The 121,896-nt window shown below is 38.2% G+C and overlaps 2 protein-coding genes and 1 long non-coding RNA gene across 4 annotated transcripts in view; 1 reads left to right on the top strand and 2 right to left on the bottom strand.

The window, feature by feature from the left end:
• Positions 1-2,826: 2,826 nt before the first annotated feature.
• On the bottom strand, positions 2,827-18,193 carry LOC311440091. Its single transcript, XR_014695202.1, has 4 exons — positions 18,131-18,193; positions 16,646-16,755; positions 11,794-11,971; positions 2,827-2,898 (listed from the first exon to the last, which is right to left on the bottom strand). It is a non-coding gene; the product is annotated as an uncharacterized lncRNA (long non-coding RNA).
• CPXM2 (carboxypeptidase X, M14 family member 2) lies at positions 15,509-86,445 on the top strand. Its single transcript, XM_084526541.1, has 13 exons — positions 15,509-16,203; positions 39,130-39,239; positions 43,990-44,129; positions 57,613-57,697; positions 58,239-58,389; positions 65,679-65,767; positions 70,939-71,062; positions 72,460-72,656; positions 73,508-73,687; positions 74,590-74,887; positions 78,319-78,458; positions 79,422-79,521; positions 84,858-86,445. The coding sequence occupies exons 1-13, from the start codon at positions 15,876-15,878 to the stop codon at positions 85,109-85,111; spliced, it is 2,196 nt and encodes a 731-aa protein (XP_084382667.1). The 5' UTR covers positions 15,509-15,875; the 3' UTR covers positions 85,112-86,445.
• A 17,917-nt stretch (positions 86,446-104,362) lies between these two features.
• GPR26 (G protein-coupled receptor 26) overlaps positions 104,363-121,896 on the bottom strand; it is a 20,701-nt gene continuing 3,167 nt past the window's right edge. Inside the window, exons 2-4 of one of the 2 annotated variants that reach the window (XR_014694675.1) lie at positions 118,424-118,537; positions 111,034-111,671; positions 104,363-105,288 (exon numbers count right to left, since the gene is read on the bottom strand). Coding sequence is in view for 1 of the 2 variants with exons in the window: in XM_084524937.1 (XP_084381063.1) it covers positions 111,440-111,671; positions 118,424-118,537 (346 nt within the window). In the remaining variant the exon portion in view is untranslated. Of the gene's footprint in view, positions 105,289-109,037; positions 111,672-118,423; positions 118,538-121,896 lie in introns of those variants that run through there. The other variant, XM_084524937.1, reaches the window with a different exon arrangement.

Below are 121,896 nucleotides of genomic sequence, written 5' to 3'. Positions count from 1 at the left end.
AGAGGAATGAGAAGATGTAAATTTGGGAGGGATTTTTATGGTTACTCAGTTTGACCTACCACATGGTACAGACTAGAAAGAGAGATTTTTTAGATTATTTCTGCACCCAAATTCATATCTTTTGAAGACATTCTAAAGTCTCTATTACATCTGTCACCAGTTAAGTTCCAATAAAGTTTAGCCTTGCCATTAAAAATCTGCAGCTCGTTCGTGTTCTGATTTTTATTTATTAGTTGGTTTCAGCTACCAGAGTTGATAATTCCGGAATTTGCTGAGCCAAAAGAGCCCTCTGCTGTTGGAAACCTACTTACACCCAGGGGACTTTTAGCCCACAGTCAAGTGTTCTATTGCATAGTGTAGAAAAACAGAGTTTTTTAGTTTTTGGAAGGCAGTATTTCTTATGCTGGCATCCTACTTGCAGTTCTGTTCTGAAATGTTTCTAAAATTGCCAACATTTTTTGTGGGTTGGCATCGCAAACACTGGCATCTCGATTGTGGTGAAATTAAAAAATACTTTCTTCCCCTCTCAAGTTTTTAAGTCTCAGATTTCACCTTCAGGTAGTTATTTTTCAAAACAACATAAAGAAATACGGCTCAAATTAGACATTGTCTTTGGTGTGAGCTAGGCAACCACAAGTAAAGAGGGACGTGTGACACTGGTCAGTCTTATAGGGAAGGCGCCTGTCTGCAGTCTGTTTTGGACTATGTCTTGTGGCACAACCACTTCATCCAGCACGGAAGAAACATTTTTATAAGGCAAGATAATAGTGCCTGCAAACACAGTCAAGGCTAGCAATGGTCCAAAGACTGAAGTTTTCTACAAATGCAATTTACTTTCATGGCTCTCCTAAAAATATGGCTCTCATTAGAGGTATGGAAGTAGACCTTTAAAAATACCTCTCTCTCTGCAAAGTGAAAGCAGTTGGCTTGTTGAAATGCCAGGTTTTTGTCCTCTGAATGTTAGTCGTGAGAGTTATTTTTATTTGGCTGCTTCTCCCCTCACCCTGACCCAGAGCTGGGTCCCCTCCGGGCTCTCCCTTGCATCTGCAGGATGAACAGACCTGCTGCAGCTTGCTTGTGAGGACCCTTTCTGACCAGCAGAAGATAGGTCACAGCTATGCCCTTCTACCGTCCACAAGCATAAGGGGATATCAAAGAAAAGAGGAAGAGAGGACAGGGCATGCAGGCTGCCACCGTGGTGGCTGCAGACACATCGTTATGGACAGGTTTTCTTCCTTGTGACAGCATAGAGTAAAATCACTCCATGGAAGCCAGGACTGGGTTATCTACTCCAGAAAACCCTAGACTGACAGGAAGAAAAACTAATTTTCTCTGCACCAGATTTTCAGATTTTCAGTTAATCGCTTGTATGAGCAGTTTAAGCCAGCGTGCCCGGTGTGCGGAGCTGTGGCAGTGCTGATGGGACCCAGCATGAGCTGTGCTGGAGGCTGGGTAAATGAACCTGTACAGTTCTCACAGCTGCTTTCATTATTAATTATAGCGGGCATTTATGTACGATCTCATTTAAATACATCCATCATATATGAGATAATTTCAAGGAAATGCTCAAGAGGCTGAAAATAAATAGGGTCTCTCGAGCCAGATGAGCTGACCCTGGCTCAGTCACTGGCACTACAGATGTCTCTGTGGATTTTACCTTACAGGGCCTCCTGCATTAATTAATGCCCAAGAACCGATCTGATCAATGGCATGGTCACAAGATCTTCCTCACCTTTGCTTGACAGTCAAAGGATACCCCAAAGTTAGAAATTATTGGCCCAAATCTTCACAGCATATTAATTGTATACACATGATTAATTTTATTAGTGCTCTGGATATTGTTACCAAATCCCAGTTTGATTCTCTAATTAGCCTGCTTTGTTAATTAATTAGGCTTTTATAGCCACACTGTGAGAATGTTGCCTCCAATACTTTTTGTTCTTTTTGGACACACTCCTTTGATTTTGACAGGGAACTTGGAGTTTGCAGATATTTAAAGTTACTACTGACTTCCTTTCCCACATTCTTATTTTTATGAAATACAGATTGCTGATGCTCTGGGTGAGGAACAAGCCATAACCTGAACTGACTCGTTAACAAACAACAGAAGTTATCTGGGGAGGCACGTGATAAGTAGCTCGCTCCCTTCCCTCCTAGTAAATATTTATTTAATATTAAATAGTAAAATATTTATTTATTTTTTATTAAGTAAATATAAGTAAATATTTATTTATTTTTTATTGCAATGGCTTATTATGTAATGTGAACTGCCATAGCTTCTGTTCTAGTTTCGAAACAGATTTTTGGCCTTGCACTGCAGCTACTTCCTTTTTTTTATGCAGCTCTATCCATTGTGGCCCATGGAACCTGAGGGAAATCAGAAAAGCTCAGACACCTGGAGAGCTCCACGCCACTGAGAGTCACATGGTGAATCCCCAGAGACCAGAGAGTTTTACACAATAACATACTGATAGAAGAGAAGGGGGAAAAAAAAAAAAAAAAAAAAAAAAAAAGGAAAAAAAAAAGTATCAAAAGTCACCATTCCAGCAATATGAGGGAAATGATGGAAACCAAGTGTGTTTACCAATACAGACCTTAAACTGTTATGTTAATTGCTCTGGAAATAGTCAGGAATAGTGATGTGGTCTGAGACCCCTGGCAGTGACTGTTCATAGCACAATCTACCCCCAGAATCCCATTTGCTGTTTAAATGAATCTGCCAGTCCTGGACTTGTCACAGCATCCAGGCTGGGGGCAGCCGGGGACTCAGGCAGGTCTGGGCAGGAGGGGTTATTTTTAGGACAGGAAACAACATGATCCAGAAACAAGAATTATAACAATTTTTACTTTCCAGATCATGAGCTTGTTCTTCAGAATTAGATGAAATTCATGATAAGTCTGGAAAAAGGAGAAGTTTTGTATCATTATCAGCTCCACATTTTTTCTGGTCAAAAATAAGTAAATAAATAAATAAAAATCACTGACACCATTTTGAAGCCCTCATTAGAAGTACCTGTAAAGCAGGTCAACCTGCTCGATGCCCAGCCACAGAGCTGGCCCAGCACACCAAGGGCACACCGTGACATCCATCAGGCTCTTGGTGCAGCACCTCTTGCTGATGCTGGGCAGAGCACCATGCATCCATCTCAAGTCTAAAGTGACAGTGATTTATGACAGGTGCCTCTAAGAAATCAATGCTTAGAGAGCCAACTGCTTTTGAAAGTGCAATTTATACAAATGTGGCCCTCTTCAGATATTAATCTTAAATTCTGAAACTATGAAGCACTCTGAAAACTCCTAAGCTTTCCTTTCCCGTCCCTTTCTTGTACCCATCCCATCCCAATTTTGAGGTCAAACAACCTGTCTTATGGCAGCTCTAACATGCTGTGCTGGCAAGTACAGTCTCTGTGTGCTCCAAGCTTCACCCATACTATTTAGCACAGAAGTCTTTCCTAATAGCCTGTATTACCTAATTGTATATAGTTGCATACAGCATAAATTACAATACTAAATTTACACGTATATGAAATAAAACCACAATTACACAATTAAATAATTAAGAACACTACATTTTAACAACTTCATAACATCCTTATAAAGGTACCAACTAATTCTATACATTTCTATAAATTATATATGTATACATAGCATAATTGCTATACACAGACCATATTATGTTGAGTGTTACTCCAAAATTTGAATGCTTATAGTTACCTATTAGGGAAATATTTTAATTTCAGTGAAAACTATCAAAAAAAAATCAGCTTTGCCTGATTTGCTTAGAAAAGTGTCATTTGTAGGAATCAGCTGTTAATATAGTTTATATCTTACCTCTTGCTTTTTCCTTCTGTGGCAAAGAAAACACATGATTAAGCTTTATCACCTTTTTAGCCAGGACATCTTATTTGAGATGAGACCTTAAAAGTCTTACAGGAGGGAGACTCTTACAATCCCTTTTATAAATGGCTTGTTTGTAAAACTGGTAGCTTACAAGCTATAGGTTCTTTAAGAAATAGTTTGGAGAACTGACTGCAACCAAGTAACCCTTTTTAAACGGATGCCAAGGTTTTTCCATCATCCTGCCTCCTCCGTGCTAGGATGGTGGAGCACCCTTCATAGTCAGGCTATTAATGAATCCTATCTGCATGAATTTCCAAACAAAGTTATGTGGTCATACTAAACGTGTGTGTTCAATACACACAAGCACATGTAAGTACAAGCAAATTAAACTTGCAGCTCTTATCAGCTGCACAAGGCTTTTTCCAGAGAAGACTAAATGGAGAAAGTGAGTCACAGAAAGCTGGAGCAGCATGGTCAGATTGACAGAATATTGAAGAACTGAAGGTAAATCTTGGCTCTGCTACTCCTCAGCTTTCTGTGCTCATGGCTGGAACATGTGTGGCTGCCTGTACAAAGAAACTGGACAGAGAGAAAATATGCGAGAAGGGCCTCTGTGCTTGGGGGAAAGGGAGAAATGTAAAGAAAAAGCTTTTCTCTCTCTGAGATCCTAAATCTAATCTTGAAAGAGCGTGGTACTGTTGTTTATATGTTTAAACATGAATATGCACTGCTGATTCTCTGGGATGAATAGCTTTTGATTTTTTATTTGTAGAAACACAATTACAGTCCACTCTGAAGGGTCCAGAATCACAACTATCCCATTGTGAACCTTTCTTTATAGCACAGACATCTACTTTCTGACACAGAAATGAAAGAGACTGACAGGCCAAGCAGAAAGATCCGCCTGTAAAGACAGTGTTACCTCAACAGATTGCTGTTGGGCTGGTAATAAAACCTGCTTGCACCCTCTGGTTGTTTTCTCAGCAAAACCGGCTATTTGAAAAATCAAGGTGGTGAAAACACCAACTCTGTAAAGAGTAAGGAGTTATATGAAATGATGTCATTAAGGACCAAGCAACAAAATAACCCGGTTGCCTGATGGGGAGCTGAGGCAGAATGCAGGGGACCATTAATTGCCTGGCCTGGATAAAGGCTTTTTGGCCTGAGCTGGCTGCACGGCACGGCCAGCCGTGGGGCTCCCACCGCTGCTGACACGCACAAGCAGGGCTCTGTAAACACCATCTCATTAGGGCTTTCAGAAAGGGAATTGTTATGAGCTGGGTCTGGGAGCGAAGCCTGCACGAGGCAGGTCACGGGCGGGATGGGGCTGAGGGCTGCATCCCAGCCTTTGCATGGGGCTCACGCCTGGGTGACTGCAGTAGAGGAGCAAGGGTGAAGTATTTAATGCTAGAAAGACTGATATCAAAATCCACCACCTCCACCACGCTTCCAATAATCTTAGAAATTGCAAGGGATTTTTTCCCAGATTAATGAATGTCCATGGAATTGGGCTGTCTGTCTGGAATGCGGTGTGTCTTGCTTTGCCTTTCTCCATCCTACTGTTTTTGTTTTAAACTTCTGGTGTTTTCCAGGGCATTTTCAACATTGCCTTATAAGTATTTTTTTTCTTTCATGACAGCCCTAGACAAGTAGGCAGGAGGAATTTACACATGATTGGGTGAAATAACACGAAACAAATATTTTCCATTGCAATTACAAGGTTGGCCTCCTCACATAAATTATTTATGGAAAAGTGTGCTTAATACTGTTACCCAGATTTTCCAAGATAAAAGAGGATGAAGCTAAAGTTGCTGCACTGTAATCCATTAGTCTGGTATGTATGATGGATCACAGCTAGATGGGAACCATTTACAGAGTAGCTATAAGTGATCCTCCAGCTGACCCTGACTTTTGAAGATGATTTTCCACTACCAAGGTGAAGATATATCTGCTGCAGCACAACAAAACTTTCTAGGCACATTGCATCCATCTTTCTGGCCATGCTGGCCCTCGGCTTGTTCAGCAGCACTTCACTGTGCAGCCCTGGACGCAACAGATACGTGTGGATATAGGAAGGTTAATGACATGAGGCATTTCACACTGGAAAATATGATACTGGGGAACGTTTAGTTTGTCTGAGTGGATTCCTGAGCGTCTTGACTAACTAATGCTGCCCTGCAGTAAATTGCTGAACGTGCGAGGAGGTGTACAGACATGCAGGGGAGATGACCATGGCTGAGCAGACCGCTCATGTCTACCAGAGCCTTCTCCTAATTCCCATGGCTCAGGACCCTGCCACGTGGCTCAGGATGAGGCAAAACATTCTCATGCAAACTGGACTCACCAAGGGCTCAAAGCACCTGCTGAATCACGAGGCAGAATTGCTGTAATTCTGGGATTAAAGAAAGAAGTGGCTGACAGCTCAGCTCATCATAAAAATTCAGAGAATACAATCTGCTGCCAAAGACTGTATTCATATTAGTTGATGAAACTAATCACTGTGCATACTCATAGCTGTGAGAAAGCCCAGAAATTCTTAGCTGCAACCTGAGTTCCACATATGGCAACTTCATTGGCAGGACAAACATTGTGAGTGAAGTTTCTTTCTTCCTCTGTGTTTAAGATGAATATGTGTGATTTAAAACAAATGTGCTATAAAACTCCCCGCCATTTGGTGATGTGTTGCCCCCTGCCATTTGGTAATTTGGCCAGGGGGCAGCAGGACTGGAAGGTCATTGCAGCCTTTGGGACAAGGAGGGCTGGTGGAGAAGCAAGAAGAAATGCTGAGCTTGCAGCAAGTGTCCTGGAGGGACTGGAGGTACCAGCATTGCGTGCAGGCAAGAAGGAAACCGAGCGTGATTTCCTCTGGACCTCTATCCTGTGTCTCTCTGTAATGACTTGATGCGTCTGATTGTTCATCACAGCCAGTCCAGCTTTTCTTCATGTCTCCTGCTCCCTCATCCAGAGTGAATACCCTTGGCTCTCTTCCATACCCCCTAATTGCCATCTTGGCAAGAGGATTCATGTGCTTGGGTTGGTCTGAAGCTGTCTGTATGTTGGTATAACAGCTAGCTAAACATAACAGAAAATCATTAAATTCGCAGAGCAATTTTCTTCTCGAGTTACTAGTTTAGCTGTCTTTTCACTATTCAGCCAATTTTCATGCTATGTGAGTGGATTTTTTTTTGTCATCTTGACTTTAATGTTGAGTTGAAATGAAATCCATCGGGGACTCAAACATCACAAGAGATGAAGACACTGCAGATGGATGGATTTTGGGAAGACCAGTGGACAGACAGCTTGGTGACAGTGCAACACAATGGGACAGGCATTTCCAGATACCCTACTACAAAAATTACCTTCTGTGGGGCTTCGGGGTGTAAAGAAGGACTAGTGATGCTTCTGTAACACCTTAGGCAGCTTGAATTTATCAGAGATAAAATAATGCATGGGAAGGGTGTGACATTATTGGTAAAATCACAGTTTTCAGATGAGTGTTTGCAAGTGACTTCTACCATTTGTGAAAAATCATGACCTTACATGACTGTAACCTCAGTTAAAATACAAAGTACCCTTGAAACATAAAGCTGTCACTCAGCATTAAATAATCAAAATATCTGAGTGCATGACAGAGTTCTCTGGAGAGAGAGAAGCTAAGTTTTCATTTTTCCTCATTTGCTGGCAAAGAAGCCTTCAGTAATGTTCTCTGTAAATGATCGGAAGTCTCTGGTGAATTTCTGCTGGGATTTTGTCCGAAGTGAATGAAACCTGGATGATGAATGGGTTTGAAAATGCTTGTTTATATTCAGAAAAAGCATCACATTTAATATCACTTCAAACCACCTGTGAAACTAAGCAGGAAAGATAATCATGGTGTAGTGTTACACCTATTTAAATAAGACGACAGCCTGAAGGCTCAGAAAATGTACGGGTCCCATTCCCAGGGCTTCCAGCCTTGCTGCTGGTTTGGTCCAGAGGTCTAATATCTCATTTTAAAATTTCTGCAAATCCTCTCAGCTTTCTTCTGAAATGGATCCCCAAGAAGCAGACAAGACCAATGAAGCAGAACACAAACTCAAGTCTTGGTAGCAAAGTTTGTGTTCAAATTTGGAATATTTGAAAATTTTACGTCTGAGGAAAAGGAGGCTCATCTCAAGGCAGATGTGCAGAAAATATGGATGGGAGAGGAAGAGAAGGTCATAGGCAATAGCTGCATCTCTAAAAACCCCAGGAGAATGCAGAAATTGCTTTGTGCCAGTTTGGTTATCAATCTAGATATAGCAGTAACCAAGAAATATGAAACTCACTTCTCTGGATACTGTTGCAAAGGACGCGGTAGTTCTTGACTTTATTCACCAATAATTTCCTTTAAAAATATTATTATTGTTTTTATTATCATTTTTTAATGACATAAGATGTTAAGTCCTGATGGATGCTTCTGGAAATGATTATCTGTTCAGCTGACAAGCTTATCTGGCCTCAAGTGAAGCTGAGGTATTTTACTTGAGTGTGTTTGCCATACCCAGTATGAAGGAAGCAAAACTAATCTGAACTGCACTGTGGGGTGTATTTGGCTACGTTTCAGTATTTCTGAAATTCAAATTCAGTAACCCAAATGTTAAAGACTGTCTGAATGATATAACTTAACTGAAGTCAAGAACATCTCTAATAGTGATGATTCGATTAATAAGTGTGACTGTATAAGCATACTGTGAGAAATAACCCACTTCTTAGAAATCTTAGTCTAAATATTCAGAGGGCACAAAAAAGGGGGAAGCTGATCTCTCAAAGATCCCTTTCAACCTAAATTGTTCTGTGACTTTAGGAACCAAAATACTCAAGGTAGATTAAAAAAAATGAAGGCATCAATGATTGCTATATCAGACCCCTGACCTTTTAACCACCCTGCTTCCTTGGCAGTGCCCAGAACTGCTGTGGAGAAATGCATTAATGAATTTCTCATAGTCAGGCATTTGTGATTTGAGGTAATTTACATTATGCCATATATTAGTAAACATCTGCACAGCCTTAAAGCTTCACTGTATTTTTAGAGCCCCTCTGGCCACCTTTTGACTAGCTTTATCCAACAGGCTGGCACAAGTACTTTTTTAACAGCTATAAGTCAGGTTCAAACGAGTTTATTACACAGCTGTGAAACTCTACTGTCATATCCAGTAATGTAAGTCTGACATGAATCTTTGATGCCTACTGCATGACAAGTGAAGACTCATTTTGGAACTTATCTTTACCATAAATTCTTGCATTTTCACTGTTTTAATAAGTGAATGCATTATGGAAGGTATCTCCAGCATTTTGTCAAAAACATGTGATTATTACAATTAACAAAATCAGTTCTTCCAAACTTTAAACAAATACATTAGCTGTAATTAATGAAATGTCTCTAAATTAATGTTGAGTCTGTTCAGATTTGGATATAAACTATGTAGGGACGTAGTTATTATGGAAGTATCACATTATTTATGAACCACAACCATGAATACTACTTTAGTCTGAAAGGAATCACTCCTTGCTATTGTCTTTAAAAAGCTCTTAAATATAATAATTTTGATGACTGCTTTATGGTGTCACATTTACCCGCTCTACTGCATTTGGCATGGCAAAGACTGCTACATTTATGTGTCGTCTTCAGTCCCACCAGATTTCTGTCTGTGACTTCTCACGCTACACTTAGGCTGTGGATATTGAAGAAATCGTATAAAGAAAAAAAAAGGCTTTTGAGTTTCATCAATCTCCGCATTGCATTTCCCTGCTGCTGCCTGGGATGTGTTAAACATACTGCTCACACTCCACATGGCACATGTATAGCAATTTTGGTCCAGGAAATACCAGACAGAAATGTGAGAGTCATTACTTTTTGAAATTCAAATGTTGGCAGGTAGGTGATGTCCATGGGAATTTACTGGAAGTGGCTGTTTTTGTACAAGTAAAGCGAAAAGGCCGCTCCTGCCGCACATCACCCATAGCCTGTCTGCCTGCAAAGCTGGGGCATTTCTTCCCATTTTCTCCAACTATTCCATAAAACCACCATCACCCAGTCATCTCTGTAGCCCTAATGCTAGCTTGGCCTTACAGTTAAAATGAAAGGCACATAAAATTTGCTCTACCTTGATCAATGCAAAAAACTCTACTTTCAACTATTGACTAATGCAGACCCCCAGCCTTTCAAATGCTGATTAATCAGCCAAAGGAAAATAATATTAGGAAAAAAAATATTGGATCTTCTTTCTGTAGTGCTAGCATTACAGACTTTTGAATCACATGGCAGCTTCTTCCGTCCCCTTTCTGGTGATAATCCTGCTGGCGCTGATCCAGCAATGACTGCCAAATGCCAGGGCAATGTGTTGTCAACATCAAATCTACAAGCATTCTCGGGCATGAAGAAATGTAGTTCCCATCATAAAAAAGTAGAACTATTACATTCTTTGCAAAAATGCCTGAAATTCTTTTTGGCTTTGTTTATGGCATGGGTTAATGTTGTCTTTCTCAAAATTCTGCTTCTTCTCATCTGTTCAGCATGGTAGGGAAAAGAAAACTCTGGAAAAGAGGATGCAGAGATTTTTCACTTCTCCAGCACAAATGGAGTGAAACAAATTTCTCTGAGCTAAGTACCCCTAAATAATAAGGATGATGTGTGAAGCCTCTGATCCACATTCAAAGCATTTCTGCCATGAACTGAGCCATCACCTAAGATGACTTTGGGATGCTCAAAACATGAAAATCCCACAGTTCCATTTCTTGCTAAGAAAAGGGTTCATACAGCAAAAATGATATCATAGCGCAGGGAAGTATAAGAGAACAAGGAACTTTTGTTTCCATGGCAATCTGAGCTCCTTCTTCAGAGAGAAACACAAAGGCAATATGCTGAATGGTTATCTGAAGGTCATGTTGTTCTTACCAGAAAAGTTAAAGACAATACACTGGGCTAATTTCCCCAGGCAGAATGCATGCTGTATTTCTAACCAGTTAAAATAAACAATTTCTAAAGGAAATAACTGCTATCATTGATGTCATGTGTTTATTTTAAAATCTATTTTCAAAAAAGAATACCAGCCTGCTCATGAGGGAGGGGAGCATAAGTGACCGTTCTTCAGACTCACGCATATTTTTTGTCATTATTTGATGTTCTCAGAAGACAAAAGTTGAGATCCTGCACATTTTTGACATCCCATACCTGGTAATATAATCTTATTCCCCTTTAGGTCAAACATCTCTTAACAATGAATTAAATGTCTCCCTATCAGAGCTTGGGTTTGCATCCAGTCAGATCTTGGAGGAAGAGTGACACTTGTAAGCAAGTGCAAATAGGTTTTTAAGAGCCTGGGTACCACAGGGGTGCACGCAGTAAACACAGGTATGCTGTGGAAAAGCAGCTAGCTGTTATTCTCCTCAGTTACATACATAAGAACCAGCACTTAAGTGACATATAAATGTTAAATGCAGTTTACTTTGTGTTTGCCAGTGTTAGTTTTAGGTTTCCATTTCCTCTGATATGTTTTGACCTTGTTGACAGCAGGAGTAAAATGATTTATGAAGAAAAAAAGAAGACTGCTTAAAAACTAATTCTATTTTCTTGCTCCGCTCTCTGCTCTGTGATTTACTACAGATCTAAAGTACAAAGGGAGAAAAAACTTTTCTGGTGTTCAGAAGAAAAGTTATTTTTAGTGTTGTTTTGTTGCCAAGACATATAGAAACCTTATGTGCTACCTCAGAAAGTTACCGAGGAATGGGAACAAGAGGGATGCCTATTTCTTGATCTTTTCCTTCCCACCACTAAGCTTTTCTCCAATTAAAAATTTCACATGTTCAAAAAGAGAAGTTGCAGGAGTCACTGACCATTTTGAAGTAGAATTAGGTAAGAACTGTGTGATCATGCATTGTGTAAATATAAAGGAAGATTTTGAAGAAGGACAGTGCTTACACATATAACCCTACCTGTCTTCAGTAAAAATGCCTTCCTGAATCAGAACTCCTGGAAGGTATGGTTGTTGACATCCAGGTCAACAAGGGACAAACAAGGTTGCAGGTGCTGGAGAATGTGATGGAGCCCAGTTCTTCGAGACTTTAACCAGTAGTTCCAACAAAGCTATATAATTCCAAACTGAAATAAGAGCTGGAAAAACAAACAAACAAACAAAAAACATCTCAAGGGACAGGAAAGGTGGGAAAGGGCAATGCTATTTGACTGCAGCTGGGGTGAGGAGGAGCTGGAAGTGTTTCTTTTTCCACAGGTGTTGATGAAGCTGGCTCAAAGAACATGGCTTGAAAAATGTTAACTCAACTTGGAGGGTAAGCCATAATCTTGCAAATAAATAATTCTCAGGAACAGAGGAGGAAACCCCTGCTCATTTGCTGATAACAGCATGCAGTGTTTCACTTCAGCAGAACAAAAATTTATGTAGAATGACTTCTACATTGTCATGGGCTTTGTTCCAGGAGGGAGGATATGGCTAGCTACAGTCGTTCTACAGAAATATTAGTTTGCTTAATCTCCTTTCACATCAACTGCAAGTTTTTAAAAGCTTTTGTGATTTTACAGGCAAAAATAAGGAACAGCCCTTCTTATGCCAAAAACATCTCTCAGTTCAACTAATGAGACTTCAGTGAGGTTAATACTCCCATGGTACTCTAAGAAGAAAAAAACATCTCCCTTCCTGTAAGTTGTATATTGCTAGGATGCTGACTTAGAGAAAAAAGGGTAAAGACTTCTTATACTTAGGGAGACCTAAATTCTACCCACAGACAGGCTTTGCCATGGCTGGAGCTGGCTGGACGCATGCATACCCTGAAAGCAGAGGTGGGTCCACTAGGAACAGCAATGCTTGCAGATGGAAACCCACAGGAGGAACAGCCATTTCTTAGGAGTGCTCCCTCTGTGCATTCTGACCAAGCTGTAGGAAATACAAACTAGCAGAAAGTATTAAAGTTCAATAGAAAGAAATGTAGGCAAGCTAGGTGCAGACATGGGCAGGGACGTAGGAATAGATGTTGGTGGGTATAAACATGTTTGCGAGTGAGCCTCTCTGGGCGGCTAGGAGTCAGTGATTGCTGTCGAGAGAAGGAAGGTATGGATACATGGAGAAAAGGGATAGAGTTATCTGTGCTGGCTCTGAGAGGTGAGGAATGATTGGGGCCCATCCTGAAGTTCTGCAAGACTGTTACTTGCAGAAATGGAGGTGTGCAAGCAAACCTGCAGCTCCTTGAATCTCTTAATGTATCCTGCTGGATGTATCCTCATGGCTGACCATGAATTCCTAACCAAGACTCTCTTTGGGCTTGAATGTCCCCAGAGGCATGCTTGGGCATGGCTTCTCCTGTTTCCTGCAATGTGCAAGCTCGTGTTGTGGCCTCTCACCACAGATCATTTGTGACGAGGCCCTTGCAGGGACTCTCAGATAGCCGCAATGCATAGAAACTTTGTTCAGACCTTCACTGCTTTGATGAACTTACTTGTAATTTGCCAGAGAATTCAGAAATTATTAGGGGCAAGAAGAAAACACACAGACACTTCTTGGAGAAGATTTTTCCTGCTCTACTAGAAGTAGCTATAGTCATGCATCAACTTATATATAGACAATGCGTGATTATCTATTAAAGAGGTCCAAATCATATGTGACACATTGCTGTAATATATAATAAATATATGCTATATAACATATAACACATAATATATAATATACATAATATATAGTATAATATAACATATACAAATATAATATAATTAATATAATATAAAGTAGGATGAATTAAAATAAAAAAGTTGACTCTTTACAAGAAGGTACTATTTTATAGAGCAGCTGTTGTGTACAAAAGGATATGCATGGTGTTTACATGCATACATTATTGAAATGTGCATTTATAAAGTTGACAAAAGCAAATAATTCAAAATTCCCCCAAATCACATTCCTCAGACTTTAATTAATGTACACATGACTCTACATTGCATTAAAATACTTTGTTTTGCTTGGAAATGTAAATCCTCTTCTGTTTCTATGGAACATTTTTGACCACTGCAATGACTTTAAGAATTTGCAGCTAGGGCTCCCTTAGTTACTAAAAATGTAGGTCATTAATGATGACATGGAAAAGTCAACTCTACAATGACTTCTGTAGACATGAAAATGTCCACAATATTCACAAAAATTGTCTGTGCTGCAAATAGTAACAAAAGTATGCAAATCTTCTGTACCTCGTGCTCTGTCCTTGGAAGTTAGGATGAAGGGAGAAGAGGACTGAATAGTTTGGAAAGGGAAAACAAAGTATGAACATCTGTGAAATCACTAAATTGGGATATCCAGGATATTCAGCCTGCCACTGAATACAGAGGACAAGCAGCCTGTTTTGCACGCTGTGCTTGGTGTGTCTGAGCTCCCACATTTCCCCCATCACTGCACGAACTGTGCCAAACGTCACAAAACCTCATATTGCAGATAAAACTATATGAAAATCTTAATTTTTAACATTAAACACTTTTTTTTTTTTTTAATTATAATTTAGTAAAGCAGTGGAAAAGCAGAACATCTTTAATTCTAGTTTCAGAAAATGAAACTATCTTCAAAAGAAAAACATTTGCAGTTTTGAGTTTTAAAAACATGTAAAATATAAAAATCGGACTGAAAATAAAATCAATGGTGAAAACTTGTTTTCATTTGTTTGTGTGTCAGTAAAAGGGAGGACCATAAACACAATGTATTCACTAAATTGCTATTGGAATAGTGATTAAGAAAGCAATGACAATAATTAAATACAGGGGACTGGATCACCCAGCGTCTGGAAACCAAATATTCCAAAAGATATAGGTACTGAGATGTGAAATTGTGTTTATTATGTTATTAAAGTTATGAGAAACACACGCAAAATGTGATTGCAAAGGCAGAATGAAGAGCGGAGTAACAGATGTAGTACTTTTTCCTAGGTGACTGGACAATGGCAAGAAATTCAATATACATGATGAAAATATAAGCTGGTACTTTCAACACAGGAGTGAGGATTCATATTTCATGTGGACCAATGGCTGCACATTTCCTTCAGCACTGAAGATTATTTTGGAGGTAAGAAGAAGATGAAAGACAAGATTTTATCCCCAGACAAATTGATTCCATTAACGACACTGGGTTGCACGTGTGCTGCTGCTAGCACAGTGCAACCTAATCTGCTTGGAAGATGTTTCAGAGAGAACAAAAGTCAGGATCTTTCCAAAAAGAGTGAGAAAAAGAGCTTCCTGATGTTTAGTTGGGCCATGTCCAGTGAGCACCCCTATGTCCTAGGAGAAGCCTGTAAAAAATTGGTGCAAGTTATGTATTTAGTTATATTGTTTGGGGCAACCAGGGAAGCTGAGATCGATGCAGGAGAGGGATGCTACTGTTGTAAAAGCTAGAAAAGAAAAAATAAAAAGCTTTATAATACATCATACATGGCATGAGGACTCTTCGACACTGACTGATCACACATACGTGTGCACGCTGAGTGTCAGAGCAGGCAGGTTTGCCCAGGGCTGTGTGTGCCCACCCCCATCCCGCACAGCATCTCCCAGGGGAGGGAAACACTTTTACACACAAGCTGGGAGGCGAAGGCTTGCTGCCAATTTTACTTTTCTCCGACTAAACGCTCACTTGGATCGGCTGTATGTGGGAAGACTAAAGAAACTCTTAGGGGATTTAGCCAGAGCTGCCTCCTAGCTGTGTTTTTGGAAGAAAGTGACAACAACGGAAGGAAAAGCTGCAAGAGAGTTGTGCTGGAGATCACACCTGCCAGGCGCCGGCAGAGCGAGCACACTGCCTTCCTCGCGTGCGCTTGTCCGTCTGTCTGGCTGGTAAGCCCAGCGATCACATGCATCCCGCTCCTGCCCCCTCCCTCCGCAGCCCTCTGTCCCGCTGCACGCCTCGCAACTTCTGCAAACTAGCCCAGAGCAGAGGCACTTTCCGCAGACGGGCTCCCTTATCCCCCTGCCAGGGCTTTCTGCTTCCCCTTCTTCCCAAATAAAGTTCAGGGGCTTGCAGAGGAGGAAGCAAACACTAATGATTGCCCTTGGCAAGGAAAGCTCATGTTCGTCTCAGCTCTGCCTCGCTCTCTGTGCCTTTGGGCTCCTATTGCTGGGGGATCTGTCCCAGGCTGTACCCATGGACGATCAGGATTATTATCTGCAGGAGATTAGCAACAGGGATCATTATTACTCCTTTCCGTACCCCGGTGAAGAGTATTTTCCTTTCACGGAGCAACCTGGAGAGGAGGGAACTATCCGTGCTGCGCAGCCAGAGGAGCACCCAGGGTTCAAACCGAGCAGGAAAGAGTTAAAACCGAAGAAAAGCAGCAAAAAAGGAAAATCCATTCTTGAAACTCCACCAGGTAACTTTCCACCTCCTCCTCCAGAGCTTGGAGTCTGCTGAATCTCATGCTGACTGTGACTTTTAACATTAATGAATATCCAGTTAATGGGAGTCTTGGTAATAATAACAATAACCGTGCTCGCGGTGATGATGATGACAACACATTAATTTTTAATATCCTGCAGAACAAGTCGTCAGAACTTTTACAGACTTTTTAACCCCTTCCTCATCAAGTAAAGAGCTTTAGGAGTGCTAATGTACTAATTATGCTGCACTGTAGTTAGTGCATGGACTTTTCCTTCTTAATTACACTTGACAGCTGGATTGTTGTTAAAGTTGCAGTTCTAATAACAAATGAAGGGAGACAGATTCTGAAGTACAAGCGGGTTGTAAATGCTAACACCTTACTTTGTCCCTGGTAATTTTAGCGGAAGAGAGACTCCTAAATTGATTGTACTTACAAATATGAATATCATTTGAGATTTCACTTTAAAGCCCTCCAGAGGAAGATATGTAGACAAAGATCTTCACTGTAAGAGGCAGCCATAGCAAACTCAGTGTAATCATTGGCCTGTAAAATAAAGAAATTAAGTGACAACAAAAAATCCTTATAAAAAAAAGGTAACTTGTTATTTTATTTTCTGTTTTCTGCATGCGATTTAATGAAAATATGCAAATATTAAAATTTGCAGAATCTCAGTTAGCAATTGTCATCCAGTTGTTCCCATTGAAAGCTAGTTGCACCAGCCTGAAGGAAAAGTTTATTCTTGTGTTTTCTGCATGTATAGTAGTTATTTTTGGTAGGTTTGGGGCACACTCAGAACTGAATTTAGCCCATGAGATGAACTTCAGATTTATACAGTTAGGGACCAAATCCTACTCACTTAAAAATGAACTCCTCTTTACTTCAGAAGGAAACTTTTAATGATAAAAAACAGAGTACAGGGCACAAAGTGTGCAATCCAAAGACATTACTATGTGCAATGTAGCTAAACAGCTTCAAAGGTTGTATAGAGACATTATTTTTCTCCGTTTACATCTAGCCAGTAGCAAACATAGAATTTTCAATTTAAGGTTAAGACTGATAGAAATCAATTAGTTGTTGATTAGAAAAGTTCTTAGCTGTTATAATAATAAACAGTGGTAAGGAAATACCATTTCTGAAATCTTGAAAATCCTTTGTGGGGCAGCCAGTTTGGACTGCCAGTGTAAATCAAGGCAGAAACCACAGATGAGAACAAGATCCATCAGGGGCCAGAAGTAGGCAACAGTTTCCAGGTCTCAAGTACTGCCCCATTTGTTATCTAACCATGGGCTTTTAAGTTGCCTCATTAGGTCCCAGGTTTTCCTTATTCAAAGTGGTAGATGCAGCACAGGATTCCCACTTGTAGTGGGGTGTTGTGCAGTTCAGCTCTGCTTTCACCTTTTTGGTTGGCTTTTTTCCCAATTTCCCTGGCACCATGATTTCACACATGCTCCAGAAAGCACAGAAGCACAGGAAGAGGAATGACTTCTAGTCTTGAAGGGCAATGTTCATTTACTTTGGCAGACAAGCATCATTCTTGTTCCCCACCTGGTGTGCTGAGCACCTTGCAGGTGCAGAGGAAGCAGCAGCTGTATTGATGTCAACCTCCTTCGTTGCACAGCACTCTTCCCTTCCCAGCCTGGTTTGTTTTATGCACTTTGCATATGCAGCACAAAATTCCAGATATGCTGGGAGAGCAAACTGAGGTCTTACAGGCATTTCCTAAAAATGTTTGATTTTGCAAGTAGAATTGCATTCCTTTTCTACATAGGAAATTATGGAATTAGATAAGAAAAACAAACAAACAAGCAAAACTCTTCCTTAAACTCTCCCCCAAACATACTCCATTTTGTGCCAAACAGTATACTAGTACAAGATTTATCTTCATTTCTAATTTACTGCTTCTTGATTTCCACCCTACCTGACTCTTTTATTTCTGTGTTCAGCCTGGCGAGCTCCTCCTCAGTCTCCTCCTCTTCCTCAGTATGGCCAAGCACAAGGCCAAGGGAAGCATGGGTAAAACTTATGACACACAACCAAAAGCAGCTGGAAATAGCTCTGTTGCAGCTTTCACAGCAGGCATGTACTCTTTTGACACAGCTACCAGCTTCCAAGCTTCCACCAGCCACCTGCAGTAAGAGTCTATGACTCTTACAGACTTTTAAAGTCTATGAGCTTTGTGAGGTTAGCCAGAGGTAACCCAAACTGATTTCCTCCACCAAACCTTTGCGCCTTGCTCCAGCATGTGGAGGCTTGACACCTACTCAGTAAGGTGGTTGTTAGATCTACTTTAATATGGTGAAATGCAATGCGTTTCCTCGGGAGAAGTTGAACTATATTAATGGAAATAGCCATAACAAACCCTAGGGCAGACACACAGAAAATGGAATGGTTACCATTTGTTGAAGATGCAAATAACTGAAAACAGGAGTCATTTAAAAGGAAGTGTCAGGCAATTTTAACTAGAGACAGTGATAAAAATTCTGGCTCTAACATCTGAAATCTCTCCTTTTCCCTCTCCCAAAGGCAGCCAGTGACAACAGGCAGCAGCAGTCTAACAAGGGCATGGAGTAGATGTCTAGGTCCCAGCAATGCAGTGCAGTGCAGTGACACCAAAGCCTAGTGCCATGTCATTGGGTTTGAAATGAATAGCTGAACATCTGGCCCCACACAGAGGTGCCTAAATAATAATCCCTAATTATAATTTCTCACATTTGGCCAATTAGGAGGACAACTAGAAATAATAATGGTGGTTACCAAATAGCCAAGAACAATAACTACGTCTGATTGTAAATACATGTGTGTGTTGTACATATGTGTATACATCTATGTGCTTATACATGTATCCAGAACTGGAAATAATTTACTGGACATGCAGTAAATACAAAAATCTGCTTTTTGTGAGGCTCATTGGAAGCCGGGGCATGTGGGATTAATTAGTTGTAACAAACAATAGGCTGGCTCGGAGCTGGGATGAAGAAGGCGGAGGACCGGGAAAATGTGATCTGCCCTTTGGCTGAGCAGCTGGTACTGATCACTTCTAGCTTTGAATCAAAGCTGAAATCAAACTTAGCAGTCTGAAGGATGCAGCACATAACAGATGACACGGGCTCAATTTATTTAAGCTAATTACTAAAGGTGGTGAGAATATAAATGTTTTCAATCTGTGAAATATAATTGTAGGAAGAAATCCTATTGATGTCAGTGGGGTTGCAATATATGTATATATTTGAAAAAGTGTTGTTGGAATCAGTATTTGTAAATATTCAGGTAGCAGCAAAAAATACCAGCCTGCCTTCTTGCCTTTAAATGAAGGGCAAGAAGGCAGAATGACTTCTAAATGAAATGGTACTAAGTCATCGTTGAAAGGTAAACGGTCAGATTGACGGGTTTCTGTATATAGAAATTTCCCTTTTCTAATTCCATCCTTGCTTATTTAGGCCTTGATCCAAAGCCCATTCAAATCAGTGGAAAGAGTCTCATTAACATCAGCGTTTTTCTTTTATGAGTTCTTTAATGGAGTTTAATAAATGCTGCCTCAGCTACCACCTGTGTGGCAGACCCCCACAGATGGTTTGGGCCTTTGTCTGCCTAGAGACCAAAACTCACCTCAGAGAGGTTTATGGGCTGAGGTGCCCATGAACACTGCTTAATATTGCCTATTGCTCAGGGTCACGGTTAAACCTTCATTCCTATTGTGCCTGAATATGCCATAATTATATTTGTAATTATATATTCTTTTTTACTTTTGCTGTTTTTCAGCATAGCTATGAAATATCTTCAGAAAGGCAGTGCAAAAGATACTCTATTCCATATTGCCTTTCATGTCTAACATGATATCATTCTTTCCAAAGTGCCATCTACACAGCTTTTTTTAATCTGAGGCTATCAGGTTCGTGGAAAGTAGAGAAAGGTGGAACTTACCAAACATTAGGTGGAACTTACTAAACATTAGCAAAAATTCTTACTAGGAAACAAATCTGACTTACAAAATTGCATGTGTTATAGTGGTTCTTGTTCTGTCACCACAATTCTGACTGCCACTGGAAAATAAAGGAGCTGTGTTTGGGTTTTAGTCTAATTTTTACACTAGGTTTCCAGCTAGAACAGAAGGAAAGGCAGAAGAAAGTGGTAGCCTGTGAATTAGCATTACTTGCCAAAATTGGGTGGGATTATCTAGAGAAAAGATGGAAAGGGAGCAGACAGGGAAGAGATTGACAATAGGCAGACATGCTGGATGCATACCTAGAGAGCTGGGAGGAAGGCTGGGAGCAAAGGGAGTCATCAAAGTCAGTTTTCTGAAGGCATTTGAAATCCAGCATGTTGAACTTTGCTGGCACGTTGAAGATGGGGTAATGTCTCAGAGCTCCAGCTAGGAAGAAGTCATTAGAAAGATTGGCAAGAAGTGTTTTTGTGGAATGCAAGGGCTGAAAGCCAGATGGGGCGGGAGGCTGGTGAGGGTCTGGCAGAGAACTGTGCCAGCAGCAGCTTTAGGCAATGTATCAGGGAGCTTAGAGGGGATGGTGTGAAGGGAGATGGGGCAGTGGCTAGTAATACAGCAATTCAGAGGAGCCAAGAAACAGGTTTTGGTGTTAAAGAACTGAATCAGAAGGTAACTGAATCAGAAAGGGTTGTGAGGCATTGGAACAGGCTGCCCAGGGAAGTGGTGGAGTCACCATCCCTGGAAGTCTTCAAAAGACGCTTAGATGTAGAGCTTAGGGATATGGTTTAGTGGAGGGCTGTTAGCGTTAGGTTGGAGGTTGGACTCGATGACCTTGAGGTCTCTTCCAACCTAGAAAATTCTGTGATTCTGTGATTCTGTAAAGTGAAATTTGGGCATAACTGCATAGAGAAACTGATATCTAAGTGAAGACTATTCAGTTGTAAATGACCAATATAGCAACCAAGAATATTATCGGTGTTGCTGTTATCTAATCCACTGATATCTTGTCTTCAGCCTGGCTCCCATTCCTGACAAGTCCAGAGAAAATGGAGCACTCCTGTGACCTAGGATGTAGATTGTAATTTTAAAACTTTTGCTTAAACTTCTTATACTGGCACCTTCTGTGAATGAACTCATTGGCCCTACATGCTCTTTGGAATATCTCCCATGAATTTTAATACGACCTGTATCATGTCCTAATTGCCAGATGTGACAAGCAAAGATGAAAACATCTGGCTTTTAATGAGCTTTCTTTCATCTACCAGCTTCTATTTTCTCCTCAGCATTTCTACAAATATGTAGAATAATAAGCCATAACACAACCATTCTGTTTAAGAGCCCATCCTTTAAAGAATGTCACAACAAAAGAGGAAAGAGATGACTAAGAATAAATAATGGGCAATGCTTTCAAAATCATCCAACCCTTTTTGATTAGCTATGTCTTCAATGAATAATATAACATGAGAAAAAATTTAGAATAAACACATTTGATTATGCTAGAGAACACCATTTTCTACGACAATTCTCCTAGCAAGCTTCTCTGAATTCAAACTAATTTTTAAGGTGAGAAAAATACCTTTTTAAAAAAGGGAATGATTTCACTGAATAGATTTTAATAATATGAATCTGAGCCTAGACCCGTCCCTGAAATGCCAGCATATTCTGAGTCACTCATTATTTGAACTCATTCTTGTTTTTTAATGTTATTCTCTGTTCAGTGAGCTGGTTAGAGAGGTCATTCCGATGGTTCACAATCAAATTTCAATTATTTCTTTTGGGTTTGGCAGGAAGACTTCTATCAGCTATGTGAACTTAGAGTCTATCAAAAAGATGAAGTATTGGAAGTTGAAGATATGGTGCAGAAGAAGCAATTTCTTGAATTTTTTAAATATGAGCCTTTTCCTCCAGGGATTTTTTGAGCCTTGTCCAATTCATTGTCTATGTAAAAAGCAGACTTCTGAAAAAATTATTGTCTGGATACAGAGATGAAATTTGATTGTCATATTCACACAAAATAGCTGCTTGTGATTGTATTATCAAAAGGCGGGGGAAGAGAGGGCTGCACTGCCACATTATTATGCAAAGTATGCAATAAATCTGAATAAATCTGGCCTTCTTGTCAGGCCTCTGGTGAGGTTATGTCTTGTGGTACCGCCTGTCTTAGAAAGTAGGGCTTTTTGAAACAAACATACAGCTATGTGCCCTCAACACTCATTGCTGGTTACCTGTGGAAAAAGGAAACAAGCAAAACTGTGATGCAGCTGAAATGTAAAAACAAGTGATTACACATGCAAAACACTCCCACAGCATTTTCTCAGCTCAAACAAACATTCCCCAAGAGAAAACAGAGGTGATAGTAACAATCAGTCATGCTAGGAGCAGGCAATCACCTTTAAGCTTTCTGTCCCTGGGAACTACCTTAATGGATGGCTTGGTCCTTCTTAATTCAATAAGCCGTGGATCAAAGAGGGCATTAGAGTCTCTTTGCAAGGGATTTCATTTGAGGCTGATCACCGCCATCATATCTGTGCAGTTATGTCTCTGATGCAGAAGCTACTTCTCTGTAACCTGCTTGAACACACTGTCCATGTCCTGACAAGAATAAAGCACATTGACAGTGGGTTAAGGGTCTTTAGATGCCACCATGACCATGGCCATCTAACACTGCTGCTCTCTGATTACTTTGTTGATGGGAGCATCATTTCCTGAGCCATGGAGGATGCTGATCACTGAACACCTCAGCTCTCTCTTTCAGGGGTTTACCCAGCCTCCCTGGAAGTCTTTCTCTGGCTTTCTCTTTACTTCAAGAGGTGTTAGATGCTTTTTATTTATTTATTTATTTATTTTACATATTACTCTCAGTGAAATACACTGGAATGCTGACTCATTACTTTGGAATTAAATACATTACTAATTTCCTTGTAGTACAGCAAAAGGAACATTTATGATTCTGTCACCTTGTGGTTTTATAGACACATTTTGGGGAATAATAGGATGCTCTGGGTGTCTGCTGTGTGCAGGAAGGGCTGGAGCCCAACCAGAGATGAGCAAGGCATTTTGTTCTCCATGCAGTCAACAGGCAGTGCTAAATCAACTTGACAGGTGTAAAAGAGAAACTGTTTCTCTTTTTTACCCATAGCTAAAAATGGCAACAACAAAAAAAAAAAGGTGAGAAAAACAAGAGGGGGAATGAAAAGATGCCAGATGGTGACTCTGAGAGTCAGAGTGCCTATGAAGACATCAGAGAAGCATGTGAGGATCATTTAAAGCATCTTTGGAATACTTGGGCTTAGTTAACAATCTCTCTAGCCCTGTTTGAATTAAATTAAAAAGGAGATTCTGGAGAGTCTGTTGATAGATATCTGAGTCCTCTTATGGATATCAAACAGTTCCTTTCTGCTGGGTAACATACTGATATTGGCAAGCAAGGATTTGTACCATGTTATTAGAGGTTAAATGGAGACAAGTAAAGATGAGGGGTTTATTCTTTATTTCCATAGTGAACTACGTCACTGTTTCTTAATCAAATGAGGCTTTAGTGTAACTTTCTGATTCTTGAGTGCTGTTTCAAGGAGCTGTCTTATAAATGGGAATCTGGCTCAATGCACTGTAAAATATATTCTACAAGAATGTCTTGTAAAAATTATATGAAATACTACTAATATATCAGAAAAACGAAATGATTCCCTGTTCTGACACATAAATGAGCTTCAAACCTGCACTGTATGGTCTGTGTGGGGCTGAGTCTCAGAGTGTCAACTGGGATTCCATATTGAAGAAGATCAGACAAAAGCTGAAAAGCTTCAGCATACCATAGTGAGTTCCTGTAACTGTTAATCACTCATGAAGTTGAATATCTGATTTAGTAGTGAAAGCAACCAAAGGCTTAATCTTCTGTTTAATTGCAGTTATTTACAGTATGAAAATACTTGAAGTATACAGTTCTGTTATCCAGTAAATAATATAGCTCTGCTGCTCTGCTTTCACACAAACATTAGCAGGATGTTGAATTTGCAAATGTGCTACTGAATCAAACAGTCCAAACAAGGAATGTAATAACTGTTATTCTATACATAAGTTAAACATAGTTCGGGTACTGGCAGCATACACTTTTTATTTCTTTCTACTACAGAACTTACCTACTGTGAAGTTTCTAGTTACCGGCATGGAAAATTTAATATTCAAAGTGGATAAGGTATCTGAATATTTTTATTTATTTATTTAATAGTGGATACAGTGGACAGATCTTGACTATTCAGAAGGAGACACTGTATATGTCTCAAAGGTGAACTGCAGGTACCTAAAAAGAAACTATGCAGTGTGTACAATTTTTCTAGTTGTCTTAAAGGCAAAATAGTACTTAATTGGAGATTTATGCATCTAAAAGGGAACTGAACTGCAACTTAAACACCAGAGTCCTCTATTCAGCTTGTCTTTTTTTCTTTTGGTCCTCAATACCTCATCCAGACAATGACTAATAGTTTCCTAAATCTGAATTGTTTTCTTGGGTTACGGGGTTTTGAGTCTTCTTCACACTCCCAAGTGTCACAAATGCAGTACCTTTCTTGGCATTTGCTTTCTTGTTGCCTCTACAAGACTGATCCTTCTGTCTGGGACCTAGAGGGAATCTGAAGGGGAAGCCCAAAAGTCCCAATTTGACTTACAGAGTTTTCTTTGGCCTATAGAGGGGCCCAAGAGGTCTGATCTCTCTTGTCCCCAGATTTGCCTTTTCCCTATTTCCTTATAAGATCTTTGGAGAGTAAATCAGTCTTCATGATCCCATTTCGATGGGAGTTTTGTTTGACAAGAGAGTATAGAGTGATGCCAAGTGTCTCCTGCTTCTAACACATGTGAGGTTTACTGTAAACTGCCTGAGTGCATTAGTCATCACGATGTGCTGGGAAACATGGTGTTTGCAGTGGAAGCAACTAAAAACTCTATCATTCTTTCCCAGAAATTAGAGTATTTTTATGTTCTCTTCAGAGAGACTGTATCTGATGGTGACAGGTTTATGGCTCTGCTCTACTGTCAGTGTGCTCATATAACATGTGTCAAAGGAAGGGAAAAGTTCAAAGTTTCTTAGAAGAGTTGATTTCAAATCTGGATGTAAGCAGTCCCTGCCACCACCATTACTACTGACCATAATGCCCTAATTGGTTTTAATATACAGTCCTTTTTCCCCAAAATAGTTTTCCATAGTGTAGTGAGTTTGCCCGATGCACTTGACAGGACATCTGATCATAGGACCAGATTTCAGACCTCCCAAAGATTTTTACTGATCATACAGGTTATATACAGGTGATACATATGGAATTTCTCAGAGTAAATCTGGACTTAGATATACTCCTGGATGCAGGTGACCCAACAGCATGGGACAAGCCCCAGTTCTCAGTGCATTTTGCACAGCCCAGAAAAGAAGGTTTCTCCCATGGTGAGACAGGGCAGTCCAATTCTTTTCCAGACTCCTCTGAAGACTGCCTCACATCTGGTCCAGTTCCTTTGCATTGGATATTTCATTAGATATGTGTAAGTGACAATAATGGGCCCCAAAAATATTTTTTCCATCTTATAGAGGAACAGATGACTGAGGGATCATACACAGAAAGCAGAAAGCTGTGAGTGACGACTCACAAAGACCTTTGTGAATGCTTCCATAGTGAGCCTAGGCACTGAGGAGATCCAGAGATGGGTGGGATGCTCAAGTCTCAGAGTAGAAAATTAGGCTGAGATAAATTCCTCAGCTGCCAAACATGCTGCACAGGAGGAATGAGGTATCTGGTCACTGTAATCACAAGGTTTAGCATCTGTTCTCTGCTTGAATGACTGAATTGTTTATTGAAAATAAAAAAAAAAAAAAAAGGGCTAACATATTCTATTTATTTATTTATTTATTTATTTATTTATTTTCCTGCAAGATTAAATGTTTGTTGCTTAGGGTCTGAAAACACTTCTATAAAGAAAAAACGATGATGTCTGTTTGCAAGCAGACAAGTTCAAGTACACAGTGAACAAAGAACAAAGCTCTCATCCAGCAACTGACGGCATTCAATGTTATTTTAAACTATTAAATGAAAAGAGGGAAAAAAATTCTTGTGGATCTACTTTCTAAATAATCCAAATCATGATGAATGCTAGTAATATATGGAATACAAAATATTGCAGACACATCTGAATTGTTTGATGTTGCTAATAATATGCAAAGAGCAAATATGTACTTTGGATTTTTAATACTTGAAATGCTAGTCAAATGGCAATGACCGAGAGAGAGACCATACACTCTTACAAGAGAACTAGAATGGGAAACTTTTCAAAATACAATTAAAAAATGCTAGTATGGGAGTTATGCAGCTAAAATGCCACTGAGGTCTTTGAAAGCATGGAGAGAAAATAGCACAGAACTATTCCTCTGCAAAACTGTTCCATGTTTCTAGTCATTAATCCTGAACCAGATTTTTCCTCCCAATTAACAAGTTGAAAAACATTTTGTTATGCTCAGGGAAGCTTGCCTTGAAACTTTCTCTATTCTACTTCTTTCCAAGTGCAGAATACCTATACCCTCTGAATACTTCCAGCTCTTCTGGGTGGCTGGGAAGACAGGCTCTGTACGGCAGTGGCTGAGTAAGTGATAAATCCTGGATCATGGACTGAACTGTTCGCGTTAGCACATTCAAGCTTTACAGCAGAGGCAAGGACTCTGTTGGCAATACCACCAGCTATTTATTGCTAGTACAAGACTGTTCAGGTAAAGGATGTCAAACCCCACTGGGCAGGTAGCATATATTTGGGTTTATTTGAATGCATTCCTGAGGAGTCCTCATTGGATCCACAGGCTGGTAATCCTTTGGTGTGGATCTCTGGGCCTTGAAGAATCATACATTCATACATGCATTCAATTTTAAACTCACTAAAAGCTCACATTTGATGGCATTTGAAACTTCTGACACATTTAGCTTCACATCGGTTGAGTCCTACGTGCCAAATGTTTAGCTTGTGATTATGAGCCTTTGCTGGACCAAGGCTGAGTCATTAAACAAAGCACAGAAGTTGTTTAGAAAGAATGAATTTTGGGAATCTTTTTGGGGGCTGTGCAACGTTTCAAGGAGGCTTCATAGGAAGCTGGAATGAGGAGGAAGGACCTCTGGACACGCAGTCATTTGAGTTGGAGAGGTGCCCACCCTTCAAGATGTTTGTCTGAACCTTGCTTGAACTGTTTGATCCTTTGCTCTCTAGCATGGAGCTCGAGTTTTGCAAGAGCTTCCCTGCTGAACCTCCAGTCCTTCCCTCTGATCAGTTGAGAAATATTGAGTGCCATGTCTTTCTCATGGTATTTTTAGCATTTCTCTTTCTGCAGGCAGGAAGCTAGTGAAAATGCTGAGCACTCAAAATGTAACAGATATTAATGGAACTTCTAAAACCACAGAATTCTGGTGCTGGATTGGGCTTGAGGCATTTATTTATTTAAGTTTTGTAAGTTCCCTAAACTGGCTCTCCCATGACTAGTTCAAGGGCAGGTAGAGATGGGGAGGTAAAATGTATGGGCTATCGGATGTGCATGGTGCCATCTTCACAGTGGACAGCTAAAAAGCCATCTGAAAACTAAAATCCTTTGGGAACAGAAGCAAAAGCACATGAGAAACAGAGCTGGTGAAACGTGGGAAAGGGAGAGCCTGACTGCAGGGTGCTTGTGTGTTTTCTGAGTTCCATAAAAGTCTTGCTTTTTTTTCTGAAATTGCTTTAAGGAATAATTAATTGCCTATGGGAGCTGGGCTCTGTGCTTAGATCTCTGCACTGGTGGCACATTTTCAAGAGGTATTCTTGTGCTGCCCTGGAGTTTGTGTCCCACATTGAGCCCAAACACCATCCTTGGACCTGTTCTCTTCTGCACCCCTCCTGCATCCCTCCTGCACCCAAGCAACACTCTCCTTCCTTCCTTCCTTCCTTCCTTCCTTCCTTCCTTCCTTCCTTCCTTCCTTCCTTCCTTCCTTCCTTCCTTCCTTCCTTCCTTCCTTCCTTCCTTCCTTCCTTCCTTCCTTCCTTCCTTCCTTCCTTCCTTCCTTCCTTCCTTCCTTCCTTCCTTCCTTCACTTTTTAATGTGAGTAGTCACGTTTCAATCGAGGCCTGGGGTTGATTTCTTCAAATCTTTGAGATCTAATTGTTTTTTGAAGTTTTACTTCCTGCAGTTTTGAACCTTTAAGCAGTCTGCTTTCAGGGTGCTTCTCAAGGGTGCAACAGCTAGGACTTGAAGTGCTCTAAAGGAAGGAAGAAAGCTTTGTTATATGAGTTCCTAAATCTTTTTTGCATTTTAGGACTTCTGGGTATATCCAAAGAGCCTCTAGTCATTTTCTGTGTGCCCTTGGCCAATTTTTCATCCTCTTACTAAAACAGTTTCCACTGCTCAGGATTTTAAATGTATCAGCTACTTCTGACTTTTTAGTACAATATTAGAGGTGAGCTTGGATCAACTGTGAAAAAAAAAAAAAAAAAAAAAAAGAGCCCATCAAAAATTATAATTAAATAAAGAGCAAACAAACCAACTAAACTTATTTTTTTCTTTTACTGTGCTCAAGGAAATACAAACATTTTGTTTTAAGGGTTGGGAAGGAGCACACAGTTTGAAATCAGGTTAATTGTAACCACACAACTTCCTTCTGAAATCATTGTCTGAGCAACAGCTCCAGGCGCTACGGAGACTTCTGTGCTTTATGAGGAGTGTTTGTTTTTATTCATTCATCTTATTATTTCATATAAAATAGTAACAACAGATGTGATTTTAGAAAAAAAAACACTTAAATATCTAAACTCACTGCTAGAGCAGACACACCAGGTCTCCATAAAACCGAGACTTACACCGTATAAAAGGTTTTAAAACCAAGTTGGATAGATTTTAGGTATTTCCTGTCACAGGCTCTCTATATAGGTCAAGTATTTAGCCCAGATGTGCAACCTGGAGGAGGCATAGGCTGCAGCTGAGACCAGCCTGCACGGGGTGACAACTCACAAACAAGCCCTGTGCCCCAAGCAGCATTCCCACCACTCGCTGATGCTTCCTTGTGGTGGGCAGCTCTGCTACTGCTGCTATAGGAAGAGAGACGAGTGCCAGGGGATGCTATAAGCACAGTTTGGTGCTGGGGTGTGATGGTTTGCTCTGCTGAAGTGGCCAGCCCACCTTCTAGGGTCTTCTTGCTTTGTTCATGGAGGTGTGTTTGCAACTGTGTGCTTGTCTACACACTGGGAGGCAGATTTTAATGGCACTTCTGATTAGCCACATACCCTTTGGGAAGATTTAAAAATGTCAAGGACTAATTTTTCACAGATCAGCAGAGGGAGGGAATGACTCTAAGAAAGATGATCCTACACTGTTCACCTAGGTATCACTGCAGACACAGATTATTTCTATTCTACATTCTGTTGGTAAATGCATATTTTTAGTTTTAATTGTAAAAAAAATGAAAGATGACATTTAAACTTACAGCTAAGATGACTAATGACTATCTGCTGCCTAAAGGCATAGCTCAGACTTGTGCTGGCTCTGAAGTTTGTTGGCTACCACCAAGAGCTAAGTCTGAAAGCTAAACTGGTAGAAAACAGCCTACTGTGGAACCCAACAGGGGACAGCAAAGTGATTCTATCTTCATCTCTCATTTGCTTGTCTTAAGCTTTGGACTGCTTCATCAAAGGAAGCTTATGTATCTGTTTCAATATCACATTCAGAACATTTCCCACCTTTTAGGAAAGTAAAACGAATACAATCTGGTCTATACTAGGACTTGAAATTGATTAAAAGTATAATGGCATTATGTAGTGCTGCCTGGTAAGTAGCTGATTTCAGTTTCTCAGCTGTAAATTTGGTACTTGGGAATGGAGGCAACAATAGCAGTGGCAATAAAATTTAACAGTTCAGCAGTACAAATGAGAACTCTTTTACAATCTTTTTTATTGTTGTTGTTGTTGATTTGTTTTCCTCTGTGTATGTGTGCATCATGTGTGTGCTAGGAAGACAGAAAGTGAAAACTGGTTGATAATATAGTGGTGCCACTTATTTCAGTGAAATTATGAGTTTGTAGAGAATGACTGAAGCTGTTTGTATCTTCTTCACCAGTAGGTCTACAGTAGCCTAAGGTGTGTAATTCTGATCCTTGTGATGGGGAGCCTTGGATCCTCGCTTTGATGCAGAACTAGTGGCTCTGCCCCCAGATCATTAAAGCTGACAGAATCCTTGGTATATCCATATTTCTGGGACCCGGAGTTTAGGCAATTTTCTAGTTTATGTATGTTTAAAGAGTTTCCTGACTAAGCTGTTACACTGTACATCTGCATAGTGAATGTGCTATACTGAGCTATGGGTGTATTAGATTCTGTATAGAGTTACTACTGCAGCTTTCATAGGAGGGAGAGGAAATTGATTGTATCATAAGATATTTTTATACTTATACAACTGTTTGTATGCAGTTATACTATTTTTGGTAAAATGTATTGAAATTGAGTTGTTAAGGTGGTTAAATTTTAGCACTTTAAAGGTGTCTCATTTTTTGGGCCATCTTAAGATAGTAGCTACTTTCTGTCTTAATTTTATTGTAGTTAATGGTATTCCAAGTTTCAATGTTTATTTTTAATAGCTGCAATTAAGTTCTTATTGTAAAATCTTTAGTCTTGAACTATACCTCAGTGATTTGATATTTTAAGCTATTTCTGGCATGAGCATATTGGATAGATATGCATTTTAATGGTAATTTTAGTCCTATACACAGCCAGTCTGCAAGCAGTCTGACTTTTTTTTTTTTTTTTTTTTTTTTTTTTTTTTTTTTTTTTTTCTTTCTCCATTGTTTGGCTAAGTCTATTTGTTTGGATCTGGAAAGAAAAGAGTGGTTCTCATTTTTGATGTCTGTACTCAGTTTTGTGGCTTTAGCTGGAATTACAGAAAGTCTTCATCCCATGCTTCAGAAAAACATCAGAGGAGACATTTTAAAATAAATAGCACATAAGTCAGTATTACTCAAAACTTATAATAAAATGTGAAGAACTGATATGTTATTTTTCAAACTGTATTTTTTTTTCAGCTATTAAAGGGAAAAATATTTCTTTTTCAGGGTGACTAAGCACACATATTCGTTTGTAGGGAAAATGGAGGACTCGTCAGCTTTGGATACAAACAAGAGGGTACCTTGTATTATGAACAACTGAAAATCTTTCCTGGAGCTATGTCTACAGTGAGACTTAACACCTAAATACAGCGATGGTCCACACTGAATACAGCTTGTTATCACATCATTTCTTTCATTAGGGCATTGTTGCTATGACAGGGTTTGGAACATGAAGCTGTTTGATTCCCACCCAAGTCAGGTCAGTGTAGGTGGTGTTCCCATGGGCCAGCACAGTGGAAACTCCAGGGTGCCTACCTAAAAACCCCTCTTTCCTCCACCTTTTTCTTCTACTAGAGGGGAGAAAAGAGAGGGGAAAGGGAGACAAGCCCAGTTTCAGATATGCAAGAGCTATGGGCAGTATTTCCATACCACCTGGAGGAGGAGGATGCTTCCAGGCACTTACAGGCATGGTTGCTTCTTCGCCGCCAGTAGAAGAATCACAGGCAGCAAGATCCAGTTCCAGGAGGAAAACTGGGACAAGCTTCTTTTGCTCAGTCACACTGGCTTTGTGCATGGAGGATACAGCTCCTGTACTGACCTTGTCATAAATCATGTCACCTCCTAGGTAGACTGTATGATGACAGCAACAGGCAGCTCCAAGAAGGTTATATAGTGTCTGGAGTTTAGCTGAGCCTCCTGAGTCTGAAAGCTTGGCCAGAAAACTCCCAGAGAACAGGCTTTCTGGAAATTCCTGCCTCCAGCTGTGCCAAGAACAACAGAAACTCTTCCGTCTTAAATGTCCTCTTTTGTTGCATCTAGAATCAGCGACAATCTGAATGTATGAGGGAGCAAAACTGTGAAGAGTGATAAAAAAGTGTACTTTCTGAATACCAAAAATGTTTGATTTTATGTCAGATCTGACATAAATAATCAGGATAATCCCCAATTTATTCTCTATTTGACTTTAACTGCTGAATTTTCCCTGAACCTCAAAAACATAAGAAACACTTTTACTTTTGCATAGAGCTGGCACCCTGCAGCCTTTCAGATGTCTGCTCTGTCCAATCCTGCCATCAGTTCAGCACTTAGGTGGCACAAAAGAAACATGGAAGAAGTAGTGTCTTGGTGTCATGGAAAGGCTCTGTGTGTATCAGGTATCAGGTATCAGGTACAGTGTGGACATAACTTTGATGGCCTTGAAGCCCCTGGAGAAGATGGTTACAAAGGAGCAGAATATTTGATCATCAAAAGTAGCTTAAAGATATCAGATGGGTCATATTTGTGGGAACCTCACGGAGGCTTTGCCTTCACCTAGAGCCCTTCAAAATGCTCCTTTTTAATGAGCATTTATTAATGAGGCTTTGGCTCTGACCTGGGTTTTGTGGCTTTTATCCAAAACTGTTTTGTTTTGTTTTGTTCTGTTTTGTTTTTTTTTGTTTTGTTTTAATCTTCAACAGCAACCACAAAGGGAAGTGTATGTTGCAGTGCTGTGATAAATACTGCTCTCTCCTTCTCATATAAGTCACTGACATCTAAAACTTCTGTGCAGTGTTTTCTGATTGTGCTAGAAAAATTATACAGCTTTGATGCAGTATTAGAACACGTTTAACATAAGTAATGTCATCTTAGGACATAAAATTTGGCATCTATTTAATCCTTTAACTGATCTTTGATCTGGGACTATAATTCAGTATTTTAGCTTATATGTAGGGGATTTGTTGTAAGTGTACATTGCTCATTTTATTCTTTTAGTGCCCTGGGAATGGGTTTATAACAAAAAGCAAATAAAAGCGAAATGTGTTTCTTGAAGAACTTTCATCTGCCTATACTGCTTCAATTAATCTGGGGCACATGGAGGCTAGTGGTCAGAATTCAGGCCAGTAAACAAACTAGCATGCATTGCTAGCAATATTTTGTATGTGAAAGAAGTCAGAAAACTGCTCAGACTGAAATCCATGGAGCTGCTTCCAGGGAAAAGCTGGGACATACCAAGTATAGAGTGTGACTCATGAACATCTGTGAAAATTTCACACTTCCACAATCACATCTTCAAAACAGCAAAATTTAGCTAAACCATGTTCCCCCTACAAATGGCTTAAGACTGTAAATATAACAAATTTTTTAGAAAATGAAGAACATTGTTCTGTTTAATTCAGCCCCCACAAAGGCTGTCTGTCACAGTAAAGCAATCAAAAGATATTTTCAGCAAGTAGCAGGCCAGCAGAAATGTGCTTTTACTGTTATTTCACCTTTCAGGTGCATTACATTTTTAAAATACTTGGCATATCCGTGACCTAAGTATCTGAGACACAGGTGTTAGACTGCCAGAATTTCCATTAAGTTTCCACTATTGGAATGAATTATCAACCACATGTTTCATAGGAAAAGCTCTAAAGTTTGATGATAGGTTTAAATTTATTGTATCGACTTCATTAAGAACTTTTGTCTAAGACTACAAAGGTCTACGATTTAGGTCAAAATAGTGTGAATAATGTAAGTGTTAAAGTTTTCATCCTCCCCAGATATATGTTTGTGTGCTTATTGTACCAATATCAGTAGCTTCATAGATTAGCAGTTTCTTCTTTAATTATGTTTAAGTGTTTTGCTTAAATGAAGCCTAAATTCTGCATCTACTTTGGGATGGCCCAGAAAAAGAAATAGGGAATCAGAAATTAAAAGTACATCTACCTTATGAGATGTGACTTTGCCATGAGATGCCTGAGCATGCTGTGTTAGCAAGGGTATGTTTTGGGTCCCCAGAGAACAAGATCTCTAGAGAAGAGACAAGACTGTAGTTGAATCTAATAGGCAAACGTGTGCAGAAATAAGAAACCGGTTTTGATTATAGCAATAGGTTGCTAATTAGAAATAGAAATAGCATCCTAAAGCACATCACACTGGCACCATACTGCTTTCCTTCCAAGCAATGATAGACCTTCTCTGTTTGGTGGGTGCCTGCTGGTCTCTGTTATCCCCCTACATGAGCAAACTCTGGCCACGTGAGGGCCAAGATATGCAATATGGGCTTTTGACCTTCTAAACTGAGCAGAATCATTTTAAAAGATAGTTCATTTGTCCATTGTTGCTGTTGATGACAGAGAGAACTTGGGCTGTGCTGCATTACTGGAGATCACAGTGGTAGTGTATGTTCTGATGGAAAATGAAAAGCTTAAAGATATGCTGGGAGGTTGATGAGGTGAAAACCTGATCCAACTTCCACTTGAGTCAACAGGAGTTCTTCCATTGACTTTGCCTCAAGTGCAAAGACAGAAATATTAACAGTAACGAAAAAATATCCTGGCTCTAAAAAATTATTTGTATAGAGAAAACTCTGTGTAAACTCATCAGCAGTGCTGCCTTGACTTCCTCCTGTCTTCTCTGAACTGCTGTATCTGGATAGTGTAACATCCTTTCTCCCCAGACAAATGTTTGCAAGTGCAAAGGGGCTCTTACATATTTTAAAATGAGAAAGATCTTAGAGCTAAAACACATTTGGAATCATAAAAAATAAATTGAATACACTCTGTCTCCAAATGTTAGGGAGACTGTCACACTGCACGATGATGATATTTCTCCATTTCCAGATCTGAGTGTGATGAGTTAGACAAGCACAGACTTGTGGGGATTGAAAAGGATTATAGGTATGGCTCCTAAAAAATAAGTAAAAAGAAAACTGCTGCTTCTGTTTTCTTGCCATTTGAAAAACTGAACAAATACTTAAATTGATGGAAAATGTTCTTTAAATAAAACAATCATTTCTCCACTTTGTCTCCAAAAGGACAATACAGAATGATTTACTAAATGCATCCTTATTAGATACAAGAGCTATAAAGATAATCTGTGCTTACCTGACAATCTTTATTTAGATACAAAAAATAAAAATAAAAAGTAAATAAAATAAATGAACAATTTAGGCAATAAAGATAAACAGGAGTGTTTTTCTTGCCCTGTTCATATATATATCTTCTGCTCATGACATTAATTTGTGTTTTTAAGAATGTCTGCAAAAAGTTTTACCATAAAGAACAGCTAATGTTGCAGCAGAACAACTATAATTATACTGCACATATAAAGACAAACAAGCTGACTCTGCAGAGTTGTTTGTCTTTTTGTTTGTTTTGTTTTTGATAAGAGTTTTGGTGGAAGATGTTGCATCATTAGGGCATGCAATCATGAGGCTAAAACTACTTTTGAACCTGGGCTAATATCTCTGTACTCTCTGTAAAAACTGAGACTGCAACCTGAGTTGGTGCTGGCTGGAGAAGGGAGCTCAGTAGCTCCTTCGGGTAGTCCTCTTGTTATAGGTAAGCCCTAAATTATAACTGTAAGGTTCAGATTCCAAGAGGTGAGGTGGAGTCTGAGGTATTTGTAAAGGGTTTCCCCCTCCTGATTTCAAGGGACAGGTGATGGCTAACTGTCAAACTATGAGAAAAGTCTTTCTGCCCTTAGCTGGGATACAAACTTCCACCTGGCTAGCCCAAGCAAAACTGAAAACCATAGACATGTAGATATAGCCCTTTTTCAAGATGCAAATGTTATTAAATCTGTACCCATGCCCTGTCTCTTTTTAGGTCTTGGAATTAATTAATTTGATCCAGACATCTTGTTAATGACTTTTTTCTAAAGTGAATACCTACTCATGGTTGAAAATTACAAATGAAATCACGGTTGGATACAGGCCAGAAAAAGAGAAATGCCCATACCTCGGATTCTTCCCCAAACCTGCAGTATTAAGGCTTGCTTTTATGTCACTGTAAAACATAAATGTGTTGCTGGAGTTTATTACTAAGTTTTTATGTAAATAATATGTGGATTTAAATGTCTTCCAAAGCCACAGATAAATTTTCTGTATTTTGTAATAATTCGTTTTCATCAAAATTATCTATACTGCATACCATAGATAGCTCCTGCCAGCTCTTAGAGCCAGTCTTTTTTCCATTGATAACTCCGGTTAAATTGAGCATTTCAATGCCCGGTTAATCTGAGGCATTCACAGACAATACAAATAACTTATACTTTAAAAATATAGAGCAGTCAGACGTTTAACTGAGATCCATATGAACATTCTTGATCCATACAAACTATTATTGGGCTTCAGTTTCTCTAGAAATTGAGATAATACATACAAACATATGCAGGCAGGTTTTTTGCAGCCTGTGACTAGCCCGTCCTGGAGTTTAAGAAACATTGCTTGAAATCCACAGGCAATGCCAGAATATTGCAGTTTTGTAATAAATTAGGAACATTTCAGTCTGCTGAATAAAACCAAATCCGGTTCTTTGTACATACACTGACAAGTGCACGTCACTCCAGCAACGTCTCAGTGGGCTGGGTAACTTCATCCAGCTCTGGCAGGCAGCTGCCAGGCTCAAAAATAACAAGTTTCCTATGGTTTTAATGAAAATAGGTCTTTGTATGGAAGACAGCAATTGTGCTAATAGCCCTGCTGAGGAAAACGAGGCTGCAGATTGTGTGGTTATGAGTGATAGGGAGATATTTGATAACAGAACTGGGCTGTGAAACACAATCTGGAAGAGGCCAAGCTTCATTGGATCCTCTGCTGATGGAACTGACTATTTGCTTTGTGGGAAATTTTTGACTATTAACTTCTAGCTGTACCTACATATTGTCCTCCTAGCCTTGAGTTAGGTATAAACATAGAGTTAAATGATCTTTTATGAACTGAGTATGACAAAGCGTCTTGCTTTTGATACTTCTTCATAGTGGTTCAGTGCCTTTAGAGAGTGTTTGCAGACAAAAAGACACTGAAATGGAAAAGAGTATGTTGGATTACCCCATGAGATTGATTTCCAAACCTGTCTTGAGGACTGAACTTGTTAAAGGGGGGCAAGCAGTTCCCAGCTAAGTACTCCACTGCTGGTGGAGATCTGTCAGAGTTTGAGACTTCTTCCAGTCAGAGCACAATGAAAGATGAAGCACTCTGTAAGGAAATGCAATTAAAACAATCTGCCAATGAAACAAAAATCCTCTGAGCTGCTTTGTCCTCTGGATTTCCTTATAAATCCTGTCTCTTCTCTGTTTTGGATAATTAGATTGAAAGCTCTTCAGAATGAGGAGCTGTCTACATCTTGTCTCTTGTGTAATACTAAGATCACAGTTGGTAGTTCAGAAAATACATTAGTACATAACATTTGTCTTTACTGCCTCTGATAAAGACATAAAACTTTGGCCTTGGATTTCTGTGAGAACTTTTCTAAGGATAAGCAAAGAAGAGCTAGCACAAATAAACAGCATGTAATATTTTTCCTGAGGGATTTTAGGTTGTTATGAGCTGACGAGGAGCATAGGGTATCTCATATATGTTTTGTCAGTTTGTGCACAGCAATACAAAACTACACGTGAGAGTCAGACACAGTGAAATACTAAGTGTGGCACAGTTTGCTGCCTCTGCCCTACATAGACTTTCCAATCCCAGTTGGTGCTGACTTTGGGGGTCTCTAAATTGTGCTCTCTTGTACAATTTATATGCTCCCCAAGTGATACTCTGTGGTTTGTTCACCTTCTGTGAAACACTAATAGATTTTCTTTCAAAAATGGCCATTGTATTTCTAGGACTGAGGAATGTGAGGGACTCAAAAACTGGTGGCTGGACTCATCTTAGACCACAAAGTTTTTTATGATAATAATGAAGTAGACTCTTTCCAATGTCTTCTCTGCCAAAGCTAGAGCTCCAGGCTGTAACTTGCTCACGGTTGAAGTAATATCTGCTTTTCGTTCTTTAAGACTCTGTGAAATTTGGAGCTTCGAGAGATGTCCCCTTGTTTCAGATTTGCCCTCTTTGTGCTTTTTGTGCTTTAACCTGGCAGGCAGCTAAGACCCACACAGATGCTCATTCACTGCCTCAGCCCACCCAGTGGGATGGGGGAGAGATTTGGGAAAAATAAAAATAGGTAAAACTTGTGGGTTGAGATATAGACAGTTTAATAGAGCAGAAAGGAAAGGGGAAATAATAATAGTAATTATGATAAAGAAGTATACAAAACAAGTGATGCACAGTGCAACAGCTCACCACCAATGGACTGATGTCCATCCCATTCCCAAGCAGCAGCCCCCACCCCAATCAATTTTCCCATATTTATTGTTCAGCATGACACCATGTGTTATCAGATGTGAGCCTGGGCCAGCTGTCCCCTCCCAGTTCCTGGTGGACCCCCAGTCCCCTCACTGGCAAGGCAGCAGAAGCAGAGAAGTCCTTGGTGTTGTGCAAGCACTGATCTGCAACTACAACACTGGTGTATTATCAGCATTACTCTCATCCTAAATCCGAAACACAGCACCATGCCAGCTACTAGGAGGAAGATTAACTCTATCCCAGCTGAAACCTGGACAGTACTCAGTTATTACCTCTGCACAGTTCAGCAGTCCAGCCTCCCAGCCCTCTGTAACAGATGCTATTGTGCAATGTGAGTGACTGTGACTGAAGTTTCCAGAATAGATTTTAATTAGAACCAGAACTTCATACAGTAGCTTGGAATGAGTACAGGGGGAAAATCAAAACAAGAGATGAAAAAGAAAATGCCAAAAGACAGAAAAATAAAAGGCCACTTTACTGGCATTTTATACTGAGAGGCACTTGACAGGAAATACGCTGCATATCTGTGAAAAACAAAAGCATATAGCAAGCAATAATAACTTTTTAAGAACCAAAAAAAGCCAGATCCTCAACTGGTGTAAATCAGCATTGCTTCGTTGATTTCTTAAGAGCTGCTATTTCTCATCAACTTCACTGGTGCTGTGCTTGTTTACACCAGCTGAGAGCCCTGGCCAGTTTGGCACAAGTGAAATCAAGAAACTTGGAATACTTTTATGGTTTGCTTTTTTTTTTATTAAAAAAAAAAAATAATAATAATTTTTTATAAATCTTTTGTTTTGTAGATTGTCCTCCACTTGGTTTAGAGACATTAAAAATTACTGACTTCCAGCTCCATGCCTCTACAGCAAAGCGATATGGCCTTGGGGCCCACAGAGGAAGGCTTAATATTCAGGTAACATCAATTTTGCTCCTAAGTGGGAGAACGGCTTCAGGTTGTACGGCTGTATAAAGCGAGCCAATGGATGGTTATTGGTTCTGACTTCTTTGTCAGCTCATGTAATTCAAATGAAGGGGAAATGCTAGAATTAGAGCAGTGAATAAGGTTGATGGATAACCCTTAAAGTTGTGGGGCTTGTTTCCTGGGTTACAAAATGCTCCAAACTTTGTGTGGTGAGGATACAAATCCACACAGACCTCAATGTGTAAGCAGAGGTGGCAGCACCCCAGAGTTGCTCCCCTCCCAGCAGTAGAAAATCACCGCAGGTCCTCAGCAATACACCTATAAGGAAGCTCCCAGAGCAAGCTACATTTTATTATTTTTTTCTTTTTTTGTCATTTGCCTGTAGTTAATGACAGCAGTTAATTGAAAGTGTGTAGTTCTAAGTGAAGCACTTGCCCTGAGGCAGCTTTTCTAAAGCAATGATTATGCCGCAAAAAATTCTGCAATTCATAAGCTACTAGCTTCAGAATTGTTTAGCTGCTTTTATTTAACATTAGAGATGTGCTTAGGTGCTTTGTAGGACCAAATTCTGTTTTCCTACTTCTTGTGTTTATGTTTTCAACTTCAGGAGTGCTACTTTCTGAATTACAATACTTTCCAATGTAAAAAGTGTGCTTTTGCATGAGAAAGCACAACATTTAAAGCTCAAACTCATAAAGAGGATACTATCACCAAGTCAGCAATAAAAATGCCTAAAGATTATTTCACTTATTAGTTATTTTTTATTACTAGACCCCTCAGTAGATTTTTTTCTCTAGCTAAAGGGAGCTGTCTGCTAATGAAGTAAGACTAAGACTGGGAAGGATGGGCTCTAATCAGCGGTGTAATTTCACCTGCTGCCCACTGCAGGGTAACGGTGGGCAGCTGCTGGGAGGTGGCACCACTCTTGGATAAAATTCCCCTCTGCAACAGCCTTCCTTTCCTTCAGCTCCTTGTAGTGCTTCTGCAGAAATCCCTCTGTGAATTTCTCTAGGGGAAGAATGTTTCCTTCCCTTCCCTTGTGTGTTTTAATGGGTTAATTTTTGTCAGCATGCTTAGTAAAGCAGTTTGCAACCACAGAAGCAGTAAAGGCAGCTCAAGGTGAGAGGTATGGGCCTGCGGGCAGTGTGGAGCTGAGAAGGAGCTCTTCCTTTCCAAGCCAGCGTGCAGGTATGGCAGGTTGGGTATGTGCAAAGTCTCACTTGCAGGCTTTGGGTTGAATTCCTGTTGAGAGAAGAGTGGGGTATTTTGTTTCTTCACTTCATATTTAATGTAAATAGGGGGAAAAAAAAAAAAAAAAAGAAGAAAGACACTAATGAATCCAAAAATATATATATACTTAATATGATATTCGGATTGATCCTATAGGAATGCTTAATTACATTATTATAGTGTCCACATGGTGATATAAAATCAGTAATATATATCAAGGACTGTGATCCAAATTTGCATCGTTAATTCTTTGTTGGGTGTGGTTTCTCATTTTCCATGCTGACACTAAAGTCCAGTTTATTTAAATACAAGAACATCTATACTAGCTCAGACTGGGAGCCCAGTGTCCTGTTGTCATCAATAACACCACCTAAAAGAAAACAGAGGAGAGCATTTTACCTCTGAGTAATGTTCTTCCTACTGCCCAGAGCCTCCAGTGGGAGCTGAAGGAATAGTCGGTTCTTCCTTCCCAAAACTATGAGATGCTTGGCTCAGGCTGGGTTTCATTCTTTTGGTGTCCTGTCTTCCAGGATCTTGTGGCTGTACTTGTCTCCTCCTACATTCACCTGCTGCTTAGAACAATGCTTCTGCCTGTTCTGTGACAGAGGTTTCTTTTTCCTTTATTGTGCAGGAAAAGGCCTCCACCTCTGTACTGCTACAGCTCTGTGTCCTCCCTGCAGAGCCTTGGGTTAAAGGACCTTCAGTCCAGTGCCAGTTTAAATATGGTTTTTACTATTTGTTTTTTGGTCTGAGATTTTTATTTAGAAAGATCGTGGGGGTATTTTTGTATTTTGTTTCTTTGTGTGTGGTGTTTGTTTGTTTCCATTAGCTTCTTCACTCTCCTGTTTATGACGAAGCATTAAAAATGCATAGCTTTTTTTTTTTTTTAAGTTGTCATAAGTTGAATTCATTCACTTTGTTAATTTAATGCATGATTTATAAATTCAAGTAAACATCTCACTGAGACAAGGTAGCTTGATCTATATGCTTTGATTAATATTTGATGATAATTGTTCTCATCTTTCAGGAATGAAAGGTTTCCAATTAAATTTAACAGCAATTTAAACTAAATATTTGATTGCTATGAAAACCTTATAACCTCAAAAATATTTTGAAGTGTTTATAGGACAAATTCAAATTTTCCTTCCCCTTGAGGGGAAGAAAAAAAGAAATACAATTCTAAAAGAAACCTTAACACAAATTCCTTAGGATTATTTCCCTTTGGAAATATATTTGGAAATATACTTATTATTGATTAAATCCTATTTCAAGTATTACTTAGTGATAGATACGCAAAGACACCTGCTTCTTTTTAACCTAGTAAAAATATTTATTTTTTTAGCTTTGGAGAAGCTAGCATTAGGAAACAAGTGCAGGAAGGAAAAGCAACAGTGTTTATTCATTTATTTTATTATTATTTTTTTTAATTCTTAATATTTGCCCCCAATTTAAGGTAGGGCTTCTTAAGATGTGCATAATTGTAAATCAAATCTGGAGAGTCTAAAGGCTATGTTCACAACTTAAGTATGTGAGTAGCTTTTGATTAAGTCCAGTTGAAAGAGTAAAGACATGAATATGTAATTTAGTGTTTCAATTTAGTGTTTCTTGTTACTGTGATGTTCTTGTTTTTTTGTTTTGTTTTTTTGTTTGTTTGTTTATTTTGGCTTGTTTGCTTTGTAAATAAGCTGTTCTTTCTCCTCTCTTTCCTTCTCTCTGTAATGCAGTGGAGAGGTTTATGCCCTGCTGAGCATCATGCTAATTAATGGACAGCAACCTCAATCTGAATGAGGACTGAGATTCCCAGCTGAAGCACTGGGAGATATGGGCTTTTGTTCTGCAGAAATTAGTGGAACTTCATCAGGGATTAGCATGATGCTGGTTCAAGGTGCTCTGCAGGATTTTAATGCTTCCTGGCAAGTGTTGGTCTTAAACCCTAAGGCTACATCAAATTCCATCTTACTTTAAAATGCCTTGAAATATTTTCTTGATAAAGGTTAGAACTAAGGCTGTTACCATATTTATTCCCATTTCCCATTATTCATGTCTCCTTGAAGAGTTTATATTCCACTGTTAATAGTGTTCCTCCCTGTAACTTGCACATTTACTGTGTGTGGAAGTGTGTGCTCACTGTATGTGAGCTTCACATTTAAAATATTGAAATTTGAGTATAAAATCAGGTTGCTTCGTGCAAATTTGGAAAACGCAGGAAAGCTAATAAATTTGAAGCTGCCCTATCTCAGGTTTGAATGCTGAGAAAGTGAGAAAGATTCAGTTCTTAAATTACCTGTTTTGCATTACTTCCTTCAGATGCTACCAGGCTCAGACTAGGGGAAGAAGGGTTGACATCTGCATCCCCTTTTTGCAAATTAGACTACTCCAACACCCATTTAGGTAGAAACTGTATGTAAAAATGGAAATAGACTTGTCAGCTTCTGCCACTGTAAACCAGCTTTGAATGTAATTGAATTAGCCATATAAAATAGCTGTACAACAGAGCTTAAAAGTGTCTATAAAAATTTACAAAGTTTTCCATTTTCTTCATTTCTCTTTGGGAAATATTTAAGTATATCCTTTCTTGGAGTTACATGGATGGCAATGATAAATCCATGTTAAACACAGATGATATAACAAAAATAAGTGTAGTCTCTGAGAACCATATGGAGAAGCTTCTGTGCTTTCTCTGACAGTAACCAGCTTAGTGCAGAACATTTCCTGGCCTTTAGCAACAAGATAAATATCTGAAAACCTCAGATGACATGTTTCTTTGAGTTTTATTTCTTGTGTGTTTAGAATACACAAAATATCTTTCAGCTATTTCTTCTATGAAAATGTTGAGAAGGGGTATGTTTGAGGTGTTTATTGCCAGTAGAAATTGGTATGCAAGTTGGAGTACAGCAGGGAAGTGGGTATTCCTGAATCCTTAACCTTTGACATTAATTTGCTGTAAGGCCTGAAAAATCTGTGATGAAAAATGAAATAATTCTTAGAATGATAACTGGTGGAAAACAGTATTACAGTTTTCATATGCCCTGCACACTCCATTGCTGCTTCTGTGGAACAAAGAGGTTGCTCCTTCACTCACCACTATTGAAATGGAGTGGAGCTTTTTTTTGTTGTTGTTGTTGCTTTTTGTTCTTTTTTTTTTTTTTTTTTTCCAGAATTTCATAACTCTGAAGACCATGTGGATAATTCCTTCTGGATAAAGGATCTATTATGTCACAGGCACAGACAGGTGGACTGAAGTTCTGTTTGTGCTTTATAAGTTAAATTTATATTTAATGGTTCTTAGTTTTTGAAGGGACTTGCAAAATTCTTTCTCCCTGCCTTTGAGTAAGAAAATATTTTGGTCTCTCCATGTAGCTGTGGAAAACGACAGTCTCAGGGGTCTTAAAATGGAGCCAAAGGAGAAAATGAAATGAATGATGACTTCATGTTTTCTTTTCTTTTTCACGTGAAAAGACCTTTTGTTTCTTGGTTCTGATTTATGAAGACAGTTTTGCCTTCTTTTCAGGCAGGTGTTAACGAAAATGATTTTTATGATGGTGCTTGGTGTGCAGGAAGAAATGACCCGTTTCAGTGGATTGAAGTGGATGCTCGAAGGCTAACAAAATTCACTGGAGTCATCACACAAGGAAGAAATTCTCTCTGGTCGTAAGTACATTCTGTTTTTTCTCACTGAGATCTGAGCTTCCAAACCAAGGAGTTGAGTTCTTAAGAAAAAGAATGAGTGAAGATGATGTATGAAGTCAAGTACTGAATAGAGGAACAGTAAAAGGCAAAGTGTTTATGTATGGCATAAAACAAATTTAAAGGTCTATAGTCATTATTCACATCTGGCGAAGGAAGCAACATAATTCCCTCCAGTTATATGCCTTTATGCTTACCTTGTTGGATTTGCTTGTGTTTACCTTTCTAGATCTTCATCAGTATTTAGCTTGATCAGTTTATCATGCTAAGGAATAATTGGTGCAACTCTAAAACATGACTCTTAAATGAACAGTTAAAACAATTATCTATATCCCACATTTTTGCTCTAAGGAGGAATTATATTATAACCAAAACCCACACAATGTGGTGATGTGGACTGCAGTATTTTTGTAGCAATCATGCAGGGCTGAGTTGATGGATGGTCAGATGACTCCATGCAATTTGAGCCTGCTTGCTAAGAAGGTTTTAGGAAAGAGTGCTTGCCATGAGTATGTCAGCTGTCTTGTTCCCTTGTTGCAAGGAGGAATGCAGCTACCTGTAGCCTGGTCTTACACATTTGGTCCCATAATGTTGTCCATTTCCAATGCTGAAAACATTTATGAGCTTTCTGGCTGTTTCTCCTGTTATGTACTGAATATATTGCACAAGGAAAAAACTGTTTAGCTCAGAGCTGTGTGCAGTCCTTTGTGATCTGCTTCTGAGTATAGGCACCCAGGTCACTCTATAATATAATGAATGTGAATGAGGTGAAAATTATTCTTGGCATTGGAATATAGCAATCAGCTTGCATACACAGGAACTGAAGGTGAAGGCTTATTTTCTTCAATTCAGTTTCAATTAACTTCTTGTTTGGTTTAACAACATTATGTGAGTAAATAACCCTGCTCATGCTGCAAGATCTTTTTGACTAAGTATGCAAGAGATGCATTGCATTAGGCCAGTTCTGGTCAACTCTCATATTAAGAAAATTGGTGTGCTATATAATGAAAGGCAAAAAAACAAAAATCACTTTAGTTAAGAAATATGCATTTTTTTCTTCTGCAGTTTAATCTTCTGGTTTTATTTCTTTTAGTATTGGTGTGGGAGCCTTTTTGGCAATAGGGTTTCTATATTTATTCCACATTGTTCTGTGTTAAATAATTACTGTAGAAGAGTCTTATTCTTTTCGATATTCATACTCTTGACATTGCTGTTCCCATCAACGCCACTGTTGCACTGCTTCGTCGTATTGTATTGCTATTTTCAGTTCAGCTGTGTTGTCAGTTTACAGCTGGACTTGATGCTCTATTTATAGTTGTTATTCACTGCCTATCTGTTATTGTTTGGGAGGGAAGTGGTGTGTTTTTTTTGTTTTTTTTTTTTCTTCTTGCTTTCATCCTCTCCTTCATGAAGATTTGGAGGGCAGGAGGAGAGGTGTTGGTGCTGGGATACCAGGTCCAGGCTCCTCCTGGGTTGTTACTCAGGTCGCAGTGAAAAAAGTGCACTTCTACCTTGTAGGAGCAAGGCTTCCTGGAAAACAGGGCTTCTCTTGTCAGGATCTGATGGCCTCCATCTAACTTGGTTTCTGTTGGTGTAGCCTTGGCTGTGGGAGCGGCCTCCCTGGAGTCCAACTCATGTTCTCTTTCCTTTTGCTAGATAAAACATACGAAACCAGTTTAGTTTATGTATGTATGTTCTTTATGTGTATAAGACCTTAGATTTTAAAAATAACTTGTATAACAAGGCATAACAGTATAACTTCCTTCCTCAACTCCTCCAGCAGTCAAGGAACTGAGTAGAAAGAAAAAAACATGAAGTCCTTCCTGGTTTGGGCAGAAGTTGAACAAAGAAACTGGATGTCAGTAGAGACCCTAGAGAGCACAGAGCAGAGCTCATCTTAGAGAGGAGTTCAGGGGCATTGCTGAAAGTTTTGATACCTGTGACTTTTGGGGTGTACGCTGTGAATTTCTTTTGTAAGCCAGCTGAGTAGAAGCAGGCTGGTGGGGCTTCTACTGATGTAGGCAAGATCTTTTGTGGCTGTTCTGCTACAGTGGGCGCTAGATATGAAGGAGATTCATTATCTTCTTTCTCTTACGTTTAGCTACTGGCTGTGATGGTATCAAAAAAGAGTATTTATAATAGAGTACAAAAAGATTCCATTATGTTGCCTGAGGCACCTTCCCAACTTCATGAAGTTTCATGAAAGGAATATAGTGCATTTGTAGCTAATAGAAACATATATTGGAAAATAAGCTTATTTCAGGTAGAAGAGCTAGAAGAAAGCCCTCTCTTCTGTGTTGTATTACAAACAAAAGCCTGCCAAGCTTGGGAGCCAAGGTAAGATTTTATTTAAGCCTTGGAGACTTTCCCAGCATTATATAAAAGTCAAGGCACTAGGGTACATCTTAGGTTCACCAATGCTATTATGTGATAAAGAATCAGAAAAGCAATTTTTCTCTCTTCATATTGAACAAGGAAACTTTAACAAAATGGAAAATTTTACTTAAAATCCTCTCTGAGCTTCCGCCTAGATCAGGTTCATACCTTTCCTGGTCCCTTTAGCTTCCTGCTGCTGACTTAATGAGGACATGTAAAATGACAAGGAAAGACAGCTGAGGACACCCAGCTGAATGCTGCAGCAAGTGACTGCTTTTCATTGTAAGGCTGTACAGGCAGTACCACTGGAGTTACTAGGAGTATGGCCTTTGATTCTGCTGGTGTTTCTGATGCTGTAGCCAAAGTTAGTGTACTGGTGGTGGGAACAACCCTCTACTTTTTTTTTTTTTTAACCTCTGGCAACTGCTGTCAGGCTTTGCTTATGGCCCACTCCTCCTGAAGAGTGATGGTTTCTTTGCATCAGCCTTGCTTCTTGGTTTTAAAACTTCAGAGGGTATTGATGAAATAAAGGTTATGCCTGATATAATGCAAAGAACACAAAAATGCATGGGGTTGTCACTATTTTTATGCAGGCAGGAACTGCTTCACCTCAGTTATTTCTCTCCCAGTCTCACTTGGGCAGTTGTTTTTTATTGTCCACCTTCCTCTGTGGGCTGTGGCTCTGCTTGCTTTCCCAGGGCTCCTGGGCCTGGGCTTAAGACATGAGAGCCTTGAGGAGAAAGAGGCCAAGGTGTGGAAACAGCTCTTGAAAGCACATGTGACCTGACTAGAGAAAGAAGGAAACCATGCTTGGTTAGTAATGAATATTTGAATTGTTTAATCACTTCCTTTACAGAGAAAAACACTTCTTGAAGTCAAATGTTGTACTTGAACTGTGTGGCTGCAAATTCCGTGACAGTAACTTGGAAACAAATCTTTCCGCTTTTCTCTTTCCCTCCTGTAATGAGCAGAAACAGCCTTTGAATGAAAACTGAATTTGAGGAGTCTTTCCTTTTACCAGTCAAAGCAACCATGTGGACTCGATAGCTAGAGCTATTCAGGCACCTCAGTCATTCTTGAGAGACCCAAAATGGTGAAGCACAATTTTAATGTTGTAAATAGCAAACACTGGCTAGACTGTCCAGATCTGCAGATGTTGTATTTCTGAGGTAATGGGGAACAGCTACAAGAAACAGGGCTCCTTTCTGACTTCATCCTGATGACATCTGAAACTAACTAATGTGGTCCAGTATAAATAAGATCTAACACCTTGAAACTGAGCAGAACATCAGTTCCTTCCTATGAACTGAGTATATTTGGAATTCAGTCTCTTGGCCATTACCATGCTGTTTCACTATGACTATCCCGTAGTTAATAAAAGGATGTTATTGATATCTCTATGCAGAACAGTTTTGTTTGCCTTCAGAGAAGTTGTGTGAGTGATGAAATGCCTGGGATGTCCTCCTCTTAGAGACTGACAATGCCAGCAGAAAAGATTGACCTGAGCTACCAGAGGATTTACGGCTGAATATTTTGGGGATAAATATAGCGTATAATTCTCCATTTCTGCCAATACATCTTTGACTTTAATGAACTATGTATCTTTAAACAACTGTTCAAGGCTGAGTGGGACACTGGAACCATCACTGTGGAATTGTGCCATGTTTAAAACAATGATGTGATAGTTTAAAATATGTACTCTTTTGACAAAGGGAAAGAAAATATTAATCACTCTTAGCAGTTTGGCAAGAATCTAAAAAACATAGGAAACATGTTTCCCACAACCCAAACAATCTTGATAACTCAACACCATCTCTTGTATCAAGAAAAAAAACATATGTCTAAATAGACTCAATGTGTACTTTTAATAGAATGCTTCAGACTTTCAATGCAGAGGATGTTTGGATATTAGAGAAGTTGATGCAATATTTCAGTTATCAAGTTGTATCTGATGGTGCATTTATTAAAATTAATCTTTCAAACACGTTAAGTTAAGCACTAAGCACTACATGTCATGAAATACAATGACAATGTGAAAGATTATGGGTGAAATAATAAGTAAAATGATCAAGTTCTAAAGAATTTCTGGAATTTTGCAGGTGAAATTCAAAATACTTTTTTTCCAAAAAAGCTCAAGAACTTGACCCTTATGAAAATATTGGAAGTGTTTTGAAAAACAACAATAGCAATCCTTTTTTTTTTTTTTTTTAAATTTAAGGAAACAAATGGGGATGTGAGACTGGGATGATTCCTACTTTACATACCTTATCTGATATCTCTCCTGAAGACCTGGCATGCCATCCCATTGCTCCTGTAAAACATGATAGTCTCACAGACATGAATCTCATCTTATAAATAGATTTAAACCTCAGACTGTGGACCTCATCCATTATATAATTTCTTCAGGGCAAGATGTAGTCCTTATTAGTTTTATATCTTTACATACAATTTTTCAGTAGAACAAGGAAGCCACTTAAATGGACAACTTTCTTTCCAACACTTCCTGAACCACACTTGACAATATCATAACTTCTGTTTAACCACCCTGGCTAGATTTTTAGAGCTGTCTTTTGGCTGACGTATCCTGGTCTGAACATTGGATCATAGCTCTGACCCACCTCTAGACTGCCCACTATTTGTTCACTGCTATTGGAGCTATGCTTTAATTAGAAGGTAGTATAGACACCATTACACTAACCCTACTGAGCCATTTGTTATCCTTGTGATACAGTATAGGGATAGCAAATATCCAGCAGAACTGATTTTTATTTTGATCTTTTTGTATCAGATCACTTTCTTGGTAACTACAAATACTTTATCTTTTGATAAGGGAAAAACTTTGCAGTTTCCTATAGCATGTTCTCAGGCTTCTCTGCATGGAATGCAATCCACTGTGATCCCCAGTATCTCTTCTAACAAATTGTCCCTAGGGAAGAGTAGGTCTGTAGCAAACAGTATTTTCTAGATATGTACTTGAGGATAAACTCAGGTCAGTACAGTTTACTTCTAATTTAGGTGGTACACCGTTCTGCTTTTTTTTTTTTTTTTTGTAATAACAAGCTAAATGTGCTGTCCCACTTTCTAACTTCTGTATTCACTGACATTTCCTCAAGAACTGAGATTTACTTTTATAGGCAGTCATTATGAGAGGGTTTCAAGTTAATAAACTTCCTTGCTTGCAGGAAGGTAGAATTTCTTGCTTCATTCCCAGTTCAGCAGCCTGTCATGGTCTTAGAAATAGTAACTTTATCTTCATGAGGAGGAAGTAACATCAGTGTCTTTGGTACTCCAATAATCAGGAATTAAGCAGTGATATCCCAGTGGAGCCACAGTGGCATTTGGGGCAGCATAGTGGATAATCATTGGTATTTGACTTGTTGCTACAGATATCTAAGAAAACAATTTTGCACTGTACATGGGAAGAAGGGACAAAACATGCACAAAAAGGCACAATGCTGCTTTTGAAAGCATCGTGGGATAATTGTAAATACAGCCTAGTTCACAAGAACAACTGCCATGGCTGGCATTGTCTTTCAAAGCAATACGTTGTCACCATGCAGAGGTTGCTAAAACAGACCCTGATTAAAGATTTCAGCAAATTCAATGAAAGTGTCTCAATGTTTTATCCAAGTCCTGTAATAAAACAAGCAGCTGCTGTGTACTGACACGAACCGTTACAGTGCATTAAATCAGTGTGAGCTGTTATTTGCCCTGACTGGGTGAGGACTGCAGAGATTGTTACAGCCTCACTGAAGTCACTCTCACTCAGTGAATTGCTCCAAATCCACTGAAATCATATCAAATATACAATGGGAGTTATGCAACAATCTGGATTCCGTGTGGAAAAAGCTCCCTCAATACGTTGATGTCGCTAGTTACCTACTATACTGGTGTTTATCACTGGCTTTATTAGTAAGCTATATTTTTCAGTAACTCTGGCTTGGTGGAACTATATCTTGGGTTTTGTGTTGTGGTACCCGGGCAGCTTTTAGCATCTTCAGCCTCAAGTGCTCTCTATCTATCTACTTATCTTCACTCCCTTTGCTAGGTTCACCTTGGTCTTTGTGCCCTGTGCATGGTGTGGCATGCAGCCCAGCGCTTCTTATGGATGCTTGCTGCCTGCTCCTGAGGTTCGGGAGCTACTCTGTGACCACCTCTAGTGATCCTGCGTGGGTTGAGTTTTGCAGCAGTGCACCCAGAAATGTGCTTGTGCTTTTGCTACTCTGCTTGACAAGAATGTCAGGACCGCTGACATTTTGCTGTGGGTAGGATTTGTCACGGTGTTCGCGCTCCAGTTAGGACTGTTTTGCTGGGTACTTAGTGACTCATGGTGCAGAGGCTGGGTCACTGCCATCCCCACGAGGAGTGCTCCTGGCTGGTTAGCCACAACTCAGCTCTTGGAAAGGGCAACATTGTGTGGAGAGAACCTGCTCTGCAGTGAGGCTGTTAGGGGTGTTCAGAAGGTGAAGGAAAGCTTGTTAACTCCCATGCAAGGAACCAGACTGGGAAACTTTAAATCAAATGAGCTGAAACTGTTAGGAAAAGGATACACCAGATAGGATGCAGGCAACTGCTTAAACCTGTTTATCATTCACAGCTTTGATTTTTGTATCTTTGAATGTGAATTATGACTCGTTGCAATGAGAGTGACCACAGGGGGGTTACTGAAAGGCTGTCTGGCAGCTGCTGCTTTTCCCTCTACCTGAGCATCCTTCCCAAGCTAGTGTCCCTTTTGCACACACACAACTGCACTTGGTTGTGGTATTGTGTGCACTTGGTAGGCACGAGCCCTATCAGCATTGCTTTAAATATACTCACAGCTGTGCACACAAATGGCAATATTTGCTGGTTACTGTTGGAGCTTTTTATTTTCCATTAATTTAATATTCACGAGCAGGAGACAATGCATGATGTGGCAGCGGCTGTATAGTTTGGATTTATCTGTAGTATGTAACCAATATGAAAAGGTGTGGTGGGCACAGAAAAGAAAGGGACAATGTGAAATATCACAAAGGAAGGTTTAAAATAAAAAGAAAAACACCTTGATTGTGTTCAGCAGGTATAAAAGATATGAAAGGGGAAGGTCTGATGTAGGAAGGATTTCAAATGTATGCAAGAATTTCAAACCCTTTGCAAGGTTGCCTTGTGAATGGTAGGTGTTAAGACTAACATCTTAGAGGCATGGGATGTTTTTGACTCTACACAAGAGGCCTGGGACCCTCAGGTTTGGTTGCAGTCTGAATGTGAAACAGCAACAGGAAACTGGATTTTCAAGGAAGGTTAGAAAATCAGAGAAAAAAACAATCATAAAAACCCAGCAGTAAGTAGCAAACATTGAGTGTGAAATGTTCCCAGTTCCTACTCACTTGAGAAGGGAGCTTTGAAAAAAATCATGCTTAATTCATCCATAGCAAGTGAAATTCTGGCCCTGAGCTTTTTTTTCACAAGGCCTCTGAAGAGCAGATTTCACAGCAGTATATTCATTTAAGTCAGCTAGAAGCAATTTAAAAAATTAAATATTAAAAGATTTCAATTATTAAAAAAAAAAAACACCCTTGCTTGCTATTCAAGCTCCATCTCTTAAATCATATTTATTTTAATTAGTTTGTAAAACTTGATGGGCTACCTGTGGTTAGCCAGAGCATTTTCTGACTTGGTTTGTTCTGGAAACTGTTGGGCAGTAGGTGATTTAAAATGTTATCTGCATAAATGTTATTAGATTATATTAATGGTTTTATATTTATTTGCAAGAGACTACAGATTGCTTTTTCAAGCAGAAAGTCATTTAATTGCCAGCATGCTGATTCTGTTGCATCGTTAGAGATTAATCTAAAATTTGCCTAACTTTTTTTTTTTTCCTAGAGATATTTCTGTTTCAACCACTTTGGAATGTCAGTTTATACATTATTGGAGGATACAAATCTGTTTGCTTGCCTGTTTCTATTTTCTATTATTTCTGAGGTTTTATAATGCAGGTAAATCAGGTTATCCTGACAGTAGCAAAAATAATATGGTCATCTGGAGCCAGGTCCACTGTAGACAGTGCTAGCCTGAACTCTGCCAGTGCTTGCTAGTCTCATCTCCAGCATCTCAGCTGCTGTGGTGTCCAGTTTCTACTGACAGGCACCTGCCAACCTTCCTCATTTGTCTTAAGTCATGGGGCAATTTGGTGATGTGTACAAGCACGCTTGGAGACTGAGATAATTTTACTTGTTCCTTATTCAGCTTCCCATATTTGAGGAGCCTGGCCTTAAAATAGGTCATGTAGCAGATCCTGCTCAAATGAAATAAAACCATATCCAAATAGTCAGAAGTCTCAATTAATGTACTCACCTGCCGGAGGTCAGGCAGCCAAACTGCCTGGCATCTCTTTACTGCTTCTCATTCAGCAGTGTCTGTGTGCTATGCTGCATTATGATATCAGTGTTTCTTACATAAAGAAGTAAGAGAATTATGTTGAGGAAGGTAAGGCAGAAAGATGTTCTGTTGTTGTCTGTCTTGATGTCCTTATCTAAGCTCAATACCTGCCAAAGCTGTAGGAGATCTGCTCTCAAGCTTCTGCTTCAATTCAGGTTTTACCTCTGTCCATAGGCAAGTTGCTTAAGCTTCCCTCAGCTTGCCTTTTTTGGATGGAAATGGATAAGTTGGACACTTCCATACATCACGGGAAACTGAATTGAAAATGTTTAAATAAGCATAATCTAAAGACAATTCATCACAGATGAAAATCAACTAATTATAGAAAATAACTTTAAGAATTTCATTACAGTAAGTGAATTGGAATTGTGTTTTGATTTTTATATTTACTTTCTTTGAAACAAGTTGATTAATCTTGGCAAAAGATAAAGAGATTTTTCAAATAGATTTCTTGAAGAGATGAAGCTGGTGTAATTTTTAAAAAGGATTGTTAATGGGAAACACCTGGATCCAAACTATTCCTGTCAAATCTACATCTTGTGATCTTTTTATAGCATAGATGAAATTCTGAGGAAATCATGTAGGTAGCACTTAGGCTCATCTTTGTGCTAGAGTGCGATGAACTCTTAGTACTTGAAAAGATACTGTTAACCTATACCTTCTGTATTGCCTAGCTTCCTACCAAGAAAACCTCGATAATTAATTTGTTCCTTTTTGAATGCTTATGTACGACTCTTCCCTGAGTTCTGTCTCCTTGACTGTGTAACAAATGCCTGTGTATTTTGTCTCAGAGATATAATAGTAATGTCCAGGGAAGTTTTATAGACTGAATTCAGAAGAGCTTCTCTATAGTAAGTGTAGGGACATCCTAAGTACTGTAAAACTTTATACTTTTCTTTCAAGTTTCCTTAGATGGCTTTATTGTTCAGTGCTGATGGGGCCCAAAAAGGATTTCATGTGATGTGCTGCAGAAATTGTCTGCAACTCCAAAACCCAATGAGATGAATCTTTTTGTCACTAACAAAAGAAAGCAGATGACATTCCCCAGTACTACTTCTGGCACAAGGCTTTTCTTTGTGATGGGTTTCCCTGAAAGCTTTACATTTCCGTGTACACATGAACAAACCAGACACCCTGTAAGAATTAAACTCTTCGATTCCAGGAAGCACTGTGCTTGCTGTAAACAGGCTGGCTGTTGATTCGAGCATGTGCAATGCATTGATCCGCTCCCTGGAAGTATCAGACCTCCCTTGCTGCACATGGATGGGAATTTATATGGAATTAATATGGAAAACCTGCAGCTTTCAGGAAGATTTAACATGTAAATGTTGCTTGCTGATCTGGATCTGTAGAAGTGCCTGGGGTTTAAAGACACTCAGTTGGGAATGTGATTTCAAGGCAGAAGACAGCTTTTTTTTTTTTTTTTTTGAGGGGAGATTGAATTTACAGCAACCTCCTTAATAGTGGCAGAAGCTTTTTATTTCCTTCTTATGACATGTAGGGGGGAAAAAAGGAGGAGGACCTTAGACCCGTAGAGGCTCTTTGGCTATTTAGTGTTAGTGGGAGAAAGAGCTGATCACCTGTGATTTGTTTATTCTGCAGCTCAACAGATGCAAAAGGGATGTTTATTCCTTACAGGCAAGCCCAGTTAAGTCTGTGGTGTGTGACCTAATACATCACACTGATTTATCTCCTCCCACGACCCTCTGTAGTCCTTCGATACTGCAACCATACAAGATTGGATGAAGTCCCATTTGTGTTTTAATTGGCAGACTGCCTCTGAAAAGCATGTTACTTGTTATCACTCAAGATGGATTATGTGTACTACTGATTAGTATACATTTTCCTTCAGGAGAAGTTTGAACTTTTGTGAGTATATGGAATGAGAAAATTAAAATATGGTAAATAAGTCCTAGCTGGGAAACATTAGTATAACAACAACATATTTTCTTGTGCCAGTAAATTGACCTGGTTCTTTAAAAATAAAAATTAAAAATTGTATAAGTGCTGTGACTTTCTTACAACGTTCTCAATTATAAAGAATGCCTGTTTTTATCTTGTTTTTGTGTGGTCTCAGTATTCTCTTGGAATTTTTTTTTCCCAGCTGTAGGGTAATGAATATGGATGCATTGTTTGTCCTGATTTTAATTATGCAGCTAGTTGTATGGTTGTTTTTTTGTTGTTCTGCATTCAGCAGTAAATGGTATCTTCCGGTCTTTAACGTAGACTCTTTGGTTAATCCTGATTTTAAAAAACGGCCATAATTCAGTTGTGCACTGAATATGCGTGCCCCTTCCTCCTCACCCATTTAAACTTGTAAGTCTTGCTCTTAAGCTTGCTTTATTTTTCATTTGAAAAAGTTGTTTTTTCTTCATGGAGGTTTGATGTTGCCCATTTCTGAAATTCTTCCTTTTTATCTTTGATAGATGTAAATCTGCCTTCCTTCAGCTTACATGTATGAGTGAAAGTGAAATATTTTGATGCAACTACCACGTTATTGCCAAAGTTGAGGGAAGAGTTCTTTTCAAGAGTTGCTGGGAACTTGTGTAGGGCACTGGAGTCACTGTCTACCTTATTGTATATTCTTTCACAGCCACAAAGACTTGAGATGCCAGCATGGCACTTCACAGATCTGCTACCTCAGGAGGAGCCTCTACCCCAGGAGATCTTCTGTTGACAGGCAGAAAATAAGTATTTTCAAGGGCTGCTAACTTGTTAAAGTCTTTCAACAAATGTTGAAGTAATGTGTTCATTACAAGCTATGTACAATAAAAAAAAGTTCAATCTGCACGGCAGTAGCCAACATTTTTCCATTTAAAATAACATGAAGTGCAAAACCTTTTCATCTAAAAAGGATGGTCAAAGGTTTGCAAACTACAGATACCAGTGTATAACAGTTGGATTATTTCAGTCAGTTCTTTCAAAAGCACATATTTACCCTCTTACTTTTTCGGGGTACTTATAGGTTGCATGCAGAAGTACATCCTACTAAGCACTTTGTTTTTCTGTCATTTCAAGTCTAGACCTCAGTTTGAATCATTCATACAAATGGGATAGAAAATGAAAGTGTTGGACATCTAAAGCTATAAATTTCCTGCTTCCATACCTTGACTTGAATGTTATTTGGAGGTCATTCTTTTTTTGAAAAAGGAGGTTAAGGGATCAATGTATTTTCTTACAAAGCTGGGTGAAATTGTGTTGATCCTGGGGTTGCTGAATTTGCCCTTATATATCCACTGGAAACCTGAATACTTTCTATAGAACACATGAAGGCTAATTTGCCCCTTTGAATGTTCACATATTGACAGTTAAGTCAATATGTGAACATTCATAAGTAGCTTGTTAATGTTTTTCTTATTTAGAAGAAATACACATATACATATAGTTGCATGTGTATGGTAGCACAAGAAGTTCTTCTTAGGTGTGTCTGTCCCTCCAGGTCTTCCTGTATCTCTGATCCATATGATCTGTTGTTTCTCCCACAACTCCTATTGCCCCTGTTCTTTCTAATCCGAAGAGCTTTCCTTACTCTGGTTTCACTCTCAGTAACTTTAATATGTAGCTTAGTTAAGAGCCTGGTTTCAAGAATGACTGCTCTAGAGGACAGGTAGTTGCAGGTGATTTGTTTTCATACATGAAAACTGGATTTAAACATCCTGGACTATCATTACAGTACAAAGATATCTCTGAGGCATGACTCTCCTCCAAGCTACTGCCTATTGAAACCAGCTTTTATGCAGGGAAAAAAAAAAAAAAAAAAAAACTCATGATGGAAGAGTCAGGGTGTTACCTTCCCCATAGATGTATATGCATTACCATGGGAAATGCCTAGACAGTGTATGACCTACATTGATGAATCTCCTCTCAGAATAGGGGAAGTAGGAACTTATTTCTCTTCTAACTCATCTTTGGATTAATACAGACAAGGTATTACCTTTGTATGAATGAAGATTTTACTTTTGAGATTAAAGGGGATTTTCCTGTAAATCAAGGAAATAGACCACTAGAAAGATCAAACTATCAAAGACTGATCTTGTTATATTGCAGTAATGCACAAGTACTGTGATCAATTAGACTGCTGTGAAGAGGCAGAATTATGTCTGCGTTCCAACCTACTGCTAATAAAACTGGGAATGACGGCAGGCTCTGGTTCACAAGCTATGGGCTATTCAATATTGGTGCCAGGTGAAAGACTAATGCTTGTACAGAGGAATGGAACCAGCTTGTAAATAGAAAACAAGTGAATGAAAAAACTGATGCTTAAAATTCACAGACTTCTCATTGGGGAGGTTTTATTTTTTTCTATCTTCTCTGATAACAATCGTAGAAATAATGTGTTCTGTGCCTGAACAGATAAGAGTTCTGAATGCTGGAGTGAATACATCTGTTCTAGACAAGCCATTTAACCTGAAAAGGAAAGGAGAGCAGTATTCCCTCGCACCCTGGAATCCTAGAATATTTTTATTTTTTTTTTGTTTGTGCACTAGCATTTCTTAATTATCTGTTAAATCTAGATCCGCATGTAACTCTTTTAATCCAAGTGTTGGCATGACTGTGCCAAGTGAGGTTTCCAACCTTAGAAGCTTTATTACAATGCAATTTGCAGTCGCTGTTATCTATGGAAAAAATAACTTGCTGCTTTGTCTTTTTCAAGGAGTAACTGGGTGACTTCTTACAGAGTACTGGTGAGCAATGACAGTCATGCATGGACAGCTGTCAAAAATGAATCTGGAGATGTGGTGAGTATCACAAAACAATTGTTCTGTGAAAAGAGAGGGGGGGGGCCTGCCTATGTGGGATTTTGACTTGCCAGATTAATAAGTATAAGGGTAAAAGGCAATATCTCTGTAGTCCCACTAGCCTGATGTAACTTTAAGAGCACATCATATAATATGGAGAGGGACTCAGAATATTCTGTATGGCAAATCTGCATGAGTCTGCCTATGGATGTGGATAGCACCCTGGTAGTAGTCTTACCTGAGATGAGAAATGTCTCTAACTGCATGTCCTGCACAAGGGTTAGCATCTCTCCATTGATACCTGGGGACATCTCATGTACATGAGGTGCCCATTACTAGAGGGAGGGTGTGGAGCTTTGGCTCTTCTGCCCCTGCTCTGGGGAGCACGGAGGGACTGTGCTCTTTGAAGAGCAGTTCTGGCCTGAGCCACCATTGACCTGGGCCTGTACCAGATGACTTTATCCGATTCTGTTACCAAAGGTGTAGAAAGCCTTTTTGAAGAAATGATCTTACTATTTTCATATGTTTGTTGCCTACACAGATTTTTGAAGGAAATAGTGAGAAGGAGATCCCAGTTCTCAATATGCTGCCAGTGCCACTGGTTGCACGCTACATCCGCATAAACCCTCGGTCCTGGTACGAAGAAGGTAGCATCTGTATGAGATTAGAAATCTTAGGGTGTCCTTTGCCAGGTAAGAGTCTTGCTTGGTTGGTGTTGACATGGCTGGCTGTGCCAAGACACAGAAATTTTATTTCCATTGGATATCTTGATATAATACCTCTCTTTAATGGACAGCTCTATGCAAAAAGAAATGAAAAATATCTGTCCAGACACATGGGCAATATTAAGATAGGTCATTTCAAATGCAACTGCATAGGATATATAAGTGGATATATTAATAAGAGCAAGTTGGCATGGATGATCTAACAAGATTTTCTCTGTTGTTTGGGCTGAAGTGCAGTGCAATTAATCTTACTGAGTACATGTGTACTAGAGAGGCAATAGAATTATATATCAAGGCAGTCACTTGCAGATGTCTTAAGCTTTTAAGGCAAGAAAGAACCATTATAATTATGTCATCTGATTTCTTTTTTATTTATTTATTTTAATTTTGTTTCAAAAGCTATAGGACTTCCTTGAATTAATTTGAAGTCAGAAGCTGTGACTGAACTAGTGCTTATTTTGGGGAAAGAGGAGGGAGGTATTGGGGATACATTTAAAAAAACAAAAAAACATCTAGCATATTTAAAGTGTTGTTGAATCCAACGTGACTCCTGGTAAGTTTCAGATGACGGTAAATGGTTTTGTTCTTGATAGAGACTGAAACAACACAACAAGATGTTTATCAGAAATGTTAAGCATTACGTGTTTCTTTTACTATATAAGCTCAAAATACAATTATGACTTTGTTAGTGTATACAGATTACAAACTTATACAAAGTCACTTTAAAAAGAGGCATTCAGTATAGCAAATTATGGTGAACCCACGTTTCTGCTAAGCATATCATAAATAGTCTCGTGGTCGATTCACATTGACCTATCTGTATCTACATAGATATTTGTAGAACTGTTCATTCAAACCTTTTTTTAAGTTGTTCGCTACTCATTCCAGATCTTTCGTCTGCTTTTTTTCTTTGCTCTTAAATTCTGGCACCTTGGGGATAGCTCTCTCTTTTTTTTGCAGGGGGCTATGAATAATATTTTCAGAAATACTAGAACCAGAAAGAAAACTGCCTTTCCAGTGCCTATCATTGCTACTTTAACTGTGACTGCTGCTGTTCAGAGACTTGCTGCATCCAATTCCACTGTTGATGTAGGGTCTTCACATACCAAGCAGAGGTAGCCTGATTTTTGTCCTTTAGATGTTTAAATACTCATGGGAGAATAAAACCAGTGTGGGTCATGGAAGGGGTAATTCTCTAAAGAAAAGTATGTAACAACTCTTGTCATAAAACTAAATTGGTATCTTAAAATGAAGCAGTGCGAGTTAGCAGCACTTAGGCAACTGCTTTTCTGTTGGTAACAAATCCATCCTGGACCTGAATAGCAATGATCAGAGGAATCTCGTGTAAGAGACTGTTCACTTTTTTGGTAGGATTCTGACTTATTTCAACCATGGGTTCAGAACTCCACCTCCACATGTTGTTTGTTTCCCACTATACCTCTTACCATGGAGGAGCAATTCCAGAGCCAGCATTTCCTCTCAGCTTTTGGTAGGACAGCTGAAATTGCCCCACATTCCCATATGTGGTTGCAGAGCTCCATTCTGAATCAGCTCCATTCTGTATAAAATGGTGTGAGACTGAAGGAAAAGAGGTTTCATTGTCACCATAACTCTACTACAGGACACGCACTGAGGTCTCCAGAGAATAATGGACATGACACTCAAACTATTTTAAAGAGCAATTTATAGAGAATTACTCATAATCCTTTTCAATTCCATAGAACAGTACTTAAAGAAATAGAAAATATGTAGATATTTTAAGTTTTGTTGTTGTTGTTGTTTGCTTTGTAAATGCAGTAGTTTTACCCTCTATTATTGCTTATACATCTTATCAGGGTCAAATTCTGCTTTCCAACATTAACATTTGTCACCCTTCAGCTACCAGTGGTGGTGAAGGTGTTACTGAGATTCGAATATATCTGCACTTACTCCACTGTTGAAATGAGTAGTGTTACAGCTTGTTGCAGACCTCGGATTAGCATGGAAACAGCATCAGTGTTTCCTCCTGGTAGTCATTTATTGAGTTAATTGTCTGCAGTGACTGATTCCGTTTATTCTTGAAAGAAAATACCATAATCATTCATTGAGAAACACAATGGGATTGGAGGTGTGTTTATTCAAAATGTAATTGGACTGAAAGAACTAATATGCTTTGATAAGCTGCTGAGCCATCCTTTAAGTTAAGAAAGGATGGATATTTTCTTCTAGCTTATTTTATTCGTCACACAAAAAGCTCTCAAAACAAAATTACCCAGGTTGCAGAGGCCTTTCCATGTATACTTTCCTCCTGTGGGACATTTTTTTTTGCAGTTCCCTATAACTGAACTTCCTCACTCTTTATAGGAGTCACTTTACTTGTTTCCAGTTAGATCACCAGATGGTTTGGCCATGGGTCCACCTTCTTTGATCATACACTGATTGTACAACTACAAGTCAGTTTTCAAAAGAAATGTTTTTTTCTGACAGAGGCTTCCCACACAAAATTGAGCAAAATTAAATTAATTAAAACCAGTGAGTTCTCACAACCCTATTCTTTCAAAAGCCCAATGATCCATGAAAGAAGTTATGCTATACTTAGTTTTCTTGAATACCTGGTATATTTGTGACCAGATCTGTACCTGAATGTGGCCATGCAAGAAAACAAGTTGTCAAGAAGAGCAGCTTGGTCAGATTTTAGCGCTGCTCTGCACTGTGCCCTCCTGAGGCAATGGCAGCGAGGACAGAAAGGGCATAGGGGAATGCATCAAGGAAAAAAAAGTGGGTTGTAAAGAAAGAAGAGTGTTCTGGAAATCTTTCATGATTGAATCTCATTTCAGGTCTTTTTAACTTGTAGTGTAAGGCTTTATGTCTTTATTAATTCCTGAATATATTAAGTGGTTTGCATTCAGCCTGTACTGTGTATCAGCTTTCCATCATGCATGCTCAAGGGGGAAAGGAAGAAAGGAATAACAGACAAAAAAGAAACCTGAATAAGATATTAATATTCTAGGAAAGCTTGTTAGCATTGGCAGAAGGCCATGAAAGTGGTTAGAGCCAGCTAGGACCTGTTGCTGTAGTAGGACAGTATGTGCTAGATAACCCAAACATTGGACAAAAAGTGAGAAACCTTTATACAATCTGTACAGAGATACTACTGATTGGATAATCTGTATTTCTAAGATAGTCATTTTTATTAGTGAAAAGCTTATATATTATTCATAATACATTTTTGCTGAACTGTAGGCTGGTTTTGACAAACAGCCTTTTCTGGACTAATACAGTAGCTGTACAAAAACAAAAGCTATGTTATTGAATTCTGTCAGTACCATCTTTCAGGCAACAGAAGTGATTTGCTGTTTCACCAATGGAAAAGCATTTAGCTTCAGAGGAAAGATGCCAGCAAATCCTACCTGTGGTAAAGGATCAGTGCTGCCGTTACTTGTTGGGGAAAAAAGGTGGACAAAAGCACCCACATTAAATTCTCTCTCCAGTTTCCAAAGATGGTAGTGTTTACACAGATGTAGACTGACACACAAAATGTTCTGCAATTGCCTCAGAGGGATGGATGTACTTTCCTTGCCTGCTCTTTTTCAAACCTAAGAATCAAAAAGAAAATGCATATGATCAAAAGTACCCAGAAGATAGGAGAGAGAAAATTAGCTGAACTCTTCATGCATTTATTTATACTGTAGAGTATTCAAGGCAATAGGCAATTCTTTTAATGGAATAAATTTGTGATAAAATTTAATTTTTAATAATTCTTATATGGAAAACTGTCATTGATATGATTATGCCATCACTTTCAACCCAAGATAAAAGACCAGCTTTAACTCTGTAATGGAGTACTGTGTTTTGCAGTGGATGCATCATTCAGTCCTATTTTCATTGCTTGCCTCTTTCTGCCAAGCTACCTGGTTAAGTCTAGGCATGAGCCCACCATGTAAAACTCTTCAGTTTTCTTCGGTTATAAGTGATTGTTCATTCAGCACTGCTAAACTCAGTGCATTACTTTTGAGAGTAAAGTTTTGCTTAGAATGCCAGTCTGTCCTTGTGTTCTGCTTTTATAGTTATAAAGATAACACTTAATCCTGTACAATTTAAAACTCTTTTTGAAGTTTTCCTCAGCAAAGAATGAATAAAAATGAGACCAAATTAAATAATGTTACTGGGGAAGGCTGATGTATTATGTTTCTCCATACTCATCGTGACAGGTATGTAATACCTCCCAGTCGGTAGTGGTCATCTTTAAAAGGATATTTTGTATTTAATTTCTAAAATATTTACTATTTTAGAAAAGTATTGTCAATGCTCAATTTCCCTTATTATTAGAATAAAACCGTAGGAACTTATTAGAAAGATTAAATGATGCTAGAAAGCTTTTAACAAACATCTACAACAGGTTAAGGATTTGGTTTTTACCTTTCATATTGTCATCATGCAATATGTTTAACTGGAATTAGTTTTGAGGTATTTGACTATACCTCACACTATATGTAATATAAAATTGTGAGGTTCTGTGGAGAACTAAAATACAACAGAAAATCCCATCTGTATGTCAAGCTTCTGAGGAATCAGTCCGCTCTGGTACTGGGTTAAATTCATGGGCAAGGCCCAGAGCTGACATGCTGGAATTTCTGAGCTGACCTCTTGCTTTCATGTAAATGCAGATTGAAAAATCTTCTGAGTTAATTGTCCATATTTACAAAGAATTAAGGTGTAAAAGAATCAAGCTACCTTTACCTGCAAACTTTATTAATTCTCTTGGTAATATAAAGATAGACTAGTGGAAGAAAATACTAATATATTCCTCTGTATAAACAGGGGTGCTTCCGTTTTGCAAAATCTTTCTTCCTTGGAAGAAAGAGAGGCTGTCTGAGGTGGTGTCATGAATAAATGAGCATATTTCAATTCAAATTCTTCTGTGGTTTGAGGTTCCTGGTCTTTTGTTTTACAAAATATAATTTTGCCAAGTTGGGCCTAGGAAACTGTGCATGAGATTTTATGCATTTCTACATTTTAGCCTCTAATTTTCTGATCTGTATTGCTGCTGCAGCAGAAATCCAGTAATCCAAGCCAACTCAGAGTAGAACCTGGCAAAATATGAGTGTTAACTCTCTAGGGAGCTGTCAAATTGTGCAAGTTTTTTGAGGAAGGTCTAGAGATGCAATCATTTTCAATGTATATTTTTTTCAATTTCTTGACTTTTCACCAACTGTTCTCTATTCACAGTCATTCCCATGATATTAATTTTTGATGTATGGAAAAAGTGCCAGACTTTGAAGGAATGGGATTAAAGTATTAGGAAAAAATCAGCTGCTGTGTACTTTGGCTTGTGGTGATAGAGAAAGCTTTCAATGTCCTGGCAATTTTTTGATGTTTCTTACTATATTTTTACAACAGTGACTTTTACAATAATGAAGATATTCCATGCAGCATTCAGTACATTGTATTTTTCTAGAAGAGGTGTTTTAATACTCTATTATTTGGTCATTGATACATTAATAAGTAATTTCTGTGAATTACCATGGGCTAACCTTTAAGAGTTATCTGCAGGGTTACAGCAGCATTGCTGTTGTGGGTGGACTTGCATGAATTTGGCATGCAGTTAGGTTGGAAAGAAGACTTAAAGTTGCAGGTGCGTTACCTGAAACTTCACCCTCTTGATTCTTCAAAACTTTGTCTTCACATGCAAAGGAATCTTGTTTACTCATCTGGTTAGGCTGTAATTTAAATTATTTTCCTGTTGGTTTTGCTATATAGTACTTTCTCACTGAAAATAACAGAGCATATGGAAAAAAAAAGGTTATTTTTTTTGCCTTTTTTCAGTCCTATTTGTAGATCAGCATTCAATTGATCCTCTAGTGTCTCTGCTGTAGACTGGGAATAGACGGAAAGAGTCAAGGAAATGGAAAATAAATATGTGGTAGGAAACATGGGCAAGGTTAAAACTTAATATTTATTCCATAAATAACTAAAATATTTCAAATTTTGCTTTCTTTACACATAAGAAAAATGCAGAATAAACCCACTTAGAATTATATGGAGAGAAGAGTTTTGAGAATTTAGGCATTTTAACATCAGAAACATGAAACTTAAATATGTTAAACTGTAATGTATTATAGGTAGTTTTCCATAATTTCATGAAGCATTAGTTGTTGCAGAAAATAAACACTATTATTCCTCCTACTAATACTTATGTTCTCCCTTTCCCCTCCCCCAAAATCACAACTCTAGGTACTGATTTTTTAAAAGAAAAAAGGAAAAAAAATACTTTTCTCTAGAGGTGGTGTCTTTTGGCTGTCTTGAAACAAGATAGAATGATATTTAGCTTTTAATATTTGGCTTTTCCAATAATTTTAAATGAAATCGAGATGACTGTGGGAAGGAAAATGATTTATCATATCAGTCTGACAACCACTGATTTGACAAAAAAATTACACATGTTTCCAGACATTCTGAATAGAACAAAATAAGGAATGATTTTGTTTTCCAAAAAGCTTAGTTTATCTCTAAAATCATAATAAATTTACCTGGAACATATATCAGGAAATATAAAGCTAAGCCTCGACAGTCTTAGCCTGTATTTTGTTTTTGTTTTTTCCAGGTGAATGGCCAAAGCACTCACCTGAAAAGTCAAGGACAAAAAATTGGTTTTGTTCAAGCCATGTATACACCTTCGATGTTACAAAACATATGAATTATAAATTATATCAAAACAGAAACAATTGTGCTCATTTTAAAGTAAAAAAGAACTTAAACTACCATAAAAATTTTTTAGGAAAACAATTAGAAATATGTAATTTGTGCAGCGGTTTCTCTCTCTAAGAGATGCATAGACAGAAACTACTCATCAAGCAATTCCATTCTCCATAATAGAAAATTAATCAAGTGGACACAAAACATTTACTGGTGCTTTCTCCTCTGATGTGATTTTTTTTCCCCCACTCTTATCTTGCATCTGACTCATGATTTGCCTGTCTTTTGCCCTTCTCTGTAGCCTGAGGATGCCCTTTTGCTTTTCTGTTGAAGTTTAGCAGAGTAGCTGTCTAGCAAGCTGATGCCTGTTGCCTCCTTGCTTCTGTTTGAATCAATATGAATTGATTTGTGCTGAAACAAGAATTATTTCAAGTGTGTTGTTTCTTTGAGCTTTGTTTTAGAAATCCTGTATACAACTGTGGAACTCAGATTTCCATGTTCCATGCATATGTTATGGTTAAGAATCTTTATATCTGAAATAGCTAAAAAGTACATGAAAATTCTTTTATTTTTCTTCTTAGACCCAAATAATTATTACCACAGAAGAAATGAAATGACAACCACAGATAATCTTGACTTCAAGCATCACAACTACAAGGAAATGAGGCAGGTAGGCAGAGTCTACCTACTTGATAACTTCCAAAATATGTTCCATCATTTTGCTTCAATGTGTAAAAGTAAAATTCTGTGTTCAGAATAGTGAAAATCTCCAATGGAAATTGGAAATTTTTCTTTTCTGGAATTGGAAATTCTCCATTGGAAATCTTTTGTTGACCAGAAATCTTAAGGAGAAAAAAAATAATAAAATCCTGTTGGTATGATTTTAAATCTACCAGCACTGTTAATCTTGTTTCTTTAACTTCAAATAAGCAATCTTTGTTCTTGTTTTTGTTGTGGTGGTGTTGTTTTTTTTTTAATCTTGGTTCATATCACCACAGAAATAGGTGTGGGTTGCACTAAGGAAATGTTTCTGCCTGCTTTCTCTCCAAATATAAAGATAATATGTTTGGACTTGAAGTGTGTGAATCATTTGCTGTATGCTGAATTTTCACTATATTTATGCTGCATGAATCACCGTTCATTTTTATTGAGCAATTGTGTACTGAGTCACACACTTATTTCAGTAGAGATTTCATGGCCTATATTTCTTAGCACAAAGATTAGACAAGTAGAAACTCAATTGGCATAATTACTGTCAAGAACAATAAAGTAAAGGGTATTTTAGATTCTCTTTGCAGAAAGACAGGTTGGTCAGGTTAGAAAGATATTTAAAAAAAAAAAAAAAAAAAAAAAAAGCAGCTTTAAAACAGGATGTTTTTCCAGTTTTCATGCAATTAGAAAATTTTCAGCTGTGGTCAAGAGCTGGTCAGTTGTGACCTATCATTGTGTTCTCCCATGGTTTGTATTTCTGTGGGTCAAAACAGTGTATTTAGAACCGATTGGATTCTAATTGAGTTCTGCTGCTTGTAGGTAGAAGATTGTGGGCTGGTTTGCAACAAGTCTTATATCCTCTAAACTGCTCTTTAGTGATAACTAATTTCTTTCCTGAGTATAAAATAGAACAGTATCTGTCAATTTCAGAGTTAACTCCATATTATTACTATATTTTTTTGTAACGCAGCGTTGTTATCAGTTTTATGAACTGCTTCACTGCCAATCATCTCAGAAAAGCACAGTTCTTTGAAGTTATTTATCATAAACACTGAGAAAGGAGGAGGAGAAGAGTGTTCCCTGGGCCATGTTTTGGAAGCATTACATTACAATGTGCTGAGTATTTGTGGGAGGGAGGAATTTTCTCAGCGTCAGGTTATTTTAATACAACTCTCTCTTTAGGAAGATGAAATTTATAGTACCAATTTTTTCTCTCGAAAGAGCCCTCAGGAATCTCCTTCTAGTCAATAGGAAAACTCACTGTATCCTGTAGTCAGAAGTAGGGATTATTTTGTATTCCAAGAAGTATATACACAATGTATTTATACTGTATGGCAAGGTTTTAAAATGGCTGACAGATATCCCTGGAAATAATTTGAAATGGACATTTGAGTACATCTTTTGCCTGTGTATACTCAAATCAGTTGTATGAAAGAATGGAAAACCCATCCCTTCTAATAAAATGAAACACCTGATTAAATTAAAGGTATGAGGGAATCCTGCGAAAGTATCTGAAACAAATATATTTTTCTGTATTAGGAGTACCTATTCTAAAATAGCTTTGAACTACAGAAGAAGGTGAATCTGAATCTTGTCCGAAGCTTCAACTTTGTCTTTGTAACAGAATGAAATATCTAATTCCTATCATATCTGCCTTAGGAAATGAGTGCTAATTTTTGAATCCAGTTAACTGGACATGATTCTTACCTTTGGGAAAAGTCAGGCTACAAGCACTCCTGAAGTCCTGTTGGTCTTCATGGCAAGAGTTGTTTATGGAAGTGATGCAATGGTAATGCAGAAAGTTCTTCTATCTTGAGCTGTATATGTTACTTTATGAACATATTTATCAGAGGGTGAAACAATGAAATCTAGATAACTAGAGCAAAACCCAGGAAGCATCTTGGGTTGCATGCAAGGCCAGATTGACTCTCTAACTCTGAGCTCAAAGAGGAGGCAATTTCTGGTTTGACCCTAAGCAGAACAAAGAATGCAGAGTTTTTTGTACTTAGTTGCAGGACTCAGACAAAAGTTCTCTATACAGGATAAAAAATAGCCCTAAACAGAAAGTCATTGATAGGAGAGCCATTTTGCCTCCTCTAAGTTTGGATAGCACTCAGACTTACATTCAATAAGCCTTTTATTCAAAACTGAACAATTAGATCTTCAGACATCAGTTTTTCAGGGCTGCTTCAAAGAATGCTTGCAGTCTTCCTAAAGTGCTAATAGGATAAATAATAGGTAATGACAAACAAACAGGAGCTGTCACATAAGAGCTGCCAATGAGCATAACTCTGGAAATGTTTTACAATCCTGCTGGCTGTTAATAAAGCCCTGATGGACTATAGTCTTCAATTGTCTTTGACAGTTTGCATATGTGAAAAGAAAACACTAACATTTCAGGTGACCTATTGTGCTGCTTGTAGGAAATAGGCACGAGAAAAGCAAACATGAAATATGTTTGTTTCCCATTTTGTATTTGTATATTAACACGTAGCTACCTTACCATATCTGCACTGTCAAAAAAAAAAAAGGGCTGACATATAGCTTACTGCAGAGGCCCTGATTCAGGAAAGTTCTTCATTCAACTTAGGAAATTAGTCACGCTTGAAATTAAACAGATGGTTGGGAGTTTACTGAGGCCAATACAAATATTTTCACTGATTATAGTGTGTTTCGAACTTGGTTCTAGGCACTTTTCTCGCTAGGAATGAAATTTAACATATTCTTAACCACTTTCCTTAATTGATGCCATGGATATCCTATGCCCATGTAGTGCCAGGCACAAAAAAAGCTTCTGCACTGTAGAATGATTTCACAGAGATCTCTGCAAGGACAAGCTTAACTTCCCTATTTCAAACTTAGAGAGCTGCATGGTTGCAGGAATGCATCAGCCAGAGGGAAGCTTCCTGCAGTCTCAAGAGTAAGGAGAGGAATGGTTAGGCACAGAGCTGAGACAATTACATAATTTACACATTAGAGGAAGAGGATCTTAGCCTTATAGAGTAGAACTATTTTAAATTCAATATTTGTACTCACTGGCAAAGTGTGAGGAAAAAAATAATATCTGTGTGGAGAAAAAGATGATATCTTGTCCAACAATGATCCTTTTCATCCTACTGTCAGGATGACTACTAATAATCCACACACAGTAGAACTTGGATTAATGATGGTCTGTGAGGCCCTAGTAAGAGCTCCATGGCTCCATATCCGTTGATAGTATTTTTGGTTCATTGTGAGCAGGTTCAGGTGCAGTAGTTCTTGACCATGGAGATTTAAAGTGGTCTGTCTCAAAAAAAATAGGTTTTAACTTGTTAAACATTGTGCTAGAAGATGTATAACAATGTTCTCCGATTCTTATGCGTGTTTTAGCTGGAACAGCAAATGAAGGTATACACATTTACATACACCAAAATCATTAACAAATAATGATAATAACCAGTGGAAATAGCTGGGTATTCATAATACCAGTACATTAATGATAACAATATCTGGGTACATTTTTCAGATGAGTGCTGAGCTTAAGTTTACAAAAGAAATTGTTTCTCGTGTATAAAACTAATGTACAAGATGAACAAACCTGAAAAAAAATCTCTTTGGTCTCTGCATGATTATAAATAGAAGTGAAGTTTTTTATGAGAGGAATTTTAATGATGTTCATTCCAATGTGAATTGTGTTTCCACTTTGATTTGCTAAATGGTGGCATGGGAATTGGACACATCTAATTAATGTATTTTTTTTAAATCATCTGCTTTGTTATCATCCAGTATTGTCTCTATATTAACATTGTTTGAGCAGAGGTTTTTTATCCTCCTGCAATTCTTCTTCAATAATATATTCACCCTTGTTTACGGAAACATTGTCTAATTAATAGTGCCTCGGGTTCCAATTTACGGTAAAGTCCTTATTTCTTTCTTTAATCCCTTCCATTAAAAAAAATCAAAACAGATAAATTTTGTCATTTAAAGCTACTTGCAATAACTTCTTAGTAAGAACACATCTTTTCAGTCTCGTTTGTGAATTTTAATGTTCACTTGAAATGTCACAGTAAAAATTGGTTTTGTTTATTTGTGGGATGATTTAGACAGCAGTTATCTTTATCTGGATGACATCTGTGTACCTCCATTGATTTAAACATAACTACACCCCTTACCGTGACCTTCCTTATGCACTTTATTAAGCAGTATGGCTATTTGATTATGTTTTGATTATGTCATGCAATATGTGTAGAAATGATGAAAAGATTTTGTCTATAGATATGCCTTCAGACTGGTTGTTGGTATTGTCATTATTTTTTTCAGAAACCTGGTAAATCAATTCAGAGAAATCTGATATACCAGTTTTGCCTGGAGTATACTGTGCTATGTTTACAGGAGATATTCAGATAACACCTACCTTGCTATTTTGGCCACAACAACACTGCCTACAGTAACAATTTTACACCTATGAAATTTCATATTGTAATACAGGGGTGAGCTTGATTTCTGTCTCAGTGGTGGTGGCAGCTGTAATGAGAATTCTCTGGGACAGTGCTGTTTAAATGGATGGTATTCTTTATTTTGAATGAAATCATCACTACATAGGGTGAAGGGGAGAGAAATCTTTACTGGGCAGTGTATCTGTGGGAACCTGTGATGTATGCACATTGTCATGCCATTAACACACTTGGGTCATCTTGAGTCAATTTAGCTGTATTGATCACAGAGCATGTAGGAAGAAGTGTTGGGGTGTCTAATCAGCTCCCAGCATGTAATGTTTTGAGAACATGTGTTTTATTACCTCTTGGTAGTATAAAAGTAATATAGGATAATTTTTATTTTGCTTTATTGTTATTCCTGTTAGACTTCCCATTTTAGTTAATTTTGTGATAATATTGGATATGCATAAGAAAGAGCTGGAACCCCATCTACACTCTGCTGTTTCAGCAGACAGTATTCAACTTGTTCCAGTTGAACAAGCATTATGTTGTGTGATAGCAAAGCCATAATTTGTAAATTAAATATGAAGCATTTACAACTAAGAAATAAAAAAGAAAATGAAGAGTTTCTGATAAAAAGCAATTTGGAATAAAATAATTAATAGTCAATCTGTTGATGATGTATTGTCTAATTCTATGTCTTTTTTTTTGGCAGTTGATGAAAACAGTGAATAAAATGTGCCCGAATATCACAAGAATTTACAATATTGGAAAAAGCCACCAAGGACTAAAGCTGTATGCTGTTGAGATTTCTGACAACCCAGGAGAACACGAAGTTGGTTAGGATTTAGTAAAACTAAATCTGTTGAAGGGTGTCGGGCTTTTTTTTTTTTTTTTTTTTTTTTTTTTCCCCTTTTCATTCTCTGTATCTGCAGTAATTATCCCTGATGGAATTATATTCATGGCAGCAATGACTTCAAATGTATGTGGGAGGAACTTCAGTGCTAAATTTCTAAATTGGGAAGAGGAGGTAGAGCACAAAGAGAAAGCATTTTGAATGTGGGATCAAATTCTTTAATGATAATGAATTTTATTCTTTACAATTTAAAAAAAAAAAAAAAAAAAGTGAATTTTAGTGCTAGGGATTTATTTAGTTTTGAATGAGAGTTTGCCTTTTTATATGGGAGTTTTTGCATTGCAAGCAAATACAGGTGAGATTTTTCACAGTGTTATTTCACCGGTGAGTGTTGGGGTATAATGTCCTACAGTAATATATAGTCCTTCAGAACAGAAACTCATTCAGTCTTCAGTTGTTCTGTGGAGATGAATAAAGAACTCACTGTGATCTGTTTCGGACAGCTGTTGGTATAAAGGTGACAGTGCTCTTCCTAACCTGTGAATGCCTCACTAGGTGCCCACCCCATGCTAGGAAGAGTGCTGCAACATGCTCCTAAGACATCTCTCTGCTCTGCTGTAGAGTATGGAACTGAGCAGATGACATCTCTCCCTAAACTTGGGGCTGATCTTAACCCCTGAATCTCTCACCCCCTGTTACTGAGGGTAGGGACAGAGACTCCATCTTGGGTCAGGCTGCTGGGAGGGTGGACCTAGGCACAAATAATAGATTGTGCATTTTGGTTCTATTGTGTTTGATGTTTGCAAGTGTTATTCTTACAAAGGACAATTGAATTATGCTTTTTTGAATAGCTAGTACTTTTCCTAATCATTTCTGACATATTTTGCCGTTGAGTGCAAGTATTGTAGAATTCAATATAATCTTGAAAAATATATGTGAACCTATTTTGTGATTAGTGAAGGAAGAGTGTGTGAAGTCAGAGATCAATCAGATAATGTTACTGGCTGATTATCTTTTCAGAGCCTTAACATCTGTCCAAATGAATTACCAGCAAGGTATTTTTCATGTTATTTTTACACTATCAGAATGTCTAAGATCTACGTTTTCAACTTTCAGCAGGTAATTAAAAATTTGTTTTTAGTAGAAAATGTTGAGATTTTTACACAGTGGCTTTTGGACATTACTGATACTGATGAGCCTGTTGTAGAAAGTGTACAGAAAGTAATTATTTTTTTCTTATATATTTTCACCTATCATTTGTTCAGTTAAGGCATTTCTCTAACCTGTCTTAAGTGAATAATTGCTGATTGACATCAATGAGTTTTGAGTAGATCCTTGATCTGCTGTTCTCACTACAATTCTGGCCCATGTGTTTGACAGGTGAACCAGAATTTCGGTACATAGCAGGAGCTCATGGGAACGAAGTGCTTGGACGTGAACTAATCCTTTTGCTGATGCAGTTCATGTGTCAGGAATACCTTGCTGGGAACCCACGCATTGTCCACCTCATTGAGGACACAAGAATTCACCTTCTTCCCTCAGTCAACCCAGATGGATACGACAAGGCATATAAAGCGGTAATATGGAGGAATTAATTAGTTCAGTTAAGTTAATGAAACAAGCAATTTATTCTTATTTTTTTTCCAGGGATCAAATTTTACAAGCAATCAGAAGAAATAAGCTCAAAAGATAAAACCAAAATCATGCAAGCAAAAATAAACCACTGGAACTTACCTGGGGAAAAAGCATGAAACAATTTTTTTATGTGATGTGGGCTAGTATGAGGAAGTACATGGAAAGGAGGGGCACTAAGACTGCCAGAACAAACCATACTGAGGTGTACAGATCAGTGGAACACCATTATGGAAAACAGAAAATTCATGCAGCCTGTTTCTCATGGGACACCAAACTTAAGCCTATGAAAATTTGTGTATCTCTGCAGCTAAAAATTAATAGTGTACCTTTAAGAAGTGCACGGTGTGTCAGGCATTGTAATAATTCAGTCTGGAAGAAGACAGACAGCAGAAGGAAAAAATTCAGGGGCTCTATTCAAATGTACTGGAAAATCTTCCAGGACAGTCTATAGCTGCAGACTAGAATACAAAAGCTGCACTCACAGCCATAAAGGGATATGTTATCATCTCTAGTGCAACTCCGGAAAACCTGTCTTCAGTAGAAACCTTGAAAACAAAACAGAATGTTTTGTCTAGCCCCAGGTAATTTTTCCTGGCTTTTGTTTTATCTTATTCAAGGTTTCATGTAAAATAGGAAAAAAAACCAAAAAAACAGTTAAAAATTAATTTGTCTTTCTAGTTCTCTGTATGGAATTACCTCTGCCACATCCCCAAACTCTTTTCTGGGGGACCACATGTTGTCATGTTCTCAATGAATTTTTATCTTTTTTTTTTTTTTTTTTTTTCATTCTAAGGGTTCAGAATTAGGGGGCTGGTCTTTAGGACGATGGACTCAGGATGGCATTGACATCAACAATAATTTCCCTGATTTAAACTCTTTGCTTTGGGAGTCTGAAGATCAGAAGAAGAGCAAAAGAAAAGTTCCAAACCATCACATTCCCATTCCTGACTGGTACCTGTCTGAAAATGCCACTGTAAGTAAAGCTGGTTTTGGAGAGAGCGGAATGCAAAGTCCAGGGCAGGTTGAAAGACTGAGCTTTATGCTTCTCAGGACCATGAGCAGCTCGGAGGTGAGGTTGCAACCTACTCCAAGCTAATTGCTTAGGCTTCCTCGATAGTCAATGGAAATAAAATTATACTTTAAAGTATAATTAGGTCCCATGCAGAAGCTGCTTGGGAAGGGAAGGGAGGGTCTTCCTGGAACATCATCTTTTCCCTGGGCTATTTGAAGAGCCTGGAGGACGTGATAGCCAAATTTGAGGCTGAAACAAAGTAAGGGAAACACGCAGCAGAGCCCAGATCTGTGAACCAGGCTTCTCCATATCTTTGCTGCATGGATGAGCTCTTTACCAACTTAGTCACCATGAAGGTTTTCCTATTTTTATTTTTTTTCTTGATGTTGTTTAAAATAACATAATGCAAAACCACTGCAGTGGCTTATGTTAGCCATGTTTAAATTTAACTTACTTTTGCATGGCATTTTAAGTAACTGTTTATAGTGGCTGAGCTTCTCCTGTTTTGTGGGAAGGCACTTAACTGGGACAGTTCCATGGGCCTTAGAATTATTTCCATGCTTAAAATCACTCATTTTGAGCACTTGTTTCAGCTGATGTCAGTGGGCACAGTCTGATATCTTTCTTGGTTGCTGTTTTAGATTGTTCCTTTTGCACAAATTACAAATGTTAAGGTTGTGTTAGTTTTTGTAGATTGTCACTGGAATTGAAGATGAATCTGGCAGGCACCATAATTAACTGAAGCTTTTCTTCTTGGCCACATGTCTTGTGCTGGATGCTCACTCCATGTTTAGCAACTCCCTGTCTACCTTTGAAAGAAGATTATCAAAACTCACAGGTTGAAACAAAGCTCTTTCTCACAGGTGGCAGTTGAGACACGAGCAATAATCGCATGGATGGAAAAAATTCCTTTTGTGCTGGGTGGCAATCTGCAGGGAGGAGAGCTGGTGGTGGCATACCCCTACGACATGGTGCGGTCCCTGTGGAAAACCCAGGACTACACACCCACCCCAGATGACCACGTCTTTCGCTGGCTTGCATACTCCTATGCCTCCACACACCGACTGATGACGGACGCGAGGAGGAGAGCGTGTCACACAGAGGACTTCCAGAAGGAGGACGGCACGGTTAACGGGGCATCGTGGCATACGGTGGCTGGAAGTAGGTGTCTGTGGAAACTCCCTTGTGGTGTTACCCTGTTGAACGTGATAATGCCATCACTGCCCGCTATTCACAGCGGGGGTAAAGGTGGTGGAATGTGCTCCAAGAGGAATATTTCCTCATCTGAAAGCCTGTCATGAGGTATTATTAGCAAATTGACAGAGACTGTGTCACTAAATACCCAGTGACAATTTCATTTACTACCCAGGTTTCCAAAAGTTCATGAGCAATTTATTTTGTTTATTATGTTAATTTCTGTTTTCTATATGTTCTATATATTTAACTGGGGAAATAACAACACAGCCCAAACCCTTTAGCAGGTGAAACCTCTCAGCATTTTGCCATCTCAGAAGGTGTCATCAGAAATCTGCTGCCAAACTGCAGAGGTAGTCAGTGTTACAGCCGAGGTAGAGACTCCCAGAGGGGCCTGGGCCCCCTTGGTAATCCTGAGATGGGAAAACTATGATTTCAGCCTCTGCTCACTGCATTCAGTTGCAGACTGGCCCCCAGTGATGTTCATTTGAGTTGTAATGACGTGCCACAGAAAGCTACTGCTTCCCCGTGACCCTCCTATCTGTAAAAGACTTGGACCACTTGCGATTAAACTTTGACCAGGCTCCACAAGCATTTTTGCTGCCAGAAAAAATTACAGACTGCATCATTTGCTGTGTGCCCAAGCCTGTCTCCGTGTCAAAGAGTGCAAAGGGGAAACTGTGTCCTGTAGTGCAGACAGAGCATCTATTTCCAGGGAAGCCCAATTAAATGCACATTATTATCCCCAATAGGTACAGTTATCTATGAGTGTACACTCAAACTGGCTCTGAACAGGCACTCTGCTGAATATCACAGTTCTACTCAAAAACTGCTTCTAAGTGACAACATTTTCTATGAAATTAAGAAGCAAGCAGCGTACCTGCCACCACTTGAATAACAATAGGAGCCACTGCAGACCTAATGGCAAACAGATGCAAGAAAGCAGCTGTGTGGACATGTTTTTCTTGGAGCTGGCTCTTGTTTGTAACTTGCAGGTAGTTTCACTGCATAAACATTTATTGGTTTTGGATGCATCTTTTACATTGGCCTGTGTACAGTTAATGCTGGCCAGCCATTGATGGCTAGAGCCAAGAATTAACTTTTCAAATATTTTTTCAGGAGGTTAAAAAGTGCTGGGTGAAGTTGGGGGGAAGAAAGATTGAACTGCTCAGATCATAAGGCCAGTGTCCAATGATACATTTCTATGCATTTCGGCAAATTCTAAAAAGAAACAAAAAAAACCCTCCAAACTCTTAATGCCAACTCAACTGCTTAATTATCTAATTTATGAGCTTAATTTTCCTAAGTGCTACAGAAACATAATTATGAATCAATACAGAAAAGATGGCACTGGCCATGTCACTGACAGATATTGCATTAAGTAACATTAAGTAATGGTGTGCAATATAGATGGTGAATAGTATCTTGATTTCTTAGTAACAATTGCATATTGGATTTGGTTCATCTGTTCTGTTTTATTGAGTTAGGATGTTTCTCATTATATCGTACATCCTGCTTTATGCCATTATAATAAGTCTTCCAAGATTGTCTTTGAGAAAAATGCTTGAATATTGCTTTTACCTTTGTTCTTTACACCTTGGATTCTAGACTAAACCTCATAATATTTCTATGCAAGCTCACCCTACAACCTGCAGGATGGTTTTGGATGTTTTCTCTACATAGAGAAATGGAAGAGAACAATTTGTATGGCACTTATATAAATATTTACACACATACATATACATACATGTGCACATATATATAAACACGTTTTACAACAGTTATTCAACAGTACCTTGCAATGTAAAAGGTTATTCAAATATGATTCCAGGTTTGTACACAAATTTCTCATGGACGTTTTTCATTCCATTTCCTCTGTTTTTCTATGACTCTATATATGTAGTTATGTAGGTCACTCAGCTTTCTGTTTATTTACCCTTTAGTTCAATGCATAGCAGTTTCTTCTCCAAAGAGCTGCTTGCTTAATGCCTGATGTCAAGGTGACACATCTGCATATTGCTGGCAGTGGGCTGCCCCCATAGGTTTGCTGAGTTTGAAGCTGCCCTTCCTCTCCCTCCTCACCCACAGTGTTGCATGGCCTTGCAGTGGCCATGCACATAAACCTTTTGCTGCTTGTACCATGGGAAAAATTTGTAAGGGATTTTTCTGATTCCTTTTCAGCACCAGAGAGTCCCTAGAGCAGTTGGTACACCACAGATATCAAACATCTCCCAGTGCCTTTGAAAGCCAACCATACCATTTCCTGCACGTATTCTGGATGGCAATGAATTCAAATTTTTCAGCAGCTTGACATTATAATATTTCTGCAGTGGATGAACTGCACAAAGACACAAAACAGATGAACATTTTTTTTTATTTATTTATTTCCAGTGTTTTTGAGGCTGGATTTGTCTGTTCAGACATTACACGGAAAATTGCTCTTGGCAACATTATGCCATTTTCTAAAATATGTGTATTAAAACTGATCAATTACTGTGGGTTGCAAAACATCTCGCAATAGACTAATCAGGGTGCGATATAGTATGTGAGGGGAAAATAACTGTGACTGTTTCTCAAATGGAAGGGAAGCACATTTACGCAGAGTAGCATATGCCACTGTCTGATATTTAGGCTTTTTCCATCAACAAATGCAAAAAGTGTAACATCTGTATTACATAATCCTCCCGCTCTGCACCCAGAAGGCACTGAGGGCTCGTTAAATACTTGGCTACTGCTATGTGGTAATTGGACAGGACAGGAATTTTTATTTTCTTTAACTCTTTCCACTCAAAACTGCTTGGTGAAAGCATTTCCTGCTAATCTTTGGCATTGTAAAGGATAACACCTAATGTCATTAATAAACAGTTATTTAAATATTTTTATTATTAAATGTAATCTTCTTGCTGTAGAGAAAGACCTACTTTCCTACCATCTTTCTAGTATGCTCCAATCTTCACCAGTATCTTGTAAACTTATTCCAGATAAGGTTTCTATTTTATTTTATTTTGTAGTGTTTTCTGCTAAATATCTAACTCCTTTAAGTTTTATGATGGCAAAAGGGCACAGCTCTATGCCAAATCAAAGGAATTGAGGATGCAGTGCTGGGGTGAACCAATGACCCTGGCTGTCACACTGTGGTCTCGTGCCCTCTGTTTTAAACATATAGAGGAGATGCTGTCTTTACTCTGCCATTACTCTGGCGCTTTGTTACAGAAGACAAGGCATTCCTGAAAAAAAGATTTTCCTTGCCAGATCTGCAGACTAAGCCAGCTAGATAAAAATCTCAGTTTTTGCTTGAAAAAGTTGTTTACTGTGCATAAAATCGCCAGGTCTGATTAATAAACTTAAAAATAAAAGATTTAAAAATTGTTTCTTTTTTTATCCCTCGTCTCTGACAGGCATAAATGACTTCAGCTACCTGCACACAAACTGCTTTGAGCTGTCCATCTACGTGGGCTGTGACAAGTATCCCCATGAGAGCGAGTTGCCTGAAGAATGGGAGAACAACCGGGAATCCCTGATCGTTTTTATGGAGCAGGTATTTGACAGAAGAAAACCCCTGAGTAACTTGATGACTCCTTTCAGACTGAAAGAGAGTTTAAGAAACAGCTCTGGCTTTCCCTGAGGTTGCTGTGACCATTTATGTTGAGCTTTATCGGGGCTGAGGCCCAGTGGAGCAGTGATGTTGCCATGAGCAGGAGCTGAGTCACCTGCTGCTGCCTTCAGCATCTCTCAGCCCTTGCCCCTCATGCTGTACCAATGCTGTCGCTGAGGTTTTCAAAGCAGTCTGGGGTTTCTGATATATTTCTTACATGGCTGTAATTAATGTCCTGCTCTGGCAGAAGTTTCTACACAAGCTGCTAGGTAGCTTTAGGAAGTCAAATGTAGTTTTTAGGCTTCATGCTCACATTGTATCCCCATGAAGGAGAAGCTGTCTGCATTGTGCAAATATTTCAGCTGTAACTGTGCTTATGTGAAAAACAGAAATGGTCACTATAATGTGAAGTCTATGCCATACAGTCCCTGCAATTTTACTTGGATAACATCATCCCTTCAACTTCATAGGCTATTTCAAAGTAAGGTTTCACTAACACTTTGTGCTTCAAGTGATAGAAATTGCATGATTATTGATATTTATTAAAGAAAGTTTAACTGTAAGCAAAGCTGGTATATAATTTCAGCCAGACTGTCTTAATTTCAGAGGACAAAATAACAAAGCTTGTTAAAATTTGGTAAATGTGCCATAGAGCTTGCCAGAAAAGAGCACCTAAAAACCCTTTATGTTTGCTTTATCTGCTATTTTAATCTGTTTCTTGAATTTGATGTTTCTAGGATCCCAATAGACATTGTAAATTGATTCACAAGCGTGAACCCCAAAACAGGAATAAGACGCACATAATTGACACGTAATTGACATGAGGACTTAATGAATTGCTGTATCTTCCTAATGATGGCACTGCTCATTGCTGTGTAATGTTTATTTATTTATTTCTCCTAATAGGTCCATCGGGGCATCAAAGGCATAGTGAAAGATGTACATGGAAGGGGAATCCCAAATGCCATTATTTCGGTAGAAGGTGTTAACCATGATATTCGCACAGGTAATAATAATAAAATTAAAAATAGTTTTAAAATAAAAAGTCAACACAAATTAATAAATTTATGGTTAAAAAACAAACAGAAAAAAATGATAACTTCACTGCAACTTTGAAGTCTTTTTTTTTTTTTCCTGAGGAAAACCAGCAGAGAGATAATCCAAGGAGTGCATTGCAGAAGGGATGGTATTTGGGGGGCTCTTTCTCTCCATGGCATAGCTGCATAGATGAGAATAGAACTATGGTTTCCTTTTGGACCCTGTTCCTCTTCTTCCCACCTCTTTTGAAGTACTGAGCAAATATCCCTGTATCTACCCAAAATCTATAGCCAGAGTAAGGCTGCGTTAAAAGAGAAGTCATTCTTCCTTTTCTCATGAAAAGATAATGCAGCTCTAACCCAGAGTAACTGCAGCACAGCTAAACAAGGCTGTAGTAGTAGCTCGTTGCACAGAGTGCTTCTCTGGTTATGGGAATGTGTTGAAGATGTGATCCAGAGCTGTGTCCAGAGGAGGAACAGCTGCTACAGGGAAGGGGAGTTTCACACGCTTCAGAGTCTTCTGCAAAGCGTCATAAAAGATAGCCTGATGGGGCTCAGCTGAAACAAAGACTTGAATGGGTGGATTGCAGCCTGGAGAATTACTGTTCTATATGTATTTAAAAAAATAAATAAATGGACAAATGGGCAGATGCCTTGTTTGTACAGCCTTGGTCTATACTGAGACACAGATGTTTATATTCAGAGTAAATTCCAGGCCTATTTAATGGCCTGGCAAGGAGTCATGGTTCTAAATAAAGTACTGCTTTAAATAGATACCAGCAATGACAGGATTAATGGTAATACCCAAAAACTGTTGTTGGCAGGTTGGGGGCTGGACAGTGTCCATTGGCTGCTGTGTTTCTGTAGGTCCTATACAGTCCTTTATGAAATGGTCATCGCTGTGCTTGTGAGCTCTGTTGTTAGAGGAACCAGAGAGAGTATGGAGCAGGGAGAGGAGCATGGGGAAGGAGATGGCCAAGCAAGACCTGTCGTTAGCAAAAGTCTGTCTGATTGCTTGCTGCTGAGGTACAGGATGGCACACTGATCTGTTGGCTGATTCCAGGTTATGGAGCATCACAGAGCATTAGATAAGAGACTTCCAACTCTTCAATGTTTTATCTGAGCAGATAATAATTTTGAAATATCTAACTTAGTTTACAATTAATTTTACTTCAGTGCTACCATGTCTCTGTTATTAAAGAAAACACTGGATGGCAGATACTTAATTAGGCAATAATGACTCTTCCTTAAATATTTCAAAATGGGACCAGTGGGAAATGATAGTGGGAATGAAAGTAATCAGCTGGTCTTCCCTGTCTTGGAAGACTGCCATAAACGGTAGGTTGCACCGCTCTGGTAATGGAATTAACATATTACTCTGCCTGAGACCAAACAAATGCAAGAGGAAATTAATCTCCAACTCTCTGTATGCTGGATTTCTACATGAAAGAAAGATCAACTGTTTAAAAACAGTGGACAAGCATATGGAAAGAAGTCCTGGTAGCATGGTAATAACTGTGCAAGGTTCCAGAATGCAGTTTGTAGCACTTGGGAAGCTTACAGCTCTTTGGATTAGGTGTTGAGCTGAACTTCTGTGGTTAAGGTCAATCTGAACTTCTTGGTACAAGCAAATGTAATTGGTTCATAATTTTTATTTATTTATCTAATGAGAAATACTGAATTTGACACTGTTTGGGAATCACTTTATAAATGGGAACATGAGAGTTCTATCTTGTTTTATATTACACAGATAATGTACATGTTGGTTTTGAAACAGCAGAATTTATGGTGCAGGGAAAAAAAAGCTAAAGCGACACACAGCTTCAGAGAAAGAAGGCAAGTTGTCAGAATTTGCCTTTCATTTATACATTTTAAATGAAAAATGAATCAATTTAAAAGTCTGAGTTGCCTTGATATAAAAATAGTTCAAGTGGAAGAAAAATTGTGGCCGCTATATTTATTCATGTAAATTTTGTTTAAAGTGATCTAGGCTGTAAGGTACCTGCTTTTTCTTTGGTACACTGGTGTTGTTGACTACCCTGTACAGCAGATAAAATTGTGTGAAAAGGCCTTTTAATAATATTTATTTGTTTGAGAACATTTCTCTGCTCTTTTCTGTGGACAAAAAAAAAAAAAAAAGTGCACAAAAAGTCCTTTATTTTCTCTTGAAAGTACAATATATCTTATTGAAAAAGGATACTGGTGGCACTAAGCTGATAATATTAACAGGCTAATTGAAATTATTGATTTAGAGAGCAAGAGCTTTATGGAAAATTATTCCATTTTCTTTTGATGTAGGTGTAATTATTGCTTCACTCTGATTGCATGGTGTTACAGTTAGATGTGGACTATGCTCTATGAGATAACCTTCAGAAAAGAGTTCATCGATTGGATGGATAAATGTACTAGACACCCTTTTTTCCCCACATTGCAAGTGCAGGCAATTATTTGGGGTGCCTTCTCGATCCCACTAGCAGAGGTCAGTGGACTTTCCATTACCAAGAGGGAAAGGAATTTGTAAAATGTTTGTGACTTACTATGGCCTCTGGGCATATCAAATCATATGCCAGTGGCATCTTCCCAAGTATCTGGCAAAAGGTTATATTTTTTTATATCACCTGCTTGTTTTTGCACTGTTTTAGCTCATTATTTTTTTTGGATGGGTAGGTCGAATGTGCCCTGTTACCAGAGTAGGAAGCAGACTTGAGGAAAGGACCTCTCAATACAGAAATTAGCCCACTGCAACCTTTTCATGATAGTACAGAACCTCTCCTCCCGCACCCACTGGGCAGCTCCAATAATTGCTGCAATAAAAAGTAACCGGAAGGTGTAATTTCTAGTGTTTTAACTGCTTGTATATACTAGCAGGAGGTAAACAAGCAAGCCAAATGTCATTACAGAAGAAACCACCTTCCAAAAGCACCATTGCCTAGAGATCTCTCTTGTGACACCTCCCATCACTGCCTGTGTGCACACATGCATGTGCCCACAGAAACAGAAGGCACCCAACCTGTGGCAGCCTCTGACTGCTTGCAGTAAACAATTCAGACAATGCTAAACCTGGAGTATTTAGTGTCTTGATCAAGAAATGTACAGTTCCCTTCTAGTGAAGCTTTTCTGTACTGGAGCCTTCAGAATTCAAAAACAGATGCACATATCTGTATGATTTTTGCAATTAAGCATAATTAATTTAATTTCACACAGTGTTCAGAGAAAGATTTATGAGTATTTTGGTAAACTTGATATGCTTTCAGCATACATTATGTAACCAAACTGAAAGATTTTGAAGTACCATTTAGTTAATATTTAATAGCATTAGTCTCAGCTAAGTATATTTCCAATGTTATAATTCTCCAGGTTTTTTCTCCTTGCTGACTGCCTCTTCAGCAGAGAAAAGTTAAGTTTTAGTTATTGTATGCACTGGCCATGCATCGCCATGACTAGATTTCCTGGGACCTCTGTAGATAACAGCGTATTAGGATAATTTTTATAATGTCTTTAAATTCATAATATTTAGTTAAAGTCATTTAGTTGTAAAAGGTTGATTGATCCTATCAGGCTCAAAGAGCACCCCTCTTAACTAGAGTGTTTCTGGAGTTGTCTGACACATTTAATTTCTAATATGTATATTGTGTATATATGCTACATTTTTATTTTATCTGAGTGGACATGAAAATTTCTTTCTAGACCCAGCTATTGGATATGGACATAGCCTTCCTTCAGCCTTCTTCCATTGGAGACTGTTATTTTAGTAGTCTTAATATTTGATAAAAGTGTCTGTATTTTTAATTGTTTCTCTTGCCATCTGTTCTGATTTTTTTTTATTTATTTTTTACCTTCTGCATCATTTAACCTAATTTAAAATAAAAAAAAAAAAAAAAGAAAAAGAAAACAACCTTACCCTTTTAGTCTGGTATTAAATTCTGGGTGATGACAGCTGACAGAAGCACTAATGTCTAGTTACTTGTGAATGAAAAGGAGGTAAAATGCATCATGCTTAACAGCTTAATATCCAAATGTGTAATGGTTTCCTTGTGGTGTGTGAACCTGCAGATTTTTTCCTGGCTTTGTGCAGGGTTGTGATGAACTGCCTGCTAAACTTGTCAAAAAATTATGGGTCAGACTTGAATCCCAGGGGCTAAAGGCAACATCTGAGCAGGGATGAATTCACAGCCACAAGTTGGGGGCATGCAGCCTTCACTAGGGTGTCAGTGGACCTAACAATAAAGGAGAACTAAATAAACTAAATAACTAAATAAAGCGTTCCTCAGAGGATCCTTTCTAAGAGAGCCATTCCTAAGGTCTTAAGAAAGAGCAAATCTAGACCTTGGCCATCACCAAGTAAGGCTAAAGTGGCTGAAAGAAACACCTGGGCAAGGTGGTATGCAAAAGATAACAGTATCAGGTGTGCTTGCACACAATTTCATGCTTGCAGTCAAAGGCTGCAATATCAGGGTATAGTACATATTGCTGTTTTGCTAATGCTTGCTGCTTGTAAACACTATTTTACTTATAAATTAATAAATATTAAACAAGTATATAATACAATTAATATTATATATTATTTCTATTTTACAAAAGCCTAAATTAAAATCATTTTTTTAAACAGAAGCCAGCTAGACTGATTTTTTTCCCAAATATAATATTTTCGTACAAATTGTCTTTAGTTTTTGCAACACTACATTGTAAGCAACCCAAGGCTAGTGATAGTAGGGCTGTCAGTAAATGTTAGTACTAAAAACAAACAAAAACTTTGTATGCAAGATGTTTTATTTCTATTTATATATATATAATTGCATATTTGAATATGCACAGTGGGTTTTCCCCGGATAGGCTGAAAAATTAATTTCAGGTATTGATATTTCGTTGTTTCTAGTCCTCAGCGATGCATACTTTCTAGTTAAAATATTATTTTAAAAGAAGTCTAAAACCATCCTAGTGTATATATGGGTAAACCAAGATGAACGGAAAGGAAAGCCCTGATTCAATGAGGTGTTAAAATACAATGTTTTATGCACAAGTGATTTAGTTGATCATAGTGACTCTGTTCATGCATTTACAGGTAAGAAAGTGGTGAAGTGTCCTGATGAATTATAGTTTGTAGGAAAATTAGCATAATAAAACTCAATATAATATTTTATGGAAGGGGATGCTTAGATCTCAGAGTCTATATGGTACACACTCTCACATAGCCCCACCACCAACCTATGTGTGTACAGGTGGTCTGTCCAGGACCTCATGTGATGCAAGTAGGTCCCTGCTTAAGAAAGGAGCCCTGTCCTAAAACTTTCCTTTTTCCAAACAGGAGCTGATGGGGATTACTGGCGGCTTCTCAACCCAGGGGAGTACGTGGTCGGCGTGAAAGCAGAGGGCTACACCGGCGCCACCAAGACCTGTGAGGTGGGCTATGACATGGGAGCCACCCAGTGCGACTTCACCATCTCCAAAACCAACATGGCGAGGATCAAGGAAATTATGAGGAAGTTTGGGAAGCAGCCGATCAGCCTGTCCCTGCGGCGGCTCCGGCAGCGGGCTCGGCAGTGGCGGCAGCGGAGATAGGCCTCGGCTCTGCCTCGATCAGCCCAGCTGTAGCAGTAGTGAGAGTTATGTAGCCCATCTCTTCATACGCATTTTCCTGCACGAGGCCTTTCTGTTAGGGGAGCTGGATGTGGGTTTGTCATTTTGGAGAAAAATTGGAAACAAAATTCAGTTTGAGTTGAAGAGAAATAAGCCCCAGTGTGTGGGGGGAGAGGCGGAAGGAATGTAAAAAGATGTTTTGAGTTAAACTGAAGTGATTTTTTTTTTTGCCTGTGGATTATTTAATCCTTTGTAAATCTGTTTTCTTTAAATATAGAAAAGAAAAAAAAAAAAAGAGATACTTGTACATGAGAAATGTTGTTTTGAAAGAAAAAAATGAAAAATGGTGTTTCTAAAGTATAAAATTGATATATTTTTGCAATTCAAAAAAGTTATGACACTCTTTACATTTTATCCACATATGGGAGGAAAGCTGAGAGGGCACAGCTTCTGCTGAACATTATTAAAATGTGTCAAATTTCAGTCTCTTTCCCTGAAAGAGACTTTTGGACAAGCATCATAATCTGATTGCTGAACTTAATGCCCAGAACATTTTCTCTTCTGGTTTAAAAGGCTGTATTTTCTAAACCTCTAAGAAAAAGTTGCTTGATAAACATCACTGCAGCACTGTGCCATAGCGCATCCTCTCTGACCCAGGAGAAGGACTCAAAATGAAGCTTTCATCATAGATGCAGGCTTGGTCATGGGCATGTATATAGTTCACAAATCCCCTGGCAGCATCTTTTTTCTTGATTCTGGCCTGCCTATAAGTGCCTTTTGTGCTCACGCACACCTTGTGTCCCTGTCTTTCATAACGTGCAAAAGATTCCATGTTCCTCTACATGGTCTCTTCATCTTACCACTACAGCTACTGCTTTTCTGGCCTCACTACTCTTAGTGCTGGATTTCTGCTTTTTTATTGCCTATTAAGTAACAAAGTTGTACAGCAGAATAGGATTGAGGTTTGGTAAAGATGCAGATCAGATCTAGGAAAGAATGAACTAAATAAACACTCATCAAACCATCAGCTGGTGAAAATCAACTTTGCTCTGTCAGCTTCAATGTCATGACCTTAGTTATACCAAAAGAAGGGCCAGCTGTACCTTTTTAGCCAGTCAAAAGTCTGTGGATAAACAAACATTTTTAATATGCATGGTAGTGAGGCTGCAATGTACACTTTCAAATAGAGTTTGTTTAAAACTTTTTAATTGCTATTACAGTTCTTGCCTATCTTGATATGATTCTTGGAAAAGACGTTCACCCAACTATCACTCAAAACAGGAGAAATAAACTAAATAGAAAACTTACTGTAAAAATATTGCTTGCCATCTGTACTAAATCTTTTTTCTTGTCAGCAAAGAATCTTGTAAACACAAAAGGCAAAAGATTTCAGAATGAATAATATAATCATGAACCCTTGCATAATAAATAGTCCTATTATTAAATTTCATAGACAATTCCAGCCTATGCTTGTTCTGCAAATTCCATTAAATAACAGCAATGTATTTGACAGCAAAGGCACAAAGAAAATAACAGGGTGCACACATAATTTTCTATAACTGAAATTATGGAACTCCAGCTCCTAGTCAGCATCATTTAAATTAAATAATAGATGTAAACAAATAATCCAATCATCACATTAGCATTTTGAATGATATTTTACTTTTTTCACTCTATTTACCACCTTTACAACATTCTGTGTTCCATATTTTTATTTTGAGCTACAAACTTAACAGCAAAGTTGTCAAGAAGTTTTTTTTTTAGCATCTGAGAAAGGACAAATGATATCATTTTTTTTTTTCAGGTAATGATGAGAAACTTTTTTTTTTTTTTTTTTTTTTTTTTTTTTTGATCGGTGACAGCATAAAAATTTTCCTGCCAGCATGCCTGATTTTATTTTATTTTTTTGTTATGAACTGATGAAGTTCCTTAGGTACCTTTCTTGAATCCTATGAAGTCCCAGTCATTTTGCTGGGGGTTGTTTGCACAAAGATGCAAACAGGGAAATGAGGAGGCACATTTAATTCACTAATATTCAGATTGAAGGTGGAAATCACTAGCTGGACAGTCAGTCCTGACAGGTCAGTTCTTTCTACCTTGCAATATCTTTTCAGGCTGTTCTGAGATTAACTTTACAAAGCTAACTGTCCCTATGCTCAGTTCCCACGTATCAGGTTATCTCAACAAACAAGACATTTTTTGTTCAGTAGTGAGAAGTGGACCTCATGGGAAGGCATTTGATGTCTGTTAGCAAAAATAAAGTGGATTCTGATTGCTGCAGACCTCACTAACATAAATGCTGATGACAGTGGCCCTGGTGTTCTCTGCTGGCAGTGGCTAGTGCTTGCATGTACTTGAGTGTAGCAGAACTATGACTAATGTCATAGATCTTAGTCTGTTTTGGTCCAGGCATTACTAAATAAATGGCCTAATAGACATCAAGTATAGTCATCACTGCAATTATTTTGTGTTTGTTCAGCACCTTTAAACTGAACTCTCAAGTTCAAAGGAATTTTACTAGTAACTTCAGATACGTGAATATCTCATGCTGAGATAAGATGCTTTTGCCTGCCCTGAATACAATAATAGCAGAATGAAGCGTGCCCTATTTGCTACTATAGTAATGCACTTGGGAGTTAAAATGTTCTTTCCTTTTTTCTTTTTTTCTTTTTTTTTCTTTTTAAATACATGGTACTGCTATTTAATCTCCACATATATCGACGCCACAAACCAATAAATTCAGATGCCAGTATTTTCTAGTTATCTACTTTTTCCCCATCTTTTAAATAGTATTTTATTCTAAATTCTGTGCTTTTTATCTCCTTTCATTTTATTGTTGTAGGAAAATTTGTAACCCTAAAGAAAAGAAAGGAAATAAATCTTAAGATAGATACACTCCTTTTATAATTACAGTTTCATTTTAACAGCTACATATATGAGGATTTTGCCAAGCTTTGATCATTCCTGATATAAAGGAAAAAAATACAATTATTTCAAGTAATAAGAAATTCAGCTCCACAATCTCACCCACGCAGTAAAGGCTGAACAAATAAAAGGTTGTAACAGGACGTATTCCACTCTCTTTGATAATACCAGCCATCAGTCTTCTGCTCCCATCCAGAGTGCTGACAGTCATAAAATACAGCACGAGCTGGCTAGCTTCTCCTTGAGTCCCCATGTCACGCCATCTAGTTATTCATTTTTTATCTGTTTAATTATCATAATTTCTACAACCACCTCACAGTGTTTGTCATCCTTTTTAGTTACTACAGGTATGCTGACCACTGGAAGACAGGTCTTAGTATCTGCAAATTGGCTTGAGAATTCTGAAGCCAATAATACTGTATCTACTAAAACGATATCTACTTACACATGTTGGTATGAGTGTACTGAATCTTGGTAATCTCTAACTCAAATTTAATCTGCTGGCACCAGAAGACAAGTAGGATTATCTGAGTATTGTGATGCTGAACTCATTGTGGGTAAAATACACTGATAAAAATGAATGCAGATTAAGTTATTGACTACACTGAAGAGGAAATGCAATGTTTCATTGAATGTTTTAAGCCTGTTGTGTATTTTCAACTTCTTTTACCAAATACTTTTCCTTCCCTTATCCATGTACAGTTGTGGAGGCTTTTTCCCTCTAAATTTAGCTCATTATTTTCAATGAATTTGGGATATCTTCACAAAGCGTGGATTTTAACTGTCAGTGACAGTTATACGACCAGATTTACTTGCCTCACATCATTCTACAGTGGGTGCTGGACCTTTCTGAGAAACACCTGAAGAAAGATGAGTTAACTTGAAACAGAGTACAATTGGTGTCGCACCAACACCTTTCATTAGTTAACCTTTAAAGCTGGTATGTAAAATATCCAAGTTTGGAGGCAGAAGTGCCTCATTTAACTTTGTAGGGTACCCATGTGAATTCAGCCAGGTTGCAGCCACCAGCCTGGCATGAGGAAATATACAAGCCTATGCCAATGGTATGGATTGGAGCAGTATCATGTCCTGCTGTGGTATGATGCTAGGCTGGCATGGGAACACCGCAGGATAAGCAGCTATGTATACACCGACCAACTATCCAACAAGAGTGCAAAGAAGCTCTATTTCTTATCAATAAGAGCACATACCTTTCAAATGCTTTTTTTTTTTTTTCTTTCTTTCTTTCTTACTGTAGCTGTTGCACACACAGAGAGAGGGGCACTGCTTTTTTACAGTTGATTTCATGGGTAATTTTAGTACCGCTTTTGCCTGTGCTTATCTGTGCTACCACAATGGCAAGCACTTTTTTCAGTCCTCTCCATTAATATGTATAATAGGTGAACCAGTCCTTAATAAAAAGCTATGAATGTTTTTAAGCTTCAGGAGATTAACTTGTAGATGTTTAAGGTATTTCCTCATTTTGCCAAGCTTAAATCACATTTATACACAGTCGGATGTGCTTACTAATCTTTAATTTCTTTTTAAAGGTCATTTAGCTTGAGATGACATTTTTGTATTTCACTGTGACACTTTAATAAGATTTTTGAGCAGCAAAATTTATGGTCAATGAAGCCATCATGGTGAATGCAATCTTGTGCCTGGAACAGTAAGTCAGTAAATAACTATTGTCTGCTAACCTCCACTGATGTAGTCATCATTGTGCAGTGTATATTGCCAGAGTAAGTCTAGGTGAGATTTACAAATCCACCAACTCCACATTCAGGTTTGCAGGACAATTTGAAAGACAGGTAGCTCCTCTGTCTTCTTAACCTGGCAAATTACCTTTTTATTTATATATTTTTTTTCTTTAATGGAGATTTGGATTATTTCTCTACATTGAATATTTTAAACAGTGTTCTTCCGTTCATTGTATGCTCTTTGCTCATTAGGCAGCAAAAGGATGGGTTTATGCCTTTAAATTTCAGAGGGGCTAAGTTTATTGGATGGTTTTTGGTATACCATTTTAACTCATTACTAGCTGAAAATAAAACATTTATCAATTAAAACAAAACAAAACAAAACAAAACAAAACAAACAAAAAAAAACCTCAGGTAATGAATATAAAGGTACATTATATCTGTTTTTCCATGCTATCTGCCTTTTTATTCATATGAACACCTTCAATAATCTGATACAGAGAGCCAGGCTCTAAGAGGTTATACACCCACCTTCACCTCCCTTGTGTCTGGTGGTTTGTATGGGCTAGGTTAAATAATATCCCCTGCAGTTTTCTGCTCAGGCCTCTTTGCTTGACTCTCTCTACAAAATTGATCTTCAGAGACCTTTCAGGCACTTACCTCTCCTCATCAGCCAGGCTCATTCAGATTTTTATAATTTCTGCAAGACTTTATGAAAAAAATATAGATTTATTTAAAGTTGAGTTCTGTACCAAAATGATCACTTGTCTCCAGTGGGTTAAATAACAAACCATCCTGCCCTTTGCTCTGCACTGAGGAACTGTGATGTTTCATGTAGACTGAGCCTGATAGCATCTGAAAGATGGTGTCTCATAAGATAAAGCTTCAATGTTCACAGAGTGAATTCCAAAGCCAGAAAACGGTATATGGAAGAGGGCATATCCAGATCTAAAGAAATACATAAATGGAGTGAGCCAGTATGTAGTTTCAAGGATGGCAGCTTGCTAAGTGTCCAGACAGTAGGATCCCAGATAGGCTTGTGATAACATCAGTTTAAAAATACTTATTAAGAATGGGCAGTTCCATGAGAATGAGATGAGAAAAAATGTATATATTTTTTTCAGCAAGCAAAATAAACAAGCAAAAGTCTTTCTCTGCATTTTTGAATAATATTTATCAATATTAATACCAAAACATGGCTGTGGAAAGAAAGCTTTCTCTTTTCTTTTAAATTAATTTCCATTCCAAATCTCTGTGGTGTATTCTGAAATACTGGTGTTGTTTAGAGAAAAATGTTAACAACAATTTCCACCTATTATCATATTCAGTTACATCAACCACCTGATATTTTAATTATTCTAATTATTAACTCTCACTTAATTTGCAGCAGCTGCTGTCTAGAATTCAATACACCACTTATGTCAACACCACAGTCATTCTTATTAACTCAGTACTCTCCCAAGAGCAACAGAAAAGAGCATTCAGGGTAAACCATCATTTAAAGATCTAACAAAATTCAGCCAGCATTATTGTCAGCAAGTAAGGTATGAAAAATGGAATTACTTTTCATGTTTTAGATGTGACAGAAATTCAATACCTAGGTTAATAAGGATCAATGACAGCATAATCTCACTTGAATAGACCAGAGGGATTTAAATTTGAGATCTATTTCTTACCACAAGGACCCGAATCTGATTACATAGCCTCAGGTGTTTTGTTTGTGGTTTGTTGTGATTTTCTTTCCTTTTTTTTTTTTTTTTTTTTTTAATGTAAAGGGCTTTAAAATCACATTCCTACATTCCTGTTTATTACAGTTTCCTGAGATCTCTAATTTTAAGGCAAATTGAGTCATTACTTATTACCTTGGTTGTCTTCCAGAAGCATGCCATAGCTCTATGCCAGCTCACTGATCAGCTCCTGGTGGCCTCAAGTTCAGATCAGATCTTCAGAAACAAAACTGATAGATTTATAGTAAAACCAGGAAAAGAGTGGGAAGTGAATGGGAAAACAGGCTCTGTGTCTATTATCTACCCTGTATCTTCCCAAATGCAAAAGCTTATTCTTCTACTTTTGGTAATGAATCACATCTAGAGCTGCTCTGATAACATAATGCTTTCTGGCAACATTTCAGCCCCCCTATGTTTGCGTTGAAGGACCAAGGCAATCAAGTCAACAGCTACACCAGAAACTATGTGTAAACTGTTAAATCTACTTATTTAGTTTAATTCTAAATATTCTGCTTTCACGTGTTGCCTCTGTTTCTATGCCACTTTAAAATCCTACACTATGTTGCTTAAATGTTAAAACTTGAGGTATTCTTGAGAGATATTTGGCATGTGGTTTTATTGAATTTTTGCAGTTATGTTTCATTGCACAGTTTGTAGCACTGTTGCCCTAAAAAGGTCACCAGGGACCATTTTAATGAGTCTGAGTCACTCTAAATTCAAATACTGATGGCACTGTATTGTCAATAACTATGCCACCTTCAGCATTAGGTGATGTGCAAAATATACATGATTTGGAGAAAATCCAGCATAAGAAAATCAGTTTCTCAATAATGAAAGTGTCTGTAAAATTAACTGATGAATTTCCATCTTGGCTTCAGAAGAAATTTATCATTCTTAAAGCAGTATGGGTCTCCAGAGAGTGCTTTTCAGCTTATCACACTCTTCAAATGTATTATTAATTCTTTGACTGCTGGATGATTTGCTGTTGGACTGAAAATCAAACGTAATAAGCACTTGAAAATGATGGAGTTTCATCTGGCCACTTGTTTTGTGGCTTACTGGCACAAACTCCAGGGACAATGAAGAAGTGCAACCTTTCCCCATTTCTGAAAATACTGGTTGAAAAGAAATACTGTGGACAAGATCTGCACAAAGTATAAATCAATAGAACTTCACAGACTCTCATCTTTGTAATCTGCAGGGAACATGTTAACTTCTTAGGTCTAATGTTTGGGTAATGAGAACAGAAAAAGCATGAGAGCAGCACAAAGAAAAATGAGAGAGAGAGAACAGATTTTCAGGGCAAAGCCAAAACATGGAAAAGAAGATTACAGTCAAAAGCTTCTTTTCACCTATTTGTCCAGAAAAAAATCTTCCCTGAACTTGCCTTTTCCTGACTTTTCAAATAGTCTTTTCTTTTGAAGCATTCAGTGAGATGTCCAACAAAGAACAGCCATAGTGATGGCATTTCAAGATTTCTGGCCCAAACGAGAGAGTTCAGAAGCAGATGCTCACAAATCATTTCTCCCTGAACACTGATAACTGCAATTTTTCAAATAACAGAAAATGACTCTGAATTTTCAGATCTGGTAGGAGGAGAAGTAGGGGTACTTTTCACACCAAGGGAACTGGAAGAGAGCTGGTAAAAGCTCAGGATAGGAAATCAGATGGTAAAGGAAGCATTCTACCAATGAGTTAATCATTTGACATGAAATTCTTATTTGTTGTGAAAGAGAAAATGGTGTAATATTCTTATAATGGCAGGAAGATGGACAGCCAGTGGAGCAAACGTGAAATAAGCCAAGACGGGACTCCATTCACCTCTTGTTTTCCAGATTTTTTGGCCCATACCTGGCACAGGCACAGCTCTGAATTACCACAGTCCCACATCAGAGAATCTGGGGAGGGGTGCTGAGTTTCTAGAAAGATGTTATAGAACTGTTGAGGATGCTGAAATGATCCATTCACAAATTAAAATAAAATAAATGTGTATTATTATTGTAGGGATAAAATATCCTCTGGAGGGGGACGAAGGAGCAAATAAGGATGCTGAAGTTGGTAGAGTAGAAATGAGTTATTATGACCCATGACAATACAAGTGTGTATGTGTTTATATGCTTCTGTGTGGGCATATAGTGTACACTTCCCATGCTTACTTGCAGTAGACAGAAGCAATCACAAGAACAGGCAGCCCTCAGGGGGCATCAGGGCTACAGAGCTGCCAATTGTTTGACATTAGGAAAACCAAACTGTACAGATGTAGCCTTATTATAGTAACAATCAGAGCAGAGTGTAGGAGTCTATAGTATTTATCAGCTTTCCTGATTATATGTTGTTGAATTTGTTTCAGTGATCTAGCTGTAGCCTAAGAACTTGAGATGGAATATACTTGTTTCAATATCCCTCCAACCCTCCAAAAAAAGTAAGGAGAAAAAAATAGAAACAAAACAAAACAAAACAACAACAACAAAAAACTGCTAAAGAAAAACCCAATGTCTCATGTGAAGTCTGCATCTGAAAATGCTATATTGAAATGTGAAATACCTTTGCCAGGTTTTTATTTTAGCCAGGTTATAAAGAGGCTTTAAGGAGGTAACAAGAACAAATGTTTACCTGTTGAAGCCAAACCAAATCTACTGATATCAAGATAAAATTGCCCAGACACTTTGTCACTGCATTTGGTAGACTTCCTTATCAAACATTTAAAACAGTGTCATGGCTCACCAAGAGTTATTTTTTATCTGATTACTGCTGTGAAACTACGATGATTTTCTGCACAAGAATTTGTGACCCATTGCCACTTGAATGCTTGTAAAAGGTCCAGCACATCATGGGTGCTGCCGTAAACACACTACTAAAAAATGACTTGTAATTTGAGTTCTGATAAAATACTGCCAACTCTTGTAGTTATGTTGGAGATCTCACTGAAGAAGCTCAGCTTTTCTTTTGTTAGAAGAAATTTCTAGCCTTCAGAGTTGTAAAGGAGAGCCCCATATCAGATGTTTACAAGCATCTGGAGAAGCCATAGCCAAATAACAATATCCTCAGTTATATTTTCTCCTCATTTTTAAGCTGAACTCATGACTTTGCATGAGCCAGAATAAAAATTAGAAGATGATGACTTGATATTATTGTGAAGATATTTTGTTTTTTTTTGTTTTTTTTTTTTTTGTTTTGTTTTGTTTTGTTTTTTTTTTTGTTTTTCATTTGTTTCTTCCTAAGGTTGCTTTTTTTATAAGAGTTCTGTGATCACCATTAACATTGAGCTTATAAGTGCATTTTCTGTACCCAGGAAATCACTTTAATAAGCTCTTTAATTAACCAACAGTGCCTTTGCTCCTTTGCCCCTTCTTTCTTTTCTGTGCTCTCTAAACTGTATGCCCAATACTTTAAGGAGGAAGCATTAGCCTCCCAGAGACAGACCCATAGTCCAAGTCACTGCTGAAAATCACCATGTTTTGGTGAAATAAGGTTTTGTGATGCTGTACTGCTGCAAGAGGGAGAAATGGAGACCAGCCATGGGGTCCCAATAGAGGTAGGTGGCACTGTAAGGAAATGTGGGGAGTGATGTGGATTGCATATCCAAAACTGTACATTTATTATGGATTTTCTAGAAACTCCACAAAATTCAGCTGTAAATGCCTCCATCAGCTAAACAATTTAAAAACAAACAACAGAGCAGGAGAGGTCTTCATGGTCAATGTGGTAGCTAGCATTTTTATAATTTTTTTTTAAATCACGGATTCTGAAGAAGTACTAGAAGATATCTGAGGCTGTCATCTTCTTCCTCTTGCTCTGAGGCAGGAGCAGCACTTTCACATCTACCCACTGTGTCTGGGTAAGCAAGATATTTAAAGCTAGCAATTACATCAACTGACATTAACAGCTGCCTGGAAGCTTCCTTGTTTTATGCACATCAGCCGGTTGGAACAGAAGGCTGAAGAGCAGTGTGGAAAGACAAAAATGTGCAGGTTCCACACAAGCAGAAGGCAACACATATATCTATTTTGATGGCTTATCCCTATCCACGGAGGTTGCTGCTGCCAAGATGTCACCAAGGCTATTTCTGTTATGTTGCTGCTTTAGGGACATCCAGTTCTTCCTGTCTCAAGCATGCAGTCAGGATTAGGAAATCTCAGATACCCTGCTGAAGTCCAGGGATGGCACCAGCATAGATGCTAAACATATGCAAAGAAGTGTGGAAGGTGCCCCACCACATTTCAGAAAGTGGGTGCCAAGATCAGCTCACTGTGAGGAACAGTGCTTGTGCCCAAAAGCAACAGATACCTGAAGTATGTTAAGTTTCGGTGAGTCAACATCTCCATAAAACTGAGAACTATCAGGGGATGATTTGTAAACAGCAAACCGAACTCAATTCAATCAGCTGTTCACAACAAATAATTTGAAGAGCTCTGTGTATGCAAAGCAGATAATTTTAATGTGAAGATTATGGCAAATACACAATCATTTTAATAGGATGATTAAGAGCTGCAGGCTCCTGGGGAAACCATTTCAGCAGTGTGTGCACCTGCATCTATTGAAAGAAGAAAAATATACGGAATAACAAGCAGTATCTCATCAGCACATCTGCAGGTCATAGCATGGGCCAGTTGGAGCTGAGGTAGAAAGAAGGAAAAAACACATTGTTAGACAGCTTGGGACCATGTACTCAAAGTCTTGAGCTTAAAGCAAAACTGAAAAGGATGTTGCAGGTTTGCTGTGCGGGCTCATGAGTGCTGAGGATGATCAGCACAAGGAGCGAGACTGGGGAGTCATTTGGGCCATGCTGAACACTTAGCTCTCTCCAGGAAAATCCTCAAAATTGGGGATTTTAGAACATGCATGCAACTCGGGGTACAGAGGAAGAGAAAGTAAAATTAGAAAGACAGAGGCAGCATCTTCAAAATCTCATCAACTAACTGCTCGCTTCTACCATGGACAACAATATGCCTCAGTCCCCGGAGAAAGTCTGGGCAAATTGGCCAGACACTAGAGGAGCAAGCAATCTAAAGTAATCACAAGTTCTTCCAAGATGATGATTTCGCTGTCTCTATATATTCAATATTTGCTGGCAGCAATATTTGTTAGGTTCTGTTGACATAGGAAAAGTGAAAATAATTATACTTTTAAAATATTATTATCTTTTTATATATAAAAATAGACTATTTTTAACAGATAATAGATTTTATTGCATTTTTAGCATCTTCTGGAGAAATACATTTATAAAACATGTACATATTTATATGTGATATAAATATATAAGTATATAAATATTAAAGAATGCATAGACATATTTTCACTGCCTCTTCAACCTCTTACATTGGAATGGAGAAATAAAGTATGACTAAAAATACCTTTCAGTGAATACATCCTGGCTCTACAGACTGGTCTCATACTTTGCTGGTTCCAGAATTATAACAACGTGAGCAAAACAAGGCCAAAGAAACTTATTAACTCTGTTTATACACACACCCAGTAGTTCATAGCTGGAAACAGGCATACTTCAGCCAGTAGTTTATAAGACCCAATGTGTTGTTTTTGCTGGTGAAACATTTGGGCTGCACCCATGTCCCAGTTTTTACCTTTCTGTGAAAAAACTCTTTTTCTCTCAGGCACTTTGCTGGCCAGAGCCCCTTCCCAGCACCTCTTGCCCTTTTGGGCTCAATTGCAGGCACAGACATGGAAAATCAGGGAGACATGATTTCTTGCATTACACGCATTCAGACGACACCTTTACAACTGCTCAGCCACATTTCTGGGGGCAAGTCCTAAAAAGCTGGCTATTTTTGTTGGCTTTTAGTGTTATGTTTATTTTCCTCACTGAATTAGAAGCCAGCTACTACTTACTAAGGCTACACTGCAAATGTCCATGCTAAGACTACCAAGGTCACAGAAGAGGTGTTTTGTGTGACTACCAAAGACAAGCATCAAATCTAATGTAATTTAATCAATAGCAAAATCATAGAGATGGCCAGAAAGGTGAAGTACAGGCCTTGCAGTACATAACATAACGATAATGTAGGATATCAAACAAAGAAGTCTATTCTGTCCCTTCTATATAGGATGCATGTCCTTGAATTATCTAGCAGGTGGAACATCTACCTGCTGCTAAATAAACCATTATTTAGAGAACTGTCTGAGTTTAGCATCATTTACATTTTCCTTTAGATTTAGATACCATCTGCTGTTCTGTTTTCTTTTGCCTACTGTCACAGTCATAAGCATGTAATTACCATACTCCTACTCATTTTTTTCGTGTTCCTTTTCACTACAAGCTTTGTTTCAACCAGTTTCTGTCTTTAGCTTGCTTTAAACCTGTAATTATTAGAAGACACTTTATGAGATCAACAGCAGTGTTTCATGCTGTACAGATATTTTTTTAATGGATTAAACCAGGACAGATGACAAAGCACTGAAAGCAATCTTTTTATCAGAAAAGTGGAACGAAAAGGAAGTCTAGTGAAAATGAACTTATCATGACTTTGTGTGTATCAAAAACTTTAAATAGACTGCTGTTTTGTTGTTGTTGTTGTTTTCTCATACTGATTAAACAGTAAGTTTCAGTAGTGAGAAAGTGTGTACCTGTGTAAATAATTAACACAGCAAAGTGCTGCCTTGTCTCTTGCACTTTTGTCTGAGTTCAGAAAATACTTGCGTCAAGCCTGAGCCTCAGAAAACTGTCAGGTTTGTTGTTAGCTTCTGATGTTTTCTGCTGTTGCAATTTTTATAATGTTGACTGATGACTTTTGTGGCATCCTTTTTCTCTGGAAGCACGTGGTTCAGGAGGATCTTTTTATAGAAAAACATCTTTTGATAACGGTTGCAGTAATTTTCAACATTTTAAGTACCTGTTTTTCATAATTCCTACTTTGTTCTCTGGAAAATCCAGGAATTTTTAGCATCTGAAGCTGCTGAGACACAGATCTGACAAGTAAATTCAGTGTGAGAGTTGTGCTATGCTAAGAGCAGCAGATATCACTTCAGGGTATGTTTATTCTGTTTAGACAAAAGAATCCACATAAGAGCAACGTGGGAGCTCTCATAATGACATTCAGAGAACTAAAAAGGACATTGATTGTAAAAACACACAAGTATTACAGGAGCAAATAGAAATACATCTGCCCCACATGCCAGCCCTAGTGTCTGGTACCATTTAAAGGATGTAAAACCCTGGTCCTGTCTGCCGAAACTACAGAGGAGCTCTCAGCTTTCAGCTCATATGGGATATTCAGCTCCTACTTTCCATGTATACCTTGTACTGGCAGCAGGTAATTGTGTAGAGTGTGCTGAAGCTAGGAGGGCCCTCCTGGCGCTACCCTTGTTTGTATCTCATCAGGGTTTATCTAACAGAATGGGTTGGTGAACATGCACACGCACACACACAAACACACACACACCAGCTTTCTTATGGCCAAGAAAACATAGTGAGCTCTCCAGTATGGAAAATTAAGGCAGCCTAACATATACTCCAACGTCATAGGTAACTAACTCTTTCCCAATCTCGTTTGAAAACCAGTGTTGAAAATAATGTAGTCTATCAGGGATTCAACTAAGTTTACATGTGACATAAATGCTGTGTGTCATGTATATTTAATTTCTAAAATAACATCTTGCATGACAAGCAGGTCGAGGGAGGTGGTTCTCCCCCTCTACTCTGCTCTTGTGAGACCCCACCTGGAGTGCTGCGTTCATCCCTAGGGCCCCCAGCACAAGGAGGGACACAAGAATGACCAAAGGGATGGAGAACCTCTCCTCTGAAGCCAGGCTGAGGGAGTTGGGGTTGTTGAGCCTGGAGAAGAGAAGACTCCGGGGAGGCCTTATAGCATCCTGCCAGTGCCTAAGCAGGGCCTACAGGAGAGCTGGGGAGGGACTCTTTGTCAGGGGTGCAGTGATAGGATAAGGAGTAACGGCTTTAAAATACGAGAGGGTAGATTTAGGTGAGATACGAGGAAATTCTTCACTCAAAGGGTGGTGAGGCAGTGGAGCAGGTTGCCTGGAGAAGGTGTGGATGCCCCATCCCTGAAAGAATTTAAGGCCAGGCTGGATGGGGCTTTGAGAAACCTGATTTAGTGGGAGGTGTTCCTGCCATGGAAGGGGATTGGAATGACATTGTCTTGAAGGCCCCTTTCAATCAAACCATCCTGTGATTCTATGATTTAAAGTTTACAGATATAGAACGTTGAAAAGTGAGAATCTCGGATTTCAACCAAGTTTTTTGTAAATTAAGTTTTGAAAATGTGGGTTAATTTATTTTTTTCAATTTCATCATCTCCTGAAGTCTTCTCAAAAATATCATGTGGCACTCTTTCTCTTGATTTATCAACAGCTTGGAAACAATGCAACTAAACTGTGCCAACATGTGCCGTGTCTTATTGTGCAAGTGTTTATCCCTTTCAAAGAGTTTCTTGCAGCTGAAAAGAACTGGGGAACAATTGTTATTTTTTTTACTCTGAAAGTTTTCTTTACTTGTTTAGTTTCTGTTTAATTGTTCCCTCCCATAACTATACATGCATAAAATAGATAAAGATCTGTAGAGTTTGCATCATGGTTTGCAGAAATGTTAGCTTTTATAGAGAGTAAGATAACTAAAAGAATAATAAAACTCTGAAATTATCTGGAGAGGATAGAAGATTTGTGGAACTGTGATCACCAAGAGTTTTACAAACAGGTGAGGTTATCATATACTGGTGCTGGAGTAGTTTTAACTGACCCTACCTGAGGGCAGGTGGCCCCAAATGTCTAATTCACTAAAACATTTTCTTAACAATTATTTTATTATCTCCACTCCAAAGCACTGCAGCTGGAAGTGATTCTGTTAGTGTACACATGACAGATCATCCATGATTGTAAATCTATGTTTTGTGAGGGCAAATAGGTAATTTAATATTCCAATTCTTTCTGGCCTGAGACTTTATTCCAAGACCGCTGGTCTTGGTGGAAAGTCACTACAATGTCCCATCCCTCAGGTCACTTCAGGCTCTCTCTCAAGAACATTCTGCTGTCATTTGCTATTGAAACATTTTCAGCGAATTTATTGGAAGAAGGTCTAGACATTTCAACATCACATATCACTTACATAGGTCTCTTACTCTGTCCAGCATGGGGTTTCTGAATTGCTGTCTGGAAATGCATGTCTCTTTTGATTGGAAAAGCAGTCCCAGGGACTAGGCGAGACACGTCCCCACTGGCAGAGAGGCAAAGCTTGCTGCTGAAAAGCAACCTACAATTTAGCCTCTCCTAAACAGCAGTGAAGGCTCTCATGCAAGTGAATGCTCAGCAGAGCAATTACATTAATTTCTTGAGGAGTATTAAATTTCCTAAAGTTATAAAGAAAATTGTCTTCCTAAATTATAAAAGCACTGGATATCCTAAAGGTATCTGTGAAATGTTTATGATTATTACCAACTCTTACAAGAAACAAGAAAATGACAATGTATTTAACACACTTTGATCTTGTCTGTCTGAATGATGACAACTTTGGAGTGGTAGCTCGAGGACTTGGTGATGTAGGTGATAATGCAAAGGGATGTCCCTTGCAAAAGAGCTGCCAATGGAGACCCTGGCCTGCATGGACACTGTGCCCTGCAGAGTCCCTGGGACCCCACATGAGTGGTCCTGGTGTGGGGTGAGCACAGGAGCACTGGAGGTGACTGACAGCCCCTGAGGGAGAGGATGTGGATTCCCTTTCGAAATGTCACATGTTAACTATGGTTTATCTAAAAGGTTAGAACTAGTGAGGCTAGAGCACATTCGTAGGGTATCACATTGTTGGGCTGGCTGTTCACATCACACCTTTATGATGTTGTATGGATTGCAGAGAAATCTGTTTTTAAATGAAACAATATGAATTTGACAGTTCACCTGTGGGGAGTGGAGGTTTTACGATAGAAAGTAGTAGGAATGATAAGGTAACAATACAAATATTTTCATCTGGATCCTCTCCCTGTGGGCCTTTTCCTCAAACACTGGCAGAGTGAGGCTTTTATCCCAAGATGTTCATGGGATCTTGTGATGGTCAGTTTTGACAAATAGTAACTTTAAGGTTTTGGGAGTATTAGGTTTGAGCACACAACTTCATAAACAGAATTCAAACATTATTTCCTGCTACATTTTGTGAAAGTCAGGATATTTAATGTGTACCAACAGAAATTGCTGCTGCATAGAAAAGGTATAAAATCTTTTGCTTTGCAGTTTAAGATGCTTAAAGAATTAATGAAAGCAAAAGTGACATCATGTATAGGAAGATATGGGAAAATGCTACATAGCTGGGGTAAATAGAATAGGAATTAAATGTGATACCTAGGCAACAAAGGTGCACTATTATTTTTTAAATGATTAAACTTTAAATAATTTTTAATATGTTTAATTTTTAGATGACACTTGAACTCTGTAGTCCCCAGTGCTCTGCATGTACTATCAGAGTGCAGGTAGGGGAGGAGTGGTTGGAATTGCTGCTTGCCCTTTCCTTTTAATATTTTTGGAGATGTTTTTCCATGCTGGATGCATGTCCACTGTGTTGCTGGCATTAGAGTTGCTTTCCTTTAAAATTCTGGGTGGCAGAAGTTGATGTAAAGCTTGTAAGTCGGTTCTAACATAATGCTGGCAAAAGAAAGAAGTTTTATAACCATGTGGATGGCAAGCCCTTTGAAATGAGATTCAGGATAATTATTCTGTCTCTGCTAAATCTCCAGGCAAAACTTTCCTGAAATGAATGTTCCTTTGCGTCAGGTTTTGTAATATGAAAGGTCCTTCCTAAGTGATGAAAAAAAAGCAGTTGCAATGGAGAGCAGAGCAAATGAAAACTTCTCACTCTCTGCTAGTAGGTTTCCCTTGGGTGTCTGCTTGAACCTGGAGCCCAGGATGGATCAGTGACATTGGAAAATGTCTTCTCCTTGTGAGAGGACATTATCATGGCACTGAGGTTTGCAGAGCCAGCACATCTCCAGCTTCTGCTCCCAAAGATAATGGTGAAAGCTATTGCCTGGGTTGACCAGTCACACTGTTTTCATGCTCTAAATTTGCATTTGAAGCTTGCTTTGTGCATTGACCTCAGTATAAATTGAAAGCAGCTATGAGATGAACATAAATAAATTATTTTCCCCATCCTACCCTGCCAGTCGTTCTGAGATAATTGCATCTCAGCACCAGTGCTGAGTGCTCACAAACCCACACACAACATCCTCACAAAACCGTCTGTGTGTGAGTGAGAAGGGACGGTGTGCACACAGAAAGATGGATAACAGAAACTTGCTTGCTGAACTGTTTAAAAGAAAGGGGAGATATGGGAACAAATGATGTCATGTTGGTTAATTTAGAAATTATTCAATGTCTGAGAATTTTGAGCTCATCTGGGGGTCTCTTCTGCTTTTCTACAGCACAGATTTAACACCTGCAAGAGAAGCAAAAGAGTCCTTAAGAGGCCTAATCTGTGCACTGGAGTGGAATTTAATCTCCAGCTCAAATCTCTGTCTAGAGAGCAGAGGAAGAAGACTGGGGATATTTGCGTTGATTTCAATGAGTGCTTATCCACATCTGGGAACTGAAGTTGTAATACTGTTATTAAAGCACAATTAACAGTTAAACCCTGTGACTCAGCAGAAGAATATATTTGGGGATAAAGCGCTTGGACTTCATGTAGACAATAAAAGACCTCTGCTCTGACAGAACTGTCTGCAAGGTCTGGCTCTTGGTTGGTTTCAGGATGGGTCTGAAACCTTCAGAGACCTTCTGTGGGAGCTCAGGGTGGATCTGGAGCCTTGTAGAGCAGGAAGAGGAACCCTATACTACCAGAGACCCCCACCTCTTTTTTTTTCACAGCAACCGTGGAACCAGCTCAAGGTATCAAGGAAAGTTTAAGTTGGATCATATATATATTAAGTCTAGACCAATGCATTATGTATTAAGGTTCTCCAATAATTTCAGGTATGTTGCTCATAAACACCTTGATGCAATCTTCTGTTAGAGTTGACTTTGTAGGGTTTTTTTTCCAAAAGTCAACAGAATTATCAGATCACATCATTGCAGTCATCACTTTGCAGGTATGACTTTTGCAACAATGAAATGAAACAGACTTTATAAAGTGTAAACTTTTATATTAAAAAAATAGCTCACACGAAGTCATTTAATCATAATCACATTTCATTAACAGTCAATATAACAAAATCACAATATACATATATAGTATGTATTTATTTATATGTTACTTTTTATTAGCCATTAACTCTATGTAATAAAAATATATTACAACATTTGATATGTATTCACAAAGCACAAGCCATTGTAAACAGAATAGGCAGCACAGGCCCCTTATTCAAAAAACTGAAGGATTAAAATTTACTGTCTTGTATTCCTTTAAACTACAAGTGTTAGTACAACAGAATTTTATATATCTGTCTTTACATGAATGAATATGTATATTAAGAGACTACAGGAGTTTAGCTTACCAGGGACACTAAAGTCCCATGGTCCATTTTAACCCATGGCACTCTTGAGTATTTTGTCATTACAAGTTGGTCTGTGCATCACTCTATCAATTTATTAATATTGCCTTTTTTCCCCCATATAAATAGCCCCTACAATTACAACCCATTGTTATACAAATTAAAGTAAAATGCAATAAATTATAATTTTATACTTATAATATAGTCAAAACATGCCCTATCTACAGCAGCTATTATTAATGCTATTTCAGAACTACCTTTCTTTAGACTGACTAGGTGCTTACAATCTATTTTTGTTATTTCAAAACAAAACAAAATGAAGTTTAAATACACAGGCCATACATTTTTGAACCTCTTATATGAAGTTCCTTACTGATCCAAGAAACACCACTGTCCTTATAGCAAGCAGTTAGCAGCCCCTAACTTTTTCCTTTTAACTTTTTGTTTGTTTGTTTGTTTGTTTGTTTGTTTTAAGCAAGTAATCATCTAATAATCTAATCTAGAGGAAAAGTTTTATATTCAACTGCATCTATAAGGACTGGTAATATATCACATTCCTGCAAGAATTCAGAAGGGAAAGATTAATGATTGTCAAATATATGTGTGTTGTTTTTTTAATGATCTTAAGTAAATAAAAACAACATGAAAAAAATCTAAGGTTTAGAAAAATGTGTATAAATAAAGCTAAATCAAGGCACCTTTTAATTATCTATTTCTATTTTCCAAGGCATTTTGTGATAATGATTTTTCAAACATGTTATGAGGGAAGCCCTATGGTTTCTGCTATAAATGACCCATCACATACTGTGGCTGATGCAGATAGCTTTATTTTACTTGAGTTGGTTGGACCAGATGGTACAGTATGGATAAGTTGTCCCCCGCCTTGTCACATTTGCTGTATGACCCTGAGGACACCACATATTTTACTGACATTGTTTTCCTAACAAAAGTCAGAAAAAGTCAAATGTCATTCAGCTCATGGGATATATATATATTTTTTTCTCTGTAGCTTGTGGATCACATTAACAAATCAGGAGGAGTAGAAATTAGCTGTCTTTGCATAAGGACTTCATGGTCAGGTTTGCAGCGTAAATCACTTTGAAATCCAACAGCTTTTTATTTGTTAATTTTGTTCAAGGACTCAAGACAACATAAGTGCAAAATGACTAAATAGGACTATCTATGGTGGTCAACCATATGGAAGGATATAGCCAAGTTTGCACACTAGGCCACGTTGCATTTCCTTTAGTGTCTCACTAGGATGCACTAGCATTTCATTTGAAAGCACTTGTTTTCTTCTTCCTTAGAAACTCTTGCTGGATCAAATCCCAGTAGAATGGAGGCTCTCAATTTCCTTTTTGCTATTTCTGTTATTTAAAACAAAAAAATGTTTGCTTCAGAACTGTAATTTTATAACTACAGGGACTAGAAAATTCTTTCTCAGTATTCAGTAAACTCCAAATGGAGATCCTTTTCCTAATATATTTTTGAAGACTATTAATCAGTTGAGTGGACTCATGCCTTTGGGTATATTGAAACCATGTGCAATAGTATTTCTTCAAGAAAAAAATCATATTTTACAACACAATTACCACACATGCATGCTTTCATCCACCTGATACATTTGCTTCTCAACACACATTTCTGAAGTGCACTTACAGTCTATAGAGCTAACCATCTTTGTTATAAATATAGACATATATGACAGTATCCTCTCTAGTTCATTAGATCAGCATTAGTTGCTTAAAAATCAACAATTTTAAATACATATTTACATGATACACACCAGAAATACATATAAGAAGTAGACATTTTATAGACACTGCAGCAGCTCTTTTCTCCATGTAAACTTTTATACCTCCCAACAAGGACAGCTGTCTTTTAAAGTGGGATGGTTTTCATAATGAAACCTTATTCATCAAAGATTACAAGGTATACTTAGTGCTCTGAGTTAAAGCATAAAAAGCAAATTGAAAAATAATAGATTTAAGGCTAAAATGTTATTGTCTCACCTATTCAGGCTTGGGTAGCTTATGAAGATATAGTCCCTGATTCTACCAACACAGAAGCTTATGCTTAGCACTAACTATCCAGTGTCACCTGGTAAAGCAAACACCATAGGATCCATGAATCCGAGTTTTCTGTGCTGAATGTGATGTGCAGTGATATACAGAGATTTTTTGGGCTAAATAAAAATGATCTGACATTAGTGTGAAGTCTCTGGTTTTGCTTATAAGGTTCATTTAATCATAAAAACATTTAGTGTAGGGAGAAGATAGTTCTGATAGTAGTGAAAAGCAAGGAATTTCCAGAGTTGTTTCAGTGGCATTCACTGCACATGTAAAAATGAACAGGACAAGATATTCTGAGACCTCAGAACCTTCTTTATTCAGTAGTAAGAGGAATGGAGAAACTATGAAAAGTTTGGCAAGTAAGCCCAGAAAAATTTTCTATCTGCAAACTACATAAACTTTCTGAGCTTTAAGAATTAGTCTGTCTCTTAAAGCAAGGCTCATCCAGGTGTAGATGGTTTCTGGCCATCCAAAGTATGTGACGAGTATCCATATAGCCCAACTGAAAATCATTTAAGCCTTCCTAAACCAACAGGGACCCTCCTATAGAGGCTGTGCTGTTTGTGCTACTGGGCTTTGAGAGAAGTTTTCGCTTTGTCTTTGGGATAAGTGAATGGCTGAGAGTCCTGGAGAGTTCCTGGTGTGGAAGCAGGTCAACAGGAAAAGCCCAGTGCAGCCAGAGCAACACATATCATTGCAACAGCAGTAAAGTAAGGATTAGGTTTCCCAAACTTTCTGGTCCTCAGCCTACCATTCACATCTATTTCTGACCCAGTTTTGTAGCCTCTAAATTGTGCTGATGCAGCTGTTTTTGAAGTCAAGTCTAAGCTGGCTGTCCAGAATGATTTCAGAAAAAATAATTTTCAGGATGCCTTTATTGTTGATGTGGACTAGGATCATTTCCCAGCACTACTGCAGAGCAGACATGCATTGGTAAAACTGAGATGGTAAGCTACAGCAAAAAGCAGTGATGTGCCTCTTGGGAGGTGAATAAGATGACCTCCAGAGGTTCCTTCCACCCATTAGCTGCTCTGCAATGCTGTGATGCACGAGGCTACTGCTGCAGCAGTCAGGCTTCATAAAGATTTGTCTGGGAGTTTTTATATATTGATTATTTGACTCGATTAATTGTTATTGACTTGATTATTATAACTTGATTATTTCATAAATAAAACTTCAGAGGTTATAAAAAGCATGGTTCAGAGCCACTGACAACATAGTTTTGTGGGCCTTTTACTTGAGGGGTAACAACGGGGATAGACCTTAGTTAGAGATGGATCATGTAGTTGCCTAGCATTGAAAGTGGGTACTTGCACTCATGAGGAACTCAACAAACCCTGTTTACATCTTGCATTGTGCAAATACCTTTGAAAACACAGCCCTAAACATTCAGAAGACAGATCTATAAAATCTGGATATAATTATCTAATGGGACTAGATTGTCAGTTGAAGCAACAAAATATTATGTTGATTTATGTCAGTAATAAACATATCATTCTCTCACAGTTTTTGCCATGTGCAATTACCAAATCTTCACATCAAAACTAGTTCAAAAACGTAACATAATATGGGGTCCTAGTTCATAGTTATGGCTCTGAAATTGTACAAGTAACTGTAAAATGAGCAGAGGGAATCTGCAATATGACATAGTGAACTAAATTCTCTTAATTGTCTGCCAATGTTCTGCCTGCCAAACTTACAAGATATGAAGGAAATGTTAATTGAACATGCATGTGAGAAATAGATATTGCATATGGAATGCAGATACCAACAAACAGAAAACTGCATATTGCCTAAGCAGCTGCACAAGTTTTGCACATGCAGTTCCATATTTTGGGCACACATCGTAGCTGTACTTTACAAACTTTTTCAAAAATATTTAAACAACAAATGGAAAATCCACCCCTCGCACACACACTCACATTTGCGTTGAGAAGAAAACAGTTCCACCTCATGACCAGAGATAATAAAGTATTGTGCATTACATTTGCCATCATTATTCTAACTCACTCGAGTGAAAGTGTTGTATAGTACACATAATACTCAGCAGACACATAGTCATATCTACATTCATCACTTAGACACACATTTTAGAAAAATTTGCCAGTTGCCTATAAGAATTCAGATGAATATCTAGCACTTAACAAGCCACAGTATCATATTTCTAATATCTTATGAAATGTCATCAGAAAATGTTAGGGTATTACTTTTATTTTGTATATTGAGTCAGTTTATCAAGCACCAGCATGTACAACTCTTGCTTGCTTCAGATGGTAGAAATATGACAATGTGTCAGAGATCTGATGTAAGTAAGGGGAAATTATATTTATTCTCTGCTATAAGATTAATCCTAGAAGAAAGGCACCATGAAAGAAAGACAAATTTTTAAACATATACAAGGGGAGAGATTTATTGCTCATGGTGACACATAAATCAACCAGTGACTGATGGTGATACACAGGCTTAATGAGACAAGTCCAATGTTATATTCTTCTCTACCTTTTACTTGCCATCCTAACAGTACTATAGTTTTTCTTCTGGGAAATTATTTTGCTCTATTTGAATAATGGATTGAATGCAAAATCCCTCTGGGGCTAGGTTTATCAACAAACCTCCCATTGACTTTGGCAGCAGCCCCATGTCTAAATTGACAACAGTTGTGGACTTTAACAATCAGCCTGTTTTAATTTCTTAACTAAAAGTGGTCTTAGTAAAACATATAACATCCTGATACAAAGCATTTTATCTTTTTAAGCTGATAATCAGCTTTCTACTATCCTTTCAGAATACAGTCAAGCCATCAAAATGACTTGAATTTTGTAAGAAACAAATATTGAACTGGGTGTTTTTACCTATTGTACCTGAGAAAATTATGTTAAGACTAACAAGTCAAATGATTAAGATGAGGTAGGCAATGTAATGTGACTAATGGGTACCACAGAGTGTTGGAAAAACCTACTTGGATTCCATGACTATAGTTGTGTATTTTTTTAATATATATATGCTGTAGTTTTATAACTAAACTGAATAGCTGAGATGAAGACTTTTACTTACATGGTAGTTAGATAATGATCTTCTTTCTGTTATTTATTTATTTTTTTTTTACACTTATAAAGCAGATGACAATGAGAGTTTATAGATTGCACCTGTGCTATTATGCCAGAGGGCTAAGGCAAGGTTCTTCACACTAGTGACCCCAAATTTGAGGTGAAACTTTGAGGTGAAACCTCTCACTGAGTTACCTATCTGGGTTCTTAATCAACAGTCAAAAATTATAGCAGTGGGTGTTTCTGCAAGGTATGAAGGAAAAATATTGTTGTAATATCCGTTTTATCAAAGGCAGGTGTTCATGGTGAAATTTGCAAAATGGAGTAAGCTGAGGTTTGCAGAATAACTGATATTAATGATTTCTCACAAATAAAACAAAATATACTAATTTAGCTCATTAACCTTTTCTGCCAGGGCTTCTGCAGATGCAGATAGATGCCATACAGTGCCCTTTGTTTAGAGAACACAAGAGGTGGCAACTAAAATTAATTCAACATTTTTAGTACTTGGGGCCCTATTTTATCAATATGTCTTCTGTATTTACAGTTGGAATATGCAAGGATTGATGTTAATATAGCCAGCTATATCAGCTGTTATTTAAGTTGCCATTGCATGCATGAAGCCTGTTTAACTGAGAATGTTCATAATCTGGGCATGCATTGACTGTTTTACCCTCGTCAAAAAAAATAGATATAAATAAATAAAATCTAATTTATGGCCACTAGAGAGAAGCTTTCTTGACCTACTGAGCAAAACCTAATTTCATTTCTCATGTTAATTTGCCTTTGTCTTATGGAATTTAAGTCACTTGCTGGAGACTAAGGTGTGAAGAATTAAGGTCAGAATTGGTAGCAAGTCTTTTGCCAATCAAAGTATAAATGTGAAGCATTTGAAACCAATAGTTTTTTACCTGAAAATAATTTTGTTACATTTTTTTTTTGGAGGCAAGTTGTTTTATAAACTGATTATTCCTAAAATCATAGTGCTGACAACTGCTTAATTATTGCTTTTTATTTTCTACATCTTAGTTAATAAGAAAACACTAAAACTGTATCATTTCATAGTGTTTTCCCTGAATTGAGAGAGAAATCACTGAAAATTACCAAAGAAAGTAATTTGTCATTAGTCACTGGAGGATGGATTCAATGTTGTGGCTACGTGACGCTTATGAGGCCATCTATACACTTTAGTTTTACTTACAATGAACTAAATATTGTTTACAAAAATTAAGATACTGTGATAGTTTTTGCGGAAGTGTCACACAGGATTTTCTTGATCTTGAAAATTTTAGTGGTATATGGGTCTGTGTTAGCTGCAGGCTGAGCTGAATGCATGGTAAATATTAATAACATTAATAAGCAGAGCAACATCCCAGTGTTACAGAGATCCAAATTGAAACCTCTGAGATTTGCACTTGTTCAGATATGGAATAATATTACTGTCTGCACTTTCATGGTGGGGAGGAGGTCTATTATTTTTGCTCTACTTGCTTTGGAAATGATACTTTTAAACTCAGCTGTGGGCTTATTTTTCCTGATATATATATATATAAACCATCATTAACTTATTTATTAATTTATTAATATATGGGGCAGGCAGACCAATTTTGCAGCTTTGGGGCAAAATCAATCTCTGTGTAGCTCAGATATACTAGAAAGTGGTTTGAAGGTAGGCAGGAATCATCCTGATTTTTTCATCCTATCTACCTTTTTTACTGTTCTGAAATTTAATGGGGAAGAAAATAATGGGTTTCTGTGAAAGTTACTTAGAAGACATGGCCGAATCCAGCCTGCAGTGTACTACAAAAGTGGCTTTCTCTCCATTCAGTTCTACAGAATTGTTCAAATAATGTGTTTAAAAAGAGGTTGAAAACTATGCTGGGCACTGTATGAGTATCCAGGTAAAGATTTTGCTATTAAGCTTTTTAAGAGCAACTAGACTGGGGTTGTTTTAGTAAAGCCAGATTGGCAGCTCGATTGGAGTGAGCCTTACCTGCAGCCCATGAAAAACACCACACACGTATCCCTGTGTGGCTTTTCTGAAATAATCTCTTGATCGCACCAGTCTGCTTCCTTTACTCTCATGAGCCCTTCCACGAAGGACAAGCTTTTCACCCTGTATGTAGGTGTAACTGCTGATGAAAATCAATGGGAGATTTGTACCCGCAAAGCCTGCAGGACCACTTATCAATAGCACGCTTGTAGTTGTGGGCAGGAGGCACCAAGCAGCCTGCCTCCCATAGGTGTTACAGGGGCTGCGGGAGGGACATGGGCTTCAACCAGCCTCTGTGGCTGCCTCCCAAAACCTTGACAGCTGAGGATAGCTACTAGGGTTAGGCCAGTTACTTTTGTTTTCCATATATCACTTTATGGTTCTTGAAGATCCCATACCAGGCTCCTCATTCGTTCAGTTGCAATATATTCCGGTTGTGCGACTCACTCGTGAGGGCAGAGGAGTTGATGGAGCTTCTTTTGAGGATCTTGTTTATGATGTCCTTCCATGTCTTCTTGTACTGATTCCGTAGCAAAGAGTACACAAAAGGGTCTGAAACAACTTTGCTGTAAGCTAAGCACTTGGAAATGATTCCCCAGTGGGAATTGATGGGGACCACAGAGGACAATTCAACAAGTCTGTGGAAACAGGAAGGTTGAAAGAGTGAATATTCATATTAAATGGATGAGGTAACAGCACAGCTATAAACTAATGACACCTACCCCTCACCCTTGCATTCCTCTCCCACCCAGCAGGGTATGAGGCAGACTTCAAAACAGCCTATTTAAAGGGAGGGCTGATGAGAAACTATTGACTTTTCTAGGGGACGACAATTCTAAAGGGTACATGTGCTGCTGGACAGCCCCATTATGCAATGGAAAATAAGATCTTTGCTGAAAACTATCTTCAGCAGCAGGTGTTCTTAAACCTGCCTGGAAAACACTTGCTAATGTTTCTTCAGACAAAGGACCATTTCCAAGGAACATTCTGAAGTGTGATTCTTGCAGCAGAAATGCCAACAGTGTATTTCAAGCAGTTTAGAGATGAGGATTTTTTCCCCCTCACTCATTTTATTTGCATTCCATGAACTTTCCATACATTTTGTTGTTTAAAATAGCACTGGCAGATGGTGTGGTCCAGTTGTTTGAGCATGAAAGTGGGACTAAAGAGCTTGAATTTGTTGCATCACTGACTAGGAGCTTCTGTCTTCTCTCTCCATTCTGGTTTGCCTACACTGCAAATTCCCTGGCTAAAATACTGTTTCTTCTCAAGTATTTGTGCTAGGCTTAGCACTATGGGTCTGCTGCCAGTGATGGGGCTTTAGTCAGTGATATGGTATTAATAATTCTAATTCTGAGAACAGTTGTGTGTGCTGCATGCTAGCAATTTGATCATTTTGTACTTCGCTTCGATTAGAAGTGGGGTCCATTTGTTCAGAGATGCTTTTAGGGGTGGTGACATTACCCAATATAACCTGTGTGTTTTGTTGTAGAAAAACAATATGTATAAAAATAGCATCCAATGCACTCTGGGATAGAAAGTCAGGCAAAGCAATTTATGATTTAAGTGAACTTTGTAAAACAAACCTTCCACTTCAGTATGTCAGTAGTGCTCAAAACATCCCAATACTCAGGGGTTCTTAGTTAGATACTGTTATAAGTACTTCTGCTCTTGCAAATTCTTACCTATAAGGACCTCTTCTTTTTCATTTTGAAATGATTTCTGAGAACCTCTTTAGTATCCATTTGCATACATTTCAATGACATGCCATGGAAGCCTAAGCTATATTAAATGAATAATTTGATGGAAACATGACATAAGGATGTTTACTGAAGTCAAGGTTTGACAATTCATTTTATACTCTCTTGATTTCACTGTCCAATAATTAAACATCAGTCACTGATAACAGGTTTTAAACAGAAGTATCATCCTGTCACAAATAGCATCTTTACATCGATGTTATCCTATTATCAAAGAACAAATTATTTTGGGATTCTTTATACATTTTACTGAGATGAATGGCCATTCCAGAAATGTGCTGCAGCTGGTCTTGTGCTATTCTCCAGGGAGATCGTACAAACTTCAGTGGACACAAAGGCTGAAAGTATTATGTATGTGAAAAGAGGAACTCAAATAACTATCAAGTTATGGGCTTACAGCCACATGAGACATTTGAGGTGACTAGACTATATGATATGAAAATACTTGAGAACTGCTCTTGCCCTTCCACTGGTGTTGTTTGGCACAGCTTATCACTGTAAGCTGCTCTGAGATACCAAACTGCCACCTGTACCATTTCTCTCCTTTTGTCTTGACTACCTAAATGCTGATCCTTCAGCCTCTCCTTGTAATTACTGGCTGATGTCCTTCATACAAAGTAGGATCCAAATTCAGACAAAATTTTCTTCTACTCAAGCTCCTGGGGGTCTCTTCTGGTGTATATTCACCTGTTTAACAAAATGTAGCTATGACACCCATGTTAGTATGCTCTAAAATGAGATTTGACTGTTTGGAAATTAATCTAGTTCATATTTACTTTGTAATTTACATTGAGCCATTCTTATTCTTTCTGTTCCTCACATATCTGATGGCTTCTTCCTTGCATTTTGAATTTTACTGTGTTGAATTAAATCCTGTTGATTTACTTTGTCAAATGTTTTACGAATGTAAATTTGATTAAGCTTAATTAAATTCAGTGGATGCCTCGAATGACCAATGTATGATAAATTTGTATCTGAGCTTCTGTCACTCAGTTCTACGAGTCGTTAGCAATCTCCATGTAAATATATCAAATAGGCACCTGATGGTTGTAAGCCTAGACCTACTAATTCTGCCTTCAGTGACTGATCAATTAAAAGGCTACACTTTTATCAATAGAATCTTTAATATTTCCTCAAATTATTTCCTTAAGTGTCCTTGATATTTTTATATTTTGCATTTTCTGTAGTATATTTAGTATATTTGCAGATGTACTTGAGCAGATAATGATATGACAAGGGAGAATGTTTTTAAACTAAAAGAGGGGGAGAGTTAGATTAGATGTTAGGAAGAAATCCTTTACTATGATGGTGATGAGGCACTGGCACAGGTTGTCCAGAGAAGCTGTGGATGCCCCATCCCTAGAGCTTCAAGGCCAGGCTGGATGGGACTTTGAGCAACCTGGTCTAGTGGGTAGCATCCCTGCCCATGGCAGGGGAATTGGAATTGGGTGGTTTCTCAGGTCCCTTTTAACCCAAGCTATTCTATGATATCTAGCAACAAATGTAGACTACCCCCAAGATATGCAATTTCATTTCATGTAGAAACAATTAAATGTCATTCTTGTAAAGACTATCATATAACTTATTGCCTTTGAAAGGGTTTCATGAAACATCTCAGCCAGGAAGATATTTTCAGTGAAGGAGCATTAATATTTCAGATCAACCTGTAAATTAAATTCTACAGTATTGTCTACATAATTCCCCTACTTGCTTTCATAAGCCACTCTTTTACTGTCTGATAATACCTGTACTTCAAAGCTATAAACCGTTTTGCTGTGATACTTTGTCAATATTTTAGAAATATATTTCTGTAGAGCACTTGGTGTCAAGTGGCTATCCAATTATTTTATTTCACTTTCAGTAAACAAACAAGAATGTTACCTTGATGTGTAAGACCTTGATCTCTTATGCAGTGGAATACACAATGCAAATGTTTTATCAACATGTGCAGTTAATCATTTTAGTAAAATATTCTACTGAATGTGTATAGGTCCAGCTGGCTAGTATAATAATGGCAGCATCTCTCTTGTGCATTGCCTAAACTTGAAAAAAACTGAATTACAAAGAAAAGTCTGAATAGGCCAGAGAGCCTCAAACAAGCTAAAATGTCTGGTTGTTTTGGAGTAAAACAAGTCGCACTTCATTTTGGAGCTGGTAGATGAACTGATCTTCTTACAAGAAATTTATTCTCTTGGCCCAAATTGTGGAAGTTAGATCAACTCTTTAAGCGTATACTTCTAACACTTATATTTGTTACTAATTCTGGTTTTTGTTTTTCATACAAGTCTCATAGTAACAGAATTTAACCTTAGTCATTTATTTTGTGTTAATGGTATGAATAAGCCAAACATCAGTTTTAGTTTGACTTTTATGCTTATTTTACTTTAGTAGACTGAATCTTATGTATCCTGTCTTGCTAGTGGAAAAAGCCTAGCCAGTTTTGCCTCATAAGTGGAACATATATTACAACCAGACAGCTTCTGTTAAGGAAGTAGTGTAACTTGTGGACCTTCAGCTCTTGTAAACTGTTGCTCTTAGTCATTGCTGCTCTCCAGAGCTGTGGGAACCAGCTGGCAGCAGAGATGTGATGATAGGGAGCAGCGCTGGCCAGCTTGTGCCAGCAGATTTCTCATGCAGAAGGAAAATCTCTTTACCTCATGTCAGCTGTAGCTCTTGAGGGAGCCTTTAAGGCCACTGTCTTCAAATATGTCAGCCTAAGATTGTATAGGAAAAGCATGCATTTAATATACATGAACAAGAACATAACTCAGAACTCCTCTGTGGGTTTGCTTGTTTGTCTGTCCAAGCAGGATTTGTATGCAGAGGGCAGTCAACCAGTGTAAAAAAAAAACATGGTTTGTTTATCCCCTGATCCCCAGAGATTATACAAGAGAAATTCAATCCTCCTCCTTAACCTGAGGGTTTGGGATTGCAAACTTCTTTCTGATATTACTTCAGGATTTTTAATTTAGGGCCAATCTCCTCACACATAGACAGCACTTATTAAATTACATGAGCAAAGTTCTGTATTTGTCTGAAATGCCTGGAGTTGGACATGAATATTAGAAATTGGTATGACTTATTTTAATCTTTCTTATGAAAAAGCTCCTTAGCGAAAACAGGTTTTGAACAATATTGTTCAATCACGTAATGATAAATATAGCAAAAAAAAAAAAAAAAAAAAAAAAAAAGAGAGATGTGTACTAATAGCATTTTTCCAAACCAAGCAACAAGCTATGCCTATAAAGATGTACTACCCTGTATTGTATATGTCATACTGCTACTTTGGAACATGGAATCAAGAAGAATGAGGTTGTATAGATATACTACTTAAGGTCAGCTACTGAAGTAATTAAAAGGGTGTTTTCCTGATAAAAGGGGTAGCTAATCTGATTTTTACCTTAATGTAATCTGAAAGACTCTGACCCAGAGAAGAATTTGTCTGACTGGGGCCATAGGCATGGCTTCCTTGTTGGCTTGTGGGACTGCAGCAGACAGCTGGTGGTTTTTAGTGGGGAAGCAGAAATATTATAGCGAAACCTGGTGATTAGCTGCTTTGAGGCCTTAATTCATAAAGTACTTCAGAGCATGTTTAAAGTGTTCTGCCAATTAGAGTCTGCTGTCTACAAGCAGTGCTGAACAATACACTTCATCAGTTACCTTCTGTTTACTGCCTTGAAAAGTGACTGATTGCCTCTGTCTTGTGAAGTGCAAAACACTCTGGACATAGTCCAAAAAATAATACTTGCTTGCATAATTAAACCTATTCTTCCCCTGACTTCTGCATTTCAGCCATACACAGGAGGCGCAGGGAGGCACAGTAACATGCATCCTGGAATACCCATCCATGCAGCATGGTCCCAGGAAGATTCAGGTAGCTAAACAGGGAATTCCATTTAGCCTGTCATGCAGTAATTCCTTTAGATCAGTTAGAGATGAAAAGGCCAATAAAGTGATAGCCCTTACTTCTTATGTCTGACCATTGCACAAGTCTTTTCCTTTGTTGAAAAACATCTTTGTGCATTTTGGACCTTATGTCTTAAGTCTTGTAGTTACTGCCCGTGGAAAAGCTATTAGTCTTTAATGGAATGAAGACTTGGGTGAACATTTAAGTGAGCCTTGTAAAGATTAAAACAGATAGTTTGGGGATTTTTTTTAATCCCTCTTCTGCACTTCAGGACTATGACGACACAAATTAGGATGACTCAGAACTAAGAGTAAGGGGGCAGATGGTGCCTGAATACTGGGCTGAGATGTGAAGAGCACAGAAATACTTCTGACAGCCCTGGCTCAAGCACTCGCTGTCACTCAGGACTGAGCTGTGAGCTATTCGATGACTGCGATGATTCTCATTAAGCTCAGAGACCCAATATAAAATTAAACTTAACTACTTGCAATGACAAATACTCTAATATCTTATAGCCTGAGAATTAAGGCTAAGTGCCTATTATTATTATAAATATTTTCATGCAATTTTAGTGCACAGAGCATGGAGTGTCTTCTTGCCCCTGCTAAGTAGAAGTGAAGAAATATATGATAACACTGCTATAAATGTATTTGAAACATTTTTACAAATTATTAGCACAAATAAATTAGCTATTATTATCATAAACATAAAATGACTGTGGTGTGCTGGTTTGCCTTTCTACAGAGACTACAAGACCTTTTGTGAATTGTTTGGTTAGACATAGAAAATCATGATATTATATTGAGGTGGAAAAATTGGTTTTGCTGTGTAATATAATTAGTATAATTGCTTATACTGAGTCTTAATTCAGCTTTTTCAAGGATTGTGTTGTTTTACTTTTTTTTGGTCAATCTGAATTTGACCGAAGTCATCCCCCAAAATTTCTGTCCGATAATATCTAAATAGGTGATGTTTCAGAAATACTTTTTTCTTTTTCTGTTCTGCATAGCAATATTTCAGTTTTTCCAGAGTCTTAATAAGCACAAGTTGTAAATTTATTTCTAATAACTTCATAACACTTCTTCAGATATACACCCTCTTTCATATTTTTGTTTCATAAGAGTGTTTCCCACAGGAGCCATTTCCAATGATAAACTAGTAGATAAATAAGGACACCTGACCATAAATCACAAGAACTTTTTTAGCTGTAATCTAGGACAGCTTTGATATTTAATGTATATGATCAAGAACTCGGTCCAAACAAAAACCTATGGGTTGTCTGTGGACTGTGTTGTCACCTCAGCTGGATCTTGTTTGAGCAGGCTTTTACATCCTGACCTATTCAGACAAGTGCCTTATCTTGTGGATCACCCCGTTGGGCTAATGAGGTAATCTGAAGAGTAGCAGAGTTGGTCTCAAAATAACTACAACATCTATGGGCCTCTGTGGACTGAACTCCTAAATCACTCCCATGCAACCAATACATTGACTTGGCTGACCAAACAGGGCTTGGCCCACAGGTTGTAGCAGGATTATATCAGGTAAGTGCTATAATATTCTATATAGTTTTGTTAGCTCAGTAAATACAGCCTCTGTCTTAGGAGTTGAAATGCTGCACAGAATTTTCACAGGAGACTAGAATCAATTTCTAGTTCAGAGTGCACTGCTTTTCCAACTTGAGTTCATCTCCACAGTATTTTTCACTGCATAGGTTCCCACTTACCTTGTGATAACATAAGGTGCAAAACAGAGTATAAAAGTACCGATAAAGGTACTTATTTTCTTTGTTGCTCGTTGCCTCCGTCTCTTTTGTTCTTCCAGACAACGCTCTCTTACACTGTGACATTCAACACAAACAAGAACATGAATCATAATATCAGGTAGCAGACTTTAATGGCTATACTTCTGGAATGATTGAAATCAATCTTTCCACTAAGTGCTTTCCAGCAAGTGCTGTATTCACATATATACAATAGCATGTTTCTATAGGACAAAACTGAGTATCAATCCTTTATATGATTTTACCCTTCAAAAATAATTATGGGGAAATGCAGGTATATACTTTTATATATATATATATATATATTTATATATATATATAAACATTTACACACACCCCTTATATCTATTCATATATAGACAAGTTGGTGGAATTCAGCCTTGAATTCAGCTGCAACTCCTTTCTGAATTACTGTAAGCTGTGTATGCAGGCTGGAGTTTGCCTCATGATATTCAGAGATTTGGAAGATATCCAGAGTGGGGTAGGCAACATGCTGCTTTCCTAGAAATAGCAATTCAAATGACAATATCACAGATAGGAGGAACTGCCCAGTGAGATAAGCAGCAAAACATAATAAAATTGTAACAGGAAAAACACCCTCTAAACATTCAGCCCAACATTAGAGAAATCATTACATCCCATAACTGTGAACTGTGTGGCCATAAATCTTATGACAGATCCTGCACGGACTAAGTGCTTTGCAAAGCTGGGAATTATGCAACAAATCTGAAGAACTGTGATGTTCTGACTCCACAGATCAAACTACCTGCCTTGTTTCAGATCAAATGTACAAATTAGTCATGCCCTGCTCTTTCCTACCTGTGGCATTTTAGGACATGAGTTTTCTCATTTGAGCTTCCTGATGGTGGTCACAACAGGGTGCCAGAGAGCTGCAAAGCCCCTCAGGGTGCAGGCAGGGCAATAGGATCATGGGGTACCCATGATCTGAGCCCACCCTTCCACTGCAAGAACACCCCTCTGAGATTAGTACATTGGCTTCCTGAGACTGATAACATGAAAGTCCATCCTCCTCTACCTGTTTGGGCAACTTCTGTGCTGGCTGCATGAATCCCAGGGATGGGAACAAGCAAATGGTTGACCAGGTGAGAATGGGAGGCACTGGTTGTATCTGCCAGAACCCCCCCTACCTGAACTAGTGCATCAGCCAGCACACTTCCTTTGGAGAAGGACAAAAATAAAGCCAGGCTGCATGCCAAAATCCCTCTCTAGGCATATAGCAGCACTATGTGTTGGTTTATTGCGCAGGTCTCGGGGCAAAGCAACCACATGTCTTGGGAGAAGTCAGCGGTCTGGCCCACGTGCTGCACATTGTAATTGCGTGGGGTTGGTCTCCCTCTGCTTTTATTGTAAATTTGTAATCGGTGACTCAGTGCCCGGTTCCACACGCGTATTTTAATAGCTGTGGGGTTTATGACCATACCCTTACATTATTTGTTGTAATTAAATGTTTAATCATCTAAGTATGCGTTGTGTCCTGAGAATCTCAGTGTGCTTTGCTGCTCTCTGTGGCAGGTAGTTGCTATGTTACCTTTCTATTGGGCTAAAGAAAAAAAAATGTTTTTTTTTTTTTTTTTTTTTTTTTTTTTTTTTATATATATCCATTTTATTTCTGGTCTTATCAAGCCCTCAGAGCAGCATGGTAACTGGCAAAGTGAACAAAATACTGGGGAAAAAGTTCGTTCTCCTTGAAATAATGAATTTCCTCACGAAGAATATGCCTAAGTAGAATTAAAACACATCTAAAAGTGTTACATGTTCTATGTCTGAGTTATTTGCAGCTCAAAGTGACAGCTGAGAAGAAAAAAAAAATCTACCTTTTCAAGGGAACCTATGATATGCTTTGAGTTCTGCAAGAGCTGGAATATTTTTAGGTGCAAACAGCCAATCTGAGAGGTTCAATAGCTTCACTTAAGACCAGTGTTATTAAATTCATGTTATCCCAGGAACATGCTGGTATGGAAAAAGAAAACTCCAAAGTGGGTTCAATTAGGGTGCTGTACTGGGGAGGAGGGCATTACAATTTTTGTTTCTAGAAGTTTTACCAGTTATATTTCTTCACATTTTATTTGACACATGCAAAGCTGTCTTTGATTTCTGGTGCTCATGTATGATGTGAAAAGTCCTGAAGACTTCAACCAATTGCTTTTGATCAGCCTTTCCAGATGTAGCTAATAAATACCTACCTTTGTGATGTGGTATTTTATCTCAATCCTTCAAACAGAGAATGTGTTCAAATGGATATTTTGCTTTTGTATGCTGTTGTGTGCAGCAAGATAAAAATATATACACAGGTTCCAGTAGTGACACTGGTAACAGAACTGGGTAGTTGACTTAGCTTTTATTTAAAGATTTTAATATCCTGGAAAATCTGAGATATATCCCTTCAAAGGTTTGGTATTCTAAACAAACTTTATGAGACACTGGACCTTAAGATCTAGTATCTTTAAGAGCTGAATACACCAAAAAGTTAGTATAGATAATTTGGGTTAAGAAATACATAAGTTAAGCAATTAAGTGGATTCTTGCCCAAGCCACTCACTATAACTCAGATAAATTGGTTTTAGGAACAAAGTCAAGAGAAAGTAGTACCCAGTAAAAATGCCTGAGCTAACTTGAAAGGACATGTGCCCTAAACATTCACACGATTTTATGTGGTATTTAGAGGATTCCTTTGTACTCTTCTCAAATGGTCTTCAGAAGATCACTTGTGTCTTTCCAAATCACAGGTAGTAAAGCCATCTGTCACGATGCCTGTCGCTAGACCCCCTTGCGGGTGGATTCTGAGTCACAGGGAGCAGAGAATTGTCCATACACATTTCTCAGCAGTGAAACTAGATCATGCAAAAAGCCAGAAATGTCAGGGTAGGTGAAACTGGGATTACAAACTTTGTTCCCTCATGTTCAACCTCACAGCACCCATGTCTATACTGTTAGGTACCATAGCAAATATTAATCATCCCTTTATATATACCACTTATATAACTCAAATTATGCCTTTGTTAGAGTTTTAGGAACATCACTTTGTGAAAAGCCTTTGTGTAGTTCTCACGCTTGGGAAGGCAATCCAAGGTTTGACTCTGTCAGCTGCAGCAGCTGTCACCTCCTCAGGCAACACCACCATGGGTTAAAATCAGCCATCATACCTGCAGTCTAAGGAATAAGTTAAAACTCCCCTTTCTTAGAGAATAGCCTGGTGTAAGAGCTAAACAGCAGTTAGTAAATAGAGGTTACTCACAGCAAAGTGCCTGTATAACTCTGTCTCCTCCAAAGAAAGGTCTAACGCCCACAGCCCCACTGAACCTGCCCTTCAGTGATGTGATTACAAAATGCAGGAACACCCTCAAGTTAACTCAGACCAGAGAAAATGCAGAGGAGGAGAAATACCATTGAGATTT

This window comes from Aythya ferina (genome assembly GCF_964211825.1).
Source record: "Aythya ferina genome assembly, chromosome: 7".
Classification (NCBI taxonomy): Eukaryota; Metazoa; Chordata; class Aves; order Anseriformes; family Anatidae; genus Aythya; species Aythya ferina.
Note: the sequence above shows the minus strand (reverse complement) of the source record. Positions and strands in the feature narration are given on the sequence as shown.

What these genes read in the sequence shown, in the direction of transcription:
- CPXM2 (XM_084526541.1), top strand. Translation starts at nt 15,876, where the DNA reads ATGATTGCCCTTGGCAAGGAAAGCTCATGTTCGTCTCAGCTCTGCCTC. An exon ending in AAAATGAATCTGGAGATGTG is followed by an intron (nt 57,698 to 58,238) that starts GTGAGTATCACA and finishes TTGCCTACACAG; the next exon opens with ATTTTTGAAGGAAATAGTGA. An exon ending in ACGACAAGGCATATAAAGCG is followed by an intron (nt 72,657 to 73,507) that starts GTAATATGGAGG and finishes TTTCATTCTAAG; the next exon opens with GGTTCAGAATTAGGGGGCTG.